The sequence below is a fragment of the Bacillus rossius genome, chromosome 16, assembly GCF_032445375.1.
Source record: "Bacillus rossius redtenbacheri isolate Brsri chromosome 16, Brsri_v3, whole genome shotgun sequence".
Classification (NCBI taxonomy): Eukaryota; Metazoa; Arthropoda; class Insecta; order Phasmatodea; family Bacillidae; genus Bacillus; species Bacillus rossius.
Window position 1 is genome coordinate 43544653 of NC_086343.1, and position 144179 is coordinate 43688831.

At 43.3% G+C, this 144179-nt stretch overlaps 1 protein-coding gene across 1 annotated transcript; it reads right to left on the reverse strand.

Moving 5' to 3' along the window:
* Positions 1-41141: 41141 nt before the first annotated feature.
* LOC134539901 (sodium channel protein Nach-like) lies at positions 41142-113823 on the reverse strand. The gene is made up of 12 exons (XM_063382250.1): positions 113711-113823; positions 107689-107895; positions 106638-106794; positions 104660-104700; positions 86017-86152; positions 83428-83770; positions 61263-61316; positions 55023-55167; positions 51657-51807; positions 51257-51267; positions 43529-43608; positions 41142-41332 (listed from the first exon to the last, which is right to left on the reverse strand). Exons 1-12 carry the CDS (start codon positions 113821-113823, stop codon positions 41142-41144), a joined length of 1629 nt encoding a protein of 542 aa, XP_063238320.1.
* Between the last annotated feature and the right edge of the window lie 30356 nt (positions 113824-144179).

The following is a 144179-nucleotide window of genomic DNA, read 5'->3' on the forward strand; positions in this document are numbered from 1 at the left end:
CGGCGGCGCGGAAAGCTGCCTCGCGCACAGGGGTCGCTCCTGCCTCCTGGCGGCGGCGCGGGCAAGCTGCCTCGCGCACAGTGGTAGCTCCTGCCTCCTGGCGCCGGCGCGGGCAAGCTGCCTCGCGCACAAGGGTCGCTCCTGCCTCCTGGCGGCGGCGCGGGGGCCGCGGCGCGGGCAAGCTGCCTCGCGCACAGGGGTCGCTCCTTCCTCCTGGCGGCGGCGCGGGCAAGCTGCCTCGCGCACAGGGGTCGCTCCTGCCTCCTGGCGGCGGCGCGGGCAAGCTGCCTCGCGCACAGTGGTCGCTTCTGCCTCCTGGCGGCGGCGCGGGCAAGCTGCCTCGCGCACAGGGGTCGGTCCTGCCTCCTGGCGGCGGCGCGGGCAAGCTGCCTCGCGCACAGGGGTCGCTATTGCCTCCTGGTGGCGGCGCGGGCAAGCTGCTTCGCGCACAGTGGCAGCTCCAGCCTCCACCGGCGGCGCGGGCAAGCTGCCTCGCGCACAAGGGTCGCTCCTGCCTCCTGGCGGCGGCGCGGGCAAGCTGCCTCGCGCACAGGGGTCGCTCCTGCCTCCTGGCGGCGGCGCGGGCAAGCTGCCTCGCGCACAGTGGTAGCTCTTGCCTCCTGGCGGCGGCGCGGGCAAGCTGCCTCGCGCACAAGGGTCGCTCCTGCCTCCTGGCAGCGGCGCGGGCAAGCTGCCTCGCGCACAGTGATAGCTCTTGCCTCCTGGCGGCGGCGCGGGCAAGCTGCCTCGCGCACAAGGGTCGCTCCTGCCTCCTGGCGGCGGCGCGGGCAAGCTGCCTCGCGCACAGGGGTCGCTCCTGCCTTATTGCGGCGGCACGGGCAAGCTGCCTCGCGCACAGTGGTAGCTCCTGCCTCCTGGCGGCGGCGCGGGCAAGCTGCCTCGCGCACAGGTGTCGCTCCTGCCTCCTGGCGGCGGCGCGGGCAATCTGCCTCGCGCACAGGGGTCGCTCCTGCCTCCTGGCGGCGGCGCGGGCAAGCTGCCTCGCGCACAGGGGTCGCTCCTGCCTCCTGGCGGCGGCGCGGGCAAGCTGCCTCGCGCACAGTGGTCGCTCCTGCCTCCTGGCGGCGGCGCGGGCAAGCTGCCTCGCGCACAGGGGTCGCTCCTGCCTCCTGGCGGCGGCGCTGGCAAGCTGCCTCGCGCACAGGGGTCGCTCCTGCCTCCTGGCGGCGGCGCGGGCAAGCTGCCTCGCGCACAAGGGTCGCTCCTGCCTCCTGGCGGCGGCGCGGGCAAGCTGCCTCGCGCACAGGGGTCGCTCCTGCCTCCTGGCGGCGGCGCGGGCAAGCTGCCTCGCGCACAGTGGTCGCTCCTGCCTCCTGGCGGCGGCGCGGGCAAGCTGCCTCGCGCACAGGGGTCGCTCCTGCCTCCTGGCGGCGGCGCTGGCAAGCTGCCTCGCGCACAGGGGTCGCTCCTGCCTCCTGGCGGCGGCGCGGGCAAGCTGCCTCGCGCACAAGGGTCGCTCCTGCCTCCTGGCGGCGGCGCGGGCAAGCTGCCTCGCGCACAGGGGTCGCTCCTGCCTCCTGGCGGCGGCGCGGGCAACTTGCCTCGCGCACAGTGGTAGCTCCTGCCTCCTGGCGGCGGCGCGGGCAAGCTGCCTTGCGCACAGGGGTCCTCCTGCCTCCTGGCGGCGGCGCGGGCAAGCTGCCTCGCGCACAGTGATAGCTCTTGCCTCCTGGCGGCGGCGCGGGCAAGCTGCCTCGCGCACAGGGGTCGCTCCTGCCTCCTGGCGGCGGCGCGGGCAAGCTGCCTCGCGCACAGGGGTCGCTCCTGCCTCCTGGCGGCGGCGCGTGCAAGCTGCCTCGAGCACAGGGGTCCCTCCTGCCTCCTGGCGGCGGCGCGGGCAAGCTGCCTCGCGCACAGTGTTGCTCCTGCTTCCTGGCGGCGGCGCGGGCAAGCTGCCTCGCGCACAGGGGTCGCTCCTGCCTCCTGGCGGCGGCGCTGGCAAGCTGCCTCGCGCACAGGGGTCGCTCCTGCCTCCTGTCGGCGGCGCGGGCAAGCTGCCTCGCGCACAGGGGTCGCTCCTGCCTCCTGGCGGCGGCGCGGGCAAGCTGCCTCGCGCACAGGGGTCGCTCCTGCCTCCTGTCGGCGGCGCGGGCAAGCTGCCTCGCGCACAATGGTCGCTCCTGCCTCCTGGCGAAGGCGCGGGCAAGCTGCCTCGCGCACAGGGGTCGCTCCTGCCTCCTGGCGGCGGCGCGGGCAAGCTGCCTCGCGCTCAGGGGTCGCTCCTGCCTCCTGGCGGCGGCGCGGGCAAGCTGTCTCGCGCACAGGGGTCGCTCCTGCCTCCTGGCGGCGGCGCGGGCAACTTGCCTCGCGCACAGGGGTCGCTCCTGCCTCCTGGCGGCGGCGCTGGCAAGCTGCCTCGCGCACAGGGGTCGCTCATCCTCCTGGCGTAGGCGCGGGCAAGCTGCCTCGCGCACAGGGGTCGCTCCTGCCTCCTGGCGGCGGCGCGGGCAAGCTGCCTCGCGCACAGGGGTCGCTCCTGCCTCCTGGCGGCGGCGCGGGCAAGCTGCCTCGCGCACAGGGGTCGCTCCTGCCTCCTGGCGGCGGCGCGAGCAAGCTGCCTCGCGCACAGGGGACGCTCCTGCCTCCTGTCGGCGGCGCGGAAAGCTGCCTCGCGCACAGGGGTCGCTCCTGCCTCCTGGCGGCGGCGCGGGCAAGCTGCCTCGCGCACAGGGGTCGCTCCTGCCTCCTGGCGGCGGCGCGGGCAAGCTGCCTCGCGCACAGGGGTCGCTCCTGCCTCCTTTCGGCGGCGCGGAAAGCTGCCTTGCGCACAGCGGTCGCTCCTGCCTCCTGGCGGCGGCGCGGGCAAGCTGCCTCGCGCACAGGGGTCGCTCCTGCCTCCTGGCGGCGGCGCGGGCAAGCTGCCTCGCGCACAGGGGTCGCTCCTGCCTCCTGTCGGCGGCGCGGGCAAGCTGCCTCGCGCACAGGGGTCGCTCCTGCCTCCTGTCGGCGGCGCGGGCAAGCTGCCTCGCGCACAGGGGTCGACCTGCCTCCTGTCGGCGGCGCGGAAAGCTGCCTCGCGCACAGGGGTCGCTCCTGCCTCCTGGCGGCGGCGCGGGCAAGATGCCTCGCGCACAGGGGTCGCTCCTGCCTCCTGGCGGCGGCGCGGGCAAGCTGCCTCGCGCACAGGGGTCGCTCCTGCCTCCTGGCGGCGGCGCGGGCAAGCTGCCTCGCGCACAGGGGTCGCTCCTTCCACCTGGCGGCGTCGCGGGCAAGCTGCCTCGCGCACAGGGGTCGCTCCTGCCTCGTGTCGGCGGCGCGGGCAAGCTGCCTCGCGCACAGGGGTCGCTCCTGCCTCCTGTCGGCGGCGCGGAAAGCTGCCTCGCGCACAGGGGTCGCTCCTGCCTCCTGGCGGCGGCGCGGGCAAGCTGCCTCGCGCACAGGGGTCGCTCCTGCCTCCTGGCGGCGGCGCGGGCAAGCTGCCTCGCGCACAAGGGTCGCTCCTGCCTCCTGGCGGCGGCGCGGGCAAACTGCCTCGCGCACAGGGGTCGCTCCCGCCTCCTGGCGGCGGCGCGGGCAAGCTGCCTCGCGCACAGGTGTCGCTCCTGCCTCCTGGCGACGGCGCGGGCAAGCTGCCTCGCGCACAGGGGTCGCTCCTGCCTCCTGGCGGCGGCGCGTGCAAGCTGCCTCGCACACAGGGGTCGCTCCTGCCTCCTGGCGGCGGCGCGGGCAAGCTGCCTCGCGCACAGTGGTCGCTCCTGCCTCCTGGCGGCGGCGCGGGCAAGCTGCCTCGCGCACAGGGGTCGGTGCTGCCTCCTAACGGCGGCGCGGGCAAGCTGCCTCGCGCACAGGGGTCGCTATTGCCTCCTGGCGGCGGCGCGGGCAATCTGCTTCGCGCACAGTGGTAGCTCCAGCCTCCTGGCGGCGGCGCGGGCAAGCTGCCTCGCGCACAGGGGTCGCTCCTGCCTCCTGGCGGCATCGCGGGCAAGCTGCCTCGCGCACAGGGGTCGCTCCTGCCTCCTGGCGGCGGCGCGGGGGCCGCGGCGCAGGCAAGCTGCCTCGCGCACAGGGGTCGCTCCTGCCTCCTGGCGGCGGCGCGGGCAAGCTGCCTCGCGCACAGTGATAGCTCTTGCCTCCTGGCGGCGGCGCGGGCAAGCTGCCTCGCGCACAAGGGTCGCTCCTGCCTCCTGGCGGCGGCGCGGGCAAGCTGCCTCGCGCACAGGGGTTTCTCCTGCCTTCTGGCGGCGGCGCAGGCAAGCTGCCTCGCGCACAGGGGTCGCTCCTGCCTCCTGGCGGCGGCGCGGGCAAGCTGCCTCGCGCACAGTGGTAGCTCCTGCCTCCTGGCGGCGGCGCGGGCAAGCTGCCTCGCGCACAGTGGTAGCTCCTGCCTCCTGGCGCCGGCGCGGGCAAGCTGCCTCGCGCACAGGGGTCGGTGCTGCCTCCTAACGGCGGCGCGGGCAAGCTGCCTCGCGCACAGGGGTCGCTATTGCCTCCTGGCGGCGGCGCGGGCAATCTGCTTCGCGCACAGTGGTAGCTCCAGCCTCCTGGCGCCGGCGCGGGCAAGCTGCCTCGCGCACAGGGGTCGCTCCTGCCTCCTGGCGGCGGCGCGGGCAAGCTGCCTCGCGCACAAGGGTCGCTCCTGCCTCCTGGCGGCGGCGCGGGCAAGCTGCCTCGCGCACAAGGGTCTCTCCTGCCTCCTGGCGGCGGCGCGGGCAAACTGCCTCGCGCACAGAGGGTCGCTCCTGCCTCCTGGCGGCGGCGCGGGCAAGCTGCCTCGCGCACAGGGGTCGCTCCTGCCTCCTGGCGGCGGCGCAGGGGCCGCGGCGCGGGCAAGCTGCCTCGCGCACAGGGGTCGCTCCTTCCTCCTGGCGGCGGCGCGGGCAAGCTGCCTCGCGCACAGGGGTCGCTCCTGCCTCCTGGCGGCGGCGCGGGCAAGCTGCCTCGCGCACAGGGGTCGCTCCTGCCTCCTGGCGTTGGCGCGGGCAAACTGCCTCGCGCACAGGGGTCGCTCCTGCCTCCTGGCGGCGGCGCGGGGGCCGCGGCGCGGGCAAGCTGCCTCGCGCACAGGGGTCGCTCCTTCCTCCTGGCGGCGGCGCGGGCAAGCTGCCTCGCGCACAGGGGTCGCTCCTGCCTCCTGGCGGCGGCGCGAGCAAGCTGCCTCGCGCACAGGGGTCGCTCCTGCCTCCTGACGGCGGCGCGGAAAGCTGCCTCGCGCACAGGGGTCGCTCCTGCCTCCTGGCGGCGGCGCGGGCAAGCTGCCTCGCGCACAGGGGTCGCTCCTGCCTCCTGGCGGCGGCGCGGGCAAGCTGCCTCGCGCACAGTGGTCGCTCCTGCCTCCTGGCGGCGGCGCGGGCAAGCTGTCTCGCGCACAGGGGTCGCTCCTGCCTCCTGGCGGCGGCGCGGGCAACTTGCCTCGCGCACAGGGGTCGCTCCTGCCTCCTGGCGGCGGCGCTGGCAAGCTGCCTCGCGCACAGGGGTCGCTCCTGCCTCCTGGCGTAGGCGCGGGCAAGCTGCCTCGCGCACAGGGGTCGCTCCTGCCTCCTGGCGGCGGCGCGGGCAAGCTGCCTCGCGCACAGGGGTCGCTCCTGCCTCCTGGCGGCGGCGCGGGCAAGCTGCCTCGCGCACAGGGGTCGCTTCTGCCTCCTGGCGGCGGCGCGGGCAAGCTGCCTCGCGCACAAGGGTCGCTCCTGCCTCCTGGCGGCGGCGCGGGCAAGCTGCCTCGCGCACAGGGGTCGCTCCTGCCTCCTGGCGGCGGCGCGGGCAACTTGCCTCGCGCACAGTGGTAGCTCCTGCCTCCTGGCGGCGGCGCGGGCAAGCTGCCTCGCGCACAGGGGTCGCTCCTGCCTCCTGGCGGCGGCGCGGGCAAGCTGCCTCGCGCACAGTGATAGCTCTTGCCTCCTGGCGGCGGCACGGGCAAGCTGCCTCGCGCAAAGGGGTCGCTCCTGCCTCCTGGCGGCGGCGCGGGCAAGCTGCCTCGCGCACAGGGGTCGCTCCTGCCTCCTGGCGGCGGCGCGGGCAAGCTGCCTCGCGCACAGGGGTCGCTCCTGCCTCCTGGCGGCGGCGCGGGCAAGCTGCCTCGCGCACAGTGTTGCTCCTGCTACCTGGCGGCGGCGCGGGCAAGCTGCCTCGCGCACAGGGGTCGCTCCTGCCTCCTGGCGGCGGCGCGGGCAAGCTGCCTCGCGCACAGGGGTCGCTCCTGCCTCCTGGCGGCGGCGCGGGCAAGCTGCCTCGCGCACAGTGGTCGCTCCTGCCTCCTGGCGGCGGCGCGGGCGAGCTGCCTCGCGCACAGTGGTCGGTCCTGCCTCCTGGCGGTGGCGCGGGCAAGCTGCCTCGCGCACAGGGGTCGCTATTGCCTCCTGGCGGCGGCGCGGGCAAGCTGCTTCGCGCACAGTGGTAGCTCCAGCCTCCTGGCGGCGGCGCGGGCAAGCTGCCTCGCGCACAAGGGTCGCTCCTGCCTCCTGGCGGCGGCGCGGGGGCCGCGGCGCGGGCAAGCTGCCTCGCGCACAGGGGTCGCTCCTTCCTCCTGTCGGCGGCGCGGAAAGCTGCCTCGCGCACAGGGGTCGCTCCTGCCTCCTGGCGGCGGCGCGGGCAAGCTGCCTCGCGCACAGTGGTAGCTCCTGCCTCCTGGCGCCGGCGCGGGCAAGCTGCCTCGCGCACAAGGGTCGCTCCTGCCTCCTGGCGGCGGCGCGGGCAAACTGCCTCGCGCACAGGGGTCGCTCCTGCCTCCTGGCGGCGGCGCGGGGGCCGCGGCGCGGGCAAGCTGCCTCGCGCACAGGGGTCGCTCCTTCCTCCTGGCGGTGCCGCGGGCAAGCTGCCTCGCGCACAGGGGTCGCTCCTGCCTCCTGGCGGCGGCGCGGGCAAGCTGCCTCGCGCACAGGGGTCGCTCCTGCCTCCTGTCGGCGGCGCGGGCAAGCTGCCTCGCGCACAGGGGTCGCTCCTGCCTCCTGGCGGCGGCGCGGGCAAGCTGCCTCGCGCACAGGGGTCGCTCCTGCCTCCTGGCGGCGGCGCGGGCAAGCTGCCTCGCGCACAGTGGTCGCTCCTGCCTCCTGGCGGCGGCGCGGGCAAGCTGCCTCGCGCACAGTGATAGCTCTTGCCTCCTGGCGGCGGCGCGGGCAAGCTGCCTCGCGCACAAGGGTCGCTCCTGCCTCCTGGCGGCGGCGCGGGCAAGCTGCCTCGCGCACAGGGGTCGCTCCTGCCTCCTTACGGCGGCGCGGGCAAGCTGCCTCGCGCACAGGGGTCGCTCCTGCCTCCTGTCGGCGGCGCGGAAAGCTGCCTCGCGCACAGGGGTCGCTCCTGCCTCCTGGCGGCGGCGCGGGCAAGCTGCCTCGCGCACAGGGGTCGCTCCTGCCTCCTGGCGGCGGCGCGGGCAAGCTGCCTCGCGCACAGAGGTCGCTCCTGCCTCCTGGCGGCGGCGCGGGCAAGCCGCCTCGCGCACAGTGGTCGGTCCTGCCTCCTGGCGGCGGCGCGGGCAAGCTGCCTCGCGCACAGGGGTCGCTATTGCCTCCTGGCGGCGGCGCGGGCAAGCTGCTTCGCGCACAGTGGTTGCTCCAGCCTCCTGGCGGCGGCGCGGGCAAGCTGCCTCGCGCACAAGGGTCGCTCCTGCCTCCTGGCGGCGGCGCGGGCAAGCTGCCTTGCGCACAGGGGTCGCTCCTGCCTCCTGGCGGCGGCGCGGGCAAGCTGCCTCGCGCACAGTGGTAGCTCCTGCCTCCTGGCGCCGGCGCGGGCAAGCTGCCTCGCGTACAAGGGTCGCTCCTGCCTCCTGGCGGCGGCGCGGGCAAACTGCCTCGCGCACAGGGGTTGCTCCTGCCTCCTGGCGGCGGCGCGAGCAAGCTGCCTCGCGCACAGGGGTCGCTATTGCCTCCTGGCGGCGGCGCGGGCAAGCTGCTTCGCGCACAGTGGTAGCTCCAGCCTCCTGGCGGCGGCGCGGGCAAGCTGCCTCGCGCACAAGGGTCGCTCCTGCCTCCTGGCGGCGGCGCGGGCAAGCTGCCTTGCGCACAGGGGTCGCTCCTGCCTCCTGGCGGCGGCGCGGGCAAGCTGCCTCGCGCACAGGGGTTGCTCCTGCCTCCTGGCGGCGGCGCGAGCAAGCTGCCTCGCGCACAGGGGTCGCTCCTGCCTCCTGTCGGCGGCGCGGAAAGCTGCCTCGCGCACGGGGGTCGCTCCTGCCTCCTTGCGGCGGCGCGGACAAGCTGCCTCGCGCACAGGGGTCGCTCCTGCCTCCTGGCGGCGGCGCGGGCAAGCTGCCTCGCGCACAGGGGTCGCTCCTGCCTCCTGGCGGCGGCGCGGGCAAGCTGCCTCGCGCACAGGGGTCGCTCCTGCCTCCTGGCGGCGGCGCGGGCAAGCTGCCTCGCGCACAGTGGTCGCTCCTGCCTCCTGGCGGCGGCGCGGGCAAGCTGCCTCGCGCACAGGGGTCGCTATTGCCTACTGGCGGCGGCGCGGGCAAGCTGCTTCGCGCACAGTGGTAGCTCCAGCCTCTTGGCGGCGGCGCGGGCAAGCTGCCTCGCGCACAAGAATCGCTCCTGCCTCCTGGCGGCGGCGCGGGCAAGCTGCCTCGCGCACAGGGGTCGCTCCTGCCTCCTGGCAGCGGCGCGGGCAAGCTGCCTCGCGCACAAGGGTCGCTCCTGCCTCCTGGCGGCGGCGCGGGCAAACTGCCTCGCGCACAGGGGTCGCTCCTGCCTCCTGGCGGCGGCGCGGGGGCCGCGGCGCGGGCAAGCTGCCTCGCGCACAGGGGTCGCTCCTTCCTCCTGGCGGCGGCGCGGGCAAGCTGCCTCGCGCACAGGGGTCGCTCCTTCCTCCTGGCGGCGGCGCGGGCAAGCTGCCTCGCGCACAGGGGTCGCTCCTGCCTCCTGGCGGCGGCGCTGGCAGCTGCCTCGCGCACAGGGGTCGCTCCTGCCTCCTGGCGGCGGCGCGGGCAAGCTGCCTCGCGCACAGGGGTCGCTCCTGCCTCCTGGCGGCGGCGCGGGCAAGCTGCCTCGCGCACAGTGGTAGCTCCTGCCTCCTGGCGGCGGCGCGGGCAAGCTGCCTCGCGCACAGGGGTCGCTCCTGCCTCCTGGCGGCGGCGCTGGCAAGCTGCCTCGCGCACAGGGGTCGCTCCTGCCTTCTGGCGTAGGCGCGGGCAAGCTGCCTCGCGCACAGGGGTCGCTCCTGCCTCCTGGCGGCGGCGCGGGCAAGCTGCCTCGCGCACAGGGGTCGCTCCTGCCTCCTGGCGGCGGCGCGGGCAAGCTGCCTCGCGCACAGTGGTCGCTCCTGCCTCCTGGCGGCGGCGCGGGCAAGCTGCCTCGCGCACAGTGGTCGGTCCTTCCTCCTGGCGGCGGCGCGGGCAAGCTGCCTCGCGCACAGGGGTCGCTATTGCCTCCTGGCGGCGGCGCGGGCAAGCTGCTTCGCGCACAGTGGTAGCTTCAGCCTCCTGGCGGCGGCGCGGGCAAGCTGCCTCGCGCACAAGGGTCGCTCCTGCCTCCTGGCGGCGGCGCGGGCAAGCTGCCTTGCGCACAGTGATAGCTCTTGCCTCCTGGCGGCGGCACGGGCAAGCTGCCTCCCGCACAGGGGTCGCTCCTGCCTCCTGGCGGCGGCGCGGGCAAGCTGCCTCGCGCCTAGGGGTCGCTCCTGCCTCCTGGCGGCGGCGCGGGCAAGCTGCCTCGCGCACAGGGGTCGCTCCTGCCTCCTGGCGGCGGCGCGGGCAAGCTGCCTCGCGCACAGTGTTGCTCCTGCTTCCTGGCGGCGGCGCGGGCAAGCTGCCTCGCGCACAGGGGTCGCTCCTGCCTCCTGGCGGCGGCGCGGGCAAGCTGCCTCGCGCACAGGGGTCGCTCCTGCCTCCTGGCGGCGGCGCGGGCAAGCTGCCTCGCGCACAGTGGTCGCTCCTGCCTCCTGGCGGCGGCGCGGGCAAGCTGCCTCGCGCACAGTGGTCGGTCCTGCCTCCTGGCGGTGGCGCGGGCAAGCTGCCTCGCGCACAGGGGTCGCTATTGCCTCCTGGCGGCGGCGCGGGCTAACTGCTTCGCGCACAGTGGTAGCTCCAGCCTCCTGGCGGCGGCGCGGGCAAGCTGCCTCGCGCACAAGGGTCGCTCCTGCCTCCTGGCGGCGGCGCTGGGGCCTAGGCGCGGGCAAGCTGCCTCGCGCACAGGGGTCGCTCCTTCCTCCTGTCGGCGGCGCGGAAAGCTGCCTCGCGCACAGGGGTCGCTCCTGCCTCCTGGCGGCGGCGCGGGCAAGCTGCCTCGCGCACAGTGGTAGCTCCTGCCTCCTGGCGCCGGCGCGGGCAAGCTGCCTCGCGCACAAGGGTCGCTCCTGCCTCCTGGCGGCGGCGCGGGCAAACTGCCTCGCGCACAGGGGTCGCTCCTGCCTCCTGGCGGCGGCGCGGGGGCCGCGGCGCGGGCAAGCTGCCTCGCGCACAGGGGTCGCTCCTTCCTCCTGGCGGTGCCGCGGGCAAGCTGCCTCGCGCACAGGGGTCGCTCCTGCCTCCTGGCGGCGGCGCGGGCAAGCTGCCTCGCGCACAGGGGTCGCTCCTGCCTCCTGTCGGCGGCGCGGGCAAGCTGCCTCGCGCACAGGGGTCGCTCCTGCCTCCTGGCGGCGGCGCGGGCAAGCTGCCTCGCGCACAGGGGTCGCTCCTGCCTCCTGGCGGCGGCGCGGGCAAGCTGCCTCGCGCACAGTGGTCGCTCCTGCCTCCTGGCGGCGGCGCGGGCAAGCTGCCTCGCGCACAGTGATAGCTCTTGCCTCCTGGCGGCGGCGCGGGCAAGCTGCCTCGCGCACAAGGGTCGCTCCTGCCTCCTGGCGGCGGCGCGGGCAAGCTGCCTCGCGCACAGGGGTCGCTCCTGCCTTATTGCGGCGGCACGGGCAAGCTGCCTCGCGCACAGTGGTAGCTCCTGCCTCCTGGCGGCGGCGCCGTCAAGCTGCCTCGCGCACAGGTGTCGCTCCTGCCTCCTGGCGGCGGCGCGGGCAAGCTGCCTCGCGCACAGGGGTCGCTCCTGCCTCCTGGCGGCGGCGCGGGCAAGCTGCCTCGCGCACAGGGGTCGCTCCTGCCTCCTGGCGGCGGCGCGGGCAAGCTGCCTCGCGCACAGTGGTCGCTCCTGCCTCCTGGCGGCGGCGCGGGCAAGCTGCCTCGCGCACAGGGGTCGCTCCTGCCTCCTGGCGGCGGCGCTGGCAAGCTGCCTCGCGCACAGGGGTCGCTCCTGCCTCCTGGCGGCGGCGCGGGCAAGCTGCCTCGCGCACAGTGGTAGCTCCTGCCTCCTGGCGGCGGCGCGGGCAAGCTGCCTCGCGCACAGGGGTCGCTCCTGCCTCCTGGCGGCGGCGCGGGCAAGCTGCCTCGCGCACAGGGGTCGCTCCTGCTTCCTGGCGGCGGCGCTGGCAAGCTGCCTCGCGCACAGGGGTCGCTCCTGCCTCCTGGCGGCGGCGCGGGCAAGCTGCCTCGAGCACAGGGGTCGCTCCTGCCTCCTGGCGGCGGCGCGGGCAAGCTGCCTCGCGCACAGTGGTAGCTCCTGCCTCCTGGCGGCGGCGCGGGCATGCTGCCTCGCGCACAGGGGTCGCTCCTGCCTCCTGGCGGCGGCGCTGGCAAGCTGCCTCGCGCACAGGGGTCGCTCCTGCCTCCTGGCGTAGGCGCGGGCAAGCTGCCTCGCGCACAGGGGTCGCTCCTGCCTCCTTTCGGCGGCGCGGGCAAGCTGCCTCGCGCACAGGGGTCGCTCCTGCCTCCTGGCGGCGGCGCGGGCAAGCTGCCTCGCGCACAGGGGTCGCTCCTGCCTCCTTACGGCGGCGCGGGCAAGCCTCCTCGCGCACAGGGGTCGCTCCTGCCTCCTGTCGGCGGCGCGGAAAGCTGCCTCGCGCACAGGGGTCGCTCCTGCCTCCTGGCGGCGGCGCGGGCAAGCTGCCTCGCGCACAGGGGTCGCTCCTGCCTCCTGGCGGCGGCGCGGGCAAGCTGCCTCGCGCACAGGGGTCGCTCCTGCCTCCTGGCGGCGGCGCGGGCAAGCCGCCTCGCGCACAGTGGTCGGTCCTGCCTCCTGGCGGCGGCGCGGGCAAGCTGCCTCGCGCACAGGGGTCGCTATTGCCTCCTGGCGGCGGCGCGGGCAAGCTGCTTCGCGCACAAAGGTAGCTCCAGCCTCCTGGCGGCGGCGCGGGCAAGCTGCCTCGCGCACAAGGGTCGCTCCTGCCTCCTGGCGGCGGAGCGGGCAAGCTGCCTTGCGCACAGGGGTCGCTCCTGCCTCCTGGCGGCGGCGCGGGCAAGCTGCCTCGCGCACAGGGGTTGCTCCTGCCTCCTGGCGGCGGCGCGAGCAAGCTGCCTCGCGCACAGGGGTCGCTCCTGCCTCCTGTCGGCGGCGCGGAAAGCTGCCTCGCGCACGGGGGTCGCTCCTGCCTCCTTGCGGCGGCGCGGACAAGCTGCCTCGCGCACAGGGGTCGCTCCTGCCTCCTGGCGGCGGCGCGGGCAAGCTGCCTCGCGCACAGGGGTCGCTCCTGCCTCCTGGCGGCGGCGCGGGCAAGCTGCCTCGCGCACAGGGGTCGCTCCTGCCTCCTGGCGGCGGCGCGGGCAAGCTGCCTCGCGCACAGTGGTCGCTCCTGCCTCCTGGCGGCGGCGCGGGCAAGCTGCCTCGCGCACAGGGGTCGCTATTGCCTACTGGCGGCGGCGCGGGCAAGCTGCTTCGCGCACAGTGGTAGCTCCAGCCTCTTGGCGGCGGCGCGGGCAAGCTGCCTCGCGCACAAGAATCGCTCCTGCCTCCTGGCGGCGGCGCGGGCAAGCTGCCTCGCGCACAGGGGTCGCTCCTGCCTCCTGGCAGCGGCGCGGGCAAGCTGCCTCGCGCACAAGGGTCGCTCCTGCCTCCTGGCGGCGGCGCGGGCAAACTGCCTCGCGCACAGGGGTCGCTCCTGCCTCCTGGCGGCGGCGCGGGGGCCGCGGCGCGGGCAAGCTGCCTCGCGCACAGGGGTCGCTCCTTCCTCCTGGCGGCGGCGCGGGCAAGCTGCCTCGCGCACAGGGGTCGCTCCTTCCTCCTGGCGGCGGCGCGGGCAAGCTGCCTCGCGCACAGGGGTCGCTCCTGCCTCCTGGCGGCGGCGCTGGCAGCTGCCTCGCGCACAGGGGTCGCTCCTGCCTCCTGGCGGCGGCGCGGGCAAGCTGCCTCGCGCACAGGGGTCGCTCCTGCCTCCTGGCGGCGGCGCGGGCAAGCTGCCTCGCGCACAGTGGTAGCTCCTGCCTCCTGGCGGCGGCGCGGGCAAGCTGCCTCGCGCACAGGGGTCGCTCCTGCCTCCTGGCGGCGGCGCTGGCAAGCTGCCTCGCGCACAGGGGTCGCTCCTGCCTTCTGGCGTAGGCGCGGGCAAGCTGCCTCGCGCACAGGGGTCGCTCCTGCCTCCTGGCGGCGGCGCGGGTAAGCTGCCTCGCGCACAGGGGTCGCTCCTGCCTCCTGGCGGCGGCGCGGGCAAGCTGCCTCGCGCACAGGGGTCGCTCCTGCCTCCTGGCGGCGGCGCGGGCAAGCTGCCTCGCGCACAGGGGTCGCTCCTGCCTCCTGTCGGCGGCGCGGGCAAGCTGCCTCGCGCACAGGGGTCGCTCCTGCCTCCTGGCGGCGGCGCGGGCAAGCTGCCTCGCGCACAGGGGTCGCTCCTGCCTCCTGGCGGCGGCGCGGGCAAGCTGCCTCGCGCACAGGGGTCGCTCCTGCCTCCTGGCGGCGGCGCGGGCAAGCTGCCTCGCGCACAGGGGTCGCTCCTGCCTCCTGGCGGCGGCGCCGGCAAGCTGCCTCGCGCACAGTGTTGCTCCTGCTTCCTGGCGGCGGCGCGGGCAAGCTGCCTCGCGCACAGGTGTCGCTCCTGCCTCCTGGCGGCGGCGCGGGCAAGCTGCCTCGCGCACAGGGGTCGCTCCTGCCTCCTGGCGGCGGCGCGGGCAAGCTGCCTCGCGCACAGTGGTCGCTCCTGCCTCCTGGCGGCGGCGCGGGCAAGCTGCCTCGCGCACAGTGGACGGTCCTGCCTCCTGGCGGCGGCGCGGGCAAGCTGCCTCGCGCACAGGGGTCGCTATTGCCTCCTGGCGGCGGCGCGGGCAAGCTGCTTCGCGCACAGTGGTCGCTCCTTCCTCCTGGCGGCGGCGCGGGCAAGCTGCCTCGCGCACAGTGGTAGCTCCTGCCTCCTGGCGCCGGCGCGGGCAAGCTGCTTCGCGCACAAGTGTCGCTCCTGCCTCCTGGCGGCGGCGCGGGCAAACTGCCTCGCGCACAGGGGTCGCTCCTGCCTCCTGGCGGCGGCGCGGGGGCCGCGGCGCGGGCAAGCTGCCTCGCGCACAGGGGTCGCTCCTTCCTCCTGGCGGCGGCGCGGGCAAGCTTCATCGCGCACAGGGGTCGCTCCTGCCTCCTGGCGGCGGCGCGGGGGCCGCGGCGCGGGCAAGCTGCCTCGCGCACAGGTGTCGCTCCTGCCTCCTGGCAGCGGCGCGGGCAAGCTGCCTCGCGCACAGGGGTCGCTCCTGCCTCCTGGCGGCGGCGCGGGCAAGCTGCCTCGCGCACAGGGGTCGCTCCTGCCTCCTGGCGGCGGCGCGGGCAAGCTGCCTCGCGCACAAGGGTCGCTCCTGCCTCCTGGTGGCGGCGCGGGCAAGCTGCCTCGCGCACAGTGGTAGCTCCTGCCTCCTGGCGGCGGCGCGGGCAAGCTGCCTCGCGCACAGGTGTCGCTCCTGCCTCCTGGCGGCGGCGCGGGCAAGCTGCCTCGCGCACAGGGGGCGCTCCTTCCTCCTGGCGGCGGCGCGGGCAAGCTGCCTCGCGCACAGGGGTCGCTCCTTCCTCCTGGCGGCGGCGCGGGCAAGCTGCCTCGCGCTCAGGGGTCGCTCCTGCCTCCTGGCGGCGGCGCGGGCAAGCTGCCTCGCGCTCAGGGGTCGCTCCTTCCTCCTGGCGGCGGCGCGGGCAAGCTGCCTCGCGCTCAGGGGTCGCTCCTGCCTCCTGGCGGCGGCGCGGGCAAGCTGCCTCGCGCTCAGGGGTCGCTCCTGCCTCCTGGCGGCGGCGCGGGCAAGCTGCCTCGCGCTCAGGGGTCGCTCCTGCCTCCTGGCGGCGGCGCGGGCAAGCTGCCTCGCGCTCAGGGGTCGCTCCTGCCTCCTGGCGGCGGCGCGGGCAAGCTGCCTCGCGCTCAGGGGTCGCTCCTTCCTCCTGGCGGCGGCGCGGGCAAGCTGCCTCGCGCTCAGGGGTCGCTCCTGCCTCCTGGCGGCGGCGCGGGCAAGCTGCCTCGCGCTCAGGGGTCGCTCCTTCCTCCTGGCGGCGGCGCGGGCAAGCTGCCTCGCGCACAGGGGTCGCTCCTGCCTCCTGTCGGCGGCGCGGGCAAGCTGCCTCGCGCACAGGGGTCGCTCCTGCCTCCTGGCGGCGGCGCGGGCAAGCTGCCTCGCGCACAGGGGTCGCTCCTGCCTCCTGGCGGCGGCGCGGGCAAGCTGCCTCGCGCACAGGGGTCGCTCCTGCCTCCTGGCGGCGGCGCGGGCAAGCTGCCTCGCGCACAGGGGTCGCTCCTGCCTCCTGGCGGCGGCGCGGGCAAGCTGCCTCGCGCACAGGGGTCGCTCCTGCCTCCTGGCGGCGGCGCGGGCAAGCTGCCTCGCGCACAGGGGTCGCTCCTGCCTCCTGGCGGCGGCGCGGGCAAGCTGCCTCGTGCACAGGGGTCGCTCCTGCCTCCTGGCGGCGGCGCGGGCAAGCTGTGGGTAACCTAAGATTCACTAACTTGTGACGACAAAAAAAAATCAAAAAAAGTTCCGAAGATGCACGAACACATACAAACAGACGTGTGCGTAAAGCGCGGGTTTTTAATACTACCAATGTCGTCGATAAGAGATAAATTACCAAATTGCGTTTTAAATGGAAGCGAACAGACCATATCCGGATACGTGGATACCGTAACAAATTATAATAATTTTTTGGATTGGTTTTAGAATGAAGGATATTCCTTTTCTATAATAGACAATACCGTGCATGTCAAAGCCGGTAATAAATATTTCTGTTTGAAATGTGTGATTTGATTATAGTTTATATTATGATGTACTTTGTTTATGTAGTATGAGCTGGAATAAAATATCTTTAGATTTTTATGGGGCTTATCTCTATAATGCGATACAAGGGCGCAGTATTGTAGATAGGATTTCTTTTTAGGGGGCGGGGGAGCACATTTAGCTATTCACCCACCCCTTCCAATAAAGCGGGTGGTCCGGAGGTCCTCCCTAGGAAAGATATATATGATTTCAAGGTCCAAATAGGTGCTATTTAAGCCTTTTTCATGACACAATTCAGAATATATAACTGGCAGAAAATACTATATTTTTGTAAGAAAATTGGTTTGTGTGAACAATTTAATAATTATTTAAATAGCCTTCGAAGCTCTTATGCAAACTGCTTGCCAATTGAAATGCAGTATCTTGGATTTTAGTTTACCGTCCAAAACAGAATGCTAGAATTGACTGCTTCAAACTGCACTGTTGTAAGGACCAAACAGGTGTCGCCTTGTTCGGCCGAGGAAGGCGTTTTACGGCCATGAGTAATGGGGGTTTTCAGCCTGAATACCCGACCTTGAGCCTTCTGTCACTGTAAGGGGAGCGGGGAGGGAAGCATCCCTTTGTTGGGTGAATCGTAGCTTAGCTTGACCGACCTTCCAGACATCTACTTCAAGAATTTTACATGTTACAGTGGCCAGTGTTTTTAGGTAGGGAATTGACAGACTTATTTTTCCCTTTTTTGGGGGGGAGGGCGACATCTCCTCCCGGGCCACTGCAAGGGCGCCCATACCTATACCGTGCCCCCCCCCCCTTCTTTCATGAAAAGGAATTAAATTTGATGTTTTTGAGAATTTTGCCAAATTTTGAGTAATTTGTAGCACTTTTTGGATATTTTTGAAGGTCTGCCCCCTCCCCTTACGAACTATCATATGGTCTGCCAAGAAATATTTAAGGCCAAGTATGTATGTTTACCTGCTATTTTAAGTCTACCTAGAATTTCCAGCCATCTGCCTGGCAGGAAAAAAAGAGAAGATGGTAATTGTCACTACAGTTGTTTATTGATGATTTAAATTAATATCAGTACTAATTCAATACTCTTATGGAAATTATAAGAATTTACTAAATTTATTTGAAACATTTAAAGAGCTATTAGAACTTTAAAATCAAAGCCAAAGAAAGGTAAGTATCAAAGTTGTTTACTTGTGTATGAAAAATAAATCACTCATTATATTTAAATAATTTTACTTATGACCTTAATCCAGAGTTAATTTTTTAGTTATTAATTTTTAAGATATATGATAAAAAAATAGGGTAGAGGACCATTATTAAATTATATTAAATTCTGTTATGTTGCTTTCTTTCAAACCATCTAAAGTTGTGGATTTACACTGTAGACACAGTTTTGTAAAAGAATCGGAATTGTTTACGACTTTTATAAATTATATTAGTTCCAAAATATTTCTTTGTATATAGTGCACTATAATTCAAAACATATACCTAGTACAACATAATGAGATACATTCAATAAATTAAGTAATGATCAATACAGAAAAAAAAATATGTTGTTGCGTGTGTGCTCCGCACACGCACATCAAGATATGCCGCGCGGCGCCTAACCGCGCGCCGATGCAACCCGCACAAGCCAAGTGTTCGCGCGCTGCGCGCGAAGTTCGGAGCCGCTCGGGAGTCCTCGGGGAGGCTCGTTTTGGCGGGCTTCCAACCGGACATCGCCGCAGGCGCCGGTTCCGGTTGCCCCGACCGAGAACATTCTGCCATGTTTGATACGAGCAGTTCGCAGAGTATAAAAGGGGGCCCATATTGCGCTGAAGGAGGAGACTCGTCGCGACCACCAGCGACACCAGCCGGACGCCCTGCTGGCCTTCGCTGCGGAAGGAAGATACACCGTCAACACGTCTCGCCGGTCTGCCGTCACGCTGCCCGTTGGAAGAAGCTACCACTTGGTAAAGTACTGTTTCGTCGTAGACACTTATAGACCGAGTGGGTAGAAAACTTAGAGTGAGAAGAGGGCAGTGGTGACGGAGGCAAGGCTTGGAGACGGCGGTGTGAGCTGTGAGTCCCGAGGAAAGACTTGACAACCGACTGGACATACAGCACTTAGGTGCGAAAACTGGCAGTGACACCCGAAGAATAAACCCAGGGCCCACACCGACGAGCATTTCTGGCGCTAAGATTGTTTGCGTAGATAGTCACTGGTAATCCATGCATCGACTTGCCCGCAGAAATACGTGTCGACAAGAGTCGACGAGGTGTTCTAGTAATTAGAGGTCTGCGTACCTACGTAAATACATGGTATATGTATTAGTCATCTTGTGTACAAATAGTATTATTTTAGTTACTGATGTTTGGTAACTTTTTCATTGACAGAGGTCAACAATATATTTTCTTTAACAGTCTGGGAATTTATGTACGTTGTAACTTAGCTTTTCGTTGACGGTGTACCCAGCGCCAAGCGGCGTGCCAAGTATGAGAGCACGGGCAATTGTAAAGTTGATGTGTTAAGCTGCATTCACATGTCTCATAATTGTTAAATGTTTCTGTTCGCAGACTTTCGAATCAGAGCCACGCCGCAAATAGGAACTGTTTACGTTTTCGTCATAAATGTTGTAATGAATAATTTCTTGTTTAATCAGTAATAAATTTATTCAGTTGTAATAGCTTTCGATGACTTTTCGCCACACTCTGTTTCCTTCCTACTCCTTGTTCCCCTCGTGTGTTTAACACGAGAGGCTACAATGTTGTCACTAATTTTTACCATACCTCTATCCATTTCCCTGAGAAGTTATACATACATCCCCTGATAGACAGTAGTTGTGGAATAATATAGTGTGATATGTATTACATACAAGGGAATAAACTGTTTGAATGGTAATATTTGTGTATTCCTCTCTGGAAGAAATTATCTCAATATATGCAGTAATCTCTGCGAAACTATTTCTACAAATGTCAGTTTAGTTTCTATGTAAACTAAATTGCAAATGTGTTCAGAATATAATTATCACAATGAAATGATAATTAAGGGATTCTGCCTAAGAGAAATTTATTCACTGTCACATTTCTTCATCTGCTTTATAGCATCAGTCACCTTAAACAATTCTGTAACTAAAGCCTACTTATATTTGACAAGGCTCTTTCACTGAGAGCATCAGAGTTATTTTGACATTCATGCTACTGAAAAATAACATTGGGAGATCACACATTAAAATATTTCGAGAAAAAATTTTATTTTAAGGAGGTATCTTTTTATATTTTAATGTACATCAATTGTTCTTAAACAACACTCATTGCAATTAGTTACAAATAAGATTGATAAAATCCTTGCCAATATACATGTGTCATCCACTGGATTTGATGGAAAGCTAATGTTCATTTCTTCAAATGCCTGCAACAAGAAAACTTGATAACAATATATTGACCAAGGTTGATTGTTTCATGTGAAATTAGAGAGCGAAGTCATTGACAACTTTATGAAATAAGAATGACAATATTTAAAAACACTCATATTAGGATGTTTATAATTTAATACTTTCACATACATAACAATTTATGAGAAATAATTCTTTAAAATTCATTTACGACAAAAAATATATGAAATTCATTTTGTGGTGAATATGGTTCTCACACTAACAACTGAAAACCTATTTAATCTTAAAAGCAGTAACAACATTATTCCAGCATTAACACTTTTCAGTAATTAACTTCAGCCAATCTCAGGTGTGATGCAAGCAACAATGTATCCTGCGCAAAGCACGAACTTCAGGCATTGCGTTTATCAAACATTTCAAGTAGGTATCAAATAGGCAGTTTTACTTCTTGCCAAAAACAAAGACTTACAATGATATGTTTTCACACGAAAACAGATGGCAGCATGTTATTTATTGAGAGCTGATGGTGACAAGCCATCATCTTATGCATAATTCTAAAACAGGCTAATTGAAGAGTTTATAATTATTGTAATTTGGTTCATTATTTTGCAAAGGTAAGCCTATTACATGTAATTTCCTTTTAATTAAAAATTCTGATTCACTCTGCTTTACACAGCATTAATGGAGCAGAAGGTACAACCATCCACCTGTAGCATTTCATTTATCAATACAGCCATGATTATTTTTGCAAATTTTTGTCACTCCAGGTTAGTATCCTTTGGATAACGCCAAAAGTCACTGCTTATTGCAACAGTCAAATAATTATTTTTGTAGAAAAATAATAATTTTCTCTCTCTTCGTTCATGTGAAATTAGAGAGCGAAGTCATTGACAACTTTATGAAATAAGAATGATAATATTTAAAAACACTCATATTAGGATGTTTATAATTTAATACTTTCACATACATAACAATTTATGAGAAATAATTCTTTAAAATTCATTTACGACAAAAAATATATGAAATTCATTTTGTGGTGAATATGGTTCTCACACTAACAACTGAAAACCTATTTAATCTTAAAAGCAGTAACAACATTATTCCAGCATTAACACTTTTCAGTAATTAACTTCAGCCAATCTCAGGTGTGATGCAAGCAACAATGTATCCTGCGCAAAGCACGAACTTCAGGCATTGCGTTTATCAAACATTTCAAGTAGGTATCAAATAGGCAGTTTTACTTCTTGCCAAAAACAAAGACTTACAATGATATGTTTTCACACGAAAACATATGGCAGCATGTTATTTATTGAGAGCTGATGGTGACAAGCCATCATCTAATGCAAGTAGTATACAATAGTATTTCCTGAAACAGGGTTCAGGGTGTGGATTGAGATTGTCGGTCCGCCATCTTGGATTTGTGACGTCACGGCGGCAAAAATTCCTCAAAATTCCTCAAAAATGACTGAAAATGACTCAAAATTTCCCGTTTTAAGAAAAAATTTCCCGTTTTCGAGGGAAAAATTCCCGTTTCGAGGGAAAATTTCCCGTTTTATTCCTTAAAAATCCCAACGGCTAGAAATGTCCTGATAGAGGCTTAAGCATCCTTAACTCAAGCCTCAGTTAAGCCTCTATCAGGATGTGACCTTGACCTTTGACCTTGACCCCGACGGCCATCTTGGATCCACCATCTTGGATGACGTCATTTCGTTTTCTCGAACATTCCGGCATTGTGTTATCCGCCATTTAGAATTATGACGTCATCGTTGCAATTTCCGTTACGGCCGCCATCTTTAAATTTATTATCCGATTTTAATGAAAAAATATTTTAAAATTATAAAAAAATTAAATACAAAATTTTTTAATAACATATTTAAAAAACAAACATTTAGAACACGCAGCTCGGAGTCCTCGGTTCGAACCCGACGAGTGCAAAAAAAATAAAAATGGCGACCGATCCTTCCCTCGTGGTGGACGCAAGCATACTGACTCCCTCCACTTTTTTTCAAAGCATATATATCTTCAGGTAGTATGACGTCATGTCCGCCATCTTGCCCTCGTCTGCTGGAAGCCATCATCAGTGTATCGTCGGCGAGAGTGCGCTGACGCCATGTAGGTTTAATTCTTATCCGCTAGAGTGCAGTAATCATTTATTATTGCTGTGACACCCGCCATCTTGTCATTTGGCCGCCATCTTGAAAATCCGTAATTATTTAGCTAGAAATTCGGGAAAAATTCCAAAATTCATTAAATAAATTTGTAATCTATATACTGATTGATTAGGTCGACTAAGGTCCTTGGTACGATCTAGGACGATGCAAAAAAATTAAATATAACATCAATTTAACATAATAGTAACAGGTTCGAGGAATGAAACACCACAAGTTCTTTTACAAACATAATATTTATTACATAATTTCTATTCTACTACGGGATCATTTGCGAAAGCCAGCAATCTTATAATCATTTAGTTCCGCAGCGGTGAGAAATGACTGATTCTTAGCTCCAATCGGTTTATACTAGACAGAGTCCAGCCAGAACCTTTACAGAGATAGTCAACCTCTTCTTGACAGAGTTTCTGGATACCATTTTTAACAGTTTGCTTCACATCGTTAGAACTGTAAATTACTGCAGCCGATGTCTTGAATGCACACTTCTTCACTTTGTCATCGAACGGATATGGCTTTCCATATATACAGTCCAACCACAAGTTATATTTTAAAGGTCCGTTTTTTGCTACATCATCAGTAAGCTGATTGATTATGTCCTCTCATATATCATCAAGAAATTTACAAATGTCTTTCGACTCACCTAACGTATTTAAATAATAGTAGTCCTTCAATGTTCCACGAAATGCAGACTGCGCTAAGTAGAAGCCATTATCGTTCACTTGTAATGCGCCGAACACAGTCTTAGGTTTATTTTCCTGTTCAGACGTCATACCAATCGGTTGCTGCACATCGGTTTTCTTGCTTGTACGCTCACGAGCCTTCAACCTAAACCGAGGAGTCGAAATTTCTGCAGGTAGTTCAGCAGTAGGCACACGGACTTCACCTTTACAGTTTTTCGCATGCCATCGCAAATTATCAATTCGAGTAAACCATTCATGACACTCATCACATCGAAACTTCATGCGAGAAGGATTCTTCGTGCATTTGCTCCGCTCATGTCTTCGTGCATCATGAGCAAATGCTAACGACGTATCACAGTAGCTGCAAGGATACCGTAGTGATGAAGACGATCCTTTTAATCCCGATCCAGATACTGACGTTGCCGCAGTTGTACCATCTCCAGGCATACTCTTATGAACATCAATGCATCGTTGTTGCGCTGAAACCTTTACTTTCTACCGAACAGAAGGACCTTTGCATGCCTTCATGTGCGTTTTCATATTATCTTTTCTGGCAAACTGCTTATGACATTTCTCACAATCAAACATTTTACGATATAGGTTCTTGGCACATTCTCTATTCTCATGTCGTCGAGCATTGCTGTCGCAGTAACAGCACCGATGTTCGTTAGTTGTTGTCGATTCGGCATCCATTGAAGTCTCCATTGATGACGAACCAGCGTTCGTCGAGTTACCCTGTGCAGCCAGCACTAGTAGCATTAAAGTCTCTTCTGCTGGCGGTACCACATCTGTTGAAATCTCCTCCTGTGTTGACATCGACGTTGCCAATGGAATCTGCTCCACCATCGTCGACGCTGACGTCATGGTTCCCGCAGTCGATGGTACAACCTCCATCGAGTTCGTCGTTAAAGTCGGTAAAGATGCCATCGAGTTCGCAAGAACAGGTAATTACGTGATTAATGCACCAGATGAAACAAACTAGGTGATCCTTACACCGACGACGTCAGTAACAAACTGAGCGACCTGTTGTCTAGGACTCGCTTATATACATGCACCGTATGAAATAATACGCTAGTCAAATCAAGAACCATTTACAATAATACTAGAGTCAAAACAACATTAAAAATAGAAGAACCATCAACGAAAAGGCAGCACATTTGGAAGCAGCGACAACGAAAAGGCAGCACCGCCAAAGAAAAGACAGCACATTTGGCAGCACCGACAACGAAAAGGCAGCACATTTGGAAGCACCGACAACGAAAAGGCAGCACATTTGGAAGCACCGACAACGAAAAGGCAGCACATTTGGAAGCACCGCCAACGAAAAGGCAGCACATTTTGGATGCACCATAGAATAAGGAAGCACCGACAACGAAAAGGCAGCACATTTGGAAGCACCGACAACGAAAAGGCAGCACATTTGGAAGCACCGACAACGTAAAGGCAGCACATTTGGAAGCACCGACAACGTAAAGACAGCACATTTGGAAGCACCGACAACGTAAAGGCAGCACATTTGGAAGCACCGACAACGAAAAGGCAGCACATTTGGAAGCACCGACAACGAAAAGGCAGCACATTTGGAAGCACCGACAACGAAAAGGCAGCACATCTGGAAGCACCGACAACGTAAAGGCAACACATTTGGAAGCACCGCCAACGAAAAGGCAGCACATTTTGGATGCATCATCGAATAAGGAAGCACATTTGGAAGCACCGCCAACGAAAAGGCAGCACATTTTGGATGCACCATCGAATAAGGAAGCACCGACAACGAAAAGGCAGCACATTTGGAAGCACCGACAACGAAAAGGCAGCACATTTGGAAGCACCGACAACGAAAAGGCAGCACATTTGGAAGCACCGACAACGTAAAGGCAGCACATTTGGAAGCACCGACAACGTAAAGGCAGCACATTTGGAAGCACCGACAACGTAAAGGCAGCACATTTGGAAGCACCGACAACGAAAAGGCAGCACATTTGGAAGCACCGCCAACGAAAAGGCAGCACATTTTGGATGCATCATCGAATAAGGAAGCACATTTGGAAGCTCCAACAACTAAAAAAGGCAAAAAGGAAGCACAAGTTACAAGATCTAAGTCTTAGTAAGAAATCATAATACAAGAAATAAAAACATTACATTCTTATAATTTAAATTATTTATTTTATTGCTTTACATTATACAAATGCAAGTTAAACAAGTCATTATTGTATGTAGCCAGCATTCCTCAGTTCCTTGAGTATGAAGGATATTTCTTTGATGCACGAATAGTTTCCTGCACAAAGCGAACCATGTAGAAGTCTTAGCCGGTCAACCAATATGTTTGGATCTTTCCATGATGTGTAATCATTTTCTTCTACCACCATCTTCCTTGCACCTTTATAATAAATATTATGATCTCTGGTGTCTTCCGTTTTACCACCAACCTCAGGGTAACTTTCATGTTTGAGATGGTGATCATCGCAAGCTTGATCAGATTTATTTAATATATCACGTCGTTTCCATCGTTTCGGTCTCAGGACACCGCCACATTCTTCGATCTTGGCAGCTTTAGGTGCTTCATCATAGTCTATGTCTTTGTCAACAGCCTCAGAGTCACTGTAACAATCACCGTAGAAGAAATCGTCTTCACCCAATTTACCGTAATAATTCGATGTTGATGATGTTGAAGTGTCTTCATCATCTTCATGCTTCCTTTTTAGGAGTCCATCATTTTTACAAAGTAGGAAAGATCTACTTGAATTCGGCTGGAATATATTCTCACTTTTCACGTTAAGGATTCTTCCATTGTCTTCATTCTTCCGTAAATCATCAACCTTCTTCAATTTAAGTTCTTTGTCGAGATCGGAAGAGCCAAGAAAATTATTGTCGTAATGCAGATCACTCTTCCTTAGGCTAGTAGATTCATCGTTGTCCTCTAGCTTGTACGCAGGCTTGGCGCTACAAGTTCTGCCATGCCTTTTTAGGCTCTCTCTCCGCGTAAACGACTTGCTACATCGAACACAACTTATCATATTGCGCAGTGGATTTTTAACACAGTCATTCTTCTCGTGTTGTCTTTTATTCTTTCTCAAGATAAACTCTTTACTGCAAAACTTACACCTATGTTCTTTCGATACAGCGTCAGATCCCAAATCGGAATTCATATTAGTTACTGAGACTAATGCCAGATACCAATTGAATGTTTTAAATTAGATTCAATACTTAAATAGAAATTTTTTCATATTTCATCAGCGAGAATTAATATATCTCATGCAAAAGTACTTTATGCATGTAGTTCTGCTTTTCAACAACAGATGTCGTCACATGTTGCTTGCAGGTAAATAATATTTAGTTCTTTTATGCGGGATGTGGGATGCTCACTATAGATCGCAAAAGAAGGATGGCTTCGCTAGACTACAAGGAAAAGAAAGTTCGTCTTACATGTTGTGCTCCACAGATGTCTCATGGCGTAATATTAATTTGACTGAGTAATGGTATTTGTTAATTCCATCTGATAAAAATATTGCAAGTTTTGATTTAGTAGCAGAAATTATCGAATTAAATGTAACTCCAAATAAAATGACATGTCTCATTAGACCAAAAAAAAATCCATGCAGAGAGCGGTTTCTCAGAATAGTCAGAAACACTTGAAGAAACCACAGGAATGATTGCAAGAACACGGGAAAAACCATCAAAATATTGTCAAGAATAATCAGGAGCACACTGAGAAAACCACCATAATATTAACAATAATAATCGGAAGCACACGGAGAAAACCATCATAATATTGACCAGATTAATCGGAAGCACACAGAGAAAACCACCACATGTTTTCTTTGATATCATAAAATTACAAGAAAAAATATTTAAAAATAAAAATAAATTAATAAAAAAATAAAAAAAAATAAAAAAATGTATAAACAGTTTCTGCTAGCTTGTAAACTTATCATTGTTGAGCAAAGATAGAGTTCTTGTACAAGCCAGAATTTTATGCATTTTTTTATTTTTTTATTTTTTTATTAATTTTTTTTTATTTTTAAATATTTTTTCTTGTAATTTTATGATATCAAAGAAAACATGTGGTGGTTTTCTCTGTGTTCTTCCGATTAATCTGGTCAATATTATGATGGTTTTCTCCGTGTGCTTCCGATTATTATTGTTAATATTATGGTGGTTTTCTCAGTGTGCTCCTGATTATTCTTGACAATATTTTGATGGTTTTTCCCGTGTTCTTGCAATCATTCCTGTGGTTTCTTCAAGTGTTTCTGACTATTCTGAGAAACCGCTCTCTGCATGGATTTTTTTTTGGTCTAATGAGACATGTCATTTTATTTGGAGTTACATTTAATTCGATAATTTCTGCTACTAAATCAAAACTTGCAATATTTTTATCAGATGGAATTAACAAATACCATTACTCAGTCAAATTAATATTACGCCATGAGACATCTGTGGAGCACAACATGTAAGACGAACTTTCTTTTCCTTGGAGTCTAGCGAAGCCATCCTTCTTTTGCGATCGATAGTGAGCATCCCGCATCCCGCATAAAAGAACCAAATATTATTTACCTGCAAGCAACATGTGACGACATCTGTTGTTGAAAAGCAGAACTACATGCATAAAGTACTTTTGCATGAGATATATTAATTCTCGCTGATGAAATATGAAAAAATTTCTATTTAAGTATTGAATCTAATTTAAAACATTCAATTGGTATCTGGCATTAGTCTCAGTAACTAATATGAATTCCGATTTGGGATCTGACGCTGTATCGAAAGAACATAGGTGTAGGTTTTGCAGTAAAGAGTTTAGCTTGAGAAAGAATAAAAGACAACACGAGAAGAATGACTGTGTTAAAAATCCACTGCGCAATATGATAAGTTGTGTTCGATGTAGCAAGTCGTTTACGCGGAGAGAGAGCCTAAAAAGGCATGGCAGAACTTGTAGCGCCAAGCCTGCGTACAAGCTAGAGGACAACGATGAATCTACTAGCCTAAGGAAGAGTGATCTGCATTACGACAATAATTTTCTTGGCTCTTCCGATCTCGACAAAGAACTTAAATTGAAGAAGGTTGATGATTTACGGAAGAATGAAGACAATGGAAGAATCCTTAACGTGAAAAGTGAGAATATATTCCAGCCGAATTCAAGTAGATCTTTCCTACTTTGTAAAAATGATGGACTCCTAAAAAGGAAGCATGAAGATGATGAAGACACTTCAACATCATCAACATCGAATTATTACGGTAAATTGGGTGAAGACGATTTCTTCTACGGTGATTGTTACAGTGACTCTGAGGCTGTTGACAAAGACATAGACTATGATGAAGCACCTAAAGCTGCCAAGATCGAAGAATGTGGCGGTGTCCTGAGACCGAAACGATGGAAACGACGTGATATATTAAATAAATCTGATCAAGCTTGTGATGATCACCATCTCAAACATGAAAGTTACCCTGAGGTTGGTGGTAAAACGGAAGACACCAGAGATCATAATATTTATTATAAAGGTGCAAGGAAGATGGTGGTAGAAGAAAATGATTACACATCATGGAAAGATCCAAACATATTGGTTGACCGGCTAAGACTTCTACATGGTTCGCTTTGTGCAGGAAACTATTCGTGCATCAAAGAAATATCCTTCATACTCAAGGAACTGAGGAATGCTGGCTACATACAATAATGACTTGTTTAACTTGCATTTGTATAATGTAAAGCAATAAAATAAATAATTTAAATTATAAGAATGTAATGTTTTTATTTCTTGTATTATGATTTCTTACTAAGACTTAGATCTTGTAACTTGTGCTTCCTTTTTGCCTTTTTTAGTTGATGGAGCTTCCAAATGTGCTTCCTTATTCGATGATGCATCCAAAATGTGCTGCCTTTTCGTTGGCGGTGCTTCCAAATGTGCTGCCTTTTCGTTGTCGGTGCTTCCAAATGTGCTGCCTTTACGTTGTCGGTGCTTCCAAATGTGCTGCCTTTACGTTGTCGGTGCTTCCAAATGTGCTGCCTTTACGTTGTCGGTGCTTCCAAATGTGCTGCCTTTTCGTTGTCGGTGCTTCCAAATGTGCTGCCTTTTCGTTGTCGGTGCTTCCTTATTCGATGGTGCATCCAAAATGTGCTGCCTTTTCGTTGGCGGTGCTTCCAAATGTGCTTCCTTATTCGATGATGCATCCAAAATGTGCTGTCTTTTCGTTGGCGGTGCTTCCAAATGTGTTGCCTTTACGTTGTCGGTGCTTCCAGATGTGCTGCCTTTTCGTTGTCGGTGCTTCCAAATGTGCTGCCTTTTCGTTGTCGGTGCTTCCAAATGTGCTGCCTTTTCGTTGTCGGTGCTTCCAAATGTGCTGCCTTTACGTTGTCGGTGCTTCCAAATGTGCTGTCTTTACGTTGTCGGTGCTTCCAAATGTGCTGCCTTTACGTTGTCGGTGCTTCCAAATGTGCTGCCTTTTCGTTGTCGGTGCTTCCAAATGTGCTGCCTTTTCGTTGTCGGTGCTTCCTTATTGTATGGTGCATCCAAAATGTGCTGCCTTTTCGTTGGCGGTGCTTCCAAATGTGCTGCCTTTTCGTTGTCGGTGCTTCCAAATGTGCTGCCTTTTCGTTGCCGGTGCTTCCAAATGTGCTGCCTTTTCGTTGTCGGTGCTTCCAAATGTGCTGCCTTTTCGTTGATGGTCCTTCTATTTTTAATGTTGTTTTGACTCTAGTATTATTGTCAATGGTTCTTGATTTGACTAGCGTATTATTCCATACGGTGCATGTATATAAGTGAGTCCTAGACAGCAGGTCGCTCAGTTTGTTACTGACGTCGTTGGTGTAAGGCTCACCTAGTTTGTTTCTTCTGGTGCATTAATCACGTAATTACCTGTTCTTGCGAACTCGATGGCATCTTTATCGACTTTAACGACGAACTCGATGGAGGTTGTACCATCGACTGCGGGAACCTTGACGTCAGCGTCGACGATGGTGGAGCATATCCCGTTGGCAACGTCGATGTCAACACTGGAGGAGACTTCAACAGACGTGGTATCACCAGCAGAAGAGACTTTAATGACTACTGAGCTGGATGTGCAGGAAACCACGACGATCGACGATACGACCTCGATGGAGACTTCAATGGATGCCGAATCGACAACAACTAACGAACATCGGTGCTGTTACTGCGACAAGATTTTCTCAAACAACAGCAATGCTCGGCGACACGAGAGGAGCGAATGTGTCAAGAACCTATATCGTAAAATGTTTTTTTGTGAGAAATGTCATAAGCAGTTTGCCAGAAAAGATAATATGAAAACGCACATGAAGGCATGCAAAGGTCCTGCTGTTCGGCATAAAGTAAAGGTTTCGGCGCAACAACGATGTATTGATATTCATAAGAGTATGCCTGGAGATGGTGCAACTGCGGCAACGTCAGTATCTGGATCGGGTCTGAAAGGTTCGTCTTCATTACCACGGTATCCTTGCAGCTACTGTGATACGTCGTTCGCATTTTCCCATGATGCACGAAGACATGAGCGGAGCAAATGCACGAAGAATCCTTCTCGCATGAAGTTTCGATGTGATGAGTGCCTTAAATGGTTTACTCGAATTGACAGTTTGCGACATCATGCGAAAAAATGTAAAGGTGGAGTCTGTGCTCCTACTGCTGAACTACCTGCCGACATTTCGACTCCTCGCTTTAGATTGGAGACACGAAAGCGTATAACCAAAAAAAACAGATGTCCAGCAACCGATTGTTATGACGTCTGAACATGGAACTAAACCTAAGACTGTGTTTGGAGCATTACAAGTGAACGATAATGCCTTCTACTTGGCGCAGTCTGCATTTCGTGGAACGTTGAAATACTACTATTATCTAAATACGTTCGGTGAGTCGAAGGACATTTGTAATTTTCTTGACGATATCAGACAGAAGATAATCAATTAGCTTACTGATGATGTAGCAACAAACGGACCTTTAAAATATAACTTGTGGTTGGACTGTATATATGGAAAGCCATATCCGTTCGATGACAAAGTGAAGAAGTGTGCATTCAAGACATCGGCTGCAGTAATTTACAGTTCTAACGATGTGAAGCAAACTGTTAAATACGGTATCCAGAAACTCTGTCAAGAAGAGGTGGACTATGTCTGTAAAGGTTCTGGCTGGACTCTGTCTAGTATAAACCGATTGGAGCTAAGAATTAGTCATTTCACACCGCTGCGGAACTAAATGATTATAAGATTGCTGGCTTTCGTAAGTGATCCTGTAGTAGAATATATATTATGTAATAAATATTATGTTTGTGAAAGAACTTGTGTTGTTTTTGTTTTTTTCTCGAACCTTTTACTATTATGTTAAATTGTTATTTTTTTTCATTGTCCAGAATCGTACCAAGGACCTAAGTCGATCTAATTAATCAGTACATTGATTGGAAATTTATTTAATGATTTCTGAACTTTTTCCCGAATCTCTAGCATTACAATTACGAATTTCCAATATGGTGGTGTTGATGGCTTATAGGATGATGATGACAGTAGAGGTTTTAATGTCTCTTTAAGAATGTTGAACATGGAATAATGAAATTATTATTTTTTTACATCAAATTAAACATTATTGCATCGATCTGGTATCGAACCAAGGACTGAAACTGATCGAATCAATCTGTAAATTAATGAGTGATTTATTTAATGAATTTTGGAATTTTTCCCAAATTTATAGCTAAATCATTACACGATTCCAAGATGGCGGCCAAATGACAAGATGGCGGGTGACACAGCAATAATAAATGATTACTGCACTCTAGCGGATAAGAATTAAACTAACATGGCGTCAGCGCACTCTCGCCGACGATAACAAGATGATGATGGCTACCAGCAGACGAAGACAAGATGGCGGACTTGACATCATACTAGTTGACCTTGTTATTGGTGGTGGTAGGTTAGTCTGTAGGTGACTTCCGTGGTGGAAGGATCGGTCGCCATTTTTATTTTTTTCGCCCTCACCGGGTTCGAACCGAGGACTCCGAGCTCCGTGTCGTTAACGTATGTTTTTTAAATATTTTTTATTAAAATTTTATTAATTGAATTTTTTTATAAATTTTAAAAAAATTTCTATTTCATTAAAATTGGATAGTAAATTTAAAGATGGCGGGCGTAACGGAAACTGCAGCGGTGACGTCATAATCCTATAAATGGCTTAACGTTGGCTTGAGTTAAGGATGCTTAAGCCAGTTTTAGGAATTTTCAGCCGCTGGGATTTTTAAGGAATAAAACGGGAAATTTTCCCTCGAAACGGGAATTTTTCCCTCGAAAACGGGAATTTTTTTTCTTAAAACGGGAAATTTGAGTCATTTTGAGTCATTTTTGAGGAATGTTGAGGAATTTTTGCCACAGTGACGTCACAAATCCAAGATGGCGGACCGACAATCTCAATCCACAGCCTGAAGCCTGATCTAGTACCGGCCAAACTATACTACTAATGCATAATTCTAAAACAGGCTAATTGAAGAGTTTATAATTATTGTAATTTGGTTCATTATTCTGCAAAGGTAAGCCTATTACATGTAATTTCCTTTTAATTAAAAATTCTGATTCACTCTGCTTTACACAGCATTAATGGAGCAGAAGGTACAGCCATCCACCTGTAGCATTTCATTTATCAATACAGCCATGATTATTTTTGCAAATTTTTGTCACTCCAGGTTAGTATCCTTTGGATAACGCCAAAAGTCACTGCTTATTGCAACAGTCAAATAATTATTTTTGTAGAAAAAAATAATTTTCTCTCTCTTCGTTCTTGGGAAAGTGGTTATAGTGAACAATAATGTATTTTATAGTGATTTTCAAAGCAGTTTTGCATGTAATGGTCTATTTTTAAAAAAACTTAAACGAAAGCATATCACATTGTTTAACTGAGCAACAACTTAACATTTACCCACTTTAATGAGCTCATTCACTGATACTAAAATCAGAGGCTTCCCACATTTTTGATTTGGTTGTACATGATGGATTCAACATAAATACTTATCTCAGTATGATTGTAGCTAGTCAGATTGAATTACTGGTAATTGTTCTGTATCACATATCCAAGTTTATCCATTGATCCTGATGGCATAATCCTATACGTATTGACCCTATGGTACATGATGCTTGCTGTTTTATTTTAGTACATGGAAAGATCTGCATATACAACCTTTTGATATACCGGTAACAGTTAATAATGATCTTAAGTTGAATAAACAAGATAGCCTAATTTAAATAATTGTGTTCAATTTACAGTCATAATTAATTTTTATATAACAAGTTTGTGTTATGTCCAGGATCTTTCGACATACTTATTAAATTAAAACAGCACACATTGTATACTATAGAATAAATATTTACAGGATTATGCCATTAGGATCACGGGATAAACTTGGATATGTGATATGGAACTTTTACTGAATTACTTAAGTTTAACTTTTATATAAAATACGTTGTTGTATTAGTAAAATGCTAATAATGATGTGTTCGAGGATTTAACACAGGTCCACTCACCTGAATAATTCAGCTATCTGTGCCGAAAATTACTTTAAATTTTATCTCTTTAAAAAGAAACGAGAAATTTTATTTTAAAAAAAAAATTAATTGCCGCAAAAAAAATTAATGCGGGAACCATAAACGGCACAAACTTGACCAGAAATATCATATTTCCTTACCTGGAAGTTGCTTCAAGTAATAATAACAACTAAATCTTCCCACAATTTATAAATATTCTACAACAATGGATAGAATACAAATATTTTGCCTACCCAACTGTTGTTTTTTATTATCTATTCGTGGTGAACTTAAAAAAAAAAATCGAAGATGCACGACTCCACCCGAACAGAATGTCGTCCCATGTCAGTGAATCTTAGGTCACCCGCAAACTGCAGCGCGCACTCAGGGTCTCTCCTGCCACCTGGCGGGGCGCGGGCAAGCTGCAGCGCTTATTTGGGGTATAATGTGTTGTATTTTCATACATTTGGCTACAACGGCATTTGTCTACAACAGCTTTTAGATAAAACAAATATTGGTTACATCTGGCTACAACGAAATTTAGCACTAGACTATAAGATTACAAAGCTATACGGCCGTAAGGCTAGAAGGCTACATGGCTAAAATGCTACGATGCTACAAGGCTATGAGATTACGAGGCTACAAGTCTACGAAGCTACAGGGCTTCGAGATTACATGGAACAATGCTATGAGGCTACAAGGCTGCAAATCTGCTAGGATACAAGACTGCATGATTACGAGGTTTCAAGTCTAGAAGGCTTTAGTTCTACAAGATCTTTATGCTATGAAGCTACGATTATATGTGACTATGATGTTACAAGGACTACAATTCTTTCCTTGTACGAGCTACAAGGAAACAAGGCTGCATGTCTATAAGGCTACACGATTAAAACAGCCATAATGGAGTAAACCAACGGAATTTAAAACCTTGCGGCTCTGTTCTGACACTTCCCTCCCCAAATTACTAGTTCAAACTAGTGCTTATTTGACATTACTTCCCATGTTGTAGCTCTCCACCGCCACTGCGACCAGGCCTTGTCTTCTGACCCGGCAGCTCATTAGTCGATGGTGATCTCCATGTGTCAAGGGATGAAACCACTTTTTTCACGGATTGGCGATAGTAAGAAATACCTGATATAGCATTATTGAATTCCAGGTTTAAAACAATTTTCTTCACAAACCTCTTGCAGAAAGAAAGAGCCAGTGTAGGCCTGCATCCTGCTGGAAGGTTCAGTAGCAGATTTTGACACCAGCAGCGATGAAACATGCGTTATTCTACCATGCAGCTGAAACGGAAGAGAACCAAGAAGCCTGGACAAAGCAGGAGTAATATGATGAAGTAGTTTCTGAGAACTTCATCGATGATGAGAACGGAGCTTTGACTTCAAAGTAGAGCATTGTAGGTGACATTGCTAAATACTGGAGCATGAAATTTCTGAAGAAAAACGACGAACCATGTGCGTGGTAGGCTACATATATAAGTAAAATTTCCCAATGTTTAGTTAAACTGGCTGCTAAGTTAGTACTTATGAGCTTCTGCAAGCAGTGGGTATTCGGAGGGGCTTTTAAGTGAATCAGGAAACGTATACGAATTAAATAGAGGAACAGCCTTCTTCCTAAAAAATGCGGAAATTTTTATTTTTCTGCACCCAAAACCTACCCATTATTAACTTAAGTTATGATAAATAATTTTGTACAATAAAACATTAAAGGTAATTAATTTTCAAGTTAATAATGAGGGATGAGTTCATAAAACCGCATTATAAATTATTTATTATTTTTACGCATTGTATGATCTAAGTTTCGATCTAATTTGCCTACGCAAAAATATTGTAGACACCAATTTTAACACCCTTTTTACCTTTTTAGGAGTCGTATTTCTACAAATCCTTTCTTAGCACGCCTAAACTTTACCAACGGAACACAATCTCAAAATTTTTAGATTCTAGCCTTTGTAGTTTTAGATCAGCGTAGATGATCATAGCAGGACTAGTTCCTATATATATATATATATATATATATATATAAATATATATTAAACTACATAATAATTATAAAGTTTTATTTTGATTTTTGCTTTCTGTGAATACCTAGAAAAATAAACTGGTTATGTTATATTTTCTTTGATCTTTTACAAAAATAAGCGAAAAATTGCGCTTTCACGAACTTAGAATTATGTTCAGTACTAGCGCAGCAATTTTTGTTTGAAATTTGGATGACTTGAGTTTCCCTTCAAATATTTTACATTTAGGACGAGTTCTAAATTATGTTGGATGCAATCAGCCAATCAAAATCGTTGCCAAGCGAAAACGTAAATGACACCCGTTTCCGTCGCAACGAATCTGTCAAATGATGAACACATTGGCTATTAAGGAGATTATAAAAGTGAAATAACTAAAAAAATGTTAACATGAATGCCGCATGCGAAAAATATTTATGTGTAAAAAGGAAATATATAACTTTAAAAAATAACTTAACATTCATTTTGTTATGAAACTAATATTATTGTGAATTAAATTTACACATATTAAAAATATTTAAAAAAGCACAAATAGCATAACACGTTAAAAAAAATTGAGCACTGTGATGCAACTTTTAAATTCAAAAAATGATATTAGAATTGAAATGTTTAAGATAGCTCAGAGCAAAAATAAACTTCGGTAGTGCGACATGACTTAAAACATATTTTATGTTATCGGGCCAAAGTTATTTGCTGTAGAAATAGGGAAGCCATTTACCGTACAACACTACTGCTAAATATACTGGAGGCAAAATATTTGACATTGTGACAGGAACCTTCAGGCCTGTGGGCCGAGAACTTTTGAAACTGACAGGGCGTCTCTCGGTTTACGATATCTTCTTATCAAGCTGTTGTTATTTTTGAACGCACGGTAGCCCGAGGTCGCGCTGTGTCCACCACTAGCCGTGCCCGCGACTTGGTCCGCGTGGAATAGTGTCTTTGGGTAGCATTTTTAATTATTTAGGCCAATTATTTTACAAATAAGACGCATACCTATAAATACTTTAATGAGCTATTTGCAAAATTAATGACAACAATGGTATTTAATGTATGATTCACAAAAACAAACAAAAATCTATTAAAAAAATTGTACTGAAATTGTTCGTTATTACAAAATAAACAAAAGGAGTTAGCGTTCTCAGGTACCTAGCTAATATTCAAATGTACAACAAATAATAATGACGTAATAGCATCTAACTATATTCGAAAGTAATCTAATTTTGATGAATTAAATGAACAAAACAATGACCTAACTAAAGGAAAAAAATTAATAACCTAACCCAAAAACTTAAAGTTATTTGTATTTCACGAAGAACATTAATCAAATAAACAAAAAATCGTGTAAGCAATTCGAATTGTAATCAATTTTCGGTGAATAATAATCAATTTGCGGTGAATATAAATGAATTTGCAGCGGAAAAAATCAGTATTCGCATGCGTGTGGCACAGTCGTCTGCCCTCACGTGTCTGCCCGCTCGGGTGAACACACTTAGGCATACTTCCCCCCCTACACCGCGCCGTACCACGCCGCGCTCCCCCCCCCCCCCCCTTCCCGTGGTTTGGCAAGTTTCTTTCTTACTCACGTTAACTTCAGTTTCACATTTTGTAATGACTCCGTAAATGTTACATCAGAATAGCTCTAATATTTGGTCTCTTGTCGCAAACTTATAAAACAATCACATAAACCTTACATATTTCCATACAAACTTTCATCCCCTATTCCCTAGTGTTATATTACAATCTTGAGGGTAAGACTTTTACAAACTTTGAATGTCATATTTATTTTTATCGAATCAACAGCCTAAAAAATAAGTTTCAAGCTTATAGCTCTAAAAATGACGATACTTCCATATAACTTTTCATCCCCCCATTTAAACCCCTTACAACCCTTTTTTTCGCATTAAAAAGTAGCCTATGTCCTTTCTCAGGCTCTAGACTATCTGTGTACAAAATTTCATTTAAATCAGTTCAGTAGTTTTGGCGTGAAAGCGCGACAGACACACAGAGATACTTTCGCATTTATAATATTAGAAAGGAATAATAAAAGTTACATGATTAATATTAATTTAATGTTTTTTTTTTGTTATTTCTTACGTCTGTTTTTAGGTACTTTGTATTCGGCCGAATAGCGAAAAATAGGCCGAATATGCTCAATATCGAATAGTAACCGAATAATCGTTGCAACTCTAGTTTTCAGGCATTAAGTACATACATATGTAGGAGCACAACAAAATATGTATTTTTAAACAAAAACACATCTGGGTTTGGTTTTGATACATAAAAATAAAAAAATTGTTACTTAATATAACACGTAACAAATTTATGTTTTTGCGTTAAGTAAAATAAAAGATATAAGCAGAAAAACGAAAATTATTTTATTACTATAAAAACATTGATATGGAATTAAATATATACTTACAAACATGTTAAAAAGTTTTATAATACCTAATTAGGAAAACCTTATCATCAATCTGTTCCTACAACTCACAATGATAATAGGCGCTGTGAACCCAAATTTCTCAGTGGTGATAAAAGCCATTACGACTATTAGGTCATCATGTCCACAATATGCAGTGGTTTCAAATTGCCTTTCGTAATGTCGATGTAACACTCTTAACACCTAGTCCTGCTGCACACAGGTATAAAATTATACATAAATAAAAAATTCCTAACTCGGCTGGGAATCTTTGACTTACCAGCAGTATTCCTTACCCTAGGACATACAACTGTAGATAGGATAGGCTCAACAATGGTTTATACTTTAAAGTCCCTGGGCTTGAACACGTAAGCGCTGCCGTCGTAATTGAGGCATTCAATTAAATATTGTTATTCAAAAATTTGGCTTTATTTCCAATTACAAACACCATTTTTTCATAAAATTTATATATTTTTATAAATAAACCAAAATTACGGATTATGATGCAAATTTTTAACATTTTTAAAACGTAAATTATCTGTAGGATAATAAAACAAAAAACAAAGTAACAAAAAACGAGTTTATTTCCTTTATTCGTTACAAATATGCTAGTTTAATTTTTTTGTTTCAGATTAATATTATTGTTACATTTATTTTTTTATGTAAAGTAAATTTCTAAATTCTTAATTACACTTGGGTTTATTTCAGAAACGTGTGTGTTCTTTCATTAAATAAAGGTTGTGTTATTTTAGCTTCTTCTTCTCTCACTACGAAACAAAGCAGGAGACACCAGGCAGGGCGCTGCACAAGGAACCTTCACGTCGTGACCTCGTCAACAGCTCGGAGCTCGTGTCTTGAAGCCGGTCTGGGCTGACGGGCTCCATCCCGCATGACCGCGACGCTAGCGGTTGTGAGTAGTAGGAAATGGGGAAAGCTGGGACAGTGAAATTCTTAAGGGACTACGATTTTGTGGTGGCTTGCCAGTCGTAAGGATTCGGCCATGTTCGGGCGTGTCCGCCGCTCGACGACTATGATCGGGACCTCGTCGACAATCTTCGGTCACATTCGTCTTTTTCCATCCACAATCCTGCGCAGTGGTTCGCTAGTTGTGATAGTGTCGCCTGCGAATCGCACTACCGTCGAGGATAGTCATATTTTTGTACTTTACTCAGTAATGGCTACTTCTATTGTAAACATCGCTTTATGTTAGTTCCTTGAAATATTTTTAAAAAATATTAAGTTTCGGAAGCGGTGGGATTTAACACCGACATTTAGATTACCAACTTATTTCTTTTACAGCTCAGCTACTGTGCCGACATTATCATTGAGTATAAGTATCTACTACTAATAATTTTTAACTTTGATAGCTCAGACCCCTGGATTCGAAGAAACATAGTAATTTACCAGACCAAAATTAAATAAAGTACATAAAAAACACACATACCTGGACTTAATTTTTTTTTCTTTTTAATTTGAAGAATAACAGCATTACCTGCTTTAAAGAATTGTCGCCATCTTTATTTTCAATACTTGCTACCAGGAGCGCTAGTTAACACATATCGTCAGCTAGAGGGCGCTGCCACCATCTTTTTTACAGTAACCGATAGAAGGAGCGCTAGTGTAACGCAGTATAGACGTCATTTTCTAGATTGCGCTGCAGTCATATTAGTTTAACTTTTACCTACTATAGTGCCAATCACCAGACAGTTAATCGTTTTGACCGTCTTGGCTGCCATCTTGTATTTACTTAACTATTGAGCTAGAAATTCGGGAAAAATTCCAAAATTCATAAAAAAAAACATTTTGGTCTATATCCGTCCTCGGTTCGATAATTGCTTAATGCAAAATAGAATTTAAGTTAAAATTTTAATATTAATTAAAATTTCCTCAAAAGTGACTGCTTTGAGGAATAAAGCAATAATTAGTCAAATAAAAATATGACATAAATTCTACAAGTACAAATGAACAAAGAAATTACTAGCATTCTCGAATTATACAGTATTCTTAGGAGGCGAAGTGAGTCTTTTGCATGCCTTGACATTTTCAGGCCAGTTATACATAACAGTCGATTAACCAGGCAGGTTTGGCGCTCCTGGTAGCAAATATTGAAAATAAAGATGGCAACAATGCTCTCTAGCAGGCGATGCTGTTATTACTTCAAATTTAAAAAAATACACCAGGCCGAATGTGTGTGTTTTTTTATATACCTTACTTAATTTCGGTCTGGTAAATTTCTAGATGACCATGCGGTAAAAGTTGCATGTTTTTCAATCCAGAGGTCGAGCAATAAAAGTTTGAAATTACTACATCATATGGCGGAGAAATGAGGATAAAGGCGTAATGCAAGTCATTTAAGGGCTTTCAATACTCTGTACCAGGTTGTATCATGCCTTCAAATAATTCTGAAAACAAGCGTTTTAGCCGTTTTCACTCATCTAATAGTACAGTTTAAAAATTAAATACGGAAACATAACTTATTATCCGCCATCAGCGTATTGTTGAATGCTTTTCTCGGAAACAGACAGCACTCTGGTATCTTGTGCAGTTTTCAAAAGGCATTGTTTTATTCTGAAGCTCTGCACACTCTCCTCTTTGATAATGTCGACACAGTAGCTGAGCTGTCGAAGTACTGAGTTGGTAATCTGAAGTTCGAGGGTTCAAATCCGCCCGCCTCAGATATATTAATATCTTAAATATTTCAAGGAACCACCATAAGAACTAACATAAAGAGATTTTTACAATAGGAGTAGCCATTACCGAGTGAAGTACAACGATATGACTATCCTCGACGGTAGTGCGATTCGCAGGCGACACTATCACAACTAGTGAACCACTGCGCCGGATTGTGGATGGAAAAAGACGAATGTGACCAAAGATTGTCGACGAGGTCCCGATCATAGTCGACGAGCGGCGGACACGCCCGAACATGGCCGAATCCTTACGACTGGCAAGCCACCACAAACTCGTAGTCCTAAGAATAACATTGTCCCAGTTTTCCCCATTTCAGACTACTATAGCTGTTTTCGAGAACACTCATTAGGCACGATGTTATGTTCACTTCCAGTAACAACAAAAAAAAAATTGGAATTACAAACGAAGAATATCAATTATTTAAGTGACCAATGTTCTTTCCATTAAAGGAGATCAAACCACATTGAGCACATAATGGGTTGTCTTTAACCTTCCTAGAGTATATATCCAGCTATTAATTATTTTAACATATTAATAAGTTTTTGATTTTGTTTAATTACTTTTGTCACTGTTAAGTCCAAAAAGATTACTTTTCCAACATTTAAGAATGTACTCCAGAAAATTTTTAAGTCGTTAGTTGCACTATAGTAGTAATTTGTTGGACTCTGATGCGATTAAATGAATTCTGCTGAAAGAACACAACGAAAATCTAAAACCATAAAGATTGAACATGTGGGGGAGTCACTTATGGTGAATGCACCGCACTTATTCCACAATATATTTGACATAATATGTTCTTATACATAAGTTCTTATACATAAGTTCTTATACATAAGAACATATTATGTCAAATCTATTGTGGAATAAGTGCGGTGCATTCACCATAAGTGACTCCCCCACATGTTCAATCTTTATGGTTTTGGATTTTCGTTGTGTTCTTTCAGCAGAATTCATTTAATCGCATCAGAGTCCAACAAATTACTACTATAGTGCAACTAACGACTTAAAATTTTTCTGGAGTACATTCTTAAATGTTGGAAAAGTAATCTTTTTGGACTTAACAGTGACAAAAGTAATTAAACAAAATCAAAAACTTATACACAATTCATCAACTTTTTCGAATGAGAGAATGAACATTTTCCAAGTCGTCTACCTTTGTGAATAGTAATGCTACTTACTTAAGCTGGTATGTAACCGGACACAACTATTTCATTGAACACTAGATCTTAAAAAACACTTACATAAACTCTTCAAGACAACCGGGTGTTAACAAGATCAATTCAAAACAGAGCGCGTAAACAATACATTGTATAACGTTATTTCGCAATATGCGAGATGCACTCCGTCAGAAACCCCCTAGTTGCAGGCGGCCGGCTTGGCGGAGCTGCGGTGCGGGTTGCAGCTCGACAGACGGCCAGGGGTATCAGACGAGGGCCGGGTTGTCTGGTGGGGCGGCGCCCACGCGGTGCTTGTGGAAGGCCGGGGGCGGGCCGGGGGCGGCGGGGGCGGCGCGCAGCACGCGGAACAGCACGCGTGCCGTGAAGAAGTACGTCGCCTCGAAGCACGTCAGCATGCTGAAGCCCAGGAAGATGCCCAGCAGGCCGCCGAACGATGCTGTGGGCAAGCATGAAGCACGTGCAGTCATCACGTCTAGCACTGCTAACCTCCTCCTGCACACACTCCTCACTCATAGCCTGTGCTACATGCACTTGTTAGTTTAGAGCACCAACTTCTGAGTATTTGATTTATAATGCACTTTACATTTGAGATAATTACACTGCAAAACAAAGTAATGAGGTTATCTAAGTAATTCATAATATATTCAAAAATCATTGGTTATTATTATCAATAATTTTTATATTATTTAATTATAGAAATGCGACAAAATTTTCTTTAAATTATATTTTTGTTAAGTTGCACAAAAGCAAGTCATATTTTTTATTCGGCTGAACGAAACTTTCAACACCATTTTAAATAAAAAATATGTGTTCTTATGAATGCGTGTAGTCAAATATTATTGAAATTTTTTTTCCCTTTAGAACAAGACCTATGTTGGTCTAATGTGTACTTAAATTCTCTGTCTCTGAAATCTAAAATTTTATAAGATAAAAAATAAGTATTTAAACCTAAAACGTAGCTATCGAACGTGTAAATACTGATTTAGCTTTACTTCTGATCGAAAAAGTCATAAAAATACATAAAAAATTAAATACTTTTATATACGTAAATAAATGTGGTGCGTATCATTGGGTATTTGGGTGTAATTGGTCTATTCGCTTTGAATTAATGGATCCCATTTAGCAACCTTCCTATAACCATATATTAGTTTTCATAGGTTGTTATGTTTTTCTTTCCCAAACTAAATCCATTTCATTAATTATTATAGCAAATTTGCCACTTACATTAATTTTTTTGGGTTGAAAACAGTTAATTTTATCTCTAAATTTATAAAACATATATTTTTAATTCACAAATACACTTTCTTTTTAACTATTTACAGTTATTCCCGCACAGTGCATACACATCACTAATTTTTAAGTTGCTTTCCAATTTTAGGGCATTTTATGACAAAAATAATAACTTCCGTACCATTCATACTGGTACGATTTGTGTTGACTAACAGTTTATAGTCTGAAACCATGGAAAGTCAATAAGAGAAACTACTATGCCACGTAGCATAAAAAACTGTAAATATTATAATACTTGCCCACGAACCATTGCATAAATATGTGCCCAAATATAATGCCTATGTCATATCAATCATAAAATACAATACGCAAGCTTCACTGCATATTGTTTTAAGTATTTTAAAACCAAGATAGCGGGGTCTAACCGGCATTCAACAAATAAGCATGATCGCAATACAAAAAAGTACTTATTTTGAAATAAAAAGGGACGTGTTAAACCATTTAGATAACCCGTTTTTAACTCTTATATCCGTCACTGTGAAGGCTTGGTCTGACACGCTAAGATGGCTGTTTCGTGATATCGAAATTATTGTATATCAGGGTAATCATCTGTAAATTTATTCCAGTCGTTTCTTGTATTTGTTGTTCGGTAGCAAAATATAAACAGTAAAAAAAGGTCCGAGCTTCTGGCTAATTTAACAAATGGCTTGAATGTTCTTTCGTTCAATGTATCGCAACTAAAGTCCTGACACCACCAGTATTGAACTGGTTAACAAGAGGGTGAGGGAAGATGGACGCTGAGTAGGGATTGAGGGGGTGGAAATGGGGAGAAAGTGAGGCGCTGGATTCGTGATCTTCGCACTTATCGCCTGCCTGTAAGTTTCCTCGGGACGTAGTCATGGTGCCGTTCCACTAATGCAAGGACCTGCCTACACGACGTCAGCCCTGCACTGGAAGACTTGTCCGTCTAGTCTCTGCTCGATGCTCCAGCGAGGGTTGTACCTAGGACCGGCGCACCGCGGCAAGTTTCGCGAGTGCCATGTCTCAGTTGCTTGACGTAGCTCTCTTCCACTTGACAACACCGCATCACTGCTACACAACAGTCTCGGGTCCTCGCACTACTCCCATGAACTCCCCTAGGAGACGTGTCTCTGGTCTGCAACACAGTGCACGCCAGTGCGGCGAGACTCGGCCAGCCGTCAATGCCTGACTCGACGTCGATCCTCCACAGAGTTGAAACCAAACAAATCCTTGCCCCAGGTGCTGTTAAAGGGCTCGCGAGTGGTGTTATGAATGATAGTGACGAGGAGATGCAACAGCGAGAGAGCCGTGGTGGGAAGGAAGCGCAGTGAAGAGTCACCAGGAACCAGGAACCAGGAACCAGTGGCCAGGAGGGACGCACCCAGCAGGTTGTGCCAGCTGTGGATCACGTCGGTCCTGAAGCGCGTGCCCACCATGTCGATGAAGTACACGTGCACCAGGCTGTGCTCTTCGCTCAGCAGCGCCTCTCTCGGGAACAAACACAACCACACGGCCGTGAGCCCCACCGCCAACACCGACACAGCACACACTTGTTCATGTCAATTATTTTTAAAAATATTTCTGAAGAGACTAGATGAAAGACACCATCATGGCATCATAAATATTCTGGCCAAATTTTGTAACAAATTTTGGCTTCGGAAAAGTCACATATTTAACTAAATGGGTTGCGGGCTGGTGAAAAATAGTTTTGCCAGTACCATAATTTGTGTTTATTATTGAATTAATTTTTATTAAATTACAAAAAAAAATAATACTTCGGTGTCCAAGAGGCATTAGTTTTTGAACTACTTAACATGAATGATATTATAGTAATTTAAAACAATTTTAATGGCATAAAATGTGTTAACACCAATATAGCATCTCTCTATACCTATCCCTCCCCAGTAGTACATATGAGCCGGTTCACTGCCAGGTTCCAGTGTGAAGAGCTGAGGAGTCGACTGCCATTTTGAATATGTCAGGTGAGACTTAGTTTTAAAATTGACTAAAAATTCTCAAATAATATTTACTGAATATTCTCGATAAGATACAAAATATGTCCTATTTTTGAGAGAATAAAATGCCATTTTGGAGGAACATTTTCAGTTTAGTTCTAAAAATGGGGACTCCTGCGGCTAGAGCCAGTGCAAGCAGCTGGAACCGGTGTCCATTACGGCCGCCATCTTGGATAACCTTTACTTTACACTTGAAACTAGCCAAAATGCCCTAAATTGACACAAGAATCAACAAAACTGAACCAAACTGCGTTTAAATTACTCAAGTTTTCCTATCTTTTCGGGAAAAAAAAGTTCACCAAAAAATCCTGAAAATATATGGAAAAAAAAAATAAAAATTTTAAAATTACCATCTAAATTACAAAAATTTGAAATTCTAAATTCATATAATAGTCCTAAAAAAGGCATATGTTTCCTTATAAATTTTAATATAAGAATCTGAGGTCATGACCTTCACATTGAACTCAGACCTTGAGCGTAAACCATGCCACCCTCATGTGTTCTGCCATCTTGTTTTTTATAATTTTGCGCCATCTAGCATTACGACGTAACCGCCACCAATTTATATTCCGCTATGTTGAATTATGACGTTACTTCGGCAATAATGAAAATTCTTTATGATTTTACCAAAATCGGAAAAGTTAAAAAATTTAAAAAAAAGTATTACTATTTTAATAAAACATGCGTCATTCATCTTAAGAGCTTCAGTTGGATTCCAGACGAGGTCATTATAATAAAACTGAGAGTGGAGCGTCCCCTATGGTGGCTACTGGCAGACTGATCCCAGACACAATGTCCAAGGAATATATATTTAGTTAACCAGTGAAATCATGGCATCTATTTTAGATCTACAATTTTGTTTTCGTCTGCTAGAGTACGATGCTTATACATTAGTTTATAATTTACTCACTAGAGTGCAGCAGTGTCAATCACCCGACCATCTTGCCGGCTATCTTGGCCGCCATATTGAAAATATGTTAATGTTAACCAAAAAATATTGAAAATCTCCCCAAAACAATTAAATATTTTACCTATTAATAAAGTGATTCAGGCGACCTTACCCATACTAGGCGTGCCTACAGAGGGGGCCAGGTGGGCCCCCGCCCCCCTAATGTAATCTCTCAGATCAGCATTTTCTCTAATGCCTTCGTTAATATTCGTATATTCCTGGCACTGTGACCCCCAAACTGTGTTTCAGTGTTGCAGCATGCTAATTAACAATATTTTTAAACATTTTATTGGTCTGGAAATACAGACGCCTTTGTTTATTTAAAATATGAGGTCCCTTAAAATGGCCCAGCAAAAAAAAAAAAAATATTTTAAGAGGTTTGTTAAAGTTCTGTTGTCTGAATTGCTGTGTTTGCATTCACTAAAAAGAAGTTCATTTCAAGGTATATCTGGACCAAGCTATTGGAAATTCGAGTGGGGAAAATGTGTAAGTACACTTTAAACATTGTCCATGAAAAAAAAAACATATTTTCAAGATTGTTAAAAATATACAGATTAACTAGTAAACATATCTCGTTGATACTGCGCAAAAATATAAACAAGTCAATGAGTAAATGTATTTAGACTATTTAACAGTCTAAATTCAGCTTCTGATTTAAAAATTTAGCAGGGCCCCCCCTAATGGAAAGGTCTGGGCACACCTATGACCTTACCCCGCTTTCAGTTTGATCCCTGGGAAACTAGAAAGAGGTAATTTTAGGTTAAAATACCTTTTTAATTACATTTAATCGCATGTCTGCAAATGTAAAAAAATTTCACTGGAAATATAAGCCTGGAATTAACTGTTTGAGACAGTAACTGATGAAGCCAATGACAGTTGGAGTCAATGACTGTTGAAGGCACTATTTACTATTGTAAATTGAAGACCGCATCCTACTGTTTTGAATGAATGCTCATGTACGTCCTCTTCTTTAGTTGTACTTATTTTTACTCTAATTTACGATCAAAGGTGCGTCCTTTTCGTTAAATGTGCTTCCTTTTTGTCGAATTTTCATCCAAATGTGCGCCCTTTTCATTAAATGCGTGTCTTGTGTATGCAGTGCGTGTTCGGTGTGTGCATTGAGTGTTTTTTGTGTACATTGCATTGTCATTGCGTGGTCAATGCGTCGTCATTGCGTGTATGTTGCGTGTCCAGTGCGTACATTGCGTGTTTGGTGTGTACATTGAGTGGTCATTGCGTGTACATTGTGTGTATATTTTGCTTGTCCAGTGCGTACATTGCGTGTCCAGTGCGTGTATTGTGTGCCCATTTTTTTTTGTCAAATATGCTTCCATGTGTGCTTCTTTTTACATGCTTTATATTAGCTTCACCTGAATGTTTGTATGTTTGTTTGTATGTTTGTAATCGACTCCTTTGGGTGCGATTTTTATCCACTTTAAACGGCCAGATTTCATTCAAAGTTTGTAGATTTATCGATTACCGATGACAATACACTAATTTGATAAGATTATTCCATTATTCAATTTGCTAAATAAGATTTTTGTCAATTTATATAATTTCACAATATTTAGTAGGCTTTGTTTATATCGCGCCAAAGACAAACTTAAAGAAAAGAGTTCGCACATCGTCAAGAAAACTATTTCGCTCATCTGCGATCTCTTTTCTTTCAGTTTGTCTTTGGCGCGATATAAACAAAGCCTACTAAATAATATTGTGACATTTAATTAAATGAAAAGTGAGAGTGGGTTATGATTATTTTATGTAAGCTTGTGAATCTCTCAGAATTGCACAAAACACTTTTACAAAATAACACACTTTAACGTGTGTAAAATGTCTATATATATATATATATATATATATATAAATATATATATATATTAATTTTAGATTTTTTTTTTCAATTTGGCGGTGATTGAAACAACAGCGTGCCAAACTTTGCCTCGTCGACGAAGGCGCGGGAGATTTTACACGCTTTTTTTTACACGCTTTATATTAGTTTCACCTGTATGTTTGTATGTTTGTAACCGACTCCTTTGCACTCGATTTTGACCCACTTTAAACGGACAGATTTAATCTAAACTTCGTACACTTATCGAGGACCGGTGACAATACACTAATTTAATAAGTTTATCTCATCCTGATCAGAATCGACAGGATTAAATAATTTCCTCACCCAGCCTCTGTGTGAGAGCAAGTGAGACAACCGTGCAGTTGGCGCATGCGTACCGTCTACCTATTTTTCCAGCTCGAGCACTCGCGGTATTAGTATTATTACAATATTTATTCGGCAGTTGGTTTGTTGGCCGAGCGGATTAAGGCGCGGGTTTTAGATGACGTCAACCTACGGATTCACCGGTCGTGGTTTCTAATTCTGTCCACGGCTGAAAAAAAGTATTTTTTTTTTTGGTTATCTTTTCAAAAGATTTTGGGATTGGTGCCGTAAATCCAACTGTAATTCGTCTGGGACTTTGCCAATCCTTCTATTCAAACTAAAAAGCGAAAAATAAATATAGTTTTAAAAAAAATAAGAAACACGCTTTTAAAGCACATCGAACTAAAAAGTGAAATTAATTTTTAAAATAAGCTTAAAACAATAATGAATGAAAAATAATAGTATTATTGTGAAAAAAGCGTGGGGCGCTTTGTTCCATATTTATCGTACATCGAGCGCCCGATGGTAGAGCAGCCGACATGTCATTGGAAGGCTCTGGGTTCGAATCCCAGTCTGGGCTATCCTAATTTTTCTCACATATTCTATACACTCTCATTGAGAAGGTCCTTTCCTCATCCTTTCTCAATCCTGATCCTTCCCAAAATTCTTGTTACGTAAATGTGGAACGCTTCACTGACTATCAATACAGCTGTACGCATTAATAATCTGGACAATAATTGCATTTATTTATAGATGTTGTTACCACTGGGGTGGTGACGGCGCCACCTGGTTACCTATGTTTAGTTAACGGTATTTATTTGTTATGATTAATTACTCTAAATTTATTTATTTCTAGTAGCAGGTAATATTTTTTATTTTTTTCTTCCGAACTTTCCCGTGTTGGTGCGGTCTGGACGTACTGACAGTTTGTGAAGTTGGCACCAGTGTGTCTGACACCTTCGGGGTTTTTCGGTGGAGTCGAGGATTGCCGAGTGAGGAGCCGACGAGTGAGTGTGCGGCTTGCGCGACTGAGGACAGTGCTGGTCTGGACGCCGAAGTGGGCACTTCGGGAAGTGGCGGCGAGGCCTTGCAGATTTGTGGCCGAGCAAGTATCATCTTCGGGGCTAGTGGAGGTCCCAGGGTATGGCGAGAGGCATCACGCGACGCGAGCAGCGTCGGCGAGTTCCCGGGCCCGGGCGAGCGCAGAGGTAGCGGCATGACAGCACGGCGCATCGCAAAGTAAGGCAAACAACTGCATTATTCTCCACCATGAGAGTTTCCCCGGCTACAAGACATATTGAGAGTTCAATCGGACCTAGTACTACGATACTCGTGTGCACTCAATCACGGCGAAGAAACTGTCGTCTCTGGTTAACTTTCATTTACTATTCATTAACTGCAAGATAATAATAACTTTTTCGTGGGACAGATGAGAGATAACTAATGGTACCATAAGTATAATCAAGTAGCGCGCTGCGGTAATTTTACGTTGGCCAGATGGGCTCATTAGTGGACTGTTAGTTTCTTAATATATTATTATTTTTTAAATGTATTACAATATTATTACTAGTTGCGTGTATAGTATTACCTAAGAGTATGAGGATGGTAATATGCTTGTTCATTGATAGAGCTCGTAACGAGCAAATTAGTTATGCTAGTATTTTTTTAATAGTAAAGGTTTGTTTTATTAAACACGAGTTTTTGTTAGATGTCGAGCCCCATAGTCTCCCATGCCACCTTATTAGTTGTTGATGGAAACTTTATCCTACACCCACGCAACAGGGAAGGATGACGTTGACTTTTTGGCTTTCCTGTAACAGTGGAGTGTGGAGGGTTTTTTGGAGACCCCCGGTGCTTGAGCTGTAGGCCCGGGGCTACAATATCACGGAATAAATAGTATATTAAAACAAATAACAGTTAAAAAATAATTTAAAAAACACGCTTTTATAAATGAACAAAACTAAAAAGTAGAAAATAAATAATAGTTTTAAAAAACAGAAAAACACGTTTTTATAGAAAATCCAACTAAAAATTAGAAAATAAATTTTAATAAATTTGAATTTAAAATAGTGTAAAGGAAAAAAAAGACTGTTATTTTAAAAAAAAAGCGTGGGGTGCTTTTTAAGATATTATCAAAATGATAATCGTTCTACTCATATCTGTCAATAAAATAATTATAACTATTGACACCATGCACCCCACGCTTTTTTTTTAAATAACATACATTTTTCTACTTTACACTATTTTTAATTCAAATTTATTAAAACTTATTTTCTAATTTTTAGTTGGATTTTCTATAAAAGCGTATTTTTTAGTTTTTTTAAACTATTATTTATTTAATGTTGATTTGACTAGTGCATTAATGTAAATGAACCGGGTTTTGACTAGCATATTATTCGACGTGTTGCGTGTTCATAAGCGAGTTCCAGACGAAAGGAATTTCAGTTTTTTACTGACTACGGCGGTGTAAGGATCACCTATAGCCTGTCCCACTCTTAGATTGCAGTACACGGCTTATGGCGCGCGCTGTTGCCAAATCTATAACACATTACGAATTTCAGGATATGTGTATCTTTGTAATTCGGATCGAACAAGAAGCATTTTAAGAAATCATATCGTAATTTATAATATTTTATACTATTACACATATAAATGTGTAATAATGCCACTTTTATGTAAATTTCAAATAAAAACTACCTATTGTAGACGAAAATTTCTTATAGTTTTCTTTTATGTTCTAAAAATCGCATATATATATTACATTTCCGTGGGCCCGATAAATGCCGTATTTTTGGACAAGTTATGTCCAAAATGATAAATAAAATACGGTAATGGAAATTCTCGGTCGAGCAAGTTATGGGAAAAATCCGAACAATTGGGTCGAAATGGGGAAGATTTTTTGAAAAACAGAAAAATCGCAACAACTCCCATAATATGAATAATATCTCATCCGTTTTAACGTATGATAACTCGGAGTACCTAATTCCAAAAAATGTTTTCTAAATACATTTTTGATACGACCAGCCATAACTGCATGGGTTCGAAAAATATTTTCACCGGACAAAAAAAACTACCTTAGTAGACACCTTATCAAATCTATTTAAATGGTTTGAAAATATCATAATTATTTTTCAAAACTTTGTCTAAAACAATGTTTGATAAGATGCTTGGTGTTGAGGATAGAAAAATAATTCAAAATTTTGTACCATGATTGCTATTAAATTCTTTCGTATTTATTTAATACATTTTACGTATTATGTTCAAGATTCAATTAAAATATTTTTGTAACAACCATTACTGCAAGGGGAAGAAGAAAATATGGGTTTAAGGATATAAAAATCCCTTTTTGTTCTAATGTAAAGAAATATAATCATCAAAATCTTCCTGCGCCTTTAGGATGTGCCGATAAGGATTTTTTTTTTTTTAACTTTAACTTACAACAAGAATCTGTTCACACACATTTCATTCATAGGAATTTATACGATAAATGTAACGTTAACTCGATTAAGAAATTAATAACATCACTTACCTTTTAATCACTATCGCTACCGCTTGACCAATGTTGATACCCCTTCCATAAGAGTAGCACAGAGCTGACCTGAAGAATGGTAAGCTTCCTTAATTGCATTGCACACACTCATATTTTTTGAAAAATACTCAAATACATTCAACACAATCTTGCGCACACGACCCTGTTTCCTCTTACGATGGCAGCTTGTGAGAGAAACCTCTATTGCAGCGCGCTCTTGTACTGATAAGACACATCTTTAACAGCTATTTACACGGAAAATATAGAAGCAATTGAGATGGAGCTGCTTTTAAAAACTAATTCAATTCATTGTGAACATTTTTCACGCTTTCGTCACCCATCTATCTTTAATAGAAAAAACGTTTTCCGCTGGTAAACTTTTTGATGTGTCAATTTGTGAGAAAATGCATTTCAATATATTAAAAAAATTATTTAAGTGAAACCTGTACAGTTTTTGTCTTAACATTTGTTCGGTGGCGTCCTAAGGCATTAATCTATTAATAAAAAAATCTGCATGAAATACACATGTAAGTTATTTTTTTTTTATGTGAAACATCTCGGAATACTTTAAAACAGTTCGCAGTGAATAAGTTTTATTTTTTTATTTTTTTGGACACATCAAATATTGTTTATTATTCAAAATAAGCATTGTCTGATGCGTATTTCGATGCTATACAATGTAAAAAAAAACCTTGGTCCAAAAATTCAAATTTTAATTTCGTTTTATATTTGGCAACAACGCACGAAGAAACAAGGACAGTGCTAACGGCAATCGGCGTGTGTTAGAGAGAGAGAGAATGCACCCATTTACTTCCACACTGCAATCTAAGAGTGGGATGCTCTATAGTTGGTCTCATCTGTTGCCTGAGTCACGTAATTACCTGTTCTTGTAAACTCAATGACATCTTTATCATCTTTAACGTCGAATTCGATGGACGTTGTACCATCTTCTACGGAAACCCTGAAGTCAGCAACTATGGTGGCGCAGATCCCGTTGGCAACGTCAACGAAAACACTAGAGGAGACACCAGCAGAAGTCAGCTTAATGACTTCAGTGCTGGCTGCATAGGAAACCACGATGAACGACGTTTCTCCCTCGACTGAGACTTCAATTGCTGTTGATTCGACAACAACTAACGAGCATCCATTACGTTACTGCGACAAGATTTTCTCAGTGCTCGTCGACACGAGAAGAGAGAATGTGCTAAGAATTTTTCTCGTAAAATGTTTGGCTGTAAAAAAATGTCGCAAGCAATTTACAAGAAATGTTAATTTGAAAAATTACTTGAAGACATGCAAAGGCCCTGCGGGGCGGCAGCAAGTAAAGGTTTTTCTACAACAGCGAATGATTGATGTGCCTAAGTGTACATCAGGAATTGTTACAACTGCAGAAACATCAGCATCTGGATCGGGTTTATCTTCAATGACTACACATCCTTGCGGCTACTGCGATATGATGTTTGCATTTGCTCTGATGTACGGAGACACGAGAGGAATAAATGTACGAAGAATCCTTTTCGCATGAAGTTTCGCTACGATCAGTGCCATGGTTGGTTTACTCGAATTGATAATTTGCGATGACATGCGAAAAACTGTAAAGGTGAAGTCCGTGTGCCTACTTTTGAACTACGGGCAGAATTTTCGCCTCCTCAGTTTAGGTTGGAGACTCGTGAGCGTACAAGCTCACAAGCAGATGTTCAGCAACCGTTTGCTAAGCTGTCTGGACATTAAACTAAACCCAAGACTGTGTTCGGTGTATCACAGGTGAATGATAATGGGTTATACTTGCACCGTCTGTATTTCGTAGAACATTGAAAGACTACTATTATCTAAATACGTTTGGTGAGTCGAAAGATATTTGTAGTTTTATTGATGATATCAGGCAAAACATAATAAATCAGCTTACTGATGACGTAGCAACAAACGGTCCTTTGAAATACAATTGTGGTTGGGCTGTGTATATTGTAAATTGTATCCGTTCGACGACAAAGTGAAGAAGTGTGCTTTCAAGACATCGGCTGCTGTAATTTACAGTTCTGACTATGTAAAGCAGTCTGTTAAACACGGTGTCCAGAAACTCTGTCAATAAGATGAAGACTATGTCAGTAAAGGATCTGGCTGGTCTCTGTCTAGTATAAACTGATTGGAGCTGAGAATTTGTCATTTTACGCCGATGCAGAACTAAATGTTAATTATATTACTAACCATGGCAAGTGTATCTGTAGTAGAATATAAATTATGTAATAAAATTATGCTTGTAAAATAACTTACGCTGTTTTATTTTCGAAACTGTATTTTTTTTTTTTAATTATGAACCAAATCGGACTAAGACTACTTAATCTATAATTATATTAATGAGTGATTTCTTGATGGTTTTTGGAATTTTTCCCAAATTTCTAAGTTACGCATTTTCAAGATGGCGGACATATAGGCTTACTGGAGGCTGGTTGGCAAGGAAACTAAGCTGATGTTTGGACTTTCCAGCATATTTAATTAAATGATAATTTTTTACATAAAATTAATTTTTATGCATCACCACTAGTTCAAACAAAAGACAGGAACTGATCGAATCAATCAGTATAGGTATTAATTGCAGATTTTTTTGGTGAATGTGGGCATTTTTTCCGAAATTCTCGCTGAATAATTACACATTTCCAATATGGCACCTAAATTTCAAGATGGCGGGCACGTCAGTAATAAAAAATTAATATTGCACTCTAGTGGAAGTAGCGAACTAGCAGTGTAGTAGTGGTGGTAGCGCACTAACAGACGAAACAAGATGGTGGCCTCCAGCAGACGAAAACGAGATGGCGGACATGACATCATACTAGCTGGCGATATATATATCTTGACGTTAGTGGTGGGAGGTTAGTCTGTCAGTTTCTTCCATGGAGGAAGGATCTATCGTCATTTATTTATTTTTTCTGCCCTCACCGGATTCCAACCGAGGACTCCATGATGTAAGCGGTTTTTTTTTTAAATATGTTTTATTCATTTTTTTTAATTTTAGAATTTTTTCATTAAAATCGGATAATAAATTGAAATTATCAAGATGACGGCCTAACGGAAATTACAACGGTGACATTACATTCAAAGATGTCATCAAAGGCTTATTCGAGGCTGTATATATGTATTCTTAAGCCTCAATATGGACATTTCAAGCCGTCGGCATTTTTAAGGACTAAAACAGGAATTTTTCCCGCAAAATCGGAAATTTTGAGTAATTTTGAGTTATTTTTGAGGAATTTTGAGTCATTTTAGAGTAAAAAATGGCCACCGTGACGTCACATTGCAAGATGGTGGACCGGCTCCTCGGCCCCCACCCTGAACCCTGTCCCCGGACATGCAGTTACACACTACTTACCTTCACGAGCTTTATATTCAATTTTAATGACGCAGTCTGAATTAGTATTCCGAGCATTAGAATATTCGCCTTCTTGAGTCAAAATATTTGTCGGGAATTCAAAATTACAGTCATTTCGTTTCACTTAAGTTTTAGACTTGTCTTCGTTAAATTAGGTTAACTTCGTCAGGAAAATATTCCTTTAACCAAAATATTTAATTCATTGGCTGTATCCAAATGATCTTTAAGAAGGACCTTATACACACTTGCTTCTCATATGACAACTATTTTTTTTTGTACCCAAGGGAAACTCTTTGCGGGAGTGACTACACTATGGGCTATTTATTGACTTTTTTTATAAGTGAATCCAACTGAATTTGAAGTGAGAACTCCAGAGATTGTAGTGTAATTATAATTAACGTTTATCTATAATTGCAAATAAAATTCTTAGAAATATTAATTAATAATTAATTTTTTGCACTCATGTTTCATGCCATTTTTTATTAATTTTAAAAAAATTCACAGCTGTCCCATAATGACGTCAGTGGCGTATGGGTGACTGGTAGGAGGAACATTTAGCCGCTGGGAGCACAAATTAAACTAACAATTTTTTTTTGGTGAAATAAAATGGAGGGTCTTTTTCACTTAGGAGATGATTATTTTTCTCGAAATTGAGGAATTTTGAACCGATTTTGTAGAATTTTAACCGTAAATAAGTCTTCTAGGTGACCGTCACGTCACTCAGAAAGCAAGTCGGCTCCTCACACTGGAACATGGCGCTGGACCATCGCATATTCAGGAGGGCAACACGAACACAACCCTCTATCTAAAGACTAAGGACACATATAGAGTGACAATAAAGGAGCTGGAGGCAGCGAGTCGCTCACTGGCTGTCCGAGGCGCCCAGAGAGCCGGCGATGAGGCGCGACTCGGAGCTCTCCAGCTCGTAGCTGAGCTGGTCGCACTCCGGCAGGCAGTCGCAGGCGAGCTGCCCCGTGTGGCCGCCAGGAGCGCCCGTGGCGGCCGCCCGCCCTGCGCACACGTGCTGCTGCTGCTACTACTGGGCCGCCAATCACCATTCTTAGGCACAATTGTATATTTGAATTTTTAAATTATTATTGACGTGATTACGTACTACAAATCGATGAATGACAGCTGCACGCACGAAAAATTATCACGTTCCGCCTGAGCCGAGCGTGCAAGAGCCGGCCAACCACCGTGCGAGAAAATCTTCTATAATTTCAAACATGTCAAGGCGGGCTTTTAAACTTTTTTGTTCGTGATTATATTTAAACAAATTATTTACTGTTAATAATATTTTAAAATTAAAAAGTATGCAATTTTTTATCAATGTTTCCTTATGACGTTAGCACGTAAAATCATCGTCTGTAAACTGACTTTACAAACAACCCCCCCCCTTTTAGTAGGAATTTTAACCTAAATTAAAAATTGTTTAGTCCACTATACTCACACACTTAATCTTTGTCAGGCTAGTTCCCTAAGTCGTTCCCAGCACCTCATCAGTAACTTTGCAGATATAGCACCTTGCCATATGTTACCCCCGTGCCCCGCGCCTGAATCTGTTTCGCAACTCGGCAGCATCCTGGCCTGCCCACTGTTACCCTTCCACAGACTACTTCTTGTGACGTTGTATGTCTTCCCCCCTCTGGCCCTAATACTTCCATGTTTGACCTGCCTCGACCTTTCACACTACTTTCAGCTCCATGTGCACTGGTACAAAATGTACCTAACCCGCGTCCCTCTGCTACCACCATGACACTACAGAGTGAATCCTCCGCACCAGATGCAACCACCGTGTTCGTCTGTGTTCTGTTGTTGTACAAGTGTGAGTGCCGGATGTGAAACAAGATGTAGTCATTCCAGGATGGGATAAGTTCCCAAATTTTATGTGTGTAAAACCACACTCTGCTACCATTTGTTATGATATGTATTTTGGGAACTGGAATTCATTCAGTGATTACAGAACCTCACACTACATACCTGCATGTACACATTGCATGGTGTGTTCTTTGAGTAATGGAGATCCCAGGTGCTACATTATCAGATAATGTGTAGTAGATTCTTGTGGATTATTTGTGTGTTGTAGTTTTGGGATAATGAAATGTAATTGAAAAAGGGAAGCAAATATGTAGTAAAAATTAATTATCCCTATTCTTAGGAGTAGTATATAATAGGTCATTCAGCTTCAGGCTTTAGGCTGTGAAGCATGGAGAATGTCAATGACCAAACACCCTGACTTCATGGCAGTCATCTTTGATGTCCTTGACCTTTGACCTTTACTTTTGACCTCGACATTGACCCCAACGGATATCTTATATGACGCTATTGTGAATTCTGTCATTTGGTTTTCTAGTACTTTCCACCATCTATGAATCGAATGCCCTACTCCCTAATGTTCCTATTTTCATTACGGCCGCCATCTTGAATATTCGCAATTATTATGGTAGTTAATCGGGACATTAAAATTTGTAAAAATATATAATCAATCAAAATGTAATAAAATATTATAAAAAACACCATTGTAATTTTCGTTTCTTACTAACATCTCAAAATTCTGTAACTTTTTAGATAAAATTTAGAAAAAAATAAATTACGAAAATATTTACTTAATAACACTTTAATACAATATTGTTTAAAAAACAGCATTTCACATATCGTTATGTTGCCATATTGGATTATAAAAACATTGCACATTATGTTACGCTCGCCATATTGAACGTGTATAATGTCATCGTTGCACGTTTCGTTATGGCCACCATTTTGTATCTATATCGTTGAATTTTTATTACGGCTGCCAGCTTGAAAATCCGTAATTATTATCCAAAAATTTCGAAAAAAAAACTTTTAACTTATAAAAATTATATAACAATTTGTAATAAAATATTATTTTAAAAAAGCACTTACGTCATGGAGTCATTGGTTCGAAACCAGTGAGGGCATTAATAAAAAAATGACAGATCTTTCACCACGGATGCCGCCGGCAGACTGACCTCCCACTACTAATGTAAGGTGTATGTATCGCCAGCTAGTATGACGTCATGTCCGCCATCCTGTTATTGTTTGCTGGAGGCCACCTTCTTGTTTTCGTCTGCTAGAGTGCGCTATCACCATATTACTTTATTTTTTACCCACTAGAATGCAGTTATAATTTATTATTGTCAAGGCGCCTGCCTTTAAAATTTGGACATCATATTGGAAATCCGTAATTATATAGCTAGAAATTCGGGAAAATTTCCATTATTCATAAAAAATACTGTAATTAATAAACTGGGTGATTTTATCGATTCCTGTATTTGGTTCAATACTTAATCAATTCAAAAAATAATAATTTAGACAAAAAATATGCATTTAAAGAATGGTTCAAAACCCTGAAAGAAGCTTATGTTCCTTTACTACCAGCCTCCTTTAAGCCGATATTCCGCTATTTTGAAAATTCAATATTATTTAGCGAGAAATACGGAAAAAATTCAAAAAATCACTCATTGATTTACTGATTGAATTGATGGATTTCCGTCATTGGTTCTATTTTCGGCCAGTGATAAGGATAAATAAAGTTTAACAGAAATTTCAGAATTGTTTTCCATTACCATTCATGGAGTTTATTATTCATTTACTCTACGAAAAACAACATTAGACAAGATACCTGTCCGGCGAATTAAATATATTGTCACCCTGCCTAACATAGAAGTCTATTTTATGCATAAAATACATTCCAAACAGTTCATGTACAATGCTAAACTTTAGGCCAAAGGTCTTCGCACCACTAGACCAGGTATTCAACAATGTCAGACATACTGACCAGACATTTGCGAACCTCAAGACCTTCTTCGTTGATAGCTAATATAAAATATTTCAAGTAGTCTATACATAGTTCTCGAGCTGTCAGAGATAAAGTATCGATAAAATCAATTACAAGAATTTAGACCAATGGAACATGTTTTACTCTTACTAAATGACCAAGAATCCCAAAAAAAATTGTTTTATCAAGATAAATAGGTTTTTAACTAGTAAATATTCAGAGCTACTACTCATTTCAAAATGCACATTTAACGAAAACACACATTCAAACAAAGAACACATAATATACACACATGACGCACAGTACCAACACATTCAACAAAAGAACACACATTACACACACTGGATGCACAGTACACACTGAACACTCAGTACACACCGTACACACAATGAACACACAGTACACACAATGGACTCACTGTACACACAGTACACACAGGACATGGAATGAACACACAGTACACACAACACAATGAATACACCCAGTACACGCATGTATCAATAGTACACACACTAGACACACAATTAAGTCACAGTACACACACACAGGACATGCAATGAACACACATACAATATAAACAGGACATGCAATGGACATATAATGAAGACATTAATTATGCAGTAGCGAGAACTGAGGCTTAGTTAGAAATCATATTTCATTAAATAATAACAATAAACTTTAAAATCTAAAATTTAATTTATTATTTTTATTTATACAAATGTAATTAAAACAAGTTATTATAGTATGTAGCCAGGTTCCTTCAGTTCTTTGAGTATAAAGGCTACTTCTTTGATATGCGTAAGTATAGTTTCCTGCACAAAGCGAAGCATGTAGAAGTCTTAACCTGTCAACCTATATGTTAGGATCCGACCATGATGCGTAATTAATCTCTTCTGCTGTCATCTTCCTTGCATGTTTACTATAAATATTTTTAATATCACTATCTCCCAGTGATCATCGTAAGATTTACCAGAATATTTTATTTTATTACAAAGTTTCCATTGTTTTGGTCTCAGGGCTTCGATCTTGCCTGCTTTATGTGCCTCAGCACAGTCTTCTATCGCATCACCAGCTTCAGAGTCCCTGTCTCCATCACCATAGAAGTCAGCGTCTTCACCTGAATTACTGTAAAAGATAATTTAATAAAATTTAATGAATTAATTTTTTATAAATTTTAAAATTTTGCTGATTTTTTCGGATATTAATTACTGAATTTTAAGATGGCAGCAGTAACGAAAATAATAACTTTCTATAATCCAATATGGTGGCCGTAACGAAGCGCGCAACGGTGATGTCATTCACGTCCAACATGGTGGGCGCAACGAAATGTGTAACGTTTATAGAATCCAATATGGCAACCGTAACGATATGTGGAACAGTGTGTTTAAATAATATTTTATTACATTTTGATTAATCAGTTTTTTTATGAATTTTAAATTTTTCCCGAAATATAAGTATAAAAATTATGGATTTTCAAGATGGTAGCCATAACGAAAATCGTAACATTAGGGAGAGGGGCGTTCTATTCCAAAATGGCGGCAAGTTCTAGCAAACAAAATTTCAGAATTAAAAATGGTAGAATGTTATAGAAAACAAAATGGTGGATCCAAGATGGCGGATTTTAGAGGTTGGATCCAAGATGGCCGCTAGGGTAAATGTCAAAGTCAAAGTTCAAGGTCATACAAGATGGCCGCTGTGACGTGAGGGTGGTTGGTCACTGACTGGCTCCACGCTCCACAGCCTGAAGCCTGGTGCCGGATGCCCTATCATATACTACTCTTACGAATACGTAAGATATATAATTAATGATGTGGTGTTGCTAATTGCTCAGACACCACCAGTGTTTTACTGGTCTACAGTGTGAGAAGCGGCGAGGGAGGTTGGGTGGGGATTAAGGGAAAGAGGGACAGTCAATAGGGCAATACGTAACCCGCCTGGCGAGTTTTTCAGGATTTCATAGAGGCGTATTACAAGTCTAGTCTCAGTATGCTCAGTACGAGGGTCGAACCTGGGACCTCGCCAGACTGCCACCGCGGTACGCCTCGATGGCCTACAATACACCCTGTTTGCTTAATGCATGTCACACAGTCTACAACGGCTGTCACTGGCCTAGCCTCGGCCCTGTGGCCCTCTCCTCTTCAGCACCGCAAAGAGACGTGTGTGTTCTGGAGATCAGCGCACAAGTGCGCGGGGTGTATCTCTCGCGTGTGGACTATAAACATAGCACCTCCATCACAACTGCACGATCCTGGCAACTTCCACAGAGGTTTCAAACCAAATAAATACTTTCAACCCAAATTCTCTCAAAGCAACATTTTATGTAAATTGTGGGTACAGTTAAATGCACTACATAATAAGTGATCCAACAAACTATGGATTGATTACAGTAATTTTTACTTCAAGTTTTAAAAAGGAAAATCCCATTGCGTCTGAGTGTTTCAAAAAATCCTGAAAACTGAGATAAACTGCATGACCAACACGACTCGCAAAACCACTGAACCAATAAGTACAAGTGTTTGTCTCGCTGCTATGAACCTTTCACTGGCCGATCACTAATTGGTTCAGTCTCACTGAGCCTCCAGTGGTATTATAAATAAAATAAAAACATTTTCATTGTGAAAATAAAAGCATAAAGTGTTTTAGGAAAAATAAATTAAGAGCTCTATTTTATGATGATTTCAAAGATTGAAAGAAATATCAAATTTTATTATTTCCGTAAAAATTAAGGATCGTATTTTTATTTATTTTGACACTTAGTTCATTTATTTCAATTGTAAATTACGTTATTTTTGATTAATATTTTCATCTTGATATTAGCATATCGATAAAGTATCTACTGAAGTTTATAAGAAGTTTAAGTACTTTTTGTCTACTCGATATTTCAGGCTTTTTTTTTAAATTCAGGTGATTTAGGTATCTTAGCTCCCCAAAACTAAATTGTAGGGAAGTAAAATGTTTTATTATAGAAAATCACGTGCCTATACCTAAAAGCTAAACTTGGTGCTTCGGATGTATCTCATTCGACATGACGTGTTTTGTGACATGACGTATTGCCAAGTTACAAACAATGTGTGCCAAAAACACTAAAAATATTTTGGACTACGATCATCGTAGCATGATATGGGATTGCCCACATTAATACTCATAGCATAAAAGTATTTATTACAGGTATATCATGCTAGTTCTATAAAAATAAAATTTAATATTTTAAGAATGTAATAACTTATCGTTCCAATATTTGCACGCACTCTCAGTTAAAAAAAAAGTTTTCACGGAAAACAACGAGTAAGTAACAAAAGATACTTACACTCATTTTCTGCCAAGCATGGAATGTCCGTAAGATTGCAGGTTTTATAGTGCCCTGAAACACAGGAATTTAATAAAATGACCACAAAAAAATGAAAAAGCGAGTGATTACTTATTTACATATTAGAGTATTACATTTCAAATTGACAGTATAACCTATATGTCTTACGTATAATCCTAAATTGATATAGAAAAAAATTGAATACATACTGTAAAATAAGATTTAAAGGTTAATAATTGCTGTCAATTGTAACAATAATATTTGTTTACTTTTTATTATTCAGGGTCTTACTTCTCTTTTGCAATGAGGTCACTTATGACAGAGCTTTACAAAACAGGTCAAAGAGAGCTTTTAGATTGTTCATAAGCTTGCTTTGTCATACTCACCAATAACGAACCGAGGACAGCAAAAGGCAGTAACGTAAGTAAAGACTAGTATAAAAAGGTTTAGTTTCAATGCAAATCTTCAAAACGCACAAAAGAACAACTTGAGAAACAAGGTCTGTAATCACCAAATTTTGCGCAGCAAATTTACAATTAATACCAAAATCAAGATTTTAACTCAACGTAAAACTATCACTAGGGACTATTGCAAGTGTGCCGAATCAGTGCTACTTCAGGCACGATTTTTTTTATTTTCTTAGTTTTACAAAATTTTAAATTTTTTTTATAACTTCAATTTTCCACCTTCGCCCATCCAAACTTGTTCGGTCGAGTGTACCGGCAGGTTACCTTGTTGAGCAGCATAGTGCTCTCACCGCCGTTTCCCACCAAATTTGCTGGGTCTAGCCGACTACAGGGCTATCATCAGCAACGGTATCCACTGGCCGTCGCGTTTCGTCACGAGTTTAGCGCTACGCGTGACGAAAGTAGCCGCCCTAAGCTTCCCATGGTCACCCCCACCCCTTCTCGGAGGTGTGCTGAAGTTTGCGGTCTCTAACACGTTTTGGTGTCCTTTTTTCAAGTTCCGCCGCACGTCCCGACGTCTGGCCGGCGAATTCTCCCAGGGCAGGTCATTCACCGGACATACCCCCCACCCCATCCTGGTCCACAGCGGTCATCGGCCAGCCGCAGCAATGACCAACCTCCAGGCCAAAATCCCCCCCCCCCCCCCACTTGCAAAATGGCGGCCATCAAGTGCCGCGATGGTCTCTGCGAGACTCCGACCTGCATGCCCACACCATCTATCGGTGAAAGGACGAACCAGCTGAGAGCGAGAGCACACTACTGACCACCCTATCCCCTCCAGGAGAAACAGTCGACCTCACACTCAGTCGATAGGTCGCCGGAGCCCTTTTTTTTTTCTTTCGGAGCACTTCGGGTTTTCCGAAGCCCCTCCCCTGGACAGGCGACCAAAGACAGTTTTAATTAGGCGAGCCGGCGCCATTTTTGACGATTCGGCAGGCAGCACGCGGTAAGGGCGGATCTCTCTTCGCAGCCCGAGACAACGCGCTTCTGAAAAGTCGTGAACGGCTTTCTCTAAAGCATGTAGTTGGTTATCGACAAGGCCATGTGCCTTAGCACTCAATTTTTAATTTTTTGCTGCCCGAAATAGTTTATTTTTTGAAATAGTTTTATTGTCTTTACTTATTATTCTTCATGGCGACAGCAATCTTCCGCGTCGCGCATCACCTGGCCATCTCCAGGGACCGACCTGATCTACTCCACCCCGCAGCTTAGGTAAGTTGTTTCGTCGCCCCACACACACCTTTTCTTTTCCGGTTCTCGTGGGCTTAACTTCGCCCAACATCAGCCGCCTGTTAACCAACCTAACTTGATGGGAATACTGGTTGCAGGCGGGGATCAAGAACTAGGATGAGAGATTCCGCTCCAAATTCAACTCCCATGCAGTTCATGAGTTAGTTCACCGAAATTCATCGCCTCCGGCAATCGGAGAATTTCTCAAGAGTGCCAGCTTTCAACATATTTTTCCCTGAGTGGAAAAAACCATAAAATAATTTATAATTCTGAACAACCAGTTTCAGGACACTTTTATTCATTTAACGAGTAAATGTAATTTTTTTTTATAATTTGTCTTATGAAGAGCCTGCGCGCTCAATATTCAATGGCCTGTAAAGTTAAGAAACCAAATGACCTTAAATTCAGTCAAATATAACCATTGTTACTTATTATAATATCTCGCCCCGGGGCCTCCCATTTGGTTTATTGTTTAACAAGATTTAATGTATTAAGTATAGCAAATAAGGTCAACAATTTTCTTGGTATTTTGTTTCGGCTGTAATGCCATGGTTTATCTTCAGTGGAATAAGGTTTGTACAGTAGAAATAACAGCAACAAAATCATTAAGTAAATGCCAATGTAAACCAAACCAGATATTATTTTCTTATCCTTGATCACGATCCACATAACCTTACCAAGTTTTAAGGAGGTTAATCATAAATTTTGTTGTGCGTGCGCTGTGCCCCTATGGGTAATGTGTTTAGTACTGTTTCTGCCTGGCGCTTCCACGGCCAATCTATATTTGTTCTTTAGACGAGATTTCATATTGATTGAGCGCAGCAGCACGTTACACAAGGATCGTGACAAGGTCAACGTTGACAGGTGGCGTCGTTCTTGTATATATACAACATACAATGTCATTATAAACCAACCTAACTACCATAAAATATTCCGACTGCAGAACTGCGTCGTATACCAGTGACATAACTTTAATCATTTAAACTCTCCAAGTGTGTTAATCTCACCTTAATATGTAGCACCACATGATCACACTTGGAGATAATTTTTGGAAACCTGTTTTCTCAGTTGATGGCAATGTAATATAACGGATATTATTGCCGAGTTTCTAGTCTGTAGGTCATTTACTTGAAAAACGGGAAATTTTTATTTTTAACACCCCCTCTATATTCAAACCGAGACAAAGAATGCATCATCAATGCAATAGCCGTTGCCATGGGGATTTTCGTTCAAAAATGGGAATTTTTATCTGTAAACAAACACTCCTTCCCCTAGAACTCATTCATAAGGAGATAAGTTTTCAATAAAAATGAAACACGTGTTATTTTGTTTCTTTTGAAGAGTATATATAAAACATTTCTAATTAAAAACTTATAGGTTATATAACTGAAAAAAACATCTTTTATCGTTGAATGAACTAAAAATTAAAAAAAAATTCCAATAGCCAAATAATTCACTACAAATCTGTACAACTAAAAATGTTAAATTCTTGATTTTTTCTCAAAATTACGATCAGTAATTACAACATGATTTGTAAAAGATTTTCAATCACTAATTTTAGGATACATTCATTACGAAAAAGAAGGAAGAGAGTACCTCGCGCTTTTAGTAATACAGATTTGTGTGGCATTATTTGACTGTTAGACAAAAAATTAAATTTAAAATTTATGTTTTAATTTTTAGCTCATTCAAAGATAAAAGCGGGTTTAAATTTTTTTTAACTATGAATATTTTATTTTTAGTGTAAAAATAAAAGAAAAATTCTTAATATGAGTAATTGAAACAAATTAAAAATACTAAATATTATTGATTAAAGTATTTATTTGTTACAATCAACTCAAAATTAGTCATAATGTTCATGTTATCTAGTCATTTCAGTTAATGCATAGACTTACATGGACATTTTCTTGTTATCCTAGGGCAATCAAGTTATTCTACTTGGAGACCATCCAGTGAATTAACGCGACTAAGAGCTACATTAACCTGTCCGGCAACAAAGAGACAAGATCCCAAATAAACAACTGCATAATCTACAGTGCAGCCTTGCATTTCATGCACGGTAGATACCAAACTCAGTATTAATGGCAACATTATTCAGAGTTACATTTAATTAGTGAATTTCTGTTACTAAATCAGCACTTAACAATATTTTTATCAGGTGGAATTCAAACAAAAGTATTATTACTCTGTCCAATAATATGTGTTAAGACGGTTGAGTAGCACAATCATGCAAGACGAATTTCTTTCTCCTTGAGGTCTAACGAAGCCCTCCTTCTCTTGCGTTAGAAAGTGATAATCTCGTATCCTACGTGAAAAATAAAAATATATTTACCTCCACGCAACATGTGGCGACATATGTTGTTGATAACTTGCAAAAAGTTTATTTATGAGGTACATAACTCTCTCTAATAAAAAAAAATTAGTAACCATTCTACTTAAGTAATTGTTCCAATTTAAAACTCTCTGGCATTAGTTGCAGAATCTAATGTGTTTGTTGTCTGTAGCTTCATAAAAATGACATAGCAGTAGATACTTCGGCAAGGAGTTTAACTGGAGAAAAAAATGCTAAATGAGAAGAGAGAAGCGAGTGTGATTTGGGTCCTCTCCAGAAACCACTCAGTTGCAGTCAGTGGAAACCACTCAGTTGCAGTCAGTGGAAACCACTCAGTTGCAGTCAGTGTCAGAAATCGTTTGGTCGAAGATATTTCTTTGATATACATTGCAAGACCTGTACAACTAAGGTTACTAAAGATAACGAGGACTGGTCTGCAACACCGAGGAAAAGGAACGAAGGCGAAATATTATAACACTATAATGATTTCGAAAATATAAAAATACCAATGATAAAAATACTATCCTAAATCTCGATAATAATTTAAAATTTAAAACTAATGAAGAAGGTACCAACTTAATGGTAAATGAAAAGATATTTAAACCATATGCTAATCGTCTCCATGAAAATGCGAACAACAGAGAACGACCTGAAGCTGACAAGATCGAAGACTACGATGAAACATCTGAAGCTGACATGATTGAAGACTATGATAACACAACTGAGCACTTGGAGAATTGGAGCTGTTGGAGCTCTTGGAACAATTGGAGCAGTTGTAGTACTTAGAGCTTTGGAGCATTTAAAGCAATTTTAGCATTGGAGCTTTAGGAATACTTGAAACTGTTGGTCAATTGGAGTAATTGGAACACTTGGGCTGTTGGCCAATTGGAGAATGTTGGAGCCGATGACAGTTGGAGCTAAAACTGATGGAGCCAAGGACAGTTTAAGCCAAAGACTGTTGGAGACAAAGACAGTTGGAGGCAACGACAATTTTTAGTTTTCTTGATGATATCATGCAGAACATACTCAATCAGCTTACAGATGAAGTAGCAACTTACTGATCTTTAAAATATAATTTGTGTTTGTGCATATGGCTAACCATTTCCGTTCGTGGACAAAGTAAAGAAGTGCACATTTAAGACAATGAATACTCCTATTTACAGTGATGCAGTCAAACATAGTATCAACAAATTATGTCGGGAAGAAAATGACTATATAGGAAAAGGATCTGGCTGATATCTGTCTTCAGTAAACCGTTTGGAGCTGAGAATTAGTTCAAACAAATGCTGAACTAAATGTTTATAAGATTGCTAACCTTAGCAAGTTAATCTGTAGAAGTATACGATCTTTGTAATAAATTATATTTGTAAATAAAGTGTTGTTTTATTTCTTGAACCTATCACTTTTATGGAATTTTTAATTAAATTTGTATTTTTGCATTGACCAGGGATCTAACAGAGGTTAATCCGATAGATAAGTACATAAATGAGTGATTTTGTGATGAATTTTGGAATTTTTTCCAATTTTCTATTTAAATAATCTCAAATTTTTAAGATGGCGGTAAAACTATGCCGCCATCGATTTACTGGAGGCTGGTTGACTAGGAACCTAAGCTGCTTTTAGGACTTTGAAGATGATTTATTAAATAAGTACTTTAGGTCTAAAATTAATTTTTTTTATCGATCAAGTATCGAAACAAGGACAGGAATCGATCTTATCACTCAGTTTATTAATTGCAGATTTTTTCAATGAATTTAAAAAAATTTCCCGAATTTATAGCTAAATAATTACGAATTTCAAAGTTGATGTCCAAATTTCAAGTTGGCGGGTGCCACAGTAATAATAAATGATTACTGTATTCTAGTGAGAAAAAATTAGATTAACATGGCTTCAGTACAATCTTGCAGAAGAATACAAAATGGCGGACATTACATCATAATAGTTGGTGATATATATTTGTCATTAGTGGTGGGAGGTCAGTCCGTCGGTGGCTTCAGTGGAGAAAAAATATGTCCTCATTTTATTTAACTTTGCTCTCATTGGGTTCGAACCAAGGACTCCGAGCATCATGTAATAAGAAAAATTTTTAAATGTTTATTTATTAAAATTTGATTGATTAACTTTTTTATAAATTTTAAATGTTTTCCCATTAACTTCAGATAATATTTACAGATTTTCAAGATGGTGGCCGTCATGTCATTATCCATAATGGCATGGTGGTTTTATTAAGAGAATTATTTTTTTTCATACTTTCTAAAAATTTCCCTGATTTTTTTTAATATTATAACTAAGGATGTTCATGGTGGCCACCGTAACGATACTTGCGAAATTCTAGAATCCAATAATGTGGTTGTAACTAAATTTGGAACGTTTCTATAATCCAAGGTGGCGGGCATAACGATATGTGCAAAGGTGATATCTTATTTAAGATGACGGATTTTTTATTAATTAAATATTTCATAAGTATTTAAAAAATTTCCCGATTTTCTAGCATAAAAATACGGATTTTCAGGATGGCGCCGTAACGAAAATTGCAACCTTTATGTATAAATTTAATTAGGCGGCCATGGCATTCTAATTGTCAAGGTCATGACCCCGGAGGCTTAGGGTGATTTGTATTTACGGACTCTTAAGCCTCTTTGCTGACTTTTGACACCTTTGGACTTTTCGAGGACTAATATGGGAAATGTTACCTCAAAACGGTAATTTTTCCTTCGAAATAGAGAAATTTTAAAATATTTTAATTTTTTTGAGATTTTTTGGGGTAATTTTTTTTAATACGTGGAAATATTGACGGATTTTGGGTAATTTTTTGCAAATTTTGAAGGTCAAGGTCATCCAAGATGGCTGCCGTGACGTCACTATCCAAGATGGTGTTGAAAATCTACAATCCAGAGCCTGAAGCCAGACCTCAGGACATACATTCCTGTACTACTATCTTAAAAATACTAAAAACTATACATTTCAAAAAGATAACATCAGCAGAAGACAAAGAAGCCTCTATACTTAAAGAATACGGACGCACAGTCTCACCTAGTCGCGGGTATAGACAGACGTACAGCCTCACCTAGTAGTGGGTATAGACAGACACACAGCCTCACCTAGTCGCGGGTATAGACGGATGCACAGTCTCACCTAGTAGTGGGTATAGACAGACACACAGCCTCACCTAGTCGCGGGTATAGACAGACGTACAGTCTCATCTAGTAGTGGGTGTAGACAGACACACAGCCTCACCTAGTCGCGGGTATAGACGGATGCACAGTCTCACCTAGTCGCGGGTATAGACGGATGCACAGTCTCACCTAGTCGCATGTATAGACGGATGCACAGTCTCACCTAGTCGCGGGTATAGACAGACACACAGCCTCACCTAGTCGCGGGTATAGACGGATGCACAGTCTCACCTAGTCGCGGGTATAGACGGATGCACAGTCTCACCTAGTCGCGGGTATAGACGGATGCACAGTAGTAGAATAGGAAAGTATTTCCTGCGCCAGGCGCCGGCGCGTGGAGCCGGAGCCGGTGTCCGCCATCTTGGATTGTGACGTCTCGGAGGCCATACTGAATGACCTTGACCTTGACCTTTGACCTTGACCCCGGCGGCCATTTTGGATCCCCCATCATGGATGAGCATAACGGGACACAGCATAACGGGACACAATGTAACAGGACAAGTAGTCCACAATGGCCATCTTGGATCCGCCATCTTTAAATCGAGCGCCCCACTCATTATGATGAAATTTTCGAATCTGTCGCCATATTGATTTTTTCTGTTCCGCTGGAGGCCGACATCTTGGATACCATCGACTTTGCTTCTGTTGTTTGTTCCTAGATAGCGCCAGCTTCGCTTATATTTTTTTTTCTGTTCCACTGGAGGACGCCATCTTGGATACCATCGACTTTGTTTCTGTTGTTTGTCCCTAGATAGCGACAGCATCGCTCTTAATTTTTTTCTGTTCCACTGGAGGACGCCATCTTGTATACCGTCAACTTTGTTTCTGCTGTTTGTTCCTAGAGAGCACCAACATCGCTCTGTCTCATCACATAAGGTCGATGTTCAATTACCTACCATAGCTATTATGATCCTTATCGACATATTATTTTAATTTTTTATGCAAAATACATTGGAAGCGCTGTGATTCGAACCAGCGCAGCTCTGATCGCTAGGTTGGATAACATACGCCTTTAACCGCTCGGCTATCGAGACATTTAGCAGACTGAGAATTAAATAAGGTATATAAAAAAATAACATGCATATTCGGACTTAAATTTTTTTTAAATTTTAAGTAATAATAGCACTGCCTGTTCGAAAAAGATACATAATCTTGTATTAAGACGTAACTGTTGAAATTTCTGTTACGGTCGCCATCTTGAAAATCCGTAATTTTTATGTTAAAAATCAGGAAAAATTTTAAAAATCATTAAAAAAAATTATCTAATTAAATAAAAAAAATCTTAAAAACCAGTGTTGCACTTTTCGTTACGGTCGCCATCTTGGATTATATAAATGTTGCATATTTCATTACACCTGCCATCTTGGTTGAGTACTATGTCATCGTTACACTTTATGTTATGACCGTCATATTGGATGCAATTAATTTTGCAATTACCGTTATGGTCGCCATCTTGAAATTTAGATGCCATCTTGGAAATCCGTAATTTTATTTTAGAAAATCGGGAAAAATTCCAATATTCAACGATAAGATTAACTTATTAGAATTCTGATTGATAAGATTGATTCTCGTCCTTGGTTCGAAACCGGTCAGGGCAAAAAATAAAAAAAAACCTCAGATCCTTCCTCCACGGAAGCTACCTAGACTGACCTACCTCCACCAATAACAAGGTATTTACCATCACCTGGTATGACGTCATTTCCGCCATCTTGTCTTCGTACGCAGAAGACCACCAACCGGTTTTCGTCCGCTAGTGTGTGCTGGCGACATGTTAGTATAATTTTCTGGGCACCATACCTTTAACCTCGACTGTTGGCATTAAAATTTGACCTTGACATTGAACTGTGACCTTGACCTTGAACTTTGACCTTGACCTAGAACTTTGAACTTGACCTTGAAATTTGACTTTGTCCTTGAAATTTTACCTTGACCTTGATCTTTGACTTTGACCTTGATGAACATCATGGATCAGTCATTGTATGTTCAGTACATGCTACCAGGAGCTACCACATGCTAGCGATCATTGCCAACATCATGTTTTCGTCTGCTGGAGGACACCATCTTGTGTGTACTCGTCTTGAGGCGTTTGCCACGCCTCCTTTTAATTTGGTAATTAATTATATCATATGTTTGGCACTTGGTTCATTTTCGTCCTGAAGATTGATTAAAACATAAGCATTACGGACATTCACGGCGCTGCGCTTGTGTGTGTTTCCGCGAGCCAACACCGCGCGGCGCGCGAGGCCTTATGACGTCATGGTGACGCGTTAACCTGCGACGGTCTGCGGCTGGCGAGCGTGGAGACGGTGCTGGCGGCTGGTGGAGTCGACTTCGGCTCGTCGGGTGCAGGCGTGTTGCGCCGCTGCTAAAATGGAAAAGGCTGTTCCATTCACCTACGCATCGACCAGTGCCCAGCCCGGGTTATCGTCCACCATGCTGCGCAACTACAAGTAAGCCTCGACGCAACCGCTTTTAACAGCCGGACACCGGGTTGGTTTTTCAAGGAAAAACTATGAGCAGAGAGACTTGACTGATCATAAACTCAAATTCATTATCTTGCTAGTTTCTTGAATCGTAATTGGGCGAAATAAACTCTACTTCTCTTTTTTACGCTACGTGAGAATTTACGTAAACTGCAAGCCAGACTTATCACGTTGCTGTGGTGCGGGATGTGAGACTCGCATAATTACGTCGAAACGAGAGTCCGGTTAGACCAGAATATTCGGAATTGTGCCTAAATAACATTTATAGACAATTACGTCATCCAGGAGTGTAATCAACGGACCTGTTAGGGAAAAACTTATCCTTTATAAATATTTGTAAAATTACCCGTAATATAGTGTTTATAATATGTGATTACATTAGATGTCCTTTTCTTTAATGCGAGATCTAGATCTTCGGTAGATTTGTGTAAATGGTTCTGTATTTTAATGTACCAAGCCGATGCCAAGCAGGAATATTAAATAGTAAACAGGCAGTGATGTTTTCAATTATTATCCAGGTCATTCTTTTTTGCCTAGGGACCGTACTTCTCACTGCATTTAGTTGGTACACCCTTCTGCGGCTCCCGACTTTAAACTCGAGCGCCTTAAGTAAGGCCTCAAAACTGCGCAACTCTGCTAGTCAGAGTCGCAGACGCGGTAGTTTTCGGTGTTTAAGATTCTTATTGATTTTTTATATCACCAGTATGGCATTGGCTTGGATATATAAATTACATAAAGAGGAGATAATGACTAATTTAAAAGCTGCGTCAGTCGAGCACAGTGCGGACGAAAGCATAGATGTTTTAAGACAAAAGTTTGTGGCGCATTTGAAAGGAGAAAGAGTTTCGTGGCAAACGGAACAGGCAGAAGCGAGTGGGTGTGGCTCGCTTAGTACAAATTTTCTAAAAAATAAGTTTGCCTTGCGATCACTAGAAAACGTTCCGAAACTGCAGTCAGCAAATGTAGAGGATATATTAGAGTTTTGCATGGCCGTAGACAAGCTAGCTAACGCAAATTATTTTTCCAAGGAGAGCGATTTAATTTTAGCTGTTGCTTCGCGTTGCACAGGCTTAGCTTACGATATAGTCATTGCGGGTTATAAGAGTCATATGTCATGGGTTGATTGTAAGGAGGCGCTGTGGAATAAGCTTTGTCCTCGGCGGGTTCGTGAGCAATTAATTATGAGTAAAGTTTATAGATTTCAGGAGCTAAATGAAACCGTCTTGCATTTTGTGCAGGAGATTTTGGATTATGCGAAGGCACTAGGAGTGAGTAAGACTGAGGAGGAATGGGTTAGTCTTGTTCTCGAAAATGTTTGTCCACAGGTGCGTCATGAGTCGTGTTACGTGAACAAGCCACATAAGTTGTCAGATTTATTAGAGTGGGCAGTGGCGGTGGAAAACGTTTGTTTTACCAGTTTCCAGTTCAAAAAGCAATTAATGCAAGGCGCGGTGGGCAAAAGTAGTGAAAGTTCGGGAGGGCCAAATAAAGTTAAGAAGGGAGGTACGTGTTTTAGGTGTGGGCGTTTAGGGCATTTCGCTCGTGACTGTGGGGTTTGACTTGAGGTCTAAAAGTTTTTTTTATCGTCGTATTGGTTAGTTTTTTTTGGGGTTTTAAATTTTTTGTTTTCTTTTTGGGTGGCTGCTCGACTTAAGTATAGGGCTAATGCTGCTGAGTAGGTTTCTTATTGCGCCTTACGTGTCTCAGAGGTGGATTACGGTTACTACCCCCTAGTAAGGAATTATGTTGCTGTTTGTTAACGAGTAAACGGGAAAGTGGCACAAAGCATTGTTTGGTCTTAATCATTGTTTTTTTTTGTCTCTCTCATGTGTTTTTCTTCGCGTGTTTTTTCTCACTGTGTGCTTTTTTCTTCTTGCTTTTCTTTGAGGTCGTTTGTTTGAATGGCGTGTTTTGAGTGCTTCCCCGTTTTCTCGCCTTATAGTGGCTCGAAGCTACCTAAATTTCTTTGGTTTTTGGCGTTAATTTAGTTTTTTTTTTAAGGGGGGGATATTGAGGCGTTTGCCACGCCTCCTTTTAATTTGGTAATTAATTATATCATATGTTTGGCACTTGGTTCATTTTCGTCCTGAAGATTGATTAAAACATAAGCATTACGGACATTCACGGCGCTGCGCTTGTGTGTGTTTCCGCGAGCCAACACCGCGCGGCGCGCGAAGCCTTATGACGTCATGGTGACGCGTTAACCTGCGACGGTCTGCGGCTGGCGAGCGTGGAGACGGTGCTGGCGGCTGGTGGAGTCGACTTCGGCTCGTCGGGTGCAGGCGTGTTGCGCCGCTGCTAAAATGGAAAAGGCTGTTCCATTCACCTACGCATCGACCAGTGCCCAGCCCGGGTTATCGTCCACCATGCTGCGCAACTACAAGTAAGCCTCGACGCAACCGCTATTAACAGCCGGACACCGGGTTGGTTTTTCAAGGAAAAACTATGAGCAGAGAGACTTGACTGATCATAAACTCAAATTCATTATCTTGCTAGTTTCTTGAATCGTAATTGGGCGAAATAAACTCTACTTCTCTTTTTTACGCTACGTGAGAATTTACGTAAACTGCAAGCCAGACTTATCACGTTGCTGTGGTGCGGGATGTGAGACTCGCATAATTACGTCGAAACGAGAGTCCGGTTAGACCAGAATATTCGGAATTGTGCCTAAATAACATTTATAGACAATTACGTCATCCAGGAGTGTAATCAACGGACCTGTTAGGGAAAAACTTATCCTTTATAAATATTTGTAAAATTACCCGTAATATAGTGTTTATAATATGTGATTACATTAGATGTCCTTTTCTTTAATGCGAGATCTAGATCTTCGGTAGATTTGTGTAAATGGTTCTGTATTTTAATGTACCAAGCCGATGCCAAGCAGGAATATTAAATAGTAAACAGGCAGTGATGTTTTCAATTATTATCCAGGTCATTCTTTTTTGCCTAGGGACCGTACTTCTCACTGCATTTAGTTGGTACACCCTTCTGCGGCTCCCGACTTTAAACTCGAGCGCCTTAAGTAAGGCCTCAGTCTTACCATCATGCTAGTTTTATTCTAACCTGCTACAGTGCAGTAATCATTTATTACTGAGGTGCCCACCATCTTGAAATTTGGCCGCCATCTTAAAATTATGTAATTATTTAACTAGAAATGCGGGGAAAATTCCAAGTCACCGAAAAAATCAATTATTAATTTTCAAATTGAATCGATGGATTCCTGTCCACCGTTCGATTCCTGACCAGTGACAGTTGTAACTAAATATTAAATAAATTTTAGCTTCTGTTTTCCATTACTTTTCACGGAGTTTATTAATCATTCGCTCTACGATAAACAACTCAAGTCAATATTCCTTACCAACGAATTAATACAGTACCGCTATGCATTACATAAAAGTCTAATTTTTCAATAATCTGAATAACCTATAAGCCGTTCATGTAAAAAGCCACACATATAGATCAATTGTCTTCAGTCCATGAGACCGAGTCATGTCGTTATCAGACGTATAGGCTATACATTTCAGGACCGCATGACCTTCGTCGTTATCTAATTATATTCAATTAATCCATCGTGACATTTTTTAAACATACTAAAAAACCAAGTGATATTGAAAAATATTTTAAGTAACACCAAGAGGTTTTAAACTAGTAAATATTCAATCACTACATTTTGTACTACGCGCAATCAACAAAAGGGAAGCACCGACAACGTAAAGGCAGCACCGACAACGAAAAGGCAGCACCGCCAACAAAAAGGCAGCCCATTTGGAAGCACCGACAACTAAAAGGCAGCACCGCCATCGAAAAGGCAACTCAATTGGAAGCACCGACAACGAAAAGGTAGCACCGCCTACGAAATGGCAGCTCATTTATCATTGGCTCCAATATTCATTCGCTCCAATATTCATTGTTCCAATATTCATAGGCTCCAAAATTCATTGGCTCAAATATTCATTGACTACAATATTCATTGGCTCCAATTTTCATTGGCTCCAATATTCATTAGCTCCAATATTCATAGGCTCCAATATCAATTGGATCTAATCGCTCCAAATGCTCCAACAGGCTCCAAAAGGCTCCAACAGTTTTTTGGTTCCTATAGCCATTAGCTCCAATATTCATTGGCTCCAATATTTATAGGCTCCAAAATTCATTGGCTCCAAAATTCATTGGCTACAATATTCATTGGCTCCAATATTCATTGACTCCAATATTCATTGGCTCCAAAATACATTCGCTCCAATATTCATTGTTCCAATATTCATTGGCTCCAATATTCATTTTCTTCAAAATTCATTGGCTCAAATATTCATTGGCTTCAATATTCATTGACTCCAATATTCATTGGCTCTAATATTCATTCGCTCCAATAGTAATCGACTCCAATATTCATTGGCTCCAATAATCATTGTCTCCATCAGTTATTGACAACATCAGTCTTTTGGTTCCAAAAGTCTTTTCTAAAGGCTCCATCAGTCTTTTGGCTCCAACAGTCAGTTTGTTCCTATAGTCATTGGCTCCAATACTAATTGGTTTAAATAGTCATTGGCTCCAATATTCATTGGCTCCAATATTCATTGGCTCCAATATTCATTGCCTACAATATTCATTGGCTTCATTATTAATGGGCTCCAATTGCTCCAAATGATCCAATAGGCTCCAAAAGGAGTCAGTCTTTTGGCTCCAACAGTCTTTTGGCTCTTATAGTCATTGGCTCTAATAGTCATGGGCTACAAACTTCGTTGGCTCCAATATTCAAAGCCTCCAATATTCATTGGCTCCAATATTCATCGGTTCCAATATTCATTCGCTCCAATATTCATTGGCTCCATCAGTCATTGACACCAACAGTCTTTTGGTTCCAAAAGTCTTTTGGATCCAAATATATTTGCCTAGAATTCTTCGAGTCTAAGAGACTATGAGGCCACATGGCTACAAGTCTAAAATGATCTAGCTGGTTACGAGTTATACATGGCTTGCGAGGCTACAGAGCTACGAAGCTTCTAGTACACAAGTTTACGTGACTGCGAGGATACAGGACTACAAGTCTGCATGAGTACTTGACTACGAAGCTACTCGTCTACAAGGCTCCAGTTGCCGCATCTGTCTTCGAAGGAATTTTCTCTTTTGCTCCAACTGCTCTATCAGCATTATGTTATAAAATTACAAGGCTGCTTGTTTACGTAGCTTCAAGTCTACGAGACTACGACCCATGAATTTACGAGTCTATGCGATTGCAAGTCTTCAAGGTTACGTGATCGCGAAACTATAGGACTACGAAGCTTCAAGTCTACGAGGCTACTTGGATACGTAGCTACAATTCTACGAGAGGTCCCAAGACATCATGTCTACGCGACTACGAGCCATGTGGTTACGAGATTACGTGACTACGAATATTCAAGTTTACGAGACTGCGAGGCTACAGAGCTACGAATCCTCTAGAAAACGAGTTTACGTGACTGCGAGGATAGAGGTCTACAAGTCTGCATGAGTACTTGTCTACGAAGCTACTCATCTACAAGGCTCCAATTGACGCATCTGTCTTTGTCGGAATTTTCTCTTTTGCTCCAACTGCACCACCAGTATTATGATATAAGATTACAAGGCTACTTGCTTAGGTAGCTTCAAGTCTGCGAGATTCCAATGCATCATGACTACGAGACTACGACCCATGAGGTTTCGAGACTATGCGATAACAAGGCTTCAAGGTTACGTGATCGCGAGGCTATAGGACTACGAAGCTTCCAGAACGCATGGTTACGAAACTACATGACTAATTGGCCACGTGGCTTCGAATCTTCATGTCTCTAACTGACTACAATAGCACTATTCAGTGGTAAGAGTTAATTTATCTTATGCAAAGGTACATGCTGCAAGTAGTTCCGCTTTTCAACATCAGATGACGTCACGTGTTGCTTGCAGGTAAATAATATTTATTTCTTTTATGCAGGATGCGGGATGCTCACTATCGATCGCATAAGAAGGATAGCTACGATAGTCTCCAAGGAGAAGGAAGTTCGTCCTTCCTGCTAGTGCTTCTCAGATTTCTCACGGTCCGCCATCTTGGATTGCGACGTCACGGCGGTCATCTTGGATGAGTGTGTCCTTGAACTTTGACCGAAACCGCAGGAATGATCGCAAGCACACGGATTAACCATCAAAATATTAATAAGAATAATCGGGAGCACACGGAGAAAACCACCATAATATTGACAAAAATAATCAGAAGCACACGGAGAAAAACGTCACAAGTTTTCTTTGATATCATAAAATTTCAGGGAAAAAAATATTTAAAAATAAAAATAAATTAATAAAAAATTTAAAATAAAATAAAAAAATACATACATATATTCTGCTAGCTTGTGAACTTCTCATTGTTGAACAAAGAAAGAGTTCTAGTACAAGCCAGAATTTTATGTATTTTTTTCTTTATTTTAAATTTTTTATTAATTTATTTTTATTTTTAAATATTTTTTCCCCTGAAATTTTATGATATCAAAGAAAACTTGTGAGGTTTTTCTCCGTGTTTTTCTGATTATTTTTGTCAATATTATGGTGGTTTTCTCCGTGTGCTCCCGATTATTCTTATTAATATTTTGATGGTTAATCCGTGTGTTTGCGATCATTCCTGCGGTTTCGGTCAAAGTTCAAGGTCACACTAATCCAAGATGACCGCCGTGACGTCGCAATCCAAGATGGCGGACCGTGAGAAATCTGAGAAGCACTAGCAGGAAGGACGAACTTCCTTCTCCTTGGAGACTATCGTAGCTATCCTTCTTATGCGATCGATAGTGAGCATCCCGCATCCTGCATAAAAGAAATAAATATTATTTACCTGCAAGCAACACGTGACGTCATCTGATGTTGAAAAGCGGAACTACTTGCAGCATGTACCTTTGCATAAGATAAATTAACTCTCACCACTGAATAGTGCTATTGTAGTCAGTTAGTGACATGAAGATTCGAAGCCACGCGGCCAATTAGTCATGTAGTTTCGTAACCATGCGTTCTGGAAGCTTCGTAGTCCTATAGCCTCGCGATCACGTAACCTTGAAGACTTGTTATCGCATAGTCTCGAAACCTCATGGGTCGTAGTCTCGTAGTCATGATGCATTGGAGTCTCGCAGACTTGAAGCTACCTAAGCAAGTAGCCTTGTAATCTTATATCATAATACTGGTGGTGCAGTTGGAGCAAAAGAGAAAATTCCGACAAAGACAGATGCGTCAATTGGAGCCTTGTAGATGAGTAGCTTCGTAGACAAGTACTCATGCAGACTTGTAGACCTCTATCCTCGCAGTCACTTAAACTCGTTTTCTAGAGGATTCGTAGCTCTGTAGCCTCGCAGTCTCGTAAACTTGAAGATTCGTAGTCACGTAGTCTCGTAACCACATGGCTCGTAGTCGCGTAGACATGATGTCTTGGGACCTCTCGTAGAATTGTAGCTACGTATCCAAGTAGCCTCGTAGACTTGAAGCTTCGTAGTCCTATAGTTTCGCGATCACGTAACCTTGAAGACTTGCAATCGCATAGACTCGTAACCTCATGGGTCGTAGTCTCGTAGACTTGAAGCTACATAAGCAAGCAGCCTTGTAATCTTATAAAATAATGCTGATAGAGCAGTTGGAGCAAAAGAGAAAATTCCTTCGAAGACAGATGCGGCAACTGGAGCCTTGTAGACGAGTAGCTTCGTAGTCAAGTACTCATGCAGACTTGTAGTCCTGTATCCTCGCAGTCACGTAAACTTGTGTACTAGAAGCTTGGTAGCTCTGTAGCCTCGCAAGCCATGTATAACTCGTAACCAGCTAGATCATTTTAGACTTTTAGCCATGTGGCCTCATAGTCTCTTAGACTCGAAGAATTCTAGGCAAATATATTTGGATCCAAAAGACTTTTGGAACCAAAAGACTGTTGGTGTCAATGACTGTTGGTGTCAATGACTGATGGAGCCAATGAATATTGGAGCGAATGAATATTGGAGCCGATGAATATTGAAGCCAATGAATATTGGAGCCGATGAATATTGGAGCCAATGAATATTGGAGGCAATGAATATTGGAGCCAACGAAGATTGTAGCCAATGAATATTGGAGCCAATGACTATAGGAGCCATAAGACTGTTGGAGCCAAAAGACTGACTCATTTTAGAGCCTGTTGGAGCATTTGGAGCAATTGGAGCCCATTAATAATGAAGCCAATGAATATTGTAGGCGATGAATATTGGAGGCAATAAATATTGGAGCCAATGAATATTGGAGCCAATGACTATTGGAACCAATTACTATTGGAGACAATGACTATAGGAAAAAACAGACAGTTGGAGCCAAAAGACTGATGGAGCTTTTTGAAAAGACTTTTGGAACCAAAAGACTGATGCTGTCAATAACTGATGGAGCCAATGAATATTGGAGCCAATGAATATTGGAGTCGATTACTATTGGAGCCAATGAATATTAGAGCCAATGAATATCGGAGCCAATGAATATTGGAGCCAATGATCATTGGAGTCATTGAATATTGGAGCCAATGACTATAGGAGCCAAAAGACTGATGGAGCCTTATGGAGCCTGTTGGAGCATTTGGAGTAATTGGAGCCAATTTATATTGGAGTCCATTAATATATTGTAGCCAATGAATATTGGAGCCAATGAACATTGGAGCCAATGAATATTGGAGTCAATGAATATTGAAGCCAATGAATATTGGAGCCAATGAATTTTGGTGCCATTGAATATTGGAGCCAATGAATATTGTAACAATGAATATTGGAGCGAATGAATATTGGAGCCAATGAATATTGGAGTCAATAAATATTGAAGCCAATGAATATTGGAGCCAATGAATTTTGGAGCCAATGAATATTGGAGCCAATGAATATTGGAACAATGAATATTGGAGCGAATGAATATTGGAGCCAATGAATATTGGAGTCAATGAATATTGGAGCTAATAAATATTGGTGCCAATGAATATTGGAGCCAATAAATATTGTAGCCAATGAATTTTGGAGCCAATGAATTTTGGAGCCAATAAATAGTGGAGCCAATGAATATTGGAGCCAATGGCTATAGGAACCAAAAGACTGTTGGAGCCTTTTGGAGCCTGTTGGAGTATTTGGAGCGTTTGAGCCAAATGATATTGGAGGCTATGAATATTGGAGCTAATGAATATTGGAGCCAATTAAAATTGGAGCCAATGAATATTGTAATCAATGAATATTGGAGCCAATGAATTTTGGAGCCAATGAATATTGGAACAATGAATATTGGAGCGAATATATATTGGAGCCAATGAATATTGGAGCCAATGATAAATGATATGCTTTTCGTTGGCGAAGCTACCTTTTCGTTGTTGGTGCTTCCAATTGAGTTGCCTTTTCGATGGCGGTGCTGCCTTTTAGTTGTCGGTGCTTTCAAATGGGCTGCCTTTTTGTTGGCGGTGCTGCCTTTTCGTTGTCGGTGCTGCCTTATCGTTGTCGGTGCTGCCTTTACGTTGTCGGTGCTTCCAAATGAGCTGCCTTCTCGTTGGCGGCGCTACCTCTTCGTTGTCGGTGCTTCCAAATGTGGTGCCTGTTCATTGGCGGTGCTGCCTTTTCGTTGTCGGTGCTTCCCTTTTGTTGATTGCGCGTAGTACAAAATGTAGTGATTGAATATTTACTAGTTTAAAACCTCTTGGTGTTACTAAAATATTTTTCAATATCACTTGGTCCTTTAGTATGTTTAAAAAATGTCACGATGGATTAATTGAATATAATTAGATAACGACGAAGGTCATGCGGTTCTGAAATGTATAGCCTATACGTCTGATAACGACATGACTCGGTCTCATGGACTGAAGACAATTGATCTATATGTGTGGCTTTTTACATGAACGGCTTATAGGTTATTCAGATTATTGAAAAATTAGACTTTTATGTAATGCATAGCGGTACTGTATTAATTCGTTGGTAAGGAATATTGACTTGAGTTGTTTATCGTAGAGCGAATGATTAATAAACTCCGTGAAAAGTAATGGAAAACAGAAGCTAAAATTTATTTAATATTTAGTTACAACTTTCACTGGTCAGGAATCGAACCGTGGACAGGTATCCATAGATTCAATTTGAAAATTAATAATTGATTTTTTCGGTGACTTGGAATTTTCCCCCCATTTCTAGCTAAAGAATTACATGATTTCAAGATGGCGGCCAAAATTCAAGATGGTGGGCACCTCAGTAATAAATGATTACTGCACTGTAGCAGGTTAGAATAAAACTAGCATGATGGTAAGACGAGTACACACAAGATGGTGTCCTCCAGCAGACGAAAACATGATGTTGGCAATGATCGCTAGCATGTGGTAGCTCCTGGTAGCATGTACTGAACATACAATGACTGATTCATGATGTTCATCAAGGTCAAAGTCAAAGATCAATGTCAAGATAAAATTTCAAGGTCAAAGTCAAATTTCAAGGTCAAGGTCAAAGTACAGCACAAGGTCTAAGTTCAAGGTCAAATTTTAAGGTTAAGGTCACAGTTCAAGGTCAAGGTCAAAGTTTAATGCCAACAGTCGAGTTTAAAGGTATGGTGCCCAGAAAATTACAGTAACATGTCGCCAGCACACTCTAGCAGACGAAAACCAGTTGGTGGTCTTCTGCGTACGAAGACAAGATGGCGGATATGACGTTATACCAGCTGATGGTAAATACCTTGTTATTGGTGGAGGTAGGTCATTCTGGGTAGCTTCTGTGAAGGAAGGATCTGATGGTTTTTTTTAATTTTTTGCCCTGACCGGTTTCGAACCAAGGACGAGAATCGATCTTATCAACCAGAATTCTAATAAGTTAATTTTTTCGTTGACTATTGCAATTTTTCCCGATTTTCTAACATAAAAATCACGGATTTCCAAGATGGCATCTAAATTTCAAGATGGCGACCATAACGGTAATTGCAACATTAATTGGATCCATAATGACGGTCATAACATAAAGTGTAACGATGACATAGTACTCAACCAAGATGGCTGGTGTAATGAAATATGCAACATTTATATAATCCAAGATGGCGACTGTAACGAAAAGTGCAACACTGGTTTTTAAGATTTTTTCTATTTAATTCGATTATTTTTTTTAATGATTTTTAAAAATTTTCCCGATTTTCTAACATAAAAATTACGGATTTTCAAGATGGCGACCGTAACAGAAATTTCAACAGTTACGTCTTAATACAAGATGATGTATCTGTCTCGAACAGGCAGTGCTATTATTACTTAAAATTTAAAAAAAATTGAAGTCCGAATATGCATGTTATTTTTTTATATACCTTATTTAATTCTCAGTCTGGTAAATGTCTCGATAGCCGAGCGGTTAAAGGCGTATGTTTTCCAACCTAGCGATCAGAGCTGCGCTGGTTCGAATCACAGCGCTTCCAATGTATTTTGCATTAAAAATTAAAATTAATATGTCGATAAGGATCATAATAGCTATGGTAGGTAATTGAACATCGACCTTATGTGATGAGACAGAGCGATGTTGGTGCTCTCTAGGAACAAACAGCAGAAACAAAGTCAACGGTATACAAGATGGCGTCCTCCAGTGGAACAGAAAAAAATTAAGAGCGATTCTGTCGCTATCTAGGAACAAACAACAGAAACAAAGTCAACGGTATACAAGATGGCGTCCTCCAGGGGAACAGAAAAAAATTAAGAGCGTTGCTGTCGCTATCTAGGAACAAACAACAGAAACAAAGTCGATGGCATCCAAGATGGTGGCCTCTAGTGGAACAAAAAAAAAATAAAGAGCGACGCTGGTGCTATCTAGGAACAAACAACAGAAGCAAAGTCGACTGTATCCAAGATGTCGGCCTCCAGCGGAACAGAAAAAAATCAATATGGCGACAGATTCGAAAATTTCATCATAATGAGTGGGGCGCTCGATTTAAAGATGGCAGATTCAAGATAACCACCGTTTTCTACTTGTCCTGTTACATTGTGTCCTGGTATGCTGTGTCCCGTTACACTCATCCAAGATGGCGGATCCAAAATGGCGGATCCAAAATGGCCGCCGGGGTCAAGGTCAAGGTCAAAGGTCAAGGTCATTCAAGATGGCCGCCGTGACATCACAATTTAAGATGGCGGACACCGGCTCCGGCTCCACGCGCCGGCGCCTAGCGCAGGAAATACTATCCTATTCTACTCACAGTCTCACCTAGTCGCTGGTATAGACGGATGCATAGTCTCACCTAGTCGCGGGTACAGACGGACGCACAGCTCCACCTAGTAGTGGGTATAGACAGACACACAGCCTCACCTAGTCGCGGGTAGAAGACGGACGTACAGCCTCACCTAGTCGCGGGGCCTCACCTAGTCGCGGTTAGAAGACGGGCGTACAGCCTCACCTAGTCGCGGGTATAGACAGATGCACAGGCTCACCTAGTCGCGGGTATAGACGGGCACACAGGCTCACCTAGTCGCGGGTATAGACGGGCACACAGCCTCACCTAGTCGCGGGTAGAAGACGGGCGCGCAGCCACACAGCTCCACGCTGAGGTTGGTCTGGCACTCGGTGAAGCAGTTTGCGAAGGAGTAGTGCCTGCCGCCCGGACTGAGGCCCTCGCTGCGCGTGTAGCAGCGCCGCCTGGCCGGGTCCAGCTGGAGCACGCTGGGCGTGGAGTAGGTGCTCACCGGGTACACGGATATCAGCATCTTGCTGCCGGACGGCAGGAAGCGTTCGTCCGTGAACTCCCCGGGGAACTCGCGAGGCGGGTGCACCAGCACCTGGACAACAACCTTCACCTTCAGGTGCGTCTGGCTCCTGCTCTGGTGCAGGAACCCCTTCTTGGACTGTGTACGAAGCCACGTGCTTTAAAGAAATTACAATCCTCCGCGAATAATTCTAGTTCTTAGGCTCTCGGTGATAGTCATCAACTACGTATGTCTTCTGGGTTGGACCTCGTCCTTGTGAATGATAATGTGCCCTGTTTTATTCACGAGGATGTAGAATCCACCCAGAAGCCAAGAAGTGTTTTATAACTACGAGTAACTCAAAATATTATCAGATTATCTGTTTTGATTCCCTTTAGAGAATTTTTTTTAATTCAGGCAACTAAATTAGTCTTAATGCTAACAGATAGTTTATAGTTATTTTTTTTTAGTGTATTTGGGACTGTAAAGTCTATGTGTATAAATTTTAACATGATACATAATAACACATATTTTGTTCTTTCAAAAATATTTTAATGGTTATTAATGACTGTATTAATATAGGGGTTCAAATAATTGCAAAAAAATAATAGAAATATTTGGCATTATTTTAAACACACTATATCAAATTATAAAATTATTTTATACAGAATAATATCAAGAGAGTAATTTTGTTGAATCTAAAAAAAATAACTTCTAAAAAGATACCAAAACAAAAGAATAACATAGCATATGCGTAGAGAGTACAGGCAGACTGACCCAACCGTTTGTATGAAATCCACATAAATGGCATCTAGGCCATCTCACACCCCAACTGCCTACCTCTCCTATCCACTGAGGTTACCCAGAAAGCATTAGTATAGTGCCCATCACTACCTTTGCTTATAATTAAGTGCAGTAGAGCCACTCTACCCTCTCCGTACTCCACTCTGCTCCTTCTAACTTTTCTCTAGGCCTTTATAGTCATGTGCAATGTCTCTGGCACCTTGAGGGGCATTGTCTGGAGCATCATCTTTGTATTCTTGAATAATGAGATGCTGTTTCACTTCCAGCGGTAGTCCGGCCCAGAGGCCCCGCACGGTGCCACTGACGTCTTGCGCGCATACCTCTGGGGGATTATGACAGCCATACCTCACCACTCCGCTGCCCCCGCTTCATCCTGTCTTGGCGCTGTCATCTATCCCTAAATATCTTAGGAATTATGCGGGCTTACAGAAGCCGCCACCTTGAATGACGTGACTCCGACGCGTTTCTGGATACTTTGGGTGTCGTTGGGTTGGTTCCAAAATGACACGATTCATCACATCCACTCCATTACATTCGAGAAAGACGTCAAACTGGTATGAAAGCGGCGACACCGGCCTCCGCGTGAGATCCCTCAGGCGAGAGAGTAAAGTGCGATTTCGGCGAGTGGCGCAAAAACGGATCGATGGGACCGTGATATTGCGACTAAGTTGGGTGGGTTGGGCCACAGCTGTAGGTCCTGAAGGGAGACGGGTCATTGCCACTGCCTAGGTCCTTGCTTAACAGACATGCGATTCACTGATAGACACCTTGATTTCACATAATGCGAGGGCCATGGAGAAGTAGTCGCCTAGCATGTTGTACACAACGAACACCAGTCCTGTGGTTGGACTGCAACTGCTGGTACTTAAAGGAGACTTGTCTACACAACTGCCCGAGTTCTGGCTGAACAGAGACTAGGGTCTCCAGTGCAGACATCCACATTGATTCCAGAGGACGCGAGAAACATTGAGAAGTAGTCGCCCAAAGTTTTCTACAACGAAATAAAAGTCATGTGGTGGGATCACAGCTGTATGTCCTGAAAAGAGAATTTCTATTCTCTGAGTCCTTGCTGCACAGACACTATATTCACTGGTTAAGAAACTGCTCAACTCGATACCATAGGATGTGAGAGGCGTGGGGTATTAGTTGCTCAGCATGCTGAATACGACGACCACAAGTACTGCTATGGGGTCAGAGATGCTGGTGCCATTGCCTGAGTCCTGCTAGGCAGACATGCGAAACTGATAAAGACACTCACCTTGATGCCATAAGACCAGAGGGGAGTTAAGGATAAGTCGCCAAGCATGTTGTTCATGGCGACATCCAGTTCTATGGTGGGACTATAGCTGCTGGTTCTAAAAAGAGACTCGTTCATGTCACTGCCTGAGTCGTTCCTGGACATACACGAGATTAGCTGGTGCAGACATTAAACTTGATGCCCTAGTATGCGAGGTTCGTGGATTAGTAATATTTCATTATGTTGTCCATGATGACAATTCCTGTGGTTGAGCCACAGCTGCTGGTCCTGAAGGGAGATTTGTCAACGTCACTGCCTGAGTCCTTGCTGCACAGATTCGAGAGTCGCTGGTGCAGACACTCACCTTGATGCCATAGGATGCGAGTGGCGTGGAGAAGTAGTCGTCCAGCATGTTGTCCACGACGACCACAAGTCCTGTGGTGGGGCCACAGCTGCTGGTCCTGAATGGAGACTCGTCCATGCCACTGGCCGAGTCCTTGCTGGACATACACATGAGTGTGATTACAGTCTGTTTATTCTTATATCAACACTTCTGTAACCAAACTTTTAAGAAAGTTACCTTTGGCAACTGCATATCATTTATCACATACATAACCAGAATTAACACTCCATCAAGTTTGTATGAAATTGTTTTTGTCTGTTTATAGGTGTTATTTAGTATCGTTATCACAGCCAAAAACCTCCAGAGAGGTCTTCTCATAGGAGCAGCGGCCAGCAGACGCTGCATCATCAGTGCAAATCTCAAACCCTTGCCCTGTGATCATGCCAGTGCTACAGACCCTAGGCCTAAACTGTGTTTGATTTATGGGACTTCGACCTTTGGAGGGGAAGAACCTTGGATTTCTTGGCTGTGTAGCTTTAACCTCCCATCACCAACTACTGCCCCACAGTAAGTCCTAGAACGGTCTAGAACCACAGACAAAGATGAGACAATATTATGAGTGGGTATTAGTGGGATTAGGGATTTATCAAAACACTATGTCAATGGTAGTATTTGCTTACAATTTATGTGTAGAAGAGCAGGATAATGTCAAGGTTGTATGCGATTGGGTGTAGATGTGTAATTGTTTTTAATAGGGCCCTATGATTTCGGGGGCCCAAACCAAAAAACTTCATTTATTTACATAAAAACAAGGAACTCAATGTACAAAAACAAAATAAGAACGTAAACACTGCACAGAGCCCACTGGGGGGCGAGAAGGTTACAATTGGTGAATGGTGAACTCGAAGTTCCTCCGACGATGCCGTCCTCGGTAGCCTAGCTACTTGTGAGTTCGGAGTCCAGATCGGGTTGGAGAGGTTGGAGCAGGGTCTCTGTCGGTGCGGGCCACTGGTACAGGCAGCCCAAAGAGAGGTGCCGTGAGTCGGGGTAGAAGGCCTAATGTAGTGGTGTGTTGTAATGCCATTGGGGTACCCACAGTGCTACAGGTCGGAGTGGTAGATTCTGGGTCACCTGACGGGCCCAATGGGTACAGGGACCTATTCTTTATCAATGGGATCATCGGGCAGCAAGTGGACATGGCTGAATAGTGTGTTGTGTAGATGTCTTGAGGCAGAGGGTGGTTCTGCAAGTTGGGGAATAAGTGGATTCTGGCCTTGTTGGCAGTGGCATAGGAACTTCGTAGTAGTGTGTTTGAGGATAGCGTAGGGGTGTGGGAGTTTCGTCCTGTGGAGAAGAGTAGGCATGGGGGTCCCGTATGGAATACCAAGGAGGAGGTGGGATCCATGAAAGAATGAATACATGATGGGGCGAAGGGCGAAATGAGATGAATGAGCCCAAAATGGGCATGCATAAGTGAGGTGGGGCAGGATATAGGAACGAAAGGCAGCGAGGCACACATCCTGGGGGTGCCAGATGTCGGTCTTAGTACATGGAAAAGCTGGTGAATGATGGTGCGGGATGAGGAGTGGATTGTGTGGAAGTGGGGAAGGAAGGTAAGGGCTCGATCTGGGGTGACCCCCAGAAAATGGGTGGTAGGTGACCAGGTGATGTCTCCATTGCAGATGAGTGGCATGTGGTCCTAGTGGGGATGGTGAATGGAGAATAGGATGGATTGAGATTTGGAGTGGTTGAGCTCGATGCAGAGAGTATGAAATTTGTTGAGAGAATTAAGGCCATTACTGAGGCGGCTGCCGAGCATCCACTTGGAGATGGAGGTAGCGAGTAGATAGGTGTCGTCGATGAACTGCACCATGTAGGTGCCAGGAGGGGGCTAGAGGTCAGATATTTGGAGGGAGAAGAGAACAAGGAAGAGAATAGTGCCCTAGGGCACTCCAGCAGGGTTGGGGTGCGGGGTGGAAATCATCCCCTCCACCCGAACCGGAAGGAGTGGTCCTCTAGGAACAAGCACAGTTGGCTGACCAATTGAGGGGGTAGGGCTGTCCAGGCAAGGTGTTGGATGATGAGGGGGTGCGACGCGGAGTCTAAGGCTCGGGCAATGTTGAAGAGCACCATGCTAGTGTGTTGCCTCCTGGCGAATCCCTGAACCACCACAGGTTCCACACAAGCGATGGCATAAGTGGTGGAGTCGCAGGGATGGAAGCCAAACTGGTGGTGGGGAAGAAGATTGAGAGAGTTGACCATTGGGAGGAGGTGTTTGAGGATGGTCTTCTCAGCTACTTTGGAAAGAATGGGGAGAAGAGAAATGGGGTGGTAGGAAGAGAGAAGGGATGGGACTTGCCCTGTTTTAATATGAGGGAAAAAAAGGCCAATGGCCCTCTTCCAGGGGGAGGGGAAATGGCCTAGGATAAGTATGGAGTTGAGGATCCGAATAATCAAGACATGTGCATGGTGGGGGAGGGTAAGAATAATAGTGGGTGACAGTCAGAACCATGGGCAGTTTTCAGTTTGAAAGAGGAGAGCAAGGAGCGGACTTAGGATGAAGTGACGAAGGGGATGGATTGAGATCTGGGAGAAGCAGGAGGATGACAAGACAGGACAACCTGGTTGGGTCCTCCCTGTCATCTAAAGACTTGGAGGACAGGGTGGGGACATGGGTAGCAAAGGCAGTCGCGAGGTAGGCTGCAACTGGCTGTATCGCTCCAAGGCCATCTTGGTGATCCCAGTGGGGATGGTCAAAGGCAGAATGGCAGTGGGTGTGGATTTGAGGCATCGGACATGGACCCAAAGGGAGCTGGATTTAGAGGTAATGTTGCTGAGTCATCGTGTCTCCTGTCGGGCCCTCCAAGCACCGACCAACTGCCGGCACCACCACTGCAGCACGACATAGTCCCGCCGAAGCATTGGGGAGCAGGTAGCCTGCCAGCGGCCCCGGAAGTGGTTCTGCAGGGACACAGCTTCTTGGTGGTAGGGGGATTTGGGGTGATCAGAGGTCATGGTGGGGTGAAGCATGTGGGAGTAAGCAGCTGCAGAGATGGCTGCAGCGAGGGTGAGGACATTGGCACCAGGTGGGCCGGGCTATCAAAGGGGAGCCTGAGAGGGACTGCTGGAAACTATCCCAGTCATCCTGGGGGAAATCCAAGCAGGGTAGGTGAGGGTTGGAGTGGGGATGAAATTGGAGTAAACCAGTGAGTGACCAAAAGATGGTCAGAGGTACTGGCGGTGACAGTGTCCAGGTCCATGAGCAGAGGGACAGTTATGGAGAGGGCCAAGTCTAGGATGATGGAGTGGTGATCAGGTTTGGTAGAGTAATAGGTGGGGTGGGGAAATTATGGAGGGTGTGGTGAGTATGCTGGAGGATCTGACAAAAGGAGTTGCCCTGCCAGTTTGTGGCTGCGCAATCCCAGAAGGGATGGGTAGCATTTTAGTCCCCGGCGAGCAGGATGTGTGTATCAAGCTGACCGAGGGACACAACTTCAGAAAATGGGAAGGGTAAATGGGGAGGGAGGTACAAGGAGTAGGGGAGACTGTGCACACGCACAGCAGCCGCCTCAACATAATGGGGAGATGGAATGTGGTGACAATGATGGGAAAAGGTGCTGCAGATGAGCAAAACCATCCCCTCGCCCCGACCGTTATGATCAGAGCGGTGGGCCGCATATGTGGTGAGAGTGTTAGGGGAAATCCAGGTTTCAGAGAGGAACACGATGTTGGCTGACCGCTCGCGGATAAAGTGCAGGCGGTAGGGAAATTTCGGGACAAGGGAGTTGGCATTCCACAGGAGAAACTTAAGGGGAGGAGTGTGAGTCATAGAAGAAGTTCAAGAGGGCACTAAGAAACTCTTCTAACTTCTCCGACTAGGTACGGGCTTGGGAAAGTATTATCAGTGTCTACTAGGTGAATCGGAGGTAGTGGCAGAGCAACGAAATGAGCTCACTAATAATGACGGTGAGAGATGAGGCATCCGTGTCGGGGGTGTGATCTGATTGGAGGTTACCGGTGAAATGGGTGATAATGGGAGAGGGGCAGATGGAGATGAGGAAGGGCCTAGAAGTGGAGCACGAGGCCCTCAGGCATTGGACATGAGGGTAGGGAAACTTTGTGCATCTGAGAGTGTCAGGGGTGGTGGGCGGGATCCTGCAGAAGTCATTGGTACAGTGGAGGGTCGCCGTGGGTGGCGTCGCAATTAGGGCTGAATGACTTGACTGTCAGGTGAAGTAGCAAAGTGAACGCCACCATAGTTGACGCACTTCTTTGTCTGGGAGGTGCAATCCCTGGACCAGTGTGACCCAGCATATTGAAGTGTAATAAAATGTAGTAATAGGATAGTAAATGTTTACCAGTGCATGTTTTAATTTATGGGAAGTATAGAATACATGCAGATTGTAATATATATACATGCGTGTATATGTATTTTTGTATATATATAATTTTCATGAAGCCCTATCAGTTCTCCAAATTTAAAATGGTAATAGTAAATGTAATAGTAAATGTGCTACTTTAAAAATCGCCAGCTTTTGAAATATTTATTTTACTATGGTGTAAACATGGCATTCTTAAATTTGTGACACTTTGAAGTTTAACTTGACAAACTCAAGCATACATGACAATGGACCTACAACATTCTTGAATTGATCACCTGGTGGATGGATTCTGAAATTATATTCTAACCAGGGCATTCAAAAATTGTTCACTGTGGAAGGAATATTGTTGCTGAAGCTGTTTCAGATAACATAAATTATTTTCAATGACAAACAATTTTTTATGAAAGTTAATAGTTCAATATTCCTTTCGATTATATATACAGGCTATATCAAAATTCATGTTACAATGCTTGAGGGTAGAAAGCTCTTATTATTTGCAACCATTTTCGCCAATAAACATGTTGCCGGAAACACGTAGTTAAGCCCCTGTAGCCCCAGAAAGAGTCAGCTTAGGCAACACGTTGGGCTTTGTGCGAGACAGACGATGCTGTGGTGAATTACGTGTTTACGATGCCGGGCAGCGCTCGAGGGGACTGTACAATGTCGAATGATGACCTCCGCCCCTTTTTACTTCCGTTGGTGGCGCCCTCACCTCTTTTCTTCCGTTCGTGCCGTGCCATAGCACTGCGCAGCGTGACATCGCAGTGTCGCAGTGTGTTTTGATATCACTGGTGGTATGTCGTTGACTGTTCTGTCGTACAAGCAAACTCGTGGTGTTATTTCTTTCGCTGTGGTTCTGAAAAGGGCGACATTTTAGTGGAGCTCAATGGAGTACACGTTTAGAGAGGACACGGACATGCTGCTTGTTTACGGGGAAGCTAGACAAAATGGAAAAGCCGCCCGTCGTCTGTTCGAAGAACGATATCCGGGTCGTAGGATTCCAGCCCACACCATGTTTGCAAGACTAACTCAGTGAATGCATGATACTGGTACATGTGCCGTCACAACACCAAATGCTGGTGCTCCACGCAGGGTTCGTACTCCCAGTTTTAAAGAAGATGTACTTCAGAGATTTGAGGAGAGTCCGGATACAAGCACAAGGGCAGAAGGTTCCGATATGGACGCTGACAAAATGGTTGTTAGGCGAGTTCTTCATGAGCAACTCTTGTACCCGTACCACCTTCAAAAAGTGCAACACATGGGTCCGGCGGACTATCCTCTTCGCATGACCTTATCTCGTTGGTTCATTCGAAGAGTATTGAGGAACCCCGAGTTAGCAGTTTTATTAGCCAAGTTCACTCAAGATGCTATCCTCAATTCGCACAACAGTCATGTTTGGAATGATGTCAATCCGCACGCAACGTGTGTTACAGCTCGCCAGGAACGTTTTTCAGTTAATGTGTGGGCCGGTATTGTTGACGGCGTACTCGTCGGGACTTTTTTTCTTCTACCACGACTTACCGGCGCAGGATGCCTCCACTTCCTTCAGAACGAACTACCAGGTCTTCTTGAAGAGGTTCCATTGCATGTCCGACGTGTGATGTGGCACCAAATTGACGGGGCACCACCTCATTTTTCCCTGCAAGTGCGAGAGTATTTAAACCAAATATTTCCAAACCGATGGATTGGACGAGTGGGCCCTGTCGCATGGCCGCCAAGGTCGCCAGACCTAACCCCATTAGATTTCTTTCTGTGGGGTTACGTAAAAGGGCTTATCTACGCTACGCCAGTAGAAACGGTAAAAGAACTTACACAGCGAATCATTGAAGCGTTCGAAATCATAAGGTCGACTCCACACATGCTCCAGCGTATCCGTGAAAACATGATTCGCCGCTGCCACCTCTGTGTCGCTCAAGGTGGGCGTGTTTTTGAGCCGTTGCTTTAGGCTGTCATGTTGTTAAAATGTATGCAACAATTTCAATGTTGTGAAACAAAGCCGAAGCTGTGATTTATTTCAGAGTGAAATTAAAATCTGTGCCACGATTAAAAAGGTTATTTCTTTACTCGAACGCCCGCACATCCACAACATAACACTCTACAACGGGTTGCCTATGCTGACTCTTTCTGGGGCTACAGGGGCTTAACTACGCGTTTCCGGCAACATGTTTATTGGCAAAAATGGTTGCAAATAATAAGAGCTTTCTACCCTCAAGTGTTGTAACATGAATTTTGATACAACCTGTATATATAGCCTTCATCATGTAGATAATTTAACCCCAAACAGTAAAGTGAATTTGTAGTTATGGATATATCCAGTGGCAATGTGATTTGGCAGTTCCAACTGTTTGAACTAGAGCCACACTAAAATCTGACACAAAACCGACAATGCATAGTAAATGCAGATTTTATGGGATAGTATGCGTAGTAATTTGCAACTCAATAATCACCATAACAAATAATGACTGATTTCATATATACTTGATAATATACTCCATACTCTGGAAGGCATATTTTTACAAACCATTTGTCTTAATATTTAAAATTTTTAAATTTCCTGGAAACAATAATATACTGTGTGCATTGAAGATGTTGGTAACTTGCGAGTACAAGCAGCATGGTTTAATGTGCGTTATGGTTAACTACGCCTCTCTTGTGTCCAAAATTGTATACATATCATAATGTGCTACATGATAGTTCACCACAAACAAGGTAATTGCAGTCACCAGTTTCAGGTGTAAATCTAATTTTAGATATGTTAAATATTGGTAGTATATTTCAATAAATAAGAATAAGTAATTACCCAGTATGATCCCTGTCTGTGAAGTGAAAGTTAAATCCACAGCAGTATCCATCAGCTGTTTTGACCACTTTGAACATGGACAAGCAGTTCAAATCGCCTTTGAAGCTACATTTCACCAACATTCGGTCACAAGATGGCATCACCTGCACATTTATAAAAATGCAACCACAATGCATATTTGAGTTTTGTGTTTTGCACCCTAAATTTATGTTCATAACATTATCTGCATAAACATAAAATAATTAGTGAAACGTTTATGCATCACAAAATATGAAATGGGATAGTGAAAAAATAATAAATAGGTATAAATTTAATATTGTTGTTAACTCTGAGGAATAACATAGGGAAGGGTGGGCCAGAGTGAGACACAAAATGTTTTATTTGAAATCACTGTTTACTTTTCTACATTTAAAGACATCTTATACCAAAAAATAGCCTGATTAATGCTCTTTATCATTGCAAACTATAAATTCCGTAATATATGAGACCTTTTCTTAGAAAATGCAATTCTTCATTACATATCAAATTTCTCACTGTACCTTACGGATGTTCCACAGTGAGACAGACAGTGGTCTACAGTGAGACAAACTGAATACGCTTTACAACATCAGATTTACCTAACAACAATCACTGCACTTCAACATATATTATATTATAGAACATTCTGCCGTCCAAAATCTACACAAAATTTGAGATATGACTTTTGTCTTTTGGTTTTTCCATGTTCAGAAGGAACAGGCAATAATGCTCTAATGTCTTTTGCAGCAACTGATGCAATAGCTGGAACATCTGGGTAAAAAAACTTCCTCCACATTTTTTTCACTTTTTCTCAGGAACTTGACTTCCTAATACGCAATGTCGTCTATTTCTCGTAGCACCCCCCCAATGTAAAATTTTGTGTTTTTTCCTGTAAACTCTACCAGGACAAAGTCACCTTCTTTAGGCTTCCTCGCAAGTTGGTCGTATAATTGAAGTTGTATTTCTTCATTGTCTGAAGAAAAGTAAGATTCAGAAAACTCTTCATCTTCATTTGAAATCTCAGTGAATTTCATTTTTATAGGGTTAGACTTCTTGAACAGACCTCTCTTGCTGTTCATTTTGTATTGGTATTGAAGAGAAAGTTTTTTTTTTTTTTTTGGTGTGTCAGTTGGAATGAAAGATCTTCCCTTTTTCGTTTAAGTAGCAGACTCCAATCTCTTTCCTGCTTTGGGATAGTTATGTATGTTTACTGGGCTTATGTAACTATGTGTCAAGCAATTTTCTTCAGAATGTCCATCTCCAATCTTTACCATTGAATTGTGGATTGGACTGTCTTTACTACTGCATGGTCTCGTAGCTTCTGGTGTAGGACTATTTCCCTGTCAGTCACAGCATTTGTCAAAAAATATTGCTCTGAAAACACATTCCTGTTAAAAGGGAAAATCCCTGTTTTGCGGATTCCAGATGTGATGTTTGTCAGGCCTCATTGATTTTTCGTGTGCTTCATAAATAAAAATTGCCACATCATATATCGAAACTGTTTTTCCAGGGTTTCTCATCATCCACGAGTCAACCGAAGCATTATAGAAGGATTTGAAAACCGCAAACACTGATACATCCAGTGGTTAAAGGCGATTACTGCAGTGAGGAGGAATTGTTAAAAATTTTTACCCCATTTTCCTTGGCTAACTCAATAGCCTCTATCCTTAAGTGGCTATCGTGACTGTCCAATATCAAAACACCGGGATTTTCTAGCGAGGAAAATGAGTGCTTCACAAAATGGTGCAAAACTTCTACAAAGAGTTCACCATTCATCCATCCTGACTGTGTTGCAAGGCCAAGACTTCCAGTGGGGGCACCACGAAACATATGTTCCTTCAAATGCACTCTTGGGAAGCTAATGACTGGAGGAAGAGCATTCCCTGATGCGTTGACAATATAACATGATGACAATGTAACAGGCTGCCTTTCTCGCCACTTGTTACTTTTGCAACTTGCTTCACTCCTTTTCCTGCAATGATTTTGGTTGGTTGTTGAACAGTGCTGCAACCAGTTTCATCAAGATTGAAAATACGCAATCCATTTGAGAAGTGGTCAGATCGTTTAAGCACAGTCTCAAATTTATCGAAAAACAGCCCCACATTGTGTTTATTAAATGACGTAGCACGTGACAAACTGCAAGCTTCTGGCTGCCTTAGGGATAAGTTTGTATGCCTCTTCCAAAAACCGCGGACCCACTCTATTCCAGCTTTCTCTTGGATTTCCCATGTTTCGGGACAATCAATACCATTTCTTGATGCCTTTTCAAATGCTAATTCTCTGCAGTTCATCAAACTCAGGCCATAACACATAGCTGAACAAGTTAACAGATAATCTTTCAACTCGCGTTCTTGTTTAGTGGTAAACACTTGGCGACTGTTGTACTTGGGACACATCCTCACGTTAGCCATTTCAGGATTATTCATCTTTTTTCTCACATACGTAAAACACGAAACAATTTTGTTGGGAAAGACATATTTTATAAACCATAAGTAGGCCTGAATCTCATATAACTAAGCCTCACCTGTGAAGTGTCTGAAAAGCTAAACCTTTAGGTTTTGCAGCTTTTCGCACTGACAAGCCTTCCTCCACAAGTTCTACAGCTGCCCTCATGTCATCTTCTTTAAATGTTCCAATAGTTGTTTTTCTCTTCCAGTTGCGTGTTATGACTGAAAACCCATTTTTTTAACCTTTATAAAAATAAAATAGATTAAATGGATATGTAAGTTTGATAATTAATGTAACTTGAAATTAGGTATCAAGTAATTTGATGTTAATTTTGCTTTGTTATTTTAAAGAATATATATGCCTATCTAACAAAAAAGGACATTTTTGTGTAATAATAAATATTTAACAGTTAAAATTGCATAACGTAACCAAGAACCTTTTTTTCATATACCTAGTCTTCTAAAAATTAGCAATATCCAATGGGGGCTGGATGTTCCCGAAACGGAAGCTAACTCTAAAATTTGCAAGCATGGGGTACAGTGAGACATGTCTCACTGTGCCCCATTTTGTTGTGTCTCATTGTGCCCCACACTACTGCACACATATCTATGAATTGAAAATCCTAACCTATAATAACCAGCATGTCTGTGACTCCATTAATTATTCCTCAATATGTGCACATTAAGTTAATGTATTAATAAGTAACATATAACAACAAATATAAGTATGAAAAATAATAAACTAAGGAAAGAAAATATTTCTTTTCTTACCTGAAAACCAACACTTTAAAATATCTGGTTAGTATCAGGTGTCATCTACATTAAAAAACAATCAAAATGTTGCTCATGAGGGGTACCAACATGGGAAATATTGAAACAAATTTCCGTTTGATAATAGTTGGAGTTAAAAGACATGTCTCATTGTACCCCATGTCTCACTCTGGCCCACTCTCCCCTATACAGTTAAGTCGTAAGGAAATAATTTTGAAACCCAACTTTATTCTCTTTAGTGCATTTTTTTAAATCCTGAAAATTAATATCACAAATGGGAAATGTTTAATGTAAGATTTAATTATAAAAATTTTCTGAAGGAAATAAAATATTTATATTAATAATTTTATCACCTAGAAGTGTCCATCTGTCTACAGTTACCTTATGCAAACACTACTTACAAATGAAACTAAATTTTTTTATAAACTTTGGTTTAGTAACCCCTATGACTATAACTAGGGGCGCAACAACTAAATTTCCAAATGGGGGGGGGGGGGGGGGGGCAATATACCTTTTTATAGAGAATCATCGATCCCCCCTATTGAAGCGGGTGGTCCGGGGGTCCTCCCCCGGGAAAATTTGTATTTCAAGGTGGAAAATGGTGCTATTTAAGCAGTTTTACTATCTAAAAATTGATTACACAGCACTTTTTTTGCCCCCGTTTGCCCCCACTTCAAGGTTTCAGAGGGGGGGGTGGGGCAAAATACCCTTGCCCCCCCCCCCTGTTGTTGCGCCCCTGACTATAACCATTTTAAAAAGTCACAACGTTTTATGAAGGTGGCCTATTTGCACCTATGTTCCATGCCCATATAAGCAATAATATGGCTCGACTTTTAGTAAAATAAAATTTGGTGGCTTTTATTAATAATTTAATTCTTAATTTCTGCAAGAACATTTTATTAGTATTTTCTATTCATCTTACAGTTATGATATAGCTTTAAATAGCATTCGGTAAATAAAGTGCGGTAAACTTCCCCGTGGTATTCAGCTGGCAACACTGAGAATAATGTAAATAAAAAGCATTGAATAAAATATAATGCAATGCAGCACCTTCAGCAGTGCTTGGGTAAGTGCTGTATCAGATCTCACATCTCGTTGTAATATAGTCTACAACATTCTCGGTTTTGCAAGACAATATAATAGATCTTGTACGTTACTTTTAAAGGATAAATAGTATTTTTCCTTCGTCAATCTCTAGGTTTCCCAGCCATACATAAATCCCGGACTTATAGTATTTTGGTGTACTTTTATTATGGCATTGTTACTGGAGGATAGACCAATTCATTTTTATACAATTTTTAATACTAGTAATATTTCCATACTGAAAGTCTGATCACAAATCATCAACACACAAAAACGTATGTTCAAAAATTAAAGTCTTTATACCCTTGGCAGTCTTTCTGGATATGATTGAAGCAGTTATGACATGACGCATCATCACGGGCTGACACGACGCTTTAAGCATCCACAAAAATGTCGCCTCATTCACGCCAATCCAAGCGGTGGGCATGAGGCCGCTACAGGATAGATAACAGCGCCAAGGTAGTAGTGTGTGGGGCTGGAGGGGTGGCGAGGCCCGGGCACTATAGTCAAGCGTGACATCAGTGGCCATGCGGGGTCGCTCGACTGCTCAGGTAACTGGCAGGTATCGCACACTTGCCTCCACAGTTCATGACACTATGATTGAATATGTCTTATAATTAATATATCTAGTACCTATTTAATATTATATAGAATATTTATATTAGAGAAATGGCTCAGAAATTAATGTTTGAATTGGTTGTGAACATTTGGGCATATGTGAACATGTTTATCAGGTAGACTGGAAAAGCTAGGAATGCTACCCGCGCATGCGCGGTGTGAAGTCAGGAGGTGGCACAAGACGTGAGCGCCGCGTGGTGAGGGAACTGGACACCAGGGCCGAGCCAGTAGTATGGGTCAGTGGGGAGCCAGGCACCGAGCTTGCCAGAAGGTGACACGAAATATGCTCAACACGTGACAAGGGAGACTTGAGACCGAGGCCGGGGAAGCAGGTTAGATGGGTGGGGAGCCAGGCACATTGCTAGTCTGAGCTAGTCAATGGGTGGCAGGAGACATGAACACCGCCATGCGAGTATACTTGAGACGGGGGCCGAGCAAGCAGGCTGGGTAATCGGAGAAACGGGCACCGAGCTAGTCATAAAGTAGCACGATACGTGAGCACCACAATGCGAGAAGACAGAGCGAGGCCGAGCAAGCAGTTTGAGACAGCGGGGAATCAGGCATAGTGCAAGTCCGGAGGTGGCACTAGATGTGAACACCGCGATGCGAGTGGACTTGAGACCGGGGTCGAACAAGCAGGTTTCAATGGTTCTGAATTGTGTAGGGTTTTTGAAGTCAAATTGTAGGACTTTACTGTTGGGACTCTGGGCTTGCTGCTCTGTTCACATGCTGCACGTGTGACATGAGCGAGTTATCGGGGAATGGGGCTGATTCTATGTGCTGCTGGCTTGCATATTAGACACATTATTTTGTGGTTTGTTTGTTCAGCTGCGTATCTTGCGCAGTCTCTGACCATGGTTACTGGGGCGCGCTGTCGCAACAGGCCGCGCGATGTGGCCACTCGTCTAGGTGGAGGTGGTAGCTTGCTCAGCTGTCCTGGTTAGCTGTTTGTGAGATTTGTGTTCAACAACCCTGGAATGTTCTGGTAGACACGTATGTGTGTGGATGGTTTTCAAGCGACCGCGAGTGGTTAGTTATTCATCATCCGGGGGGACTATGCTCAACAGTGGAAACAAGTTTGGGAGTAGAGATGTAATGTTTTAGGGCTCACTTGGGAGTAGACCATGCCTCTCCCCCGTGGTAACGAGTCACGAGATTCAAGTTAGGCTATAGCTCTCTCCTGTAGGAACGAGTAGAATAGGATATCGATGTACTTAGACACACTGGGTGGGCTCTATGCCCCTTCGTTTCTAGAAGTTTTGAGTTAGATATTTAGATGATGCCAAGGGCAAGAAATGGACCAAGTTAAATGTTGAACTCGAGGAATAGGAACTTGTCACAAACCATGTGAGTACGAGACAAGTTTATTAAAGAGGTACTTTTAATTGAGGTGTAAGATTAGTCTAAGAGCTGGTTGTAGGAATAAGGATAGTGTTTTTGACGCTCTCTCTCGCTCTCTATTTGTTTTTATTTATGGATTGTGAATAATGGTCTATTTGTTTAATAATCTGTAATAATTAATGCTCAGTATATTTTGGAATTATAGAAGACTATTTTTAGGTTTAGAAATTTATTTTTATCTAAATATAATTTGTTTTTGAAGCAATGTTAATTTATTTTTAGTTAAATTTAGTACTTAATTTTTAAGTGTTTAAAAATCCTTAGGAAGCATCCTAAATGGGGTAATTGAATATTTACTTTTGCGAGTAGATCTAACACAGGAATTTTTATACACTGAATGAACATTTCCCCCTGTTATTTTATGGAATTTATTGATAAGTGCACCTTTTACGTTTTAAATAATTACCTCATTAGATTATTTTTCTTTAAAAACCCTGCTTGACTATTGGTAGAGGCAATTTGTAGTTTTAATTTTCTAGTGGATGTTTAACTAGTATTTATTTAAGATTTATGAGTTTATAGTTTTTACATAGTATTTAAGAGGTTAGATGTTGTGGTAAGCTAACAGGTGATCATCTGCCGGTGAGGTTACAGTGGAATATGTGATCGTACATATTAAAAGTCTATGTGTTTACTGGTTCTACATCATTGAGGTTTGTGACAAATTTATCTGGGTTTTAGCAAGAGATGGAAAGATAGTTATGAAGATAACAAAGTCAGATCGTAGTAATAGATTTATTTATAATTAAATATTTTACGGTATATGATGTTAATGTTGAAGTTGAAAAAGGGGTACAGTTAGAAAGATGGGAAATCACACAGTAATTAAGAGTTTAATTTTAATTTCGTACCTTAAATTTATTTTTAGATCCTTAGCTTTAAGTTTTGTATAGTTTTGATTTGCATACATAGTGAGCTTAATTTAAGTAATTTTAATAACAATAAGCCATTATGTTAAGACAGTTTTAAATCAAAATTTTATTAGTTTTAAATTTGGGTTTCTAAAAAGACTTTTTTTTTGTGGTCATTTAGAGACGTTAGGCCTACGCTATCGAGATAAAGTCATTTTAAGGTTATGTGATACAGGAGTCGAGAGAAATGATATCAGTCACCCAGAGATCAAGAGAAAAAGTTAGACAATTTAAGAGAAATTCCAGTTACAAGGGAACAGAGTAGTATTGTTTTAAAATAAATATTGTGAGTTTTTTCAGACACGTTGCGTGGTCTGTGAGCAAGTCTGCAGCCGTGAGCACGCGACCAGGACCGTGCTACTATCTAGCGGTGGATGGCAGAACCAAAGAAGTTGTTGGCCAGACTGGAAGGCAGGTGATGACTTAAGGCGATTGGTGCACGGTAAAAAACTGTCACAGGCCCGAAAACAATGAATTTCGTATGATATGACCACTAAAAAGTCTAGATGCCTATGTGGGTGACCGTTACTATGTAGGGAGGTCAGGAGCTTAGTTCCAGCTCGTCAGTGGCGATATGGCCTTCAGACGGGAAGGGTGTCGCTGGTGGTCGCTCTGCGGCCTGCCATCTAGCGGTAACTAACAGAACCTCGAAGGTTGTATCTCGCTCTCCCTCTAACACACAGCCGATACGGTTCTATCGTGCCCGGAGGAGGGGAAGGTTTAGCAGGTTTCTCTTTCACTCATCCTTCGCCATGGGGAGGCGGAATGGATTATTTTTTTGTCCGCAACTGCGCACATGTGGCTGAGAGCTAACCTCTCCACTCCCGCACATCTTCTCACTCAACTCGCTCGTTCTCTCACACTATTTCAATAAATCTTTTCAAATCTTCAACATCAATACTTTAAACCATTGCGCTTCCTACGGATTAATTATATTTCATGCACGTGCCCGAATTCAGCTGCAAAAAAATAAAACGGGTAGTCAATTGTTTTCTTCAAAAACCTTCCGAAACACTGTGTGTTAAAAAACATTCTGAAAGCCCATTTTTCTAGATAAATGGAGATTCTAAATCACCTATGTCACAAGGAAACATTCTGCTTTAATATTATGTAAAGAAAACACCTCTTAGTTCTATAGTTATGTAAAGGTGGTGTGATATGTTTTAGATGTCGCACCATATTATCATCCATGTAGAAGAGTTACCCGAAATCTAACAAGACTATTGCCATGTAAATGGAAATATGGTTAAGGAAATATTTTTCAAATGTTTGTAAACAGTAAACAACATATAAAAAATCTTATAACTGTAAAATTAAAATACAAAAAACCCTATAGCAAATTTAATATCAATATGAAAAAGTCTACAATAATGTTTACAAGAAACGAAATTGCAATAGCAATACAAAAATATCGCAATTTTGTTACATTGTTAACATATATATTATTTTTAATAAAGGCAAAAAAAATGACATACTCAATATTTGGAATACAATAAATACCTTAAGCCCTACATAATTGCTGCGATATTCACAACAAATGCTTTTCTTAAATATAGTAATTAAAAAACATCGTAAATAAATTATGAACATACATATTATGGTAAAGGAAAGTGGACACTATCACACTGAAAAATCTTAGAGGGTAGTTTTCCTCATCTTATTTCGTTCTTTGCGTTTTTGGTCTTGTTCGTTAAAATATTTCATGTTCAAATACTTGATACGCATATACGTTCTTGTCCTGACAAAACAGTATATAACTTCTTCTGGATATTTATTTTCAGTAGTTCCGCAAATAATTTTAGTCAGTGATTCAAAAATCCGCTCTATTTTGCACAAATTGTTGCCATGAACATTATCAAAACACATTTCAGCGATCTTTATTAATTCAAAAAATTCATTAGTGGGATATTTTAAGTTACCCTTTGATTGTACATGTATCCAGCTATCGTCCTCCGAATTGAAATCCGTAGTGCCAAGGTCAGGATATTTATTTCTGAAACGGTGAGCTATATAGCCAGAAACATATTTCAGCCCTTCAAGAGAAATTTCGTCACTTGAAAGGGGCCTGGCCTCTAAATCTAAGTCTATTTCTTCCATGTCAGCAAGATCTATTTCATTTAAAGGTGATTTCTCTTGAAATGTCTTTGCAAAATACATTTCCTTGCACAAAAGTAGTTCTGTAATTTCATTCTGATAAGCACTGTCCAGTTCCATTTCATTTGACGAAACATCACTTACCAAACACATTTCGCCTGTCTTCTCATCCGTGTTTTTCCGTTCAGCAAAAACTGCTGCAGAATGTTTTCACAATATGTAGTTTATAATTCTGTATTTAAAGTAAATGGGCGACAGATGCGTATTTTGATGTCCCATACCTCTAATATATGGAGAGAAAAAAAAACACTCTAACACATCTTAATTCAGTTTAACTGTTAACAAATATTTAGGTTAACTGGTTCTATACATATTTCCGAATGTTTTACTGACTGTGTTATACTGGACATTAATTAAATTGATCGCTGATATTTATACTTTTAAACAAAATTTTGGATTTATCATTTTATGTAAACTCTAATGCGTTAAAAAGTGTAACGCAACACTACACACAGGTAGTGATGTCTAGTGCACTGCCCTATGCACATTAGTTAACAAAAAAAATAAAATGAAATATTAATTACTGATAAATAATACCTTGATGTCGTGATACAAGTAACACATACTTATCTGATATTTATCTCAATTAGAATACGAAATAGGAAGACAAAATAATTAACTGATTTTAAGACTGATTTATTACTTACACAGTACAGTGCATTTTGAAGACAAATGGGTCTTAAGAAGCGAAAATCGTACTCGATTAAAGGATGGTATGGTGTTCGGTATATTAAGGTTTCCTTCGAAGTAACGGTTTCACAATGCTTTTAAGATATTAGTTACATCCCAACATAAGTTTAAAACATTTCTCTTAAGAGTGTGCTTCGTAGCATTAAAAGATGTGCCTTAATTATTTTGCAAATTTATCATTGTTATGGTGACGATGTCAGGGGTTTTCGTAATTTTTTTTAGAAATATAGTACAGTATTAGCAACTACGTTAAGAACTGTTATTTTATTCACACAGAGAAAAGAAATACAAAACTTTGGCGTTTGTCTTTTTATATACTATATAGGTTTGTTATTATATGTGTGTTGTAACATGTATAAAAATGTTAAATATATTCAACAATATTTGGTAATTATATATATTAAAAAACTTTTATGTACGCGACTTGAAACTAAGTACGTGAAAGGTTTTCAGTCTATAAAGGCCTATTCTATGATTTTTTTAAAATTATTTATTCTTATGCAAACAATTAATGAAATTGAAAGTTTCTTACATTGTCAGTATATGCATAGCATTACAGTTATTACAAACAATTCTCTACCAGTGTTTAGCTAAGGTTTGCATGTTACGTTGGTTGAGTAAGTAGACTGGAACATGAACATGATATTGAAAAGACTTCTAACTTCTACTAATACATGTATATTACAAGAGGTTTGTAATAGATTAATTGAGGTAAGAATTCGTTTTTATAAATGTTGTGTATATAATTATAAATTTTGAGACGTATAATATCAAAAAGAAGTGCGTTCCGAAGACATATGTCGGTAGTGTTACCCACTGAAACATTATTCCCGCATCAACTCTCTGTAAATATAAAAGTATGGGGTTGAATGCATCAAAAAGGGTATATAAATAAAATTTCAGGCTTCTTCCTTATTTCATACGCTGGTTTCCCCCACTTATAATTGCAAACAAAAATTTTTCCTCGATGTAATTTACTCTACGTAATCACAAAAAAATTTGGCAGTAAATAGGTATTTAATTTTTATAAATGAAAGCATTCATGTTTCGAAAAAAATATTAAAGCGATGTGGTGAAAAATGTTTACAGATACTCCAGTAAAATTTTCAGTTTGATTGTTTTGATAGTTTCGGAGCTGTTGCGAGTTTAGTTTGGAGGATTTTTCGGCCGCGCGAGGCAAGTTTGGCTCGTGTTCGTTTTCTTCCAGCGTAGGAAGCAGGGAACAAACGCCGATACCCGGCTTCACCTCGCATCCTCTGCTGGCCTTCCCTTGTCCTCTCCAGATGTATTACTGTATATTAGCTCCATGAGCGCGACCTTGACAGACCCTTCGTTTCTTCGGCCTCCTCTCTCGTCCTCCCTCTACACCCCATTATTCCCCCTCCTCACCCGCAGGCAGCGGCCAGCCGGCCCGAGCTCCGCCGGACCACCTGGTTCCGGCAAGCGGCGCCCTCAGCGCCACGTCGTGGAGACATTCTTCCCGGCAGCGAGAGTTTTACACGCAGCACTATAACTGTCACTCCAGAGGACGTGTTTTGAGTCGGATCGTATCAAAAACAAAAGGATATGAAAATATATACATAACTCAATAGTGTTCTGCCAATTATGTTTTCATTTTCATTATATTTATTCTTTAAATCGCTCCTGAAGTAGTCCAGCAGTGATCAATGGAAATTGTCAATATTAAACTGTAATTTTGATGATGAAAATTTTTTTTCTTACTTTTATAGGTGCAGAAACCTATTCGTACACTCGTTTCTTGAACTATACTTAAGTTTAACATAATTATGTGTTTTCTAAATAATTCTGGCTTGGAATTAAAATAAATGCATTTAAAATGACATAACTCAGTAAAAAAAAGTTTATTAAAAATATCCTAGGTATATTATGTATTAAAAAGAAGCATCAAAAATAAATATGTACACTTAAATTGGTTTTGTCGTAGTGTTTTCCATGCACCAATCGCCTTAACGCTCCGAACATGTGACGATCGTCATACAGTCAGCAGTTGCCGTGACCTTGCACATGGCTGATGAGTGGTCTTATTGGTAAAATAAGGGTTAGCAAAATAAGTTATCGTCTGTTAATGGTAAATGTAAATTTTATTTGAGGAGAAAAGGATGTCTTAGTGCATGTAAGTAACTTATTTTTTTGAGATGTTCATTTGTTTATGTTTGTGTTGGGATTTTTTACCATCTATACATAAATAAATTGTGGGAAAGGAAATGCCCGGTACAGTTCCGTGTATTGCTACCACATGCCGCACCAGTGCGTACACCTTTGTGATCTATATGAATACCACTGCTGGCAATTAATTAATGATACTTTTAATAAATTTAGGGCTTTCGAAGTATAGGTAATTAAGATTTTACATATTTAATTTCTAATAAGATTTCATGAAGTTAAATTTGATTTTTTTAATGTAAGTATGTTAAAAAACCCAACAATGTCCTCAGGGTTTACTGCGGTTACAGATTATTGGACTAATTAACACATGTATTACTTTTAATATTACATTCATTATATTTCACTCCTTATAAATTTTTAAGGATTAACATTACATAAGTAAAATTAAGGAAATAATATGTATGCAATTTGTTATGGAAATCATTTAATTTGTAATAGATCCACATCACCTACTATGGCAAATGAATTCCTACATTTTGTGCTCATATTTACTAGTCAAGTTGCTGTGTTATTAAGTGTAGGCCTACCTGAATTCTATCGCTGGGGTAATGGGTTCTTATTAAGATTATACATTAGTATTTGTTAATTATTGAGTTTGTAATCGCTAAGTGGCAAGTCTTCTAGTTGATTATAATTTTTCATTAAATAATAAATAAAAGAAGTATATTTTTATGTATATTATTACATGTTTAATAATAATTTGCTTGTAGTTTAACATTCGATTAAACAAATTCCTCAGGTCATATATTTACAGTAACTCTTATGTTGCCACAGCAAAATGAAAACCTTATCCTTCTCCATTGCACTGGTTCTTTGGTGGATCAACGAACTCATGTATGGAGAATTCGAGGTTCTAAATGAATGTGAGTTTTTAATGTGTCTGATGTTTAAAACCACTTTATTTGTTTAGTTTAGCTTGTAAGGATGTCTGTTCACTTATAATCACTTGCCTTAGAGTGAAGGAGTGAGTCCGCTTAATGGCAGTGAAAAGTGAGCAACAATTTAGTCGATCCGAAATATAGTAGTGTGGTTCAAAAACAATTTTTGATTTTAGTTACTTATATATTTCATTTATAAAACATTGAAGTAATAGTTTGGTATCAGAAACTCGAATCACAAAAATCTTTGTCTTGCGCTACTATGTTCCGGAGCTCTTGAATTCTAAATGAATTGTTCGTACCCTTCTAGCGACGGAGTCTGTGGTGAGGTTGTTGTAGGTGAGGAGCACCTGCAGTCTCGTGAGGTTCGCCACGTGGTCCTTGGACGGCTGGATGAGTCTACTGAGGAGCTGGAGGTCCAGGTAGGCCTCCTCGCTGGAATGTCCTGACGGAAGTTTCCTATACAAACAAAAATTAAGCTTTATGCAGTTGACTTCGGTGGAATTGTATTGGCTGTCTAAACTCTACTAATGTACATCTTAACTTACCTTTTATGCCCTGACCTCTTCGCTGAGAAAATAAAATTAGTTTTGTTTCGACACAAATGGTAACTAACATCAGGTTTTCTCATAACTCTACCTTTAATAATTGATTACAGGTTTGAAATCTTTATTGGCATCTAATACAAGCAAACTAGTTTTTTTCTTGATATTAGTTTTATAAACAAAACAGATTTAAAAATACCACTATTTTCATAAAAAACTTGGGTTTGATAAATGTACTTCATGTTCAAGAAGAGCTGGTTATAACTGAAGGGCTGTGCTCGGATACTCGCAGTTTCCCTGCCACACAGCCAAGACCACTGCCCAATGAGCAGGGCTTCAACCCTGGCCAGGATCCACGGTTCACCTTGAAGACTCTACACAGCCAAGACCACTTTTCAACGAGCAAGGGCATCAACCCTGGCCAGGAGCCGCGGTCCACCTTGTTGGCTCTACTCAGCCAAGACCACTGCTCAACGAGCAAGGGCATCAACCCTGGCTAGGAGCCGCGGTCCACCTTTTTGACTCTACACAGTCAAGACCACTGCTCAATGAGCAAGGGCGTCAACACTGGCCAGGAGCCGCAGTCCACCTTGATGACTCTACACAGCCAAGACCACTTCTCAACGAGCAAGGGCATCAACCCTGGCCAGGAGCCGCAGTCCACATTGTCGACTACACAGTCAAGACCACTGCTCAATGAGCAAGGGCATCAACACTGGCCAGGAGCCACAGTCCACCTTGTTGACTCTACATAGCCAAGACTACTGCTCAACGAGCAGGGCTTCAACACTGGCCAGGAGATGCTCACAGAGATCCGGCGAGGCGCAGCGCTGCTCCGCGGTCCACCTTGTTGACGCTGCACAGCGATACTCCGGGGAAGTCCATGTTCCATATGGGGAAGTGGACCGACTCGATGGCCGTGAGCGTGGGGTGGGCCTGGCTCTTCTGCCATGCCTCACACATCATGGACCCCGCAGAGAGACCGGCCGTCACCAGCACCATCAGCCACACGATCCTACAACCAAGGTTATTCACCAACATCACACCTCATTGGAGGGAGCCAGACCATTCGGCAATGTAACAAGGAGAGCTCCTCCTGTGTAACTGTGCTTTTGAAACCTGTTAGCCGAAAACAATATTTTTTTACTTTCCTCTCGCATACAAACGAAGTTCCAGTTAATTAAAATTCATTTATTTAATGACAAGTGACTTTAACAATGTAAAGATTGGAATTAAATGCAAGGAGAAGACAATTAATGGGATGAAATAGTGGTTTTAGTGTAAATAAGGCACATGTTGCAAAAAAACATGGGGTTTGACTTCTTTTTGTAATTTCTTTTTCTTTCACCAAAGAATACTTGTGTGTTTGGCCTTACACAGAGTTTCTATTCGCAGTGGCAACTAATTCACTGCGCCATTACAGATTGTCTATGTTTATCGTGCTGACAACTTATCATCGAAAACCATTTCCAACTCTTAATTTCATATTCCCGACACTTAAATAATGATGAGAAAATTATGAAATGAATATGAGGGCGTAACAGTATTCGTGCCCATAAATGACCTGAATCAGGTGCCATCTCAATGTTCTGTTTTCGATAATAATTTTTTTCGGATCACTCAGCATAAAAACTACATTGTCATGCTTCATGCTACTTTTGAACAACTTGCAAAGTGAAGATGACAGAAATGAGTTGTGGACTGATGTCATGTTGGGAAAAAAAATATTGCCTATTTTGAGCTAGCAAACTTTGAAGTCGGAAAATGGGGAAATATTGTCATGTTTCAGAATTTTTCTGTATAGCTGCCTGTAGATTTCTGTCTTTCTCGGCGCAGGCTGGTTGGGTGTCGCCACAGTTGCACTTGGCAGGTGCGGACTGTGGTTCTGCTGGCGCCGCAGGTACCACTGTGTGGTGTGAGCTCAGCTGCTGCACGGGAGCTCTTGGCAGGTGCGGACTGTGGTTCTGCTGGCGCCGCAGGTACCACTGTGTGGTGTGAGCTCAGCTGCTGACGTCTCTGGGTCGCTCCATGGCCAGACAAGGGGCACTGTCCCTCGGAGCGCGAGCTACGTGGGTCCCACTCAGAGAGTCCGTGCCCTGATTGCGGTATTTGGGGACGGCGGGCCAAAACCTTCTGGAAGGGGGAGCCTCGGGGATACGAGTTTGGGTGTCTGAGATGAAGGCCTTACTGTATTGACTGTGGCCCATGATAAAGAACTCGAAGTCTTTGAAGATAACGGGGATCGTAGATACATGGGACACCCTTGTCGAAGTGAGTCTTTATAGTTTAAAACTGTTGCAGACGGTAATGTGTCTGTTCCGCCAATTAGCATTTTTGGAACAATTCTAAATCTTAAATTTTGAAAAATAATTTCGCCAGTCATTTTTGCAGTTAAAAAAACTTAGACTTTTCCACCTCCTGTACACTCCCATTCAATATTTGTCAGGCCAGTCTCCCCAATCTTTTCCCAGCACTAAATCTAATTTTGCCCACCATCTAATAACGCAGCAAGTGCACTTGTCTTATCCCCGCCTTGGCGCATGCCCGTCGCCTGTAATTCTCCCCGAGCCGTGATCAAGATAGCTTATTTCGGCTTTCTCCCAGGGCACTGTGTTCTCGGATCTCTTCTGAGAGCCAGTCTTACGCGAGCGATTTCAGGCACACCCGCAGCTCATCTTAACCACCTCCCCGGCAAGCCTCGGGCCCCTGCCGAGGGAGTTTCCCACTGGCTTCAGCACATTTTACATCCACCCCCAACAGCCTTTTATGGGAACCATGACTAGATCACTGGCCTGTCACCAACCCGGCCTGCCTCGAGGTCACGCCATCGGTCTGCAAGGCACCGCCTCTGCCCTCTTGTGGCCGATTTGGAAGTTACACCCCCTGGGTGTTTGAACACCCACTAAACGCCTGCCCCCTGGTGCCTCACGCAACAAAGAGTGCCCCATAGTTCATTCCCAGGCCACCAGAGCACTGCACTAGTCCCCTCCATAAGCCCAATGCTTTAGCAGTCGCCTCGTGTGAGTCGATCTCTCCTTGTTTCAGACACCCCCCCCCCCCCCCAGTAGGTCGTGTCATCATCGGCCAGTACCACAAACTTCGAGATATCAAAGTCATTATTTCTCGACCACCCCGTAGGAAATTTTCGGAACCTTTCGGTCCGGAAGCCGAAGTCTCCCCCCTTTCTTTTGATTGACTTCTTTTTATTAATTGCGAGTCACTGCCGCCCCGAAAATACTTCGCACCACGAGAGCAGACGGACCACACCTCATCGTCGGCGAGCCGCACATCAAGACTTCAGTCCGGTCGTGGTTCAAATATGTAATAAGCTAGGCAAGGGATGTGGTTCCTACAACTTTTTAGTAATTAGTAATTAGTCAGTCTGCATACCTCGTATAAATAGTCAAGCTTCGTTAATAATATTTCATATTATTTTCTATCTTTTTGAATCATGGAAACGTCCGCGACAACCACATGTCCGTGAGCTCCACACCCTGGCTAACGCTAGAAGCCATCTCCCTGTATGGCGAGTTTTAGACAAACCTTATTCCCCCAAACCACAATCACCATTGTTAGTAGGCATTTTCTGCCTATTTTGTTAACTGTCTGTGAACCAGTTCTGATCATGTTTGATTCTAGCTTGTTCGCAGACAGGGTCCAAGGGCCTGATGCGGACCTAACACCACTCTCGAGTCCTCCCTCCAGCAAACAGGACGACTAAGGCGCCCTGACGCCATATTAACAACTCAACTTCGGCCAGCGAATGTCAAACCTCCAGTCCTCCAGCTTTTTTATGTCTTCTGTATGAACATTAAATCACAAGTTGAAAAGATCGGAACACCATAAATTTTTCTTTCGGGACTTTAATTGCTCTAAGCGCGCACTCTGGGACTGTAAAACATAACCTGTTTATTGTTTGTGATTCTGTTTAAATTATGTCCAATGAAACTTAAGGGTAATTTTCTAATTAGGGCCGGCCCATTCTTTAAATGATGTAATTGTAATATATTTTTATATAATTTAATAGACTAATTTTAACATATTTGTCAATAAATTTATAAAATATTATAATTTTAATGTTAAAGTAATTAAGAGTTAAATAAACATAGAGGAACTTATAGCTAGACGAAATCACGCATTTTTTTTTTTTCCTTTTTTCAGCCCTTTGAAACTAAAAGATCCACCAGTTACACAAGTCATCAAGAGAAAGTTGAAATGTAACACCGTTTAAGCTAACTTTAAGGCTACTAAAAGTTATAGTGAGTAAAGGTTTTGATACACTCTCTTGTTCATTGGTCGTAAGGGTAAATGTAGCTGGGTTAGTGATGAAGAGATTTTATATCCCTAATTTAAACTGTTCTTTATGTAAAGAATGACTGGAAACAGTTTATAATTTTAGTTTTTATTATATTTAAATAAATGTTAGTTGAATTGATGTAAGCTTTTGGACATAGGTACGCCATGCTAAGAACTTTTTCTGTAGAAGAAAACTAAAAAATACCCAAAAGACAAAAAAAACACAAATTAAGCAAAACAGTTGCTGTTGTCAACAGAATATAAACACCACATAATATTCCATAACAGGAATATGGTCAACAAACAAAGAAAAACAAAAAAAATGGACTAAGAGAACGAAAAAAAAAACCACGAATGATGACAGCACAAAAATATTGAACCCAAAAAAAATCAGCACAATAGTTGGAACAAGACAAAAACACGACAAAACGAAAAGACAAAACAAACACAATAGTTTTCCAAAACAGAAGAGAACGAAAAAAAAAACCTACAAATGATGACAGCACAAAAATAATGAACCCAAAAAAATTCAGCACAACAGTTGAGACGAGACAAAAAAGTACGACAAAACGAAAAGACGAAACAAACACAATAGTTTTTCCAAAAAAGAAACAAGCTACGTTTCGCACTTGTGTTTTCATGCCATGTGCGTCTCTGCCTGAGGACGGGAGCAGATAGCAGTTCCCGAAAAGTGGCTTGTTTCTGTTTTGGAAAAACTATTGTGTTTGTTTCGTCTTTTCGTTTTGTCGTGTTTTTTTGACTCGTCTCAACTGTTGTGCTGAATTTTTATGGGTTCATTATTTTTGTGATGTCATCATTTGTGGGTTTTTTCGTTTTCTTCTGTTTTGGAAAACTATTGTGTTTGTTTTGTCTTTTCGTTTTGTCGTGTTTTTGTATTGTTCCAACTATTGTGCTGATTTTTTTTGGGTTCAATATTTTTGTGCTATCATCATTTGTGGGGTTTTTTTCGTTCTCTTAGTCCATTTTTTATTGTTTATCTTTGTTTGTTGACCATATTCCTGTTATGGAATATTATGTGGTGTTTATATCCTGTTGACAACAGCAATTGTTTTGCTTAATTTGTGTTTTTTTTTGTCTTTTGGGTATTTTTTTTAGTTTCCTTCTACAGAAAAGTGCTTAGCAATGGCGTATGTCCAAAAGCTTACATCAAGTCATGCACTCCCATTGCACAAATCTTTCAAAGATAATATAAATGTTAGTTGTTAGAAATGTTGTGTTAATGATTATTTTAATGTCCAGCCTTTGGCTCTCATCTCTCTGCAGACCTCCTGAATGAGATGAGAAACTGGATCTTTAGAGCTAGGCAGTATAAGTATTAAGTTACTTAACATTGTTTATAATGAGCGTATACCTCTTGCCAAGCGAGTGCAGAAAGAGTTAAGGAAAGATTAACGGAAACCCCCCATCCCCCCACTTTCAGTACTGATTTTAGAGTTTATTGATCCCAAAATTCAATAATACCTATCTTCTAATTACATATATTTATTTGACTTATACTTTTAATTAAATAATTTAACCCTGCGACAATATTACTAAGGAGTATATTAAGTAAATTATAATTGTCTTTTCGAAAACTAATACACAACAGGTGTGGTTGAAAGAAGGTTTGAAGGTCTCGGCCAAGACGTTTGGTAAAACCCACCCCAGCATTTTCCCAGAGTTATGTCACTAAACATAATATCATAAATCAGATTAGAGTGTTTTTTATACAGTGATGTCTTAATAGGTTATACGTATATGACAGATACCAATAAATTGTGAATGCCACCAAGGAAATAATGCTAAGAGAATAAACAAAGTCAGTAAATTTGCTGTGAGGTATGAACCCTTTCTTCTGGTATAAAGTAATTGCATTTATAATTAATCTTTAAAAACCCGATCATGCAAGTAAGAAAGTTAGGTTTTTTTCCCCTTCAGAAAAAAAATATCTCAACACGAATAGGCCGATTCAATTCCGCTGTCAACAAACGTGGATTTATAAACGTAAAACATTTTTCTGCTTCTTACCCAAACCAGGTGTATTCCTCCAAAAAATATTTCGTTTTCTCGTTTTCCCACTTCCAAAACATTACACACGCAAGGACCCTCAGTTCATAAACTCTGAACATGATTAATGATTTGTATAATTAGCTTACACTTTCCAAGGAACCCTATATTATTACTTATATCTAGAGACCGGAAAAATTCGCGAATTCATTTCGCGATAGGCTAAAATACAAATAGTTATACCTCAGTGCTGCCTCTGGTATTGGCTCACAACTCACCTGGATGACTCTGGGCCAATGAGAAACACCCGACCAAAGCTTTATCGAATCACAGGCTGCTACGTTGGGACGTCTCACAAGACAGCAGCCAATGAGTGGGTGACATTTGACCGAGTGTACGTAGAACTACGGAGTTCATCCTACAGGTCATTGAACCCGCGAATTTTTGCGGTCCCTACTTATATGGGAGCTGTGTGCAGAGTCAATGAACAAGGAGGTGATGCCAAACAGGAGCTGGGCTCGTGGTACCTCTCGAGCAGGCTCTGCCGGGGCAAGGCCAGGTACTTGAAGCCGTGCTGCGCGGTGACCAGGCAGAACTCCTTGCACCAGCTGGCCAGCTCTCTGCTCGCCCTGGACGACATGGGGCACGCTCTAGTCGCTGGAGTCCCACAGCATGTCTGCCGGAGCTCTGCCCCTGCTGAGACACTCGCTGTGGCCGCTCTGCCCGGCGACCCTGCAACATCAGGGCCGGCCCGCTACCGCGGATAGCCGAGTGCATGGAAGAAAAACCTTCAGCATTTGTTTTGAGGTATTTCGGGAAAATATGGCAAACCTAAATTGGAATCACCAGCATGAAGCTACTAGATTAACACTGCTCAAAAACCCTCCATACTACAACCCAAAAAAAGGCATTATTCTGTCCAAGGCATGTTTACATGCTTTCAACTAGATAGTTCTTATTTTCGATGGAATAGAGCTTGAATACCATAAAACACCTAGGTTATCAGTACACAGAAAAAAGCTTTAGCCTTTCACAGCAATGCGCTTTAAGTACTCTCACTCATAGCACTGATATTGTCCTCCAGATAACACGGTTGTCATATCATCCTGCAGTCTCTATCACTATATAGGTTCCCAGGTCTCGTTTCTACTCACAGATGTGCCCTTCACTGAAGTGTGATCCCAAAAGGCTTTTTTTTCATTGGGAAATTCAGTCATTTACCCAGTCCGTTCTCACCCTTATGGCCCGGGTTCATTTACAGCTGTCGGAAATAAAGTATTTACAACTTGTTTGACACACCAATGAAATTTAATATTGTGTATAGTTGGCTAAAGTCTCCAAAATGTTTTTTCCCCCTACAATTTATATTGTCCTTTCTCCGATTTAATGTATATTATTTGTGTTCCATTTTGATTGTTAAAATTCGGAATTAGTAAAACTAAATCTTTTTATTTCCATTTTAGTTAATAAATCCCATATGTCATATCTTACATAAAAAATTGTCTTGGCAACACCTTAACCGTATAAATGGAGATATTTGGAGTGTTATTCCTTTACGAAATCCTTAGCATAACTGCTACATGATACGTTTACTGATATTTTGCATTTTCATTCTAAAAAATATCCATTTCTTCTTCACTAGTTTGCCTTTAAGCAAGATTATTTTTTTTAAATATTCTATTAAATCGTAAGCTTAAATAAGTCAAGAAATGGTTGTGTTGAAAATTAATGTAAAAGTAAAAAAAAAATATTTCACGAATTACGATTTTTACATTTTACTTGTTTCATTCTGAAACAAGTAAAAAGAAAAATCGTAATTCGTGAAATATTTTTTTTTTTACTTTCACATTAATTTTCAACACAACCATTTATTGACTTATTTAAGCTTACTTATTTAAGAAAAGTTTGATTAAAACTTATCAAACAATAATTGGTTAGAGACAAATGTTTAGTAATGCAAAATCACATATCCAGTCCATTAAAAACATTCACACGCTGTAAGGAAACCAACAATTTTATAATTTTTATTTTGATAACTTTAACTTTAAAAATTAAATGATTTGGTTGTTTTTCTGTTACAAAAACAATTCTTAAAAAATATTATTTAAGGCAAATTGTTTCTGTCTTCAATAGTATATGTATGTTATTTAAGAATGTAACATACTTTTTCCGAAAGATTTTTTTCTGGTTATTACTGACCGCGGAACCCTAATAAATTGTGGAATGTACACTTATTTATCTATAGCTGTTCCAAAATATACCCTTAATATTTGGTATGCCGGTAGAGTGTACAGAGTAAGTCTAATATTGTCCGACGAATTTCGGCTGCAGATACATCACGTAAAAATAAGTTGGAAACATTTAAACGACTTATAGTTTAAGTACTTCTTAAGAATAGTATATGCCTTTTGAAGTTGCAGCTTAAACAGTTATTTATTTTAAAAAAACTAAAAAAAGGTATTTAAAATAGAATGCCAAGCGTCTGGACAAAGTTCTACAGACACTGCAAATCTGGTCACTGAAGTAAAATTATTTAATGAAAATAACTTAGGGTAACACTCTATTTCTCATTATTATTCTCATTATGGGATAAATAATGTGGTTTTTAAAGGCTGGTTATTAATTTACATGTCTAATGTAAGGAAAAAAGTTCGCCTTGCTGTACTACCTTTCATCCCAATGGTTTTCGAGGAAAAACGTTTTTAAATTAAAACGAACTACTTGTCGCCTGGAAGGTACGCAATACTCCAAACACTCGGCTTGAAGTGAAGTAGCTATGTCCATGGCCAATGGAAGTTCACGAAGGCTATTAAAACTGATTACAGAAAGAATTAATTATGTTCCAAAAGTAAATATAGCACCAAAAATGTGCTAGCCCTTGCCAAGAGACAAAGGAAGCATCAACTATGTGATAACCCTTGCTAAGAAACGAATAAAGCATCAACGAAGAAAGCTTTAACAATGTGACATCCATTTCCTAGGAGATCGTCGGAAAAACAAATTCAAAAATTGTTAAAAATATATATTAAGATCAAAATCCAAAAAAATACTTAGAAATTCCACGAAATAAATTTCACAGTGTTAGGACTAAACCTCTTTACGCTATGTGAACTAATTACATAAAGACGACCAATAGACGAACTCACTATTTTATTAATTGAAAATAATGGCTTATGAACCAAAACAACTTTCTTGTTAAAACTACCCAGACTGCACTGTATTTGAGAGAAACGCAATTAATTTCCAGCGGTAGCGATAACATTCCTGGATATAGTTCCTGCGAGTATTTTAACTTTAAAAGGCTTCATGTTTTGAAGCTATTGAGGGTGGTTGGATATTAAAATAATATTATTTACTTAGCAGTATAGTATATTCAAGAAAGGAGCTGCACAAATCACAAAAAAAATGCATATTTATATGTATCATAATATAAATTTTTATAAATCACTTAAAAAGTCCAGATACTGTAAATTATCTAATTGATAAATAAAAATTCCAAGTAATTTATATTTACGAAATATTTTAACATAATATTAGTAAACTTTTTTAATGTAGTTCTTATATAAATATTGTTATAACTTACCTTAAAACGAAGTTCCCAGGAGAAAATTATTAGAACTCATTTGATCTTATTTATTTATAATCAACAAGAATCAGTCTCTTATATATGCACTGCCCATTTACGAAACGAACCAAAAATTTTATATGTATCTTTGGTATAGGTACTTGTTTTTTAATAGAGCATTTACTATGGCGTAGAAGTAGAGAATTAAATATTAATGGTCAGATTGTTGCATCAGTTAATCAGCAAATAACATCTGAATTTATTGGTAGCAAAACGAACTTGCATCTTTGACGCGAATAAATTGCAGATTCGCAATCAATGTAAAATCTTTAGGGATAAAGGCACTGATCATAAAGAGAAAGCTATAATAGGCTGGGAAAAAATTTCAATATTATATCATGCAGCGGTGTCGCTCTCATTAATCTTTAAACAAATCGGCAGGTTTTGTTGTTCACGATATAAAAATCTATAGTTAGAGTCATCATTGGTGATATCGGAAGATAGTCAACATAGGCTTTAAATCAGAATCAGTACTTAACAGAGCTAAGTATTATTGTAGTATGTTGAGGAATGGCGAAATCTATGTGAATTTCAATACTTTTGCACGTAAAATATACAATGGTCCTTTTTTTAAAATGTCAGTAAGGACATTAATCATCCACCTTCCCGACATTATTCATATGTTTCAATGAACTACTCTGACCTTTAGCAAAATATATATATCATACTGGCAGTGGAATGTTCTAGTTTGTCAGTCACACCAGAACGTAAGGGCCGTGACTTTTCAATGAGAGACAAATGGGCGTACATTTAGATCTATCAACACCAATAGAGCTGCACTTTAGCTTTCTTGTCAGCCCATCCTAGAAGTTACTTTCCTGGTACCTAATAGTCATGAATCACTGATACTTTATGCCAAAACCATGCTTAATTTCCATTACTGTACTGCTTAAAAATATCGCGATCATGGTGGTAACGTCTTCAAATACATTTGGTAACTAATATTTTTTTTTTATTCTACACTTTGATTGCTATCGATGCGTCGCATAATGTATACCGTAAAGCAATAAGACTTGTGTATTCTTCTAACTAAGACACCACATGTGATAAAAATAACTTTCCATTCACTTTAATCACCCCATATTTCAATTGTCGCACTGTACCACGACTCCAGTGACCTACTGACGGGTGTTTACCGTCGCTGCAATGTCTCACGAGCACTGCCCCACATGGTCACTGCCGCCAGGACATCAGTCAGTTCAGAGTCCCGGAGGTATCGCGTCCTAACCCACCAACCACCGCCTTGCAGCCTGCTGTCACGTGACAGGTAGCGCTCAGACTGTGGCATGTGCCTCTAGAGGGGAGTGGAGTGTGCGTGTGGGAGGGAGATGGAAGGATAACAAAGTGGGAGGGATGGGTTGAAGAGGAGTAAAAGCAGGGGAAGTGACGGAAAGGTAAAATGTTTGGAAATGAGGGGAAAATGGGGGAGTAGAATGAGGCGATTGCAGCGAGGTGCCTCAACTATCAGTTTCCAACTGCACTATCGGAACACGGCACCTTCATGCGTGTGTTACGTCACTACAGGTCACGAATCCGGACGCTGTGCGCGTATGAATAATACAACACGGACTGTGTTTGCTCAGGCACGCCATTCCTGGCGGCCCTTAAAGCCATTGTCTGGAAAAGAGAAAATGAAAATACACAAACTCCTTATCAACTACTGATCGTACGACCGCTGCCACGAACACTGTGAAGGGTGTTAATGTTTAATAGAAATTGTGATGTATTACCGCTACATGCACTTGAATGGATGTTAGTATGACATGGCCTCTTTGTATCATGTGATTTAATCTTGATTTTTTAAATCGGCGTACCAATTTTTTTTAAATAAGGTTTTTATGGGCATTTTTGTTGCAATTTCGCTTATAATGATCTATCATCATACTTATTTTAATCGATAATTTACTTTTTAATTTTATTTTTGACGTGATAACGTCTTATAAATCGATGAACGCCGGCTGCACGCACGACAAATTTTCACGTTCCGCCTGAGCCGAGCGTGCAAGAACCGGCCAACCACTGTGCGAGAAAATCTTCTATAATATCAAACAGGTTAAGGCGTGCTTTTTAACTAATTGTTTGTAATTATATTTGAAAAAATTATTTAAATAAAATTTGCAAAAACTGTAAATAATATTTGAAAATTAAAAAGTATGCAAATTGTAATCAATGTTTTCTTATGGCGTTATCACGTAAAATTATTGTCCGTAAAACGACTTAACAGACAACTCCCCTTTTTTTACTCTGTAATTTTTTCGATGGCTGTTTTATTGTTTTCTATTAAATTCCTTTCTAAGTTCGTTTGTGTTATGTCTTTTTTGTTATCATTCAGTTTTTGTTGTTCTGTCATCTGTTGTTTTTGTTTCATAAAAAATGCCAAAAGGCATGTCAGTTAAAATTCATATAACATTATCTTGTGGTTCAAAAATTACTTTTTTAAATTTTAAATACAACGTAATTTTGCGAAGTTTGTCCAAAAAATTAAGCTCAATCACCTGTCCGCTTCTCTCCACAATGATACGAATAAAATGTTAAAATAACTTTAACATGTACATATTATGTTAAAAGCCTAAATGTACTCTACAGCACAACGCAAGAATATTTGAAAAGAACCAATATATAAAAATAATTTCGGTTGGAAAATAGGGAGTTTTAAAAAAAGTTAATAAATTTATATATAATTATACGTTTGTAGTAAACTGCCGGTATCGTAATGTAACTTATTTCACTTGTAGGTGCCCATGAATTCACTTGGCTTAGCTATCGCATGAGAGTTGGTAGAGTTGCATCCTGCATGTTATATGCACAATAATAAAGTTAGAACCACGTGCACTGATTCTGCTTGCACGGTCATCAGTTTGCATTTGGCTGAAAGTCACCAAAATACAATATAAAAAATTGACCTCCATTAGTAATTTCTTACCCAGTTAATTTTTTGAAAAAACTTTCAGAAGTTATAAAGAATTTACAAAATATTCCAATAATAAAAGCTCATTAAATATTTAGTACTTACTATCAAGGAAAATTTTTAATCTCCCTAGTATAAGGATGGCAGACAATAAATATTTGTTACACAATTTTTTTTATAACTAGTCTACCCGTGCGGAATTCCGCAGTGCGCACCAAATCGTTTTGTGTGGCATTCCATTCTTTAAAAATTTGGGAGAAATGACATTTTGAAGCAGAATAGAAAAAAAAAATTAGACGGGTGTTGGTACAAAAGAAGATATGTAACTGAACGCATCGGTACAAATAGCTGTTACACATTTTTTTACAGAAGTATTATATTCAAACATACAAATAATATACCCGTTTAAAAAACCTCTTTAATACAATGTTGGAAGTTATGATGTGATCATATTTATTTCACCTTTTGGTTGTACGTATCTTCGATACAAACATAAATATCATTAAAAAAATTTACTCGTGAAAAAGCTACATATAATTGTCCATGTGAAAAAACGGTTTGTTGCAAATACAATCCTATTTTTGTTAGCGTACGACCTTGTGCCTTTTTAATGGTCATGGTATATATGTTATGTTTGAGATACAAAATATCAACAATAATAGTATGTATGGGACAGGCGCCAGGCGCGACGAGCTGAATCCGGTCCGCCATCTTGGAATGTCACAGTGGCCATCTTGGATTACCTTAACATTTGACCTTGACATTCAAATTTTACCAATATTTGTCCTAAATTTGCCAAACATTTGTCCAAAATTCGCAAAAATTTCCAGGTTTTTTGAAAAAAAATTGGTTTTCTGTAAAGTCGGTTTACGGACGATAGTTTAACGTGACGTCATAACAAAAAATTGATGAAATGATTGATCCAGAAGAAAATTAAATATCCAATTCGGCCTGAGATTGAGCCGTAATAGGTTTTTGCAACCAAACCATTTAGGCATTAATAATATTGTCGCGGGTTGAAATTTTGCAGGGTTGTTGAAATCAAATTTAGGGACTTTACTGACGGGACTCTGGGCTGGCTGCTCTGTTCACTCGTCAGCGCAAGTGGCGTGACCATGTAATTGGGGCACGGGGCCGGCGCGGCGCGCTGCGGGCTTGCAGAATTTTGTTTGTTTGTTTGGCCGCGCGCTGGCGCAGCCACGGGCCGCAGTTACTGGGGCGCGCTGTCGTAACAAGCCGCGCGGTGTGGCCTGCACATCGGGGTAGAGGGGGGGTAGTCTTCCCAGATGTTCTAGTTAGTTGTTTAGTAAATTTGACTTCAATAACGAGCTTTTGTTATGCTAGGCGCGGCAGGGCGCGCGAATTTAAGCGCAAGTGAGTGGTGACTCGGGGCTCACTCAGGCGGAGGCTATGCGTCTCACCTGTGGTCACGAGTTGTTAGTTCGTTCGTGATGTAGGAATTCAAGCTCACTCAGGCGGAGGCTATGCGTCTCACCTGTGGTCACGAGTTGTTAGTTCGTTCGTGATGTAGGAATTCAGGCTCACTCAGGCGGAGGCTATGCGTCTCACCTGTGGCCACGAGTTGTTAGTTCGTTCGTGATGTAGGAATTCAGGCTCACTCAGGCGGAGGCTATGCGTCTCACCTGTGGCCACGAGTTGTTAGTTCGTTCGTGATGTAGGAATTCAGGCTCACTCAGGCGGAGGCTATGCGTCTCACCTGTGGTCACGAGTTGTTAGTTCGTTCGTGATGTAGGAATTCAGGCTCACTCAGGCGGAGGCTATGCGTCTCACCTGTGGCCACGAGTTGTTAGTTCGTTCGTGATGTAGGAATTCAGGCTCACTCAGGCGGAGGCTATGCGTCTCACCTGTGGTCACGAGTTGTTAGTTCGTTCGTGATGTAGGAATTCAGGCTCACTCAGGCGGAGGCTATGCGTCTCACCTGTGGCCACGAGTTGTTAGTTCGTTCGTGATGTAGGAATTCAAGCTCACTCAGGCGGAAGCTATGGTCGACGCCAGAGGCCACGAGTCGTTTAATTTAAGTTAGGTCATAATGTAGTCATCTTCAAGCTTTCGGGCGGAGGCAATGGCCCTCGTCACTAGTCGTTTAGTTATAATTTTTTAAAATGTAATGTTCGTTCGGATTTTAAGGGCAGGAGAGGCCCCTACGTTAGTTTTAAGTAATCGATCAAGAAAGGCTTTTCGGAAAATGTGAGTATGGACTTATCTTTGTTTTAATTTTAAGTATTAATTATGATTTGAGGTATTCGGAAGGACTAGGGAAGTGTTTAGTGAAGTTCTCTCATTCTCTCTCTTGTAAGGTCGTTCAATCGTTAAGGAAGTAAAGAGATTATTGTTTTAAATTGTAATCCCGCTATTTAAATGTTCTTTAAAAAGATGTTGAGTATTTGACTTTAAGAATAAAATAATTTTAATTAAGTATTATGTTATTTTGCAAAATCTCCTTAGTTCAGCTCTCACCAGACATCCTGTACGGGATGACGAACCTATGATCCTAGGTACAGTAAAGTATTTTATGAAGTTAAGACTAGTTGATGCCAAGCGAGTTGTTTCTATGTAAAGAGCTACGATTCTCTCCCCCCTCTGAAGGTGAGACGTGACAGAAATGGTGGTGGCACCGGCTAGGTGCCACGTGACAATATGTTATTCTTTGAGGAAGTAATTTTTTTTTTAATTTTTCTATCTTTAGTGCGATAAAATCAACCTCTGCATACTTTTATGAATAAAATTATATCATTTTTATTAAATTATCACTATTTTGTATGGATACAAAGAAGGAGTGAAATGAAATTACAATTTAATTGATAAATTTACTTTTATTTGCACTCATTAATTCAAATATGTTTATTACTTTTATAGTGTCGCACGCGTCGTATTTATTTTTACAAGTACAAAAATGGGAGGTATCGCGGCGGCGGGGCTTCGATCCGTCAACCTTATGATTGATAGTCAACGATGCTAACCGCACGGCCACGAGGCCAACTTGAAAATAATAATTCAGATGTTGTATATAGGAATGCTTATAAAAAATTTTGTTTTGTGTTGTGGAAGTTTTAAAAACGTATGTAGTCTGCAATGTGTATTTCTTATAGTGGTAGGCGGGAAATTTAAAATATATTGTCGGCTTTTAGTCTACCGCCATGATTATACTAACTTCAAGATCGTCAAGAATGTTTTACGCTTTTCGCAATTACACATTTAACGACAAAGTTTGTTCGTCGTGAAAAATAATAAAAAAAATGCCCTTGCAGTTAATAAAATAAGTATTAGTAAGTTTAAGAAAGAATTTCGGCTTTAATCTCCAACCCAGACGCTCGTGGTGCGCTGGGGCCGAGATTAAAATTCGTCGAGAATATTTTACGTTTTTATGTCTTCCAGTGCTCAAAATGATATGCAATTGTGGCCCTGGGCACGAAATTTTATTTATAATTCATTAATAATAACGCCCCTCACGATAAACAAAGGAAAATGTGTATTAACGAGTGCTTGGTTGCCGCGGAAGACAATGAGCGTAACGGGACACATCGTAGTGGGACAATGTGCGTTACGGGACCCTTTTTTGTGCGTGCAGCCGGCGTTCATTGATTTATTAGACATTGTTACGTCAAAAAATTACGCCAAAAAATCTCAAAACATTTCTCTTTTTCGCGGGAAATATTCTCGTTTTCTTCTTCAAAAATTCAAAAATTAGGATTTCGAAAAACCTCAAAATACTTTTGCCTTAGAAAGAACACGAGTCCATATTGAGGCTTAAGCATCCATGTCTACAGCCACCTATAAGCCTCTGACGTCATCTAAATTTATGACGTCATCGTTCCAATTTCCGTTACGGCCGCCATCTTGAATTTTTTTTTTATTATCCGATTTTAATGAAATAATTTAAAATTCATAAAAAAGTAATTAAATTTTAATAAAAATCTTTAAAATCCCGCACTTGCGTCACAGAGTCCTCAGTTCGAACCTCGTTAGGGGAAAAATAAAAAATTTCAATAGCTCCTTCCTCCACAGAAGCCGCTGGCAGATTGACATCCCACCACTTATGTCAAGGTGTATATATCGTCCGCTAGAATGACGTCATTTCCGCAATCTTGAAAATTTATAATTTTAAAGCTAGAATCCCGGGGAAAAATTTAAAAATTATAAAAAATATTTATTAATTAAAATTTAATAAAATGCTTTTTTAAAAATGTACTTACATCATGAAGTCTTCGGTTCAAGCCCGGCAACAGCAAGAAATGGTGATAGATTATTCCTCCACGGAAGCCACCTGCAGACTGACCTCCCACCACCAATGCCAAGGTATACATATATATATATCACCAGCTAGTATGATGTTATGTCCGCCATCTTATTTTAGTCTGCTGGAGGCTGCCATCTTGTTTTTGTCTCCTAGATTGTGCCACAATCATGTTAGTATAATTTTTAACTGCTAGAGTGCATTTATTATTACTGTGGTACCCACAATATTGACATTTGGGCGCCATCTTGTAATTGTGTAATTATTTAGCTAGAAATTCAGGAAAAATTCCAAAATATAAAAAATATATTTACAATCAATATACTGATTTTTCGATCGATTCCTGCCCTGGGTTCGACACCTGGGCGATGCAAAAGAAATTAATTTTATGTAAAAAAAATAACCATTTCAATAAATAAGGTGGTAAGTCATAAAAGGTGCATAGTTCCCAAGCCAACAACATTCTATAAGCCTTTATGACCGCCATCTTGGAAATTTCTCATAATTAACCCATAAATTTGTAAAAAGTTCAAATTTCAACAAAAAAATCACTGATTAATTAACTGATTAATTATATTGGTTAATATCCTTGGTTCGATCCTCGGGCGAAGCAAAAGAAATACATTTAATTAAAAATACCACAAAAGTGACAAGTTCGAAAAATAAAACACCGCAAGTTCTTTTACAAACATAATATTTATTACATAATTTATATTCTACTACAGGATCACTTGCAAAGCTAGCAATCTTATAAACTTTTAGCCCTGCATAGGCGCGAAATGACTAATTCTTAGCTCCAATCGGTTTATACTAGACAGAGATCAACCAGAACCTTTACTGACAGAGTCCTCCTCCTCCTGACAGAGTTGCTATCGTATGCAAACTAAACTAACATGGTGACAGTACCCTCTAGAAGACGAAAAGGAAATGGTGGATCCAAGATGGCCTCCATGACGTCAGACTGGCCGATGTAATATCTGCCTTGGCATTAGTGGTGGGAGGTCAGTCTGCTGGTGGCTTTATTGGAGGAAGTATCAATCGCCATTTGTTTGGCCTCACTGTGTTCGAACCGAGGACTCAATGATGTAAGTGCATATTTATAGAAATATATTAAAATCATATTTTAAATTTTTTATAAATTTTTAAAATTTTTCCAGATGTTCTTAATTAAAATGTTCGGATGTTCATTATGGCGACCATAACATAAAGTGCAACATTCCTAGAATTCAAGATGGCTTCAATAAAGAAAATGTCACTTTTTCTAGAATCCATGATGGCTACCATAACGAAAATTTCACCATATATAGTATAAAAATTGCGACCTTAACGAAAATGACAATGTTTATAGAGTACAATATGGCATCCATTAACGAAAATGGCATAATTTCTAGAATCTAGGAAGGCGACTATAACGAAAAGTGCAACATTACGGAGTGGAGCACTCAATGCCAAGATGCCTAAATCTGAGATTGTGGAATCCAAGTTACCCATGGGGGTCAAGTTAAAGGTCAAAGGTCGAGGTCACGGTCAAGGGGCCATGTCAAGTACAAGGTTATTAAAGATGGCTGCCATGATGTCACGATCCAATATGGCGGTAATGATGTCACAATACAACAAGGCGGTCGGCTCACCACTCCACAGCCTTAATTCTAGCCCAGAAGCCGCTTTTTTATAATAGTACTAGCTGCAGTACCCGGCTTTGCCCGGGCTGAACACCGGGTGATATATTGTCCGCGAGTTACAGCAAAATGGATAGCGATATGTCCAGTGTGTTGGACATTAAGAAATGACACATAATTACTGTTTGTGTATCTGTGACCTATGATTTTCTGTTTACCCATGGCGATCGGTTGAAAGTTTTAGAAGTTGATGCGCTACAGCGCCATCTATCGGCGAGTTACAAATAAAAATGGATAGCATAAAAACCTTCTTCATGATAAAAACACTTCGATGTGCCAACTTTCATGGCGATCGGTCAAACGGTGTAAGAGTTTATCGACGTCATACATGCCAACATCCAATTATATATATTCTTATATTTCGAAGTTTTGGGGCTTTCACTTTTGCGGAAAGTGGATGTTCAGGACCTCAAATGGTTTGGAACACTCCATCTCGAAAGAAATTATATTTTAAATTCCTGAAATTTTCGAGATTTTGGGGCTTTGTCCCCAGAGGGGGAGGAGTGATTTTGAGGACCCTGAATGGCAGGGAAACACTAAAAATCGAAAGAGAATGATTTTTGAAATTTTCTAAATTTTGGGGCTTTGACCCCTGATAAAGGGGGAGGGGGTTATGTTGAGGACCCCGAATGGCTAATAAACACTCCAAATCGAAAGAGAATAGGTTTTAGAAATTTTGGGAATTTTTTTTATAATTGTGTCTTTGACTCCTTGTGGGGGGAGGGTAAATTGAGAACCCCGAATGGCTCGGAAACACTCCAAATAGTAAAAAAAGTATACTTAAATTTAAGACATTTTTTAAATTTTTCGTAATTTTGGGGTTTTGCACTCCCCCCCCCCCCCCCTCAAAATTGGGTGGGAAGTCGACTTTGGGTAAAAGTTCCACCATGCCCCAGACACGTTAGTTCGTAATGACTTAATTTTAATACAATTTCCTCCAATTTTTCAAAATTTTGTGGCTTTCACTTTTGTGGAAGGGGAGGGGGTGGAGGTTCAGGACCTGGAATGTTTCGGAACACTCCATCTCGAAAGAAATGATATTTGAAATTCCTAAAATTATTTAAATTTTAAGGCTTCTTCCCAGAGGGGGGCGGGGGGTTTGAGGACCCTGAATGGCTCGAAAACACTTACAATCGAAAGAGAAAGATTTTTAAATTTTTTAAACTTTCGTAATTTTGGGGCATTAACCACCTGGGGAGGGGGGGGGACCCCGAATGGCACGGAAACACTCCAAATCGAAAGATATATAAAGGAACTAGCTGCCCGACCCGGCTTCGCACGGCTATACTAATGGAAAAAGAATTATGCCACATCTCCCATTTACAGTAATGGTAAATAATAAAAAATTCCGTGAAAATTTATTACAATGCTGTATAATGTACCGATGGTTTCCCGACTCGTGCACGCAACATAAAACTGATGTACCCGTACTTCGCTACGGCAGTCTACATGCAGATCACACTTGCGCCGCTCATTGTACATACCCCTCCTTGTGGGTACGCCACTGCCGCGCGATGCCTGTTGCCATGGAGACGCAGAAGGCATGAACAATGCAAAATCCTGTTCTCATGCAGACAAAGTACCCACTGTTGCCTGGTTTTAACCACCCATGGGATCTAATTTTCGGAAAATGTCATCCTGCGTAACATAAGGAACATTACTGTAAAGTTTCAAGTCTGTAAAATATATATACTTGAAAAAAAAGGGCAATTTTTGATATTTAAAGTACTTGCAAAATTTCAACGGTGATGAGGACTGCACTAACAATGAAATAGCCGTTGCCATAGAGACGAATGAAGCATCAACAAAGCAACAGCCGTTGCCATGGTGATTTCCTACCAAAAACTGGAAATACTAAAATGGCTATTAAAAAATAAGGGTTGATCGTAGAAGGGTGAAAATTGAGGATTGTATGTATTTTTGTATGTTGTATCATAAAAAAATAGAAATTAAAAATTTTGTCTAAAAAATAAAATAAAAATTAGGGGTGGACTACCCCTAACATTTAGGGGGATGAAAAATAGATGTTGGCCGATTCTCATAGATACCGGATAAGCACAAAAAATTTCATCAAAATCGGTCAAGCCGTTTCGGAGGAGTATGGCAACGAAAACTGTGACACGAGAATTTTATATATTAGATATAAGAATGTAGGCATTTACTGTACTCCTATCTACCATAAGAACAATATTGACAAATAGAAAAACTTATTACCTACCTATGAATGATTTTTTTCTGCAATTTAAATTGTAATATACAAAAACGGTATTGAAAATTGAAACAAATATGGCGACACTACAAACTGTCAAGATATTTATTTTTTCTTACTCTCTACTTAGTTCCTTACAATAGAAAAACGTAACGTAATGGCTTGAAAGCTATTGCTTGGCCGGCATAGAGGAATGACACTAACAGATTGTATATCTATGACACACATTACATAAAATTAAGATATATTTTTTTAACCCGTTTAAAGATTTTTTGACGTGACAACGTCTAATAAATCGATGAACGCCGGCTGCACGCACGAAAAAGTGTCCCACTACGGATGTCCCACTACGGATGTGTCATATTTGCTCATTGTACGCATGCGTGGAATCTCTCTTCATGCTCATTGTAGGGCCTACGCATGCGTGGCATCTCTCTTCCACTCGATTGGAACGACCATCGATTTGACTTTTCAATTATATTTTCGTCGTTTGAATTGCACCGCTTGTCAGCATGGCCCCTGGTACGGCGCTCCCTCCCCTTGATCCCCCCCTCTTCCCTCTCCAGGTCCTCCCCTCCTTTTCTCCTTCCTTCCCCGCCGCCGCGATGTTAGCGCCCCTAGCGGCCTATTGTTTTGAGTAGTATATAAGGGTGTCCTCTGCGTGGCCTCCTCGCAGGAAAAATTGATTGGGAGTTCCAGCTGCGCCTTCGTGGAGGACGGACGTGTCCCGGAGCTGCTCGCCGTGACCTCCTAGATCGACGACGCCCAAGCTGTGGTTAGCACTTCTTAGTGCTACCCAGCGGTGTATTGAAAGGTGCCTGTGTGCTACATGCGCACAGGCGGTAAAAGTAAGCTGCGCCAGGTGTAAGTTTTGGCGACCAACAAGCCCAGTGACACCCGTGGAGTTAGATCCCCTACAGCCTAGCCCGAACCCGGCTAACTTAGCCCCGGGGGACGGTCAGTGGGTGGACCCTAGCGCCAGGTGACCACGGACAATGACGAGTGATACTGTCGAGATGGCAGTTAGCGAGGCCCCTTCAGGGCCGAGCAACAGCGACGATTCCAGCGGCTGGACAGTGGCCACTGGCAAGCGCGCCAAGCGTCCGCACACGGAGGTGTCCGGTGCGGGCAGCAGCGACGACGAGGCGGGCCCCACCCCCCGCCCTCAGCAACCAACCGCGACCGCGGCCGAGAGCGCCAAGAGGGCGCCGCGAATCAAGCCCCTGTTCGTTTTCCTCGACCAGGGGCACCAGTACCCAAGGGTGTACACCGCCCTAAAACAGGCCGTGCATGAAAAATTCACGTGCCAGAACCGCGGCCGAGACGAGATCCAGGTCAATGTGGCCTCCGTCCCCGATTACCACAGGGCAGTCAAAGCACTGCAGGCTATCGGCGCCCAGCACTCCGTCCTTCTTCAGCGGGACGAAGTGCCTAAGAAGTTTGTGTTGCGCGGGGTGCACCGCCACACGCCATCCGAATTCCTTCAGGAGGAATTCAGCTCCCTGAATCTGCCGGTCCAGAACCACTGGTTCCTGGAGAACCGGCAGCGCCGAGAAAAGTGCGATGCACTTGTAATAGAGGTGCCTCAGAGCTGCGACTCTGAGCGCATCTACGGCCTCAAGGAGTTCGCCGGCATGCTTGTGCGTGTCGACGACTGCCGTTGCCCCTCAGGCCCCTCCCAATGCAGCGTCTGCCAACGCCACAACCACGTTGGCAAGGCCTGCCACGCGGCCCCTGTGTGCCGGTGGTGCAGCGGGCCACACCGCGCTCCCGACTGCCCCAATGGGGGCAACCAGGAGTTTAAGAAGTGCGCTCACTGCAAAGAGGCACACTGCGCTAATTACAAGGGCTGTCAGGTCTACAAGAAAGAGACCCGCAGGCACCTCCCGCCCCAGGTGCGCAAGCAGCGCGAGCAACAGTCTCGCCGCGACTTGCGCGCAAACAAGCAAGCTGCAATGCAGCCCCAGCCGCAACCGACGCCACGCCCCCCCCCCCCCCCCGGGCTACTTCGGCCCCCCGAGGCAAAACCCCTGGGGCCCACCGAGATGCCCTCCTCCCCAGAGCTTCGGCGACTACCTGCAGCAGGCAGGTGGCAACCGATTTGCGCCCCTGGAGCAGCACTGCGAGCCCAGCTACAACGAGCTGGACTACCTAGTGCTGGCGAACAACCCCTGGCAGCGGAAGGGGTTCAAGAAACACCCGACGGGCCACAAAAATGGCCAAGGCAAGCCCCCGCGACCCACTCAGGACAGACCCCAGCAGCCTGGACCGGACAGGCCGCGACAGCCTGCCCAGGACAAGCTCGTGGCAGCCAAGGCTGCGCCAGCCCCGGCGAGGCGCACGTCTGTGCTCTCCCGGCCGCAGGTAGCCCCGGCACCTGAGATGAGCATGGCGGTAGACGCAGCTCCAGTGCTGCCAACTGCACCGCCCGCGACCCAACAGCAGCCAGCCTCGAAACCGGGCCTGGCTGACTTCCAGAAAGTGCTCGAGCAGTCGCGCACTTTCAACACGGATGAAAATCTGGCGGCCACAATTGTCCCCATGTGCCAGCTTATGGTCATATGGTGCGACCCATCTGTTGCCCTAACAGAAAAAAGTCCATGCGATGATGGGCTTCGTCCAGTCACTGGCTGCCAAGCTTAATGGCAGCTCATAATCAGGCCCAGTGTTGCATACCAACCGCGGCCCATAGTCTTAAGTCCCTCCTATTCTGGAATGCACGCGGCATTAACAATAAACTACCGGAATTAATTCACCACTTAGATAAATACAAAATAAAAATAGCTGCGATCAATGAAACCCACCTAACTCCGACTGATAGAATTACTATATTAAATTATGTAATCTATAGGCGCGATAGAGAGAATCATAGAGGCGGGGGAGTAGCCCTCCTTGTTCATAAAAGTATAAAGCACACAGAGTGGCAGCTCCCCGTTTTTCAGAATCTAGAAGCGATAGCCATTAACCTTACTATTAACAGGCAAAACGTAAAACTTATTTCTATGTTTGCGCGACCATCAGGCAGGTCCCTGAGCGAGGCGGATCTGGACGCCCTGTATGGGGCGGCCCCGACCTTCCTCGCTTTAGGAGACATAAATGCTAAACACAGAGAGTGGAACAGCAGGCGAGCCACACCGAATGGTACAATCCTTTATAACCACCAACTAAATCACAACTACCAAATTCATGCTCCCATGGAGCCCACACACGACACAGGGCGTGTGGGGGTTCTCCCAGATGTTCTAGACATCGTTATTAATAAACGTGTGAACTCGGGATTCGAACTCGAAGTTGTACACGAATTAACGTCTGACCACTTCCCTGTTCACTTAATTTTTGACGACGCAAATGTCGAATCGAACCCACCTCGTAAAGTCAGGGATTACAAAAATGCAGATTGGGTTAGTTTTAAAAATTTTTTGTCATTAAATCTTTCAGAACTTGATGAAATAAATAATAGTGATAATCTAGAAAACGCTATAACCAATTTTACCGCGAAAATTCAAGACGGAATTAGCCAGTCCATCCCAGAAAAGGAGGTTAAGTTAGTGCATGACGAGCTGCCAGCATACATTTGCGATATGATATCGCAAAAGAACAGACTGCGCCGCGAATACACACGGTGACGCACGCACATTATCAAACGCAGAATCAACGAGCTTCAAACTGCTATATCAGATGAACTCTCGTTGTGGCGAAGCAGCCAGTGGGAAGCCAAAATCGCAAAGCTCAATGTACAGGACGGGAGTGCCTGGGCAATGACTAAGCGATTTTTGAATAAATTAGATAAAATTCCACCCCTCCAAACAAATAATGGACTTGCCTTTCTTCCCCAGGACAAGGCGCATGCTTTCGCAAGCACCTTAGAAACAGCATTCCAGCCCAATTTGCAGCCTTGTGACAGGCCATTCACTGCACAAATTTACCGCGAACTCCGCGCTAAACTGCACCAGCCCACTATCTCTGAGCCTATCCCCACCCAGGCCCAAGAAATTAAGCGCGCTATCAAGAATATGAAGCCGCGAAAAGCCCCTGGGAATGACGGCATACAAGCAGTTGTTCTCAAACAGCTCCCAGACGAAGCCTTAGAATATCTGGCTGAATGCATTAATGCAATGCTCAGACTGAATATTTTTCCCTCCCAGTGGAAGGAAGCTAAAGTAATAGTCTTCCACAAGCTGGGCAAGGACAAAACACTGCCCCAGAACTACAGGCCAATAAGCCTCTTAAGTACTGTGTCTAAAGTTGCGGAGCGCATAATTTTACACAGACTCAAAGTACACATACACGAACAAAACTTGCTGCCAAATGAGTAATTTGGCTTTCGCAGTGCTCATTCGACTACCCATCAACTGGTCCGTCTTACCGAAGAGATAACCAGCGCATTTAACGTCCAAGACTACGTTGTTGCTACGTTTCTCGATGTAGAAAAGGCCTTTGATAGAGTTTTTCATGCAGGGCTCATACATTAAATGTTTGAAGCAAACTTCCCGGATTGCTACACTAAACTCATTGCATCCTATCTAGCAGGCAGAACCTTTAGAGTGACATCTGAAGGGGCAACGTCTGACCTAAAATTAATTAAAGCCGGAGTGCCGCAGGGCAGCATCCTAGGACCTGTACTATTTAATATAAATGTACGCGACATGCCTCGCCCCGCACATAGACTAGTCAAGCTAGGCTGCTATGCAGACGACACTGTACTGTATAGCAGATCTCATAACCTACAGCTAGCCACTATCAGGCTCCAGACTGCGCTCACTGAAATTGAACAGTGGTGTACAGCCTGGCGCATAAAAGTAAACACGACCAAGTCTGAGGCGATTGTGTTTACACGCAAAAACCTCCCGCCAGCCGACAACAGGCCGCAACTACGCCTATTTGATGAGCCAATCCCTCACAAGGACGTAGTTAAATACCTAGGAGTCCACATGGATAGGAAACTCCTGTGGAGACAGCACATTGACATTAAACAAACCCAAGCTCAGGTTAGAATGCGCGCATTATATCCTGTAATGAGCAGGCGATGTGGCAGCACAGTTAAAAATGGCATACTGCTCTACAAAGCTCTCATACGCCCGATAATCACGTATGCAGCCCCAGTCTGGGCTACTGCAGCATACTGCCATCTAATAAAACTGCAACGAGTTCAGAATAGGTGCATTCGAATCGCTGCAGACGCCCCGATATACTGTCCAGTAGAGAACTTGCACAGTGAAACTAACACTGAAACTTGTGCCGTTAATTTGTAAATTCGACACAATATATTTTAAATTTTTATTATGATTTTAAATTTTTGTGTGGAAATTTTACTATAGTGTGATTTTAATTTGTTAGTCTGGTGTACTCCTCTGAGTTAAACTTTGTCTCAGTGCTCTGGAGCCCCTTTCCCATCGGCGTATCGGATATTCTGCTGGCCTAATCACTGACTGGCAGACCGCTTACCATTTCCCCCGCCTTCAGTCACGCCTCAAGCCTGTAATATCATTTCCCTTCGTGACCCTAACTGCATGGCAAGGCTGTAGCTTGCAGGCGACCAGTTCGCAGAGACGAGCTGAGATTCGCCTTTTTCATCACGTCGTAGTGTTATATTCGCCCCTCTGTAGCCACGACGGGGCGTAGTTTCCCATCAGCGTTGCATTTTACCCCACCTCCCCCTCTTCTCAGTTCCAAGTAAGACCAATGACCGGTCGTAACCCCCTGGACACCGGTGACCGTTTCCAAGGTCTCTTCGCAAAGCGAGTGCGCCAAAACTGATCACAAGCGCTTCCTAGCGGCCAAGTCGCGAACTTCTCCGCTTGCCTACCCTCTAGGGCACCAGAGAGCAGCACCGCTCTCCCTTGAGTTATATGGACGCCCGGCGCGAGTCGATTCCTTTCAACTCAGCCGCCTCCGACAGAGTTCTCTACGGTCGCCCAGTGTGGCCAACTTCAAGACTCCTGCTAGAGTTTTTTCTCCGCCCGCGTTCGGGCAAGTTCGGTATTTTTCGGCGGGCCAGACACCCCCCCCCCTTCCGCATGTTAGAGCAGGTGGGCACTTTTTAATTACGAGACGCCGTTTCCCGCGCGACAGATCAACTCGCGTCGCGGCTGCAGACAGTCCTCCATCGAGTATCGGTGAATCGGGTAGATTTCATCCGACCGTTAACGAACATGTAGTCGCCTTGTATAAGGGATGCTATCCCTCAAGTCCATTTTAGTAGTTTAGTCTGTCTGCATAGTTTAGTTATTTGCCTTAGAAATTTTTCTCTTTGAAATTTATTATTATGAAGAAATCATCCGCGTCCTGCCGCGCAATTCGCGAGCTCCCGAGCCTGGCTGACTCCACGACTGCAGCGTGCTGGGCAACTCCCCTGTTTTGGTGAGTGATGATTCGCGAACCCTCCTTTTTCCCTTTAAATTTTTTTTCCGGGCATTTTCTGCCCCATAGACTGCCTGTATACCAGTTCTAATCAGTTTTGATTTGGACTGTTTCAGACAGGGTTCGATGACGGGGAGAGATTGATTGGTCTCATCTCGTGACCACCCCCCCCCCCCCCCCCCTTTTTCTGTTCCGTGGGTCACATTCGAAGAAACGCTTCTACTACCCGACGTGATTGTTTGAAGACCCCGGGTGGTAATGTAATTTCAACATTTCCCCTTTACCTAGCGACGAACTATCTCAACCGGATGACCAACCCACCAGCGACCAGTGTTTTTCTCAAGAAAATGTAAAACGAATAGAACTAATTATCAATGTAATCATTGGATCCATCCACTCATAATGCAAATGTTTATATTTCAAACTAAGAATGTAAATTAGTTTAAGTAAGCGCTGGCCAGCCCCAATTTCGTGTTCCTTTTGTTAATCTTGGAAAATTGTTAAATCTTTTGTATGTATGTTAAAATAATTGAAACATGATATTCATCAGGGCAAATAAAACAGGGAAACTATAGATCAAGTTAATCGTGTAGTTTTTATTTTATTGATTATAACGATCCCCCAACTTCCCCTTTGCTTGTTACAGGAAGTTCCTAAATTTCGTTTGTTCCCACCTCGTGTCGCCTCTGGTAAATCATTTCATTTAACGTATTTTTTTTCCAGCTTGTTTCCAAGGCTCTTTTAATTAATTCCAAATAATTCTATTTTGAGGCACGAGGGGTGTTACAAACTTTGCAAGACTTTTATATCCGCACAACCCAAAATTTTTACGATAGATGCGTAAATAACTTAAATCCACATATTTCCTCCCTTGGAAACTATGATCCAAATGATACACAGAAGTATAAGCTGCCGAAATCAATCCTGGCGCACCGCCCGCCGTAGTTGCGGGCGAGGCGCCCCCTGATTGGCCGAGCCTGACAGCCAATCAGCGCACGACCCCCTCCAAACAAAACCAGTTGCCGGCGCTCGGAGCAGCGCAGTACCTCTCCGGCTCCGTGCGCGCACCATCGCGCGCGGAGCTCGCGTCACCCAAGCAGCTCATAGAACATGTTATGAGTAGAGCCTTCCCACTAGGCTTACACGGCGCCCACCAGCCAACACACACACGCACGACCAACCTTTTTGAATGCTAATTCAAAATGGTCCGAAGCATGCGGGTGGTGGTTCGGCTCCCAGGAGTTCACTGCCTGACATGTTAGGGCTGACTCTCTATGACTGATGGGCATGGCCGGCCTGGTTGGTTTCACCCCCAGTGCTGGTTGTGTTTCTGAAAGACATGAGATTTTGAATTACTGGCTACTGCTTTCGCATAGGCATTTAACCTGCGAGGTTTCACTTCAATTCATGGCTTATTTAAATAATTTAATTATTTAAACCCACACAAGGCAGCTCGAAACTTAAATTAAAATTTATTTAAATACTCGGGGGGCTGAGTAATTTAAATAATAGTAAATTAGATGCTACTCTGCTGTGCCGCCAGCTGTCAGTGCAAATAAACACCCTTGAAGCTGACCTTGCCAACGAGTGGAATGCTGCAGCAAATGGTGGGTGCAGTAGGGTGGTATATTATATTACATACTATTTTAAGTATAATATTAAGTATTTATTAATAGGATTCCGACCGTGTGCCTGACCACGTCCTGCGGTGCAAATATGCAACATTGGACTAGCCAATGATTGACATGCCCAGGCTGGCAGCATCATGTGTCGGAATTAAGGCCCCCACAACCCCCACTACACTCGTTGCGCCGATCGCTGAACAAGTCGTGTTTTTGACCCAGCGGGGTTCTAATGAAACCAGTCGCGTTTTGGCCCAGCGGGGCTCTAATGAATTACACACATGTGTCCTGACAGACCCTTAGATTGAGATATATTCGGTGAGCAGCCTCACTATTGAATAATAGGTGTCTGACCGTGTGCCTGACCACGTCCTGCGGTGCAAATATGCAACATTGGACTAGCCAATGATTGACATGCCCAGGCTGGCAGCACAATGTGTCGGGCATGCATGACCGTGGCACCTTGGAGCTGCGGTCATATAATTACAGCTGTAATAATGCACTTCTCTTTCAGCTAACCTGGCTGGCTGGCAGCCTGGCGGGAAACGACGAAAGTCGCGCCCTAAAAACCAGTCCCACCAAACTAAAATGCGGACAGAAATGTCCAAGTGCCCGCCCTTGCTTAGTAGACATTTTCTACTCTTCCAACTCTTCTTCCTGAGCCATCCTTCTACTCCCGTAACCAACCAGCATGAAATTAATGCATGAATTTTGCATCCCGCATGTCAGTGCCCAGGGTTTTCCCTGTGTCTATGCAGGTTTTACCTGGGCCCAACTTATCTAGTATAGTCTAGAATAGTCAAGTGAGGGCAGTTAGTCATGGCGCCAATTGCTGCCATGGCTGGCCAATCCCCCTCCTTAGCACATATGCATGTTCCCCTTTCTGAATGGTACCCCCTGCATGATTAGAGCGTATAGGCTTCGGCCTGAGACGCACTTAGAGTCTCTCCCTAACCCGGACCCCTCCCAATACACGTAGTTTTTAGCTTAGGTTAGGAAAAAAAAATTGCCTCCTCGCAGTTCATTTTCATTAGGAGAATGGCTGTCCGTCGAGACGAGCAAATGTTAGCATGGTTGACCACTCGGCGCGGTTACTATTGTCGATAGGCTGTAGATATGGTCTCTACTCGCCCTGGGTGGTTGCTAAACCTTCGGTCTTAGTCTCGCGTCGCATGAATATGTCAGTGAACGAACTTAGTCTTGCTCATGCTCATTCTTACGTTATGTTCACGTAGATTTGCCCGCAGCCGAGTGGTAATAGTCAGTGTAACTACTTCCTCAGTCATGGTGCTATAAGTTCAGGGCGATTCATGAGTCGCTTGTGGTGGTTCTTGTGCGGCGCTGTTACACTGGGCGCATGTTACTTGATTCATTTAATATTCCGTATTAGCATAGGTGACATTTGCGCGTGTTCGACGTACGGCTTACACTATTACACATTTTAATCCGTATGATGAAAGTTAACTTACTGGTAGAGCTGCCCTATTACTCGCGAGTAAACATATTTTATGTTCTATTGATCCTGCTTGGAGGCGGTTGGCTTTATTGTGGGCGTAAATATATTTATATATATATTCTTGTTAAGAGCTGGTGGTCTTAGAACACTTTTTGAGAGCTCTAGTTTAAATATATGTGTTTTTCCCTGTTTATATACTCATGTATGATTATCGTGAAGCCTTTAATAAGCAGTCGTGAATTTGGTATAGCCTTACGTTATTTCAGGAGGCACATTTATTAGACATTTAGTGTACACGTAATTTCTTAGGTATATTGAAGCGTTACGGTTATGTATATACGTGGGATGTATCACTAGGAAAAATTGTGATGTTATTCTCTTGCCTTCACTTGTTAAGCATTTGAATATATAGTAAAAGATGGCAGTTAATCTTTTATAAAGATACCTTTCTGATGTCGTATGTTCGTCCTTTATTGTACTTCAGCTGTGATGATTGTAAATTTCATATAAAGAAAATATATTACGCTATCGTTACCTAGCCTCATGTTTTTTTTTGTAGCCAGTTACACTTCTCATAGTAACACTTCTGACTGTTGCCTTAATATCTTAGATATTTCGTGTTTTCTCCTGCTACGCAACACGTGTAGTCAATCCTTTCAGTAGAGGATTGGTTACAGAATTATTAATATTATGTAATTTAACGATTGTCCACCGATTTTCAGCACAATCGGTACAGTTATTTAAAAGTAATTTTGAATATTCAAATACGTTTTGAACCAACAATGGTGTTTTACAGTTAGGTTTTATAGATGTATATATAACATATGAAACTGTGCATTATTGAATATGGTTTCGTGGCTGAGCGATCAGCAGCGCTATTTTCCATTTGTTAGGTTGTCGGTTCGAATCCCGGCAGGTGCGAAATTTTTTTTTGTACTTGTAAAAATAAATATGGCGCACGTAACATTCAAAAGTAATAAATATATTTGAATAATGAATGCAAATCAAAGTAAATTTATTAATTAAATTGTACATTTCATTTCACTCCTTTGTATCCATACAAAATAGTGATAATTCAATAAAAATGATTCAATTTTATTCATAAAAGTATGCAGAGGTAGATTTTATCATACAAAAGATAGAAAAATTTAAAAAAAAATTCTTCCTCAAAGAATATAATATTTTAAATGCCTAAATGGTTTAGTTGCAAAAACCTATTACGGCTCAGTCTCAGGCCGAATATGATATTTCCTTTTCTTCTGGATCAATCATTTCATCAATTTTTTTTATGACGTTGTCACGTTAAACTATCGTCCGTAAACCTACTTTACAGACAACCAATTTTTTTTTTTTAGACAAAAGATAGCCTATGTCCATCCCCAGCAGGGCCGGAACTAAGGGGGTGCATGGGGGGCATGTACTCCGGGCGGCAAATATAAGGGGGCGGCAAAATATGAAAATTGGTTCACTAAAACAAAATGAAACTAGTCATTAAAAAAAGTTTTGAAAGTGTACATATCGCAACCAATAAGTTAGCCAAGAAATTAAGAAATTCTATTTAACTTAATTATGCATAATTTGTAAATATATTCGTACTTCAAATGCGTTACTTCACTCTAAGAAACAAGTATTACCATAATTCGTGGTCTGGAGTGAGTAAAACCACTGCGATGAGAGCTGGCATCTGAAGGACCCGTTGCGCGGGTGATCACTTGGCTGAGCAAGATGCAGCCCTTTCTCTGATAAATACCCTCATTTTTCCAGCCCCTACTCAGTCGCTCCTGGGTTTTCGTACCATGTGCGTCTCTGCCTGAGGACGGGAGCAGATAGCAGTTCCCGAAACGTCGCTTGTTTCTGTTTTGGAAAAACTATTGTGTTTGTTTCGTCTTTTCGTTTTGTCGTGTTTTTTTCTCGTTTAAACCATTGTGCTGAATTTTTTTTGGGTTCAATATTTTTGTGTCGTCATCATTTGTGGGGTTTTTTCGTTCTCTTAGTACATTTTCTTTGTTTTTCTTTGTTTGTTGACGATATTCCTGTTACGGAATATTTTGTGGTGTTTATATCCTTTTGACAACAGCAATTTTTTGCTTAATTTGTGCTTTTTGTCTTTTGGTTATTTTTACTTGTATATTTATTTTAGTTTTTAGTTTTCTTCTACAGAAAAAGTGCTTAGCAATGGCGTATGTCAAAAAAACGTACATCAAGTAATGTTGGAATCATTGACAGATTAATTATGGAACTGAGTAACAGGTTTAAGGCTTTGGAGAACATTAACAATAAGTTTGGATTTTTAAGTGGTGTTCAAATTCATAAAATGGAAGTAGAAGATTTAAAAGTCAAAGCAGCAGAATTAGGAAACACTTACAGTGCCGATCTTAACAAAGAAGAATTCGTATTTGAAATAGAGCACCATGCATTAACAGTAGACTATGAATTAAAAGATGCTACAGCATCAACAATGTTGAGCCTTATCTGCAAAAATAAACTGGAGGAGGCACATCCTGCTCTGAGAATGTTTCTCACCCTTCCAGTTACAATTGCGTTAGGTGAAAGAAGTTTTAGTAAACTTATACTTATTAAAAGCTATTTGAGAAGCACGATGGGCCAGCAGAGATTAACAAATCTAAGTATTATATCTATTGAACACAAACGAGCTGCTTTGATCAATTTTGATGATATTATTTGCAGCTAATCATGCTCGAAAAATTAAATTTTGAATTGACTTTCTGTGTATGGTTATCAATACAATATATAAAACTTAATTCAGAATCACATGTTCCTTATGTAATTTTAGTAATTAATAAACTTATTGGTAAGACATTAATTTTCATTGTTGTGCAAACAATAAACAATAGTTTGATAACAGTCTATTTCATTATAATAAAAATGTAATTGTGTTAGTTTTCCAATTAGTGTACTTGATAAATAAAAGTTCTCAATTATGTATAAGTGAATGGTATTATTTCAACCACCGCTTCTAACGAAAAATGGTATTTTATAATGTTGGTAAGGAGGGGGCGGCAAATTAAGCTTTGCCCCCCCTAACGAATCTCCTAGTTCCGGCCCTGATCCCCAGGATATAATCTATCTCCTTGCCAAATTTCATTACGATCCGTTCAGCCGTTCAGCCGGGAAAAGGTAACAAACAAACAGACATACAGACAGACAAACAGACAGCGTTACTTTCGCATTTATAATATTAGTATGGATGGTTACTTGCTTGTAATCTTCAGGTACAAATATTTCCAACTTTACTTCAGCATATAAAGGTAGCTTGTATTCGTCCTCGAGAGCACAACCAGCTATCTTTACAGCAGACAAGGCACGTGGCGTAAGCATAAGTTAATTTCTCATAGCACATGTCATGCTTAGATATTTAGTCTGGTCTACCTCGACGTAATTACGTACATATGTAATGCGCATGATTAGGTGTATAATACAATTGCAGGAGATTTTTATCTTTGAAAGATTTGTGCAATGGGAGTGCATGACTTGATGTAAGCTTTTGGACATACGCTATTGCTTAGCACATGTATGTCTATAGAAGAAAACTACAAAAGAACACAAATGACAAACAACACAAATTAAGCAAAAAATTGCTGTTGTCAGGATTTAACGCCACACAATACTCCACAACAGGAATATGGTCAACAAACAAAGAAAAACAAAGAAAAATGGACTAACAGAACGAAAAAAAACCCACAAATGATGACAGCACAAAAATACCGAACCCAAAAAATTCAGCACAACAGTTGAAACGAGACAAAAAAAACACAGCAAAACGAAAAGACGAAACAAACACAATAGTATTCCAAAAACAAAATAATAAAAGAGAAACGAAAAAAAAACACAAATGATGACAGCACAAAAATATTGAACCCAAAAAAATTCAGCGCAACAGTCAGAACGAGACAAAAACACGACCAAACGAAAAGACGAAACAAACACAACAGTTTTCTAAAACAGAAACAAGCGGCGTTTCGGGAACTGCTATCTGCTCTCGTCCTCAGGCTGAGACGCACTTGGTACGGAAACACAGGAGCGACAAGTGCGACAGGTGTGTCGCATTGTGATGTGTGACATCTGCCTATGCCAGTGTGCCACTTAGTATAAACCACTGTGAAGGCAGTGGCCCGTGTAGACTGGCATCAGTCCATTCGGCGAGGTCAGTATCCTCCACGGCAATGTCTGACAGGTGGCCGAAGAAGTGTTCTCCAGAACAGCCGCCAGTCTAGTCCAACTTTGGCTGAAGGGGTGGCCATTTCAGGATAGAGCACGTGCAGTTGGGCATGTTTCATTCACATTAGCGGCTTTTGATGCCGATTTTGTGGGGTTTTTTTTCGGTATGGATCACACTTGTTTTGGTGTTTTGTGTCTATAGTGTAGTACAATGTAAAATGTTTTTAGCCATCGTTTCTTGCTATGTAATAAATAATTACTAACTTTTGCAATTATGAAATTTTTTTATTTCCAAAAATCCATGGTACTTTTTTTATATTGGTTTTAATTTTTTTAATGTTTGTTTGTTATTGTAAACAAGATAACTTACGTTGCATTATTAGGAACATAATAAACCATTTATTCAGCGCACTCCAAAAAATAAGACAAAGAAAAATCCAATTTTTCTAAAACCGAATGTACTGTTTGAATAAGTCATTGATATTAAGTTTACGTCAAGTTAGTACCAACCAACGACGTATATATATCATAGACCCAGCATGCCTTCTGAAAGTTGAGGCCAACATGTCCTCCCGCCGCGAACAGCTGATTGTGGGCCGTTTTCTGTTGTTTTGCTATTAGGATACATTGAAGCTATGTGCAGCTGCCTGTGAAATTGGTTCAGAAATGTGTTGCCTACGGTTGTTATGAAAAATCTGTCAAAGGAGCATCGGTGTCGTTTCACAGGTAAGTGTATTTATCAAATTTATGGTGTATTTTGGGATTTTATGTCAACATTGTTCTGAAATAATTATACTACTTTTACGTTTTGGTTGCATGATAGTTTGACTTAAAAATTAATTTATATTTACGTTAAATGTGGGTTATATGTATGGTATAACTATTGGTTACATGTTTTTATCGGAATTGTGTGTTATTATTTGTGTGTTTAGTTTTCCTGGAGATGAATTGAGGAAGAAGTGGACTCTATCTGAGGCGGGAAAGTTTTGTGCCATCCAAGCATTTCAGAATTTGTTCTAAACACGTCTCCCAAGATTATTTTGACAAGGAAGCTTGTTCCAACTGTTTTTGACTTTCCGGCACATTTACAGCCTAAAAATGCCAAGAGGAAAGCACCTACCGAGAGAAGCCAAATTGTGTCTCAGCCGCATGAAAACGCCACCACCTCGCAGCAATCCACTACCACGTATGTGATTCAGATATATTTTTTAAATTTTATATATATTTAAATTTATTTAAATTTTAAGGTTTAAGACTATGTTTAAAGACATTTAACTATTAGCCGTAAACTTAAATATACAATCATGTCAGCTTTTGGCCAAAAAGTAGGGATTGGGTTAGGTTAGGTTGCTCCTGAACTAGGTAGGTACTTTGTATTTTAACTTGGAATGAATTTTCAAAGTTCTTCAGGAAAATATCAAGAACTGTGTTACATTTTATATTTACATCCTCACCTTCAAACAAGTTCCCCCAGTTATTGCATGACAATGAAGGTATTGATTTTAAATTCAGTGAATTTTCTAGTTATATATTTTCATCTTTTTTGTTTCGAGTCTATACATTTCACTGGCAAGTCAATTATTTGAGCCAAGTGATCTGAGCATCCTAATACATTTTCTACTTTAAGGAAAAAGATGTTTGTAATGATGAATTCCAAGGGTGTCGCCAGGGGTGGGGTGGTGGGGGGTAGGGGGGCAGTTTCCCCCCCCCCCCTAGAGCCCTAGAGATTCAACAAAGTGTAGCAAAATGCAAAAAAAATACATACTTTTCCCACAACTTGCCCCCCCCCCCCAGGTCATCGGCTGGCGACGCCCTTGATCCTTGATGTAATCTATTGTATTTTTTGATTGTGCTGTTTAGCACGTATAGCCAAACACTCTTTTTCAAATTGCATTTGCACATAATCTCTACAAGCCTGGTACCTACATAATATGTTCATAGGTTAGCAAAATAATAATTACAAACATAATTTTTTTTTTACAGGGATATTCATACAGTTGGAAAAAAGTTAAGATTGGCATATCTAGGTCACTTCAATGAGAAGAACCTGACTTCCCAGCAGAAGTAAGAAGTGCCTTGGTGCTGCAAAGGAAATAAGATTAAAATACCGTAAGAAACTGAAACTCCTTCGTCAGCGGTGTAAACGAGCCACTGCAAAAATAGTGAGCCTTCAGGCAGTTATTTCGCATCTGCAGGACAAGAAACTGATGGGTGATGTTGCTGCAGATACACTACAGGTAATGCCACTTCAAATAGCTCAGCTCATTAACACATTCATTGTTTGTAATACCTATTAGCACCTGGACACCTGAACACATTGTCACTAACTATTAGATTTATTCCCTCAGCTTTACTTTTGTCTAAAATATATCATAATTCAATTTTAAGTAATTATAACACAATAAGTTCTCTCTGAAACTTGGTTAAAGAGATATGTAAGGGTTTGAATGACCAGGATCTAAACTATACTTATGGTCAGAACTGTATATGATTATTCACACGTCTATAAATTTAGTGGTCTGAGTTATTGAGAAAATTATCAAGTACATTATGCAAAATTTCAAACAATACATTTTTGTTAGGAGAAATGACAATTTGTAATGCGTCTGCTAGTTGCGTCTTTTATTGAAAGACCAGCTTTGACAGAAAATTCCTAGTAGACATTTAAGCTGTTATACATTATGCAAGTTAGTATATTATTTG

What these genes read in the sequence shown, in the direction of transcription:
- LOC134539901 (XM_063382250.1), bottom strand. Translation starts at nt 113,823, where the DNA reads ATGTCGTCCAGGGCGAGCAGAGAGCTGGCCAGCTGGTGCAAGGAGTTC. An exon ending in CGTCTTCTACCCGCGACTAG is followed by an intron (nt 61,317 to 83,427) that starts GTGAGGCTGTGT and finishes CCTGTGTTTCAG; the next exon opens with GGCACTATAAAACCTGCAAT. An exon ending in CTGGGCGCCTCGGACAGCCA is followed by an intron (nt 51,808 to 55,022) that starts GTGAGCGACTCG and finishes TGTCTCCTCTAG; the next exon opens with TGTTTTCGTTGACGTTGCCA.